Source organism: Stegodyphus dumicola, chromosome 10, assembly GCF_044657685.1.
Source record: "Stegodyphus dumicola isolate Sdum_Otavi_A_Nest chromosome 10, ASM4465768v1".
Lineage (NCBI taxonomy): Eukaryota > Metazoa > Arthropoda > Arachnida > Araneae > Eresidae > Stegodyphus > Stegodyphus dumicola.
In genome coordinates this window covers 118396276-118540454 of record NC_140777.1, presented here as the reverse complement: position 1 = coordinate 118540454, position 144179 = coordinate 118396276, and the positions used below count along the sequence as shown (strand labels likewise).

Here is a 144179-nt window from a genome sequence, read left to right as displayed (position 1 = left end):
TTAAATTCAAATCAAATATCAGAAAAATCATTTAAGTATCATTATTTGTTCATTTCATAGTTATGTATTCTAATATTTTGAAATAAACAGCAGTAATGAAAAAAAGCATTATAGGATGAAATTTCGGCATCAGAATTAAAAGAGATTATTTTCAGGCATTTGTGACTAATCCGGTTTAAACTTTAATCAAGGGGAAGAAAATGAAATGTTTGAATATTTTATAATACAAAAGTAATAATATACAAGTAAAATGTAGTATAAAAGTCTAATAGGAAAAAGTAAGTAAAAGTAGGGAATAAGTAGTATAACAGAAAAGGAAGTAAAAGTAAGGGAATAAGTAGTATACTATAAGTAAGGAAAAGTATAATAGAATATTTTTCCTAGTAAATATAATTTGTGTGCTTAAGCATATTAATTTTAGTTAAGCATATTAACTAAAATTCTGATTCAGCATCTGTTGAAAACATGAAATAAAATGCCCAAAAGAAGCTCTTCATCTATCTGTGAATTGTATTGGAAATTCCATATTCCTCTCTCTCTATAAATGATGTTTTGCATCATTAAAATGATAATAATCCAAATAATGGCAATTTAAATATTTTTTTATAAAACTGTGGAAAATTAAATTATTTACTATGGATTATATTCCATGAATTGAATTTTATGATTCGCATTTGTCTGACCTTTAATAACACATCGATAGCATATCAATGAATATTTTTTTGTATTCTCTTATAAATGTAATAAAAGCGTTATGAAGAGCAATCACTATTTGTTTGACGTATTTACTTAAAACTATTTCATTCATGATGTATTTGTTGAATATTATTAAAAGTGCATCTCATTCATTTTACCTCTCGCTAACCTATATATATACAAGGGTACACTTGGACTTTGAGCCCAAAAAATTCGCAACTTGACCACTTCGCTAAAGGGAAAAATGGCACTCACTATTTTTACCTCCCGCCAACATAGGTAGAAGGTAATGTTATTGATCCCAAAGTTCTATTGTACATTTGCAGTGAATAAGCATGAATTAAGTTCCCCATAAAAACTTTTGTTTATTTTTTACGATGATGTCCATGTGTCTGCATGTGCAAGACGATTTTATTCATCCTCAATAAATTCTTATATCAAAGTTCTAAAAATTTCTGTTTTCCCTACTTAAGATATCTGCATTAGATTTTTTTGTAAAACTGGACAACCGAAAGTGGTACTTTACTTGAGACCCTAACAGTTTTTTATTGGACAATCATAAGTGGAGGTACATTCAATAACAGTTTTTAAGGAAAATTATGTTAGAATATAATCGAGAACTTTTCAATTTCAGTATTTTAAGACTTTTCTATCAATTGGAACATCATGTTAGATTTTGGCTAAAACTGATAAACCGGAAGAGATACTTTACTTGAAACTGAACAGACTTTCGTAAAAAAGTGTGTTATGAGATAATCCAAAACTTAGGAGCCCCCTCCTCAAAGCCAGAAACGGACTGTTAAAATTAAAAGACACGCTTTCCAGAAGAGCAAAATTCATTATACGTAATGTACGCAGTTCGCCACTAGTATGGACATTTCCTGACCTTTCGTGGACGCTGCGGAACGGCATAAATGGGAATTTTATCCGTATATATGTCTTATATATCATATTACATGAACATGTCGGAAGAATGTACGCTACTGAGTATTGACGACGTGAGTAACTGAATATTACCTAATGTACTATGTAGCATTATAAGCTAATATGCAATTCAAACCTTAATGTAAAAACACCTTGTATGTGTACATGTAAATTCATAATAATTATTTTATCCGTATATACAGCTTATCTTATCTTCTATATCATATTACAGGATTCAGGATAACTGAGTATTACCTAATGTATTATGTACCTCAGTTACTAATGCACTGAGTATCACCTAATGTATTATGTACATTGTAGCCTGATAATGCAATTAAAACTTTAATGTAAAAACACCTTCCGTACTTTCATTTTAGCAAAATCTTTTATCAAGTCTGCATAATCAAGAGAGTCTAGAATTTTGTGCTCAGTTGATATTAATGCCAAGCCATTCAGTTGCTGTTGCGTTATGCTTGTTCTCTGATCACTCATAATCAGCTTGAGCTCTGAAAAGCTGCGTTCAGCAGACGCGACAGTTACAGGAACTGTCAAAGCGATACATAATACAACAGAGACGTTTGTGAATGAATCTTGCAAATTGTTCTCATATATGCGTGGCAGACTTTTAAGAGCACCAATACTGTGTGGCACTAAACCTGCTAAGTTGTGCAATTCGGCACATAAATTACGAGCATCAACATCCGAACCAGTAATTTCATCTGTTAAGATATCGCTGAAAACATCGCAACACTTCCTCAGGTCAGTTTCGCTCATTTGCCGTTATGCATCCGAAATTGTGAAGGAAACCAAACTTGTCATAATAGGCTTTCATCTGGTCAAACCGTTCAGTCATTGACATCACGGCTTGATCTAACAAGACGTTGAAAACTGAACGCGAAATTTGTCTTTAGGATCCCATATCGGCTCAATACGAGCTTCATAATCGAGTTGCCTGAGAACCTTCTTTCTCCGTCTTACGATCTGAGCAATTAAAATGTTTATTCGTCCATCTCCAGTTCTGTAGCAAACTCTTTAGCTGCATCTTGGGCCGAATCGAACCCGTTTCTTTGTACACACACAGATCGTATTTTATTCTCGAGTGTCAAGATGTAGAAACATCTTTTTACTCGGCTTCTGATAAAGATGGATTTCAGATAGAGTCGATTGTGTTCCGAATGCAATTCAAATCGACATCGAATTGCATATCCTTACTTTGCAACATTTTACTAACAATATTAACTTTCTTCAAGAGATCGTACCGTATTACTAACGATACCAAGAAAGGGTAGTGTTTAATTTGGTTTGCCAACCCGGCAGCCTTCCTTCTTGCCTTTGGATCATTTGCACTCTCAGAAACTTCAATCAATGCATCATAAATCGATCCTATCTGAAATTTCACAGCTTTAACGGAATCTATTCGACACACCCAGCGTGTTTCTGAGATTGGCTTCACTGTAAACGATTTCACATATCACTTGAGCATATCCCAGCCTTGAATTGACGCAGCAAACAGCAAGTAAATCTGATGCAAAATCCCCAAAAAGTTGATAGCCGTAGTTGAAGATTTCTCCATATCGCTGAGCATTAAGTTTAAGCTGTGAAAACGGCATGGAACGTAAAATGCTTTTGGATTTAAGCTCAAGTATGCGTTTTTGTACCCCGCTGTTCCGCCCCCTTTATATTGCATCCGTTATCATATCCTTGTCCTCTGCAGTTTTGTATTTGCAAATTTAGTTCATCAAGCTGTAAGGTTTAGCCAAAGTTTTTAACAGTTACATTTTGAGTTAAAGCTACTTTCCTATCCTACATAATTTCAGCTTACAATTTCCTGCCAGAACGAGTTTTCGGAATCGCAGTTAAATGCAAATGAAGGAAGAGCAAGTATTTAAAGTTGAAGTTCTACTGATTTCGTTAGAGAGCTGGAGATTCTGATCAGCACGCGTTTGCCTTTTAGGCTACACTCTCTCTAAGCTATTTCTAAAAGATTTCTGCATTAGATCTAAGCTCAGCCGTATTTCAGGCCGTTGACAGCTTCGCCGTTTAGTTAGCGTTTAAGTGGCCAACTCCTGTAGAATTGTGGTAGCTTCGGCTATACCTCCTTAATTAAGTTTAGTTAAGTTTTATTTCTTAGCATTCTTGAGTTCAAGCCCAAGTAGAGGCTTTTCTGCATATCCCGAGAGAGGACCGTCTGTTAAATTTATTTTGAGCACCAGAAGGGTAATTAACTCTTCTGCAGTATCTGATCTTTGTCTACGGAACTAAAGCGATTATTCGCTTACCAGTTCTCAAGGTTCCGCACATTTAGCTGTAAATTATAGGTTGGAACATTACAAAGCTTTCTCTTCTATCAAACTCAAACCTGTGCTACTACCTACTGCCAAAAAAAGCCTACAAAATGCTCACAAATCACAACTGTCGTCGCATAAATACTGACAATTCGTATTATCATAGTCATTTACTCCTGATGAGTTGCAGCAGGATTTCGCGGTGACCCTGCTGCTGACTCACTTGTTCATCGAGAATAGCGAATAATCATTCGTCAGCAAACGCATCTGTGATACTTCTTTGGCAATATGAAGCAACTCCAACGATGGAACACAGAAAATAACTTTATTTAACACTCAAATGGCGAAGTACAGAACAAGAAGAAGAAAGAATATTAACATTTAAAAATAAATTACATTCTTCGTGCGAGAGTCGCACGTGGCACTCGAGTCTGGTTTCAAATATTGCCATTCACAATACCGTAATGTTCATCTGTTTAAATTATTTAAACTACAAGATTTTAATAATATTTAAAGCTGTTACAACCTCTCCCTCAACGGAGAGACTTTTACCGAAGGGAAAAGTTCTGTGAAATTCGAAAGTTTATAAGCTCGGCTTGCTCAATTGCTTAAAGAGAAAAGGTAATTTCTCTTATAAATTTCAAAATTTCAGGCCAAAAATGTTAAGTTTTAAACAAATACTTTTACACCACATTTAAATAGAAAGAAATTGAGAACGTTCAAATATATCAGTTGAGCATACATTAAATAATAAAATTAATTCTAAACGTGGTTACATACACTAAGAGTTATTATATTACTTAATTCTTCTCAGAACATCTACGTTCTTGTGCAAAGATCCTTTTGCGATGAATGATCTTAAAATTATAAGGTTGTAATGAGAGTGCCCAGCGCATCAATCTAGATTTACATTTGGCGTTGCATTGTAGCCAGACCAAAAAGTTATGATCAGTTTGAATCAAGAATTCTTGCTGACCATCCAGATAAAAATGCAGTTTCTTGATAGCGTAGATGATAGCAGCGCACTCCTTTTCAGTAGTACAATAATTCTTTTCAAATTTAGTAAATCTTTTGCTTATATACAAGATAGGATGTTCATGTTGTTCATCATCTAATTGGCATAGTACTATACTCATGCCATTGTCTGAGGCATCGGTTTGTATAATAAATATTTTATCAAAGTCGGGAGCATACAGAATTGGTTTTTTGCATAGCAACTCTTTTAAATTTTTAAAAGCTTTGTCACATATTTCAGACCATTGTATATTTCCTTTTTTTGTTACCCCCTTCAAAGCGTCCGTGAGGGGTGAAGCAATTTCCGAAAATCTCGGTATGTACTGGCGATAATACCCTACTAGTCCTAAGAAAGCACGTACTTCTGTTTTGGTGTTAGATGTAGGATACTCCTTTACAGCCAGGATCTTTACTTCATCCGGGGTTCGTTGTCCTTGTCCCACAACATGGCCTAGGTATCTCACTTGATCTCGTGCAAATTTACATTTTGATGGTTTTAGTCGTAAGTTTGCTTTCTGTATTCTCTCTAGAACAGAAGTTAGGATTTTAAGGTGCTCTTTCCAGTTTTCTGAGTAAATGGCAATGTCATCCAGGTATGGTACAGCGAATCCTTCGCATCCAGCCAGGACTTTAGTCATAACTTTGCTAAAAAAATATGGGGCATTTTTTAATCCAAAGTGTAAACGTAGAGGCCTGAAACTTCCAAAACTAGTTACAAATGTTGCATATCTTTGGGCTCTTTCTGTTAACGGAATTTGCCAGTAGCCTCTAGATAAATCTAATAGGGTAATATATTTTGCTTTTGCTACAGTTTCGATACGTTCTTCAATATTAAGCAAAGGATAGTATTCAGTTTTAGTAACAGCATTGAATTTACGATAATCAATACAAGGCCGAGGATCCTTTGATGAAGATTCTATCAAAATCATGGGAGATGTATAGTCCGATTCTCCCGGCTCTATAATTTTAAGATCGAGCATTTTCTGGATTTCCTTTTTGAGAATTTCAGTCTGTCGGAGTGACAGTCTGTATGGCTTTATTTGTATTGGTTCGTTATTTAATAGCTCAGTATCGTGACAAACTAAGTTTGTTAGTCCAGGATTATTTGAAAAACAACCAGAATATTTCCATAAAATCTTTCGTAAATCTTCTATTTGCTCGGGTTTACAACCTTTTCTCGAGTTCATTCTCCTCTATGATGTCCGAGAAATTTAATATACTTGAATTGGAAGGTAAATGAGGAATGTCCATTTCTAAGTCTCCTTCCACTTCAGTTATCATATTAACCATTTCTGGTCTTTTGTAATATGGTTTAAGCATGTTAATGTGATATACTTATTTGGCTCATTTTGATCCTCGAAACTTACAATATAATTGGTTTCTGAAATTTTCTACTCTACTTTTCCAGGTTCTTTCCATTGTACTTCTAGTTTACTTTGACGATTCGTTGATAAAACAAAAACTAAATCTCCTCTAGCAAATTCTCTTTTCACTGCGTTTCGATCGTACCATGTTTTCCTCCGTTGTTGAGCTTCTTTCATGTTTTCCACGGCAAGCTCTTGACATTTCTTCATTCGATTAATAAGTTCGAAAACGTAACTGACAACATTATTACTTTTTTCAATCGGTTCTAGCCGCTGCTCATAAAGTAAAGTGACTGGCGTTCGTAGGTTTTTGCCACGAACTAATTCTGCTGGTGTAAAACCAGTGCTTTCGTGTGTGACTGTTCTGATAGCAAAAAGAACTGATGGTAGATAATTCTCCCAATCAGAAGTCGCTCCTATCCATACGACTCTTAACATCCTTTTTATCATTCTATGAATCGCTCAACGGGATTACTCTGCGGATGATACACAGAGCTTCTTACATGTTTAATTCCGAAACGCTCCAAAAATTCCTTTGTCAAAGCACTGACGAAAGAGGTCCCCTGATCTGTTTGGATCACTTTTGGGAAACCCATACGACTGAAAATCTGTAAGAAAGCATCAATCACAGATGGCGAAGAAATGTGTGTCACCGCAACAGCATCTGTATATTTGGACGACATACACAGAGCTGTAATAATATATATTTTTGCCAGTCTTTGAAATGGGTAGCGGACCAACAGCATTGACATTTATTTTAGTGAATATTTTGGAAATTACTGGTACTAATGTCATTGGAGCCTTCTTTTTGTCATTTCCTTTTCCAGCGCGCTGACAAGCATCACAGGTTCTTACAAAATCTTCAGTTTCTTTGTAACACCTCGTCCAGTAAAAATATCTAGCAAGTCTGTCTTTGGTCTTTTTGACACCCAAATGACCAGAAGTTCCTTCGTGGCACATCTTTATAACTGACGACTTGAGTTTCTCAGGTATAACGACAAGCTATCTTTCAAAGCCCATTTTATCCGTCGTTTTTTTAACTAAAAGCTCTTTTCTTGTCAGACTATAGTTGTTGTTGTATCTCTCAATAGAATTCTAAAAGGTAAAAAGAAATCTCTTACCTTTTCTTTCACCCGGGAGCCGAGCTTGTTCCATTCTAATTCTTATTCGATGAAATATCTAAATAATTCCAAGCTTTTGCATAAAAACTGACACTTCTGTATAAATAAAGATATTATATTTAGATAGTTATATACAATTATTAGATTACATGAAATTACGCGCTCTCCAGCTAACAGTCATTCAAGTTCGGGTTCAGAGTTCTTACTACGTTCTTCTGTAGGATTATTCTCGAGTTTAGATGTAATGGTGCTGATAGTTCGGAGTTTAGATGTGGAGGCGCTGATAGTTCGGAGTTTAGATGTAACATCACCTCCCACCATTGAGATCCGACGATGCGGAGGAACTCAATACACACAGGTCCAGTCGATGAGGAGGCCAAACAACTCGTCCAGCTCTGGTTATCCCTCGAGGACTTGAGGCAGGTTCTGGAATACTAGCAGCCTGATCAGCCTGACCAGTTGCATGGTCGTTTCTGTCTCGAGGTGCTCTGTCGGGGAACGGAGGGCCAACGGATTCGGAAGTAGAGATCTCCAACGGGAAAAGCCGGGGCACTGGACGAAGCAGAATTCCATTTCTTGTCTTGACCCTCGCTAGTCTAACTATTCCGTCTTTACTGGGGAAAAGCTCGACTATCTTGGCTAAAGGCCAATGTATGCGTCGTCTCTGGCTGTCTTCCAACAGAACGACATCGCCTACTTGCAATTGTTGAAATTTTCCTTTCTTTATTGCCTGTTGTCTCAACTGACCAAGATATTCATTACGAAATCTGTTTCGTAGATCATGTCTTATTCTCTGTCGGTATTTGGCTCGACGGTTTAGTTCTTTGGAATCTACGTAGTCCATATCAGGAACTCCAGATGACGGCAATTCTTGCAGAAACATCATAGGGGTCAGTGGTGATGGATCTTGATTATCCTCTGATACATATGTGATAGGTCGCGAATTAATCACTTGTTCACAGTCACATAATATAGTATATAATTCTTCATAATTTAAGGACGTTCGACCTAACACTCTTCTTAAATTTTCTTTCACCATTCGCACAAGCCTCTCCCACCAACCTCCCCACCAGGCGGCGGTCGGAGGGTTGAACTTCCATCGTATCCTTTGGATAGAAGCAGCTGAACATATGGCGTTCCAATTAACTTTCTTAAGAACACTGTTAGTCCCTACAAAATTAGTTCCGTTGTCGGAATATATCACATAAGGTCTACCTCTTCTAGCAATGAATCTACGTAAAGATTGGATGAAAGTTTCTGTCGATAGAGAAGTAACTAGTTCGAGGTGAATGGCTCTATAAATGGCACATGTATACAAGACTATCCACGCTTTAGAACCCTCACGGAGATAGAGAGGACCCGCTAGATCTACACCGACGACTTCAAAAGTCGCCCCTTCTCTGACTCGATCTTCGGGTGGAAATCCTGGCTCGACTTCCACTCTTTGTGAAACAAATCTTTTACATCTTATACATTTTCTGATAATATTTCGAATACTTTTCCTGGATTTTAATATCCAAAAGTTTTCTCTAAGATTTGTCATTAAAGTGCTGACACCAGCATGCTGGAGTTCTAGATGTTTCTCGTAAATTAGTCTCTCAACAAGAATATGTTTTGAAGGTAAAATGATAGGATATCGGAAATTTTCATTATCTTGACGCTGTAGGACGTTCGTTTTGGCTCTTAAAATTCCATTTTGGTCTACGATTGGTCTCAGCGCACGAATGGCGGGATCGTTTATGCCTGTAAATGATTCTTTCTGTACTAATCTACAAAGTGCCTTTTCAGCATTCTCCAATTCATCAACTGAGACATCAGGAGTGAGGTTTTTATCTTTGTTCTTTAAATTGTGATAAAACCTGAAAATCCAAGCGATCATTCTCACGGTTTTTCTATATGAAGAGAAGTATTTGTAGTACCGCTCCAAATTGTCTCCATGATCTAGAAGAGTCAGAATCGTTTTCCTTTTTTCCTTGTTTATAAGTTCTTCATCAGGCTTTTCTTCTACATGGGGCCACTCGTCTTCTGGTAAGTAAAGCCACGATGGGCCCTCCCACCATGCCGATTTCTGTAATTGCTCAATAGTACATCCTCTCGATGGGAGATCCGCTGGGTTTAAACTTCCAGGTACATGCCTCCAGTCAGATATTCTGGTAAGCGATCTTATTTCTTGTACTCGATTGTGAACAAACGTACCCCATGCTTGATCCCTTCTTATCCACCCCAAAGCTGTAGAAGAATCACTCCAGAACACTGTTCTACAATTCTTAAGTTTCAAATCTGATAGAATTGTTTTGGCAAGCCTGGCACCTATCAGACAGGAAAGAAGTTCAAGCCGTGGAGTCGTAAGTTCTTTAATAGGGGCTATTCGACTTCTCGCGCTTACTAACTGAACCTTTACACCTTCGATGGTTTCAGCTCTTAAAAATGCACATGTGGCATAGGCTCTTTTACTAGCATCCGAAAAAACGTGGAGCACTACGGTATCTTCGTTTTCGTAATCAATATTTAACCAACGAGGAATTTCAATCTGAGATAGCAGAGGCAATTGGTTCAACCAAGTCCCAAACTGCTCACTTAGGGGAAGAGGAAGATCTTCATTCCACTTAATCTTCTGGTTCCATGTTTCTTGCAAAATTAGCTTAGGAATTACAGTTATCGGTGCAGCAAAGCCAATGGGATCAAAAATTTTCTGGGTAATTGACAAAACTTTTCTTTTGGTAATAGGTTCCCTCAAGTTAAATATTTCTTCGATCTTGCAACTCAAACTATCTTTCTCTAAATCCCATACTAAGCCTAATACTGGGACAACTTTCGTCTTGTTCTCTATCTCATCGATCATGTCAATGCGAAAATTTGATCGCCAACATCTCAAATTGAAATGCCCTGAAGCCAAAATCAATCTTGCTTCTTGAACGAAATTTTCGGCTTCATCTACGTGATTTAAGCTAATTAACAAATTATCGAGGTAAAATGAATCCTTCAAAATATTAGAAGTTTCTACAAACTTTTCTGGGACTGTAGTCAAAAGGTGACTAAGTGTAGCGGCTAGCAGAAACGGACTTGATGTGAGTCCAAAAACAACTCGGTTATGTCTGTAAATTTTAAACTTATGTTGATTATCGAACCATAGAAACCTTAAAAAATCTCTATCCTTTTCTGCTATTTTGATTTGACAAAAGGCCTTTTCGATGTCAGATGACACTCCTATGCGATATTTTCGAAAACGATTCAATATACGTGGAATAATTTCTATTAAATTTGGTCCTTTACTCAAACAATCATTGAGAGAGGGTGAATTCTTAGAACGTGCAGATGCATTGAAAACAGGCCGTATCTTTGTAGTTTCACTAGACTCTTTTATTCCAGGTCTGTGTGACAAGTAGTGCACTCCTTCCTCCTTTTCCTCAGTTACTACCTCAATAATGTCCTTCGCTTCCCACTCATCAAATATTTCTTCGTAATCTTTTCTTCTGCGTGTGTTAATTAGTTTACTTTCGGTTTTGACGAGGTGTCTTTCTGCCGTAGTACGGTTACTGGATAAGACGGATTTATCTAAAATAAAGGGTAATGTTACTTCATATCTCCCTGAGCTATCTCGTTTTACACTTTTTAAGAAATGTTTTCGAGTTTCTTCTTCCAAGACACTTTTCGTTTTGTTTCCTCACTTGAAATCCCCAAGGTGTCTAAACGCCAAAGATTGGACAAATTTGTATCGGAAACATGTAAGGATAAAGAAAGAAGAGACAGGGAACTCGACGTATTCGCATTCTCTTTAATCTTGCCCATTAAAGTCCAGCCTAACTTGGTCTCAAAGGCTACGTAATCCCCCGCAAAATGTTCAATTCTTTCAGTGAACAATTGTGCTGCGGTATCCGCTCCTAACAGCATATGAATCTCTTCCGGATTTTCTTGAAACAGACAGAGATTTCCATTCGCATGATTGTCGTTGATAAGGATTCCCCTTTTTTCCATTATTTCAATCAACTTTTCGTCTTTGATCTTAGGCAGTGACGAACAAATTTTCCTCTGGTCTAGTGCTTCGATTTTACACCTGTACTTTCCATCCAAACTAGTTAAATCTATTTGATAACGATTATGATCTTCCGAAACTTCTACACCCCCAAATAACCCATGTTTAATTCTTTCAGTTCCTATCTTTTCTAATTTCAACGTTTTAGCAGCATATTGACTTATGTACGTGTTCTGACTTCCGGTGTCTATTAGCAATCTTAAATAACCCTTTAAGGTTTTCCCAGCTACCCCTACGACCAAAGTTTGTAAATAAACTTCAGAACGGTTGCTTTGATTCGAAAGTACTTTATTTTCAACTTCCTGGACAGTTTTGATCGTTCCCTTTTTACTCTCGGAATTAATTCTGTTGCACATAATCGTAGAATGGTTAGAGTGACGATGGGTGCAAAAAATGTTAGAATCACAAAATTTGCTGATGTGACCCTTATTTTGTAAACACTTAAAACAAGTGCCATTTTTGCGTAGTATTTCAACCTTTTCGTCATTAGTTAGTTTCTGGGCAATAGGACATTTATGGCTTGAATGGGAAAAATCTCCGCAAAAAACGCATGCCTTAATCAATTTTTCTTTAATACCCGTGGACACTAAATCAGAAGCAGAAGAAGCTTTCGTTTCTAATTTATTGCTCTTTCCATCACTGAAATGACGAGTGTTTATTTTCTGGACTGCATACGCAGACTGACGACGCCCACTATTCGCTGTCGAATGCTCTGAATTCTTATTTATGACTTCCGCCCTTTCGCGTGAATCTAAACATTGAGCTTTAATCAAGCACAAGTTTTTAATATTACAATACGCACTTCCATTACTCATTCTGTTAATCTCAAGCAAAATATCTTGGGGAAGTGATTTCAGAATTATTGGACATAACACACTTGATAAATTCTCGAGAGACTGACCCAAATTTTCTAAACATCTTAATTCGATAGAAATATTATCATAAAATTTTCTAAAGGCGCGAACATCATTCGAGATTTTCAACGGTTTAGTGTTCAAAATGTTATTTATGTGAGTGTAAATGAGCACATCTGTTTTCGCAAATCTTTCTTTTAGAAGATAATTGCGGAATCGTAATTAGCAGCAGTAATCGGTAATCCTTCGACTGTATTTAAAGCAGAACCACCTAAATGAGCTTTCAAATAATTAAATTTGTCTATTTTATCTAATGAATCATTTTTATGAATGGCAGACTCGAAACTGTTCCAAAAGGTTAGCCAGTTGTTTATATCTCCGTAGAATTTCGTTAAAGTTAACTTAGGTAATTTAATTCGAACAGACTCGTTATGTTTTGGTTCTCTTTGACTATCAGTACTGAACTGGTTATTTACTACCGTTTCAGTAGATTTGCGTTTTAATTCGTCGATTCTTTTGGAGGTACGGAAACTGCATTTAACGACCTTTTGACGATATTCTTCAGATTTTTGGAATTCAGCATCAAATTCTTCGACTTTAAAAAGAGGTTCTAATTCTGTATCGACACTTTTAAGCGATTCGAAATTATTCTTTAATATTTCTAAATTTTCTTCCAAATCATGGATTTTCGGATCAATTTCCGAAAGCTGCGATTCCAAATCTTTAAGCGATTTCGTTACTGATGTTCGGAGAGCTGCGCGCTTCTTTTTTAATTTATTTAAAATCTCTTCAGACATGTTCTTAACAGTTCAAAAATTCAAAATGTAATCAATAATTGTATTCTTAATCTTTATTGTCTAATTTAAATTCTTATTCTTAGCTCGGGCGTCCCGGCAGGGATGCCAAAATTTGTTGTTGTATCTCTCAATAGAATTCTAAAAGGTAAAAAGAAATCTCTTACCTTTTCTTTCACCCGGGAGCCGAGCTTGTTCCATTCTAATTCTTATTCGATGAAATATCTAAATAATTCCAAGCTTTTGCATAAAAACTGACACTTCTGTATAAATAAAGATATTATATTTAGATACAGTTATATACAATTATTAGATTACATGAAATTACGCGCTCTCCAGCTAACAGTCATTCAAGTTCGGGTTCAGAGTTCTTACTACGTTCTTCTGTAGGATTATTCTCGAGTTTAGATGTAATGGTGCTGATAGTTCGGAGTTTAGATGTGGAGGCGCTGATAGTTCGGAGTTTAGATGTGGAGGCGCTGATAGTTCGGAGTTTAGATGTAACAATAGTTCTCATTTTTGCATGTACCTTCTTTTAACTTCTTTGATGATTTTAGACAGTTCCTTATCAGTAAGCTGAAGTTGTGCAACTTCTTCTGAGTCAATGCTTACCAGCTTCATGAGAGCTTCATCTTCCGTATTTAGTTCCGGTAAATTATCTTCTTCTTCAAAAACATCTCTGGATGCTTTATTTTCTTCCTCCATCGGTTCCAAGATCTTCTCTTCAGCTATTTCTCTTTTCCTTTGTGCTCTAGTAGAGACAGCATTAACCTGGTGAGGACAACTATCAGGCTCCTTTCCTTGTTTATTCAACAGTGCAAAAGTTCGATTGCCTAATAAATACCTTCTCTTGTCGAGTTCATTTCTAATAATGGCAGCCTTAGTAATTACTCGCCCAAGATCGCAATTTAGTTCGATCTCAGCCAATGGTAAACAGGTTGGATTCAAATCTAATGGCTGTTGCACCCACACATTTTCACCTGTCAGCATTTCCGACGTGATGTATTTGTGACAAACTATATCAATACTAGCACCTGAATCCCTTAATATAGGAATTTTATGACCATTTACGTAACCCATACTAGTATAAAGTAATAGAAATTTATCCTCTGGTTTTGCACTAATTCTGTTAAGATTAGCAGGAGATTCAGTACTATTCTTAAGTTTTGAAAATTGGGGTCTTAAATGTTGAGACCCACACTGATAGCATTGTGGCGTCTTTCGTTTTTCATATTTATCATCTGGACGTGGACTTCTAGGTCTATGAAACCAGCTTTTCGAATTAAATCCTGATGACAATTTTTTTCAGTTTTATTTTTATTATCTGAACTCAATTTATCTTGAGTTAGTGCATTCTATCTTTCTTTCTGCCGATCCACTACATGCCTTTTTTGAAAGTTTCCGCAAACGTTTTCATACGCATCAAGTTTTTCAGCTAATTTTTTAGATGAAATCATCTCTACCCATTCATCAAGGAAATGATCTCGAATTTCAGGAGGAACTCGACGTTTAAGTTGGTCAATCACCATCAAATCTAGCAACTGATCAAAAGTCTTAACTCCTAGACCAGTCACCCATTCTTTGCAATAATTTTCTATTTCATAATTGAAATCCACCCATGTGGATTCGGTACTCTTTTGATGTTTCATAAATTTCTGCCTAAACTTTTCCGGGCTTAGTTTAAACCGTCTTAACAATAAATTCTTCACGTGTTCATAGTCTTTACCGGAGGGTTCTCTAGCTATTAACTGGGTTACTTCGCAAGGAAGTAGTCCTAGTAAATGAGATACAAATTCTTCTTTATCAATTTTAGCCCATTCTGCTTGCCTTTCAAACAATAGCAAATATAGACTGATATCTCCTTTCTTGTCATTGAATTTCTGCATAAGGTGACGCAGCTCCGTTTTCGGCCGGATCTGTCCGGTATTTTGAGACTTTGTCTCTGCTTCAAGTCTTAATCTCTCTAATTCATACTGTTCGTTCCTTCTCCGCTCTTCTGCTTCTTCCTGTCTCCTACGTTCTTCTCTTTCCCTTTCCTCCCTCTCTTTCCGTTCTTCTCTTTCCCTTTCCTCCCTCGCTTTCCGTTCTTCTATTATTGTGTCTAAGACTTCTTTGACGAATACTTCATCATAATCTCTACTTTCAACAATTTTCTGTTTTAAATCGACTATTTTCAAATCTGCAGTCACATGAACTCCCAGTTCAGCCGCGAGATTTTGCAAATCTTCTTTACGAGCTCTACCTAAGTAAGACATTGTTTCTATGTTTAAAATTAACGAACACTGTGTTCTTTATACTTCCTCAAAATAGCTCAATTCAATTACTTTAATTAATTAATGTAGTCAGGAACTACGGAATTAAACGCACTCTGTTAAATACGTATACCTCAAAAATGAAATATTTAAATTGTATAAAGTTCATACTCTCTACCACATTAATTGTGATTAAAATAAGAATAATAACATAGAGCAATATATATATCTACCGTCTGGACAACTAAAATGAATATTAAATATAATATCCAATACGGTATTAAAATAAGACAATTCAATATTAACAGGAAATAATAATCTGGTATCGCTAATATTGCGTTCAGTGATGAACTAATAAAATAAAAATACGCACGATTATTCGATCTCGGTCGGTGCCTCCAAAATAATTATGCCTGTGATACTTCTTTGGCAATATGAAGCAACTTCAACGATGGAACACAGAAAATAACTTTAGTTAACACTCAAATGGCGACGTACAAAACAAGAAGAAGAAAGAATATTAACATTTAAAAATAAATTACATTCTTCGTGCGAGAGTCGCACGTGGCACTCGAGTCTGGTTTCAAATATTGCCATTCACAAATACCGTAATGTTCATCTGTTTATAAATTATTTAAACTACAAGATTTTAATAATATTTAAAGCTGTTACAGCATCATTTACTACCATTGTTGCATTTGATTTTGATGAGGTACCGGCAGCTGGTGTACTATCAGTACTGTCGCGGGTAGAACCTGCTTTATCTGTACATCTAGCGACCTAGTTCAACAGAGCTCCTTTCTGCGACGCAATGCAAGCTTCTTCAACGGCTTTTTTCTTACGTTTAGCAGCACCAGACTCCTAAACTCACTTCATTTTTATAACATGGAGGACCCGAGGACAAAATCAAAATCGAGTTGTTCGCAAATCAGTGGTGACTAATCACTTACAGGTATACATTTCTGAACGCGCATACATCAAAGAATGCAGTTGGGGACTACCTCACCAAGCGAACCACACAAGGGAATTGCCGCTTTGCGAAATGGTTTTAGATGCATCTTGCTTCGCCTATTTATAAATGAAAGACGCGCTCTGCGCCGACGCCCTGGCAGGCGCACGGGGCCCTTTGGCAGTCGGGGCCCTAGGCGACGCCTACTTGGCCTATACTTAAGAACGCTCTTGGGCCATAGATATGCCTAAGAACGTACCTATATCTAAGAACGCCGAAGTGTTAATATACATTGCTTAAAGGAGGAACGAAATGTCCTATCTTAGAAGAATATTTTGCTAACTGGGTCCTTGAAAATCGCCAGAATGGATTAATTGTAACGAAAAACAGCATACGTTTAAAGTGGGCAAAAAAGAATGCAAATGAAAGTAAAATTTTTAAAGCACTTTGAATTGCTGTTGTCGATTTATGACACGGAATCATTTAGCTCTGCGAGAAAAAAAGTTTTGCAAAGCTCCCGAAAGATTTGGATAACAAATTAATGTTTCCAGAAGTATGTTATTGACCTAGGAAGCTCCCCCCTCCAAAAAATTACTGTCTCATATTGGAAATACGGATGAAACTCCAGTAATGTTTGATATGACAGGAAATAAAACAGTTGATTTGAAAGAAAGATAAACGGTTCACATAAAAACAGCAGGTCACGAAAAATCTCGCCTCACAATAATGCTCTCTCGCTTAGCGGATGGTACAAATTTAAAACTCACGGTTATTTTTAAAAGAAGAACGATGCCGAAATGTAATTTACCAAATGGTATTTTCATTCATGCTCACGAGAAAGGATGGGTGAATGGAAACGGTATGACGTTGTGGGTAAGAAATGTTTGGCAAAGGCGTCTTATTGCTTTTGAAGAATCCAGAAAATCCTTTAGTCTGGGACATGTTCAAATTCCATGTAACGGATAATATAAAGAAATTGTTGAAAGAGAGTAATACAGACATGGCATTTATTCCAAGCGGATTAACGCAATTAGTTCGGCCTTCAGATATGTATATCAATAAACCATTTAAAAAATTTAAAACGACCCTGAAAAACATTTACATAAGGAGGCCAAATGTTTCATGACAGTCTAGAAACAATGTGTGAGTGGACAATAAAAGTATGGAAGGAAATTAAACCCGACTTCATTGAAACTTCACTAAAAATGTAGTATATCTAATAATCTAGATGGAAGAGAAGATGATTATTTATTTATGTATCATAGTCACAGTGATTTTACAGTGATGAAAATTTTTTAAGTTTATAAAGTGTGTCATTTTTTTAAGTAAACAGCATTAAAGTACACATAGAAATCTAATTTTTGTATGCTCCTCATTTCCCTATTTATAAACCTATCATTTTATTATATGGCGTATAACGCGCACCCATAAATTTTATTATTATTATTATTATTATTTTTGTATTAAAAGTGTGCGTTGTACACCAGAACATATGGTAGGTATGTGACTGAGGACAATGTATTACATTTATTGTCATTAAATGTATTCTTGAATAATGCTAAATGTAACGAGAACAAGCTCATTAGGAACGATCTATCATTATAAAGCAATTAAATATAGTAGACTCATCATTAGTTCTGTTTTTCTTTAATTTTTGTGTCGAATCACTTTTCAAATAAAAGGATGTTACTACCAAACGTTATCGCTATGTATTGTTTTTTTTAAAGGAATAATACAGCAAGTATAAAAAGAAATTTGTAGCAACACTTAATACTCTATCAAGAATTTAAAAAAAAATATGTTGCTTTAAAAATGTTGTGATTGTTAAATTATATTGATATATGTATCCTAAATACTCTATGACCAGAGGATATACTTCTATCGATGCAATATTTTAAAACCAAGACATAAGAACGGATATGTACACTGCTCAAAAAAAAAAAAAAAAAAAAAAAAAAAAAAAAAAAGGGACAGTGCTATATCTCCTGTTCTACTGGGGCGATTCACGAAATTCAAATTGCGTTCTTCATGTCTCGAAAGCGCGACTTAGGATATATATTAGATTTATATATAGCACTATTCTAACATAGGTATTTTGACACAAAATCGGACTTTTTCTGAAATAACATACCAATTCTTTTACATATTTCGATTCTACGACTCACATTTTGCCAGAATACCAAGTTTTGTAAAAATCGTACGAGTAGTTTTTGAAATATTAGCTCTCAAAATTTTAGCTCCTCAATGTTAATTGAATTTGGCAAATATTTATTTATATCTCTTTTTTTATTAAACTTTTTTGATTTTTTCTCTCACATTTCGAAATTTAGGTTCATTCCAAATAAAATTTACCCATTTTTTGTGTTTTATTTTTTAAATTTCTATTTTTAAATAATTTTTATAAATTTTTCGAAAAAAATTTTGAATTATAACCTATAAAATTTTTACCATCATCTTAAAGTAGGTATATTTTTAAGCATATCTGCAAAAAATTAGACTTTTTTATTCAAAATTTTTTAAGATATACACAAATTTACATATTTTCGCGTTTTGAAATTTGGCATCTTTTTTTTTAGCGATAATAACGCCAAATGTGGTCTATGGATTTTTGTTACACTGTATTGCCACAGCTATTTTTAACCTTAAATTTCAAGTAAAATTTTACGGAGAATTAATTATATGACATTTTTTCCCTCAATGATGCGTAATAAATATTTATTAATACTATATGAAAAGCTATTTTTTTAAATAAATTTTTTAATATTTTTTAAAATTTCTCTCTTTTTTTATTTTTATTTATTTATTTATTTATTTATTTATTTTTAAATAAGAGTAAATTTTTGTAAGTGTAAATTTTTACCTTCGGCGTTTTATCGTCTGCTACTTTCCTTCGTTTAAATCGAATTGTCTAAAACTGAGAATTTTCGTTTGATGTTTATTTGAATTTTATGACATTAACTGCACAATTTATTTCTAAACAAACTGATGCTTTTGAAGTGGGTGAAAGAGCGGCTGGTACTATCATCCATATTTTTAAAGCACAGTATATTTTTATAGAAACATAAGATTTAGAATAATCATTTTTATAAAAGTCAAATTATGATATAAATATACAACCCTCTAGAGACTGAATTAATGGAAGTTCAATGGTTATGTAGAAATTATCTGCAGCTACTTAATCGCTGGATAAGTCAGCAGATTCCGTGGAAAAGTAAGAATAATTATATAAACGACACCCAACATTCTAAATTCAATTAACAACGAGGATACGATGTTTATTAAATGAATTCAAGAAGTTTTAAAACATAAAAAATCAACTCATTTTTTTATCCTAAAATGTATTTTTGTGCGTAGCGTATTTTCATTATTCTAATTTAAAATTCTAATAATTCTTAAAATTCTAATTTAGAATGTAATTGTCAAGAACTGATTCCTAATCATCAGTAATATAATAAGTAATTATTACGGTTTGTTCTTGCCGAAGATAGCTCGAACTTATTTAATGATACTTAACTTCAGTAAGTGGACTGTAATATTAACAATAACAATTTTATTTTAACAAAAACAACATTATTGAATACTAGCACACGCATGTGCTTATAGTTACCTATGTAACTTAGCTAAGAGCGAGCAACCATATGCTCTTACATCAAGTTAGAAATCATTCATACTAATAAAGCAAAAACGAAAAAACTTTAGGGTTACACTAAATCCAAACTCTGCTTGGCGTAAAACAATGCTGCCAAGCAATACTCTTTCAGACACCGAACATCCCGCCCGGCGTTGAAATATTAATTTCAATACAATAAGTAAAATTCAAAAAAGTAATAAATGTTCATACAATACAAAATGATACAGTGTAAATTAATGCACAAATTATAATACAAGTAATTACACTTTAAAAAGAACAAATATGATGGATTACAATTCAAACCTTCAAATAAACATAAAAATTCGTACATTATTTCTCAATTGGCAGTACAGCAATTTTAGTAACTGCTCGTTTATAAATACCATTTTTGGTTTTGACAGAGACAACTCGCACAAGGTTGTCCTTCCCATAAAACACATCTACAATTCTCCCCAACAACCATTTACAGGTAGGAAGATTTTCTTCTTTGATCACTACCATATCCCCTATTTTAATATTTTGTTTAGCAATCATCCATTTATTTCTTTGAATCAAAGTGCTCAAGTAATTATTAGTCCAGTTCTTCCATATATTTTGTACCATTTTTGTAGTTTTTTGCCATAAACTAAGTCTGTTATTATCTACTTCTGTTAAATTGGGTTCAATTATTGAATTGATCGGTCGACCTATAAGGAAATGACCAGGGGTCAAAACATTTAAATCATCAATATTAGAAGTTAACGGTGTAAGAGGGCGAGAATTTAAGATTCCCTCTACTTGAACTGTTACTGTCAAAAATTCTTCGTAGGTTAATACTGAATTTCCTACTGTTCGTTTAAAATGAAATTTAAAGGATTTTACTCCTGCTTCAGATAGACCATTAAAATTTGGTGCTCTTGGGGGTATAAACTTCCATTGTATACCTTCCTCGGCTAGAAAAGTAGCTAAAGTTCCATTCTGCTTTAGAAAAATACTCATTAATTTTTTTATTTCTGTATTTGCACTAACAAAGTTTTTTGCATTGTCACTAAATATTTTTTTTGGTTTACCTCGTCGGGCAAAGAACCTCTTCAGACAAGCAATGAATGCTTCTGCGGTTAAGTCATTGACAATCTCTAGATGAATTGCTTTTGTCACCATACAAACAAAAATACAAACATATATCTTATGATAGTTACCCTTGCGTTGCCCTTTGTACTTTATCAAAAATGGGCCGCAGTAATCAATAGCACAACAATTAAATGTAAAGTTAATATTAATTCTCTCTTTAGGTAATTCTCCCATTAGTTGTTGAGAAATTATTGGTTTTGCCTTAAAGCAAATTATGCAGCTTTGGACTGTCTTTCTAGCTATATTCCTGCCATTAATGGGCCAATAAATTTGTCTAATAGAATTTAATAGTGATTGTGGACCATTATGCAAATCCTTTTCATGAAAATAAATAAATATAAGTTCAGTTAACTTATTCTTGGCAGGCAAAATAATGGGATGTCTTTGACTATAACTTAAATTAGAATTCTTTATCCTAACACCTACCCTTAACAGATCTTTTTCATCTAAGAAGGGATCAAAATATTTTAACTTACTCCTTGATGTTATCTGTAGACCTTTCTGCAACAAAGAAATTTCTTCTGCAAAATACCTACCTTGGATATATTTAAGGAGTGTATTCCTTGACAGCTCCATTTCATCTATACTAATAGTACCTGTTCGTTTCTCACTTGTGTTCCTACAGTTGTAGATAAATCTGAAAAGTAAACTAAGAATTCGTATTAGTTTCAAGAAATCATTAGTTATTTTTAGGAAGTCATCAAAGAATGAATCAGTTTTTAAAGTCAACAAGGAAGTCGTAACTGGTTTCAGTTCTGAAGAATAAAGCTCATCACTAAGTCCATTTTTATCTTGAAAATTGTCCTTGTTTAAAAAATCAGGACCTTTCCACCACAGCTTGTTAGATCCAAGAGTTGTAGCATCTGATCCTCTGGAAATGATGTCGGCTGGGTTCATTTCTGAAGACACATGTCCCCACTGATAGTTAGAAGTAAGTTGTTGAATTTGTGAGACTCTATTACTCACAAAGGTTTTCAAAAGATGCTGTGATGTATTGATCCAGGCTAAAGCAATGCTTGAATCTGACCAGAGCTTAACGTCATCAATTTTGAGTTTCAAAGCTTCTAAAACCTTTTGCATAAGTTTGGACAGGAGTAGACATGCTGATAGTTCTAATCTAGGAATAGTCATAGTCTTGATTGGTGCTACACGAGATTTGCTACAAAGAAGTTTACTACAATATTCACCAGGGCTTGAAATGCTTTGAAGATATATCACTGCCCCAAATGCCTTCTCGGAGGCATCCGCAAATCCCTGTAAAATGAGCACTGAAAAGGTCTCTTTTAAAATGCAACGAGGTACTTGTATATTTTCTATACTCTGAAGAGTTTTAATAAGCACATTCCATTCATTGGCAAGAGGTGGTGGTAACTGTTCCGCCCAGTCTAGCTTAAGCAACCAAAGTGCTTGCATGAATATCTTTGCCTTGCTAATAATAGGACCGAGTAGGCCTAAAGGATCATATAATCTCGCTATTTGAGATAAAACATCTCTCTTCGTAACATCAGGCTTTTCATTAACAGTAACTTTATATTGCAATGCAATGTATCCTTCTTATTATTCCACAACATACCTAACGTCTTCACAGTTGTATTACTATTACGATCAAATGAAAAATTCTGTAAATCAGAGTTCTGAGAATCAAAACTAGTACACCACTTGTGTAGCTTCATTCCTCCTCTTTGGAGCAATTCTGTCAAATCTTTCTGGAGCTGAATGCATTCCTTCAAATTCGAAGATCCAGTAAGACAGTCGTCTACATAGAAATCTTCCAAGACCACTTTCGATGCTACAGGAAAATCCTTTTCTTCATCCTTCGCTAACTGTTGAAGAGTCCTTTGTGCCAAATATGGAGCGCATGCTGTGCCATAAGTTACCGTTTTGAGTCTGTATAGTTCTATAGGCTTATCTTCATCTTCCTTCCAAAGTATTTTCTGATATTTGGTCTGCGATGGCAATATTTCAATTTGTCGAAACATCTTCTCAATATCGGCAGTAAATGCATAAATATGCTTTCTAAACCGTATCATGATGGAAAAAAGTTCATCTTGAATCATTCCACCTTTACATAATATGTCGTTCAATGAACAACCGTTAGTAGTTTTGGCACTCGCGTCGAACACAACGCGTAACTTTGTTGTTTTACTATCAGGTTTCAGCACGCCATGATGAGGAAGAAAATATCCTCCTTCAGTTTCAGAATAGTCTTCCATCCTCTCCATATGATTTAATGATTCATATTCCCTTAAAAATGAAACATAAAGTTCTTTCATTACAGAATCACTCGACAAACGTTTCCACAACTGATTCAGTCTTTTTTCAGCGATTTCCTTTGAATCCCCTAATTGTATGTTTTCACCAATATCTGGCTTGAACGGCATTTTAACCACATATCTTCCATCCGCATGCCGGTAAAATGAGTTTTTAAAAAGTTCGTTGCAATAATTTAATTCAGAATTAACTGTAGATTTAGTTTCATTTACTTCTTCAACTTCCCAGAATGACTTTACTAAGTTATTTAACGAATTAATCTCTGTTGACAAAAAACAATAATTTAAGTCATAATTTTTTACATTTGGAATTCTAATGCTTCCAGAAACTAAAAAGCCGAAGCAGCTGTTTTGAAGAAGTAACTCATTATCTTCTAAACGTATTTTATCTGTTTTTAAAAATTTAAAAAATAATTCCGCACCTAATAATAAATCTACCTTTTTTGCCTTGAAAAATTCATCATCAGCTAACTTTATTCCTTTCGGAATATTTAATTTCGAAATATCAATAGATTTCGATGGTGTCATGTCAGTTATTTTGGGAACAACTAATAACTCTATTTCCCATTCATTTTCCTTTTCTAAGTTCGATAAACGCGTCTTTATTTGCGATTTAACATTCAAAGTAGTGTTGCCTATCCCACTAACTGGAATAAATGCTCGTTCTTTTTTTATTCCTAATGAGTTCATAACACCTACAGTACAAAAATTAGAAGTCGAAGCTGAATCAAGCACGGCTCTAAAAGGAATTCGTTCATCGTAAACATCGCGAAGATAAACAATCGCTGTATTTATTAACACAAATTTAGATTTATTTGCAGCTGCCATCAAAGTTGTGTGTGGGGGGAGAGGGGCAGTCCTCTTTCCCATTCACTGACGAAAGGTTCAAGGTCAATTCATTTTCTTTCGATGATTCATTTTGTTTTTTCGTCAATTTTATGTAACAGCGAATGATGTGTCTCTTTCTTACAGACATAACAATTGAGTTTAGCCTTACACTGCGATAATACGTGTGATGGAGAAAGGCATTTAATGCATAATTTATATTCTTTAACAAAATCATACCGCTCAGAAACAGAAATACTCTTAAATTTCGAACAATGATAAATTGGGTGTGGTTCTTTACACATAATACACTTTCGAAAAGGGTTTGTTTTAGTTACCAAGGGTTTTGAATTTCTAGAGCGACTTAATTGATTTGATACTTTAGTATAGCTCTGCTTAGGAAAACTAACTTTGTTTATTTCTTCAAGAATGCGAATTCTTTCTTCGAGAAATTCTAAAAATTCATCAAGTTTGGGAATTTCATTTGATTTTACGTTTAGTTCAAATGCTTTTCTAGATTCTCTATCTAATTTATGCAATAAAATATTTAATATCAAAACATCAGATAAATTATTTCTATCAAATTCTAATACACTTAAAGATCTCAAACATCTTTTAACATTATCTACCAGTGATCTCAACTGAGAAGGTGAGTCATTTATTTTTTCAAAGTTCAACAAATTATTGATAAAGGCATCAACTACTGCTCTTTTGTTTTCATATCTGCTTTCAAGTGCAGAAAATAGCGACTCAAATGTATCCTGACATGATTCTAACATTTTTGCTTCACCTTTAAGTGATGCTTTCAAATAAAACAGTTTCTCAGTATCATTTAAATTATTATTATTACCAATCATAGACATAAATTGCACTTTAAAATTTTTAAAATCTTCATATTTACCATAAAATTGAGGAAGAGGTAAATCAGGCAGTTTAAAATTTGATTTAGAAACAGTTTTGGTTTCAAATTTATCTTTATTATTTGTTTCACAATTAGAAAGAAAAATTCTAAATCTTACTTCGAACTCTTCGATGCTTTCTTCCAATTCTTGTGTAATGCTTAGATTATCTTTCAAGTCAATTTCCTCTGGCAAATTGGTATATTCCACTATGAGTTGTTTAACCCGAGATTTTAATTCCAACAAAGAATCCAATTTAGTCTTCATAATAACATCATGGTTGAGTTTATTCTCCTCCATTTTATACTCATCAAGGAATTTTATCAAAGCTCCGAGTTTCGTTTTCACTACGCCGCGTTGGCGATTCAATGAAACAATATTAGTAGCCATTTTCTTCTCCGGCTAACGTGAGACCAAACTGTTCTTGCCGAAGATAGCTCGAACTTATTTAATGATACTTAACTTCAGTAAGTGGACTGTAATATTAACAATAACAATTTTATTTTAACAAAAACAACATTATTGAATACTAGCACACGCATGTGCTTATAGTTACCTATGTAACTTAGCTAAGAGCGAGCAACCATATGCTCTTACATCAAGTTAGAAATCATTCATACTAATAAAGCAAAAACGAAAAAACTTTAGGGTTACACTAAATCCAAACTCTGCTTGGCGTAAAACAATGCTGCCAAGCAATACTCTTTCAGACACCGAACACGGTTATTAATAAATCCTTCTTATAAAGTAATTGCAAATATTTCAAAAAAACTTTCTGTCTGAATGCAAATGTTTTAAATTTTATATTAATCAAGATTGCACACGATATTATTTATTTGCACTTCAATTCTTAACGTCAATTCTAGTAGAAGTTACAAATCAATTATATTTAATTAAGGATTGGATTGGATTATTTAATTATGGCAAAGCACAAGAGGGCTATCTGCCTAAAGGGAGGGATGCCTTCGTGGAGGACTTTCTAAGGAAAACTGGCTCGTATACACGTTACACATCGGGAAAACCACTGAAATACCCATGCAACCAGCCCGTTCGCGGGATACGAACCTCGGACCGAACTACCAGTGATCAGCGTCTTTACCGCTCGGCCGTTTGTGGGCCTTTATGAAATGGAAGGCGATAACTTTATTTAAAATGATTGTCAGAAATACCAAAATGTTTCGAAAAGTTGGATACTTTTTAATATACTTTCAGAATGCTTAAAGAAAAAGAGAAGAAAAATAAATTTTTTCGTAAAATTTAGTATTTGTATTTTTTTAATTTAAAACTTTTCAATGTTATGATATTTGATTCTTGCGATTTCAAAAATAAAATATTTGACTAAAATATGAATAACATTTTAAGAAACCAAATGTAGGATAAAATTGTGTAAAGCAATGGGCACAATGATAAAACTGTTTAAAGCAGTGTATGCAAGTCATCCTAAGTTAAAATGTCGGTTATACATCTCTCTTATTTATATATATCTTTTCTGAACGGAATAGTGAAAGGCGTGTAAAACTGTGCTTTACTGTATTTTCTCTTTTAATATAGTATGCAGTTTTCAAACTCATCGTAGTCTGGGTTACAAAGTATTCTTCCGAAAGAAACGTAGTTCAAATAAATAAAATCAAATTCTGGAAAATTGATATTAATAAATATATTTAAAATGCTCAGTTCGAAGGAATAAATAGAAAATTTTAAAACAATTATCTGAAGAGACAATGCAACACAAACAATTAAATTAAAAGTATAAAAATTTAAAAATTACCTAAAATAATAACTATGACGAAAAAAATATATAAAGAAAACTATTTGAAAAAAAAAAAAAATAAATAAACGCTGCACCTTTATTTACGCAGTTCGAATAGGTAAATAGAAATTTTTAAAACAGTTATTCGAAAAAAAAAAAAAAAAAAAAACGTGCAACTTAAACAATTAAAATGAAATTCGAAAAAGAAAAAATTACTTAAAATAATAAGTTATAATTAAAAATATAATATAAAGAATATTATTTGGAAAAAAGGAACGATGGTGACTTTTTTTCCTCTCACGGGAAAGGAAACTAGGTTGCCATATATTAAGAAGTTCGCCAAGTGAAGTATTCTTGGCGCAAACTGACAAAAAAGTGCCAACATAAATTTGTGAATTTCTCCGTAAATTTCGTTTCAAATTTTACAAAATTTCATATTTAGGCGTAATTTGAGTCGTAGAATCGAAATATGTAAAAAAATTGGTATGTTATTTCAGAAAAAGTCCAATTTTGTGTCAAAATACCTATGTTAGAATAGTGCTATATATAAATCTAATATATATCCTAAGTCACGCTTTCGAGACATGAAGAACGCAATTTGAATTTTGTCAATCGGCCCAGCAGATCGGGAGATATAGGACTGTCCCATTTTTTTTGAGCAGTGTACATGAGCATGTATAGTTATCATTGCCCATTGTATGGAAGAATAGAATAATAAAAAATGAGTAGTGTTTGTAATTAATATTTAGCCATAAAACAAATTAGATTTTGTTTACAAACGATCAACCGGAAGTGGAAGCTTCCTTAAAGTTCGTTGCTATTTCGATAACTACATATATTAACATGGAATTGGTGGGAGGTCATGTACTGGCCACATCAAATTTTTAACGTAGGATTACGTTTCTGCATAAAGTGTGACATGAAAGCAAAAATTAAGACCTTATTTGAGTTGTCCGCGAATGCTTATATCTTCGAAACTACAAATGCTATTCTCAATCTAAATACATTATTAGCTATTAGATAGATGAAAGAGCACATTAGGAAACATATACGCACACACGCGCACACACACACACACACACACACACACAAAAAGGGGGGTTAGGTGACAAAAGGATATATATACGCATAGTATCATGTCGAAAATAGCGAAATTTTGGTGTGAAGCCAAAGCTCCGTGCGCATGAGTGGAAAGTTCGGGTAGTAGTCAGTGTGTTTTTGTGGTGTTTGCTGTATTTTATTTTATTTCGCCAAGCTAGTGGGGGTTGCGATTTATGAAAATTTCACGAGTGTAGCAGGTTGTGTACCAATAGAATTTACTGTTAAGCAGCGTAAGAGAATATAATATTCAGAAGCAGGCGATGTAATTAATTGTTAATGGATGGTCAAGATTTATTCTAGTATCCGTATATATTCATCCAGGAAATTTGAAGATTTATGTATCATATTTCTCATGTCATCGACCAATTTTACATAAAGTCATTTTGAATGAATAAATGCAATAAATATAAAATAAAAGGAAGTTGTATGTGTGTATAAAATATTTTGTTTTTATTTTTTCTATAACATTCTCAGACTTCCGTTAGTAATCCTGCGCATTAAGCACCAGCAGCTCTTGTCCACCACCATTAAGCACCAGCAGAGTCCCTACCATAAAGTTTGTTCACTAGTAATCCATCGAATAACTGCTTTGTGAGAAACAATACTAGATGTTTTGAAAATTCAATAAATTAATTCAAATCTGCATATATGCTTGTTGTTAGTAATCATATTATTCTTATTGTAAGATCATTTTTTAGAACATGCTATTTGTACTTTTACCAAATATTAACAGAATATTTTAATTAGATAAAATTTTCATCTCAACCCCACCAGGGCAAGATATCCGAGTTTAGAGAGAAACGTCTTTGTGTGCATGTACATCTTGTTGACCACAATCCAGAACAATATCCAGTTTGGCGACCTTGCCTCTTGCAAAGTTCGTCACAATCTCTCCAGTTGGATGGGCACATATTTCCACTCCTTACTGGATCCGCAAATATGAATGGAACTGAAAACGGAAGAATCTAAATTATAACTTGTATAATATGCATTTTTCTCGCCTACAAATTTTGATAAAAATTCGATAGAATATCTAACATAAGTAAAAATACGATTGTGGTAATTATTAATTAAGTTAATTATTGTTTTGATCCATTAATGCGAGACGAAGAATCTATGGAATTATATGATATTAATGAAAAAATTTACATTCATATTTCACCCGCCATAGAGCATAAGTCTGAGAGTACTCATATAGTTTCATCAAATCATTTGCAAATATTGCTTACATATTTAGTTGGGAAACTGAACTACCATATAACAGTTAAATTTTACTTAAAATTATAGTATGCAATTTAAATATTTTTCTAATATTTACGCATTATATCTATTGTTTCATATAAAAAAGTTAGGCATTATGCCATCAAATGCTTGTATTAGTTTGTAAGATCTTATGCCTGTTAACCAGTTATTAAGATTTCGATCTTTACTCTTTTCCATATTCTTCACCAGATTGCAAATTAGCGTTCAGTTTATTTAAGCTGAGGGTTTTGAATCTTAGAGAGAATTTCTGGTACTCGCGCCGCGCTGTTTGTCAGCTCTAGCTATGTGTAGTTATCTTGGCACTGCTTTAAACTTACACGCCGATAACTTAGTTGAGCCTGTTGATAGCTTCAGGTATCTATCATGTTTACATTAATTGCTAAAGTTGGATTGGTTTAGTTGGATTACAACTTCAGCAGCGAAAAAATGTAGAACCAAGAAATTCGCAGTAGTTCAATTCCATTTGGACTTGTGATTATAATCATTTAATGATAATTCTAACTATTATTATCGAAAGTTTGTTACTGTTTTTATGTACAGAATTATTTTGCTCAAGACAATTTTTGAATGACAATTTTTGAATCTTATATTATTATATTAGATAAGGTAAAGAAAAAAAAAATTGGGGGCAGTCAGATGATCAATCTTCACGTTTGCAGAGTGGTAAGTGTTGCCACACTTATATATATATATTCGCTATACTGTTTATAATCTGGATATCTTAACTTGTAAAAATTGTTACTGGTTGGAGTTGTAAAACAGGTTCCAAATTTTTGGCTTTTCTAGCATGCTTATTCAAAAAGATTCCAGGAATTGTTAACACACAAAAATATTAATTGAGTATTTGAAAATACTGGAATGTAACAAATTGTTTAATTATTCTTTATTTAATTACTCTTTGCAGCATCATTCACAGCATCAAAGCAAAGAATTTAATTATTTTTGCTTTGATGTTGTGAATAGCGATTTCTAAAGCAATTTTAATTGAAATCATAAGTTTTAAAACTTTTATTTTGAAAAACAGGTAAAAATGTTATTTTTATATATTTAAAATTGTGTGTGTGTATTTAATTATGGCAAAGCACACTAGGGCTATCTGCCTAAGGGGAGGGATGCCTTTCGTGGAGGACTTTCTAAGGGAAACTTGCTCGTATACACGTTACACATGGGAAAAACCACGAAAACGCCCATGTAGCCAGCCCGTTCGCGGGATTCGAACCTCGGACCGAACTACCAGCGTTCAGCGACTTTACCGCTCTGCCGCTGGTGGGCATTTAAAATTGTGAATTTTAAGATCCCAGTAATGCAAGTCATAGAAGTTCTAAACCTTTTCTTATGATCTAATTTTAGGATTTGCTGTGTGTGAACTGGTTTGATGTTAGTAGTTTTACGATATCAGATGAATGAGCTTTAAGGCATGAGTTGCCTTCTTTAGTTGTTGTTTACTTTAGTTGTGATTTATTGTTACTTTATTTAATATTTCCAGCATCAGCGGTGATATCAGCATCTTGATTAATATCATTCAGAAAAGCGAACAGGAAAAAGAAAAAAAAAAAAAAAAAAAAAAATAGTGAACAAAAAGAAAGACGAAGAGAAAGAGTGTGTGTGACGTGCACGCACTTAACTGATCAATGTTTACAAGTAATGTTTTCGAAAATGAAAGTTATCAGAAACATTCAGAGACACCTTCTTGAACAGACAAAAAAGTTTAGTTTTCTCCAAGCGCTCGACGAGTTAATATTCATATTAAGACATAAAAAAACTCATTAGAGAGAGATCACTGGGGATTAAAAAGAAGGGTTAAAAGTTGGGCACGATAGAGGTACTTTTTTGTAAAATTTATGTAATTTTGCTGTTGAACTGTATATGGCGTAAATGCAAAGGAAATGATGCTTAATACTCGTAATAAAGCTAAAATGACACACACACACACACGCAAAGTAAAAATCTTTAACAAGCCCACAAGCCCTTAAAATCTAAAAGGTTTCACAATTCTTTTTGTAGTTTTTTTATGCTTAATTTATTTTTCCATTTATGCCATTTTACATTCAAAAAATGGAATTTGAAAACTGTAAGGTACATCTTAAGTTTATAACAGTTATTTTTTGTTTTATTCATCTTTAATATCACTTCTAGCTTCAGTTTACTATTCCTTACCAGAATGAGTTTTTAGATTAAGTGCAAATGAGTAGCAGAGAGTATTTAAGTCGAAGTTCACTGACTTCGACAGCGAGAATTAAAAGGATTCCTAAATAGCGCGTGTTTGCCTTTTGGCTACGTCTCTCTAAGCTGTTACGGCGCTCGGACGTATTACGTGCCCTTGATAACTTTGCTAGCTAATTTAATATTACGGGCCAACAAGTTTAGAAATTGTATTAGCTTCAGCTAAATCGTTTTTAGTTAGTCATTAGTTAAGTTCTTATTTCTTACATTTTTGAGATTAAGCCCAAGTGGAGGCTTTGTTGTACGTCCTGAGAAAGGGGCCGTTTGTCCATCTCTATTTTCAGAAATAAGGGTAATTAACCCTTCTTAAGTCTACTTTTCTTTTCCTGAACTTCAGCGATTATTCGCTTAGCTGCTCACTAGGTTCCTCAACACTTAGTAGCTAAAAGTTAGGATCCCTACATAATGAAGTCAGAATTTTAAAATTGAAAATTTTTTTGAATTTAGGTTTAATTTTACCCCACAGTAAAGATTGAATTTTATGAGATGGCAGCAGAAGGAATTACTTCATCATCTTTTTCTTTCATTCATTCATTCTTTTTTTTTTTTTTTTTTTTCTAAAAAGAAGAAAAAGCGTTCAGAAATATGGGGAAGGACTTTTTAAGAGTTTAAAATATTTTATCTTTGTTTCTTAAAAAATTAATGATAAAATCTTCTCTGAGTTATTAAGTTTTAATCTTAATTTGTGGGACTGAAAGCCTTCTTTTTTAATGAACAGAAAATACATAAAAACTTTGAATTGAAACATATACATTTTGTCATTTTAGCCTTATTATTAAGCATCATTTCCTTTGCAATTACGCCATATACAAAAATTTTGCAAAAATATACCTCTATCGTGTCCAACGTTTAACCCTTCTTTTCAATCTCCAGTGATCTTTCTCTAATATTTTTACTTCCTTGTACGAAGTAAAAAGGAAGTATTGTAATCGCGAAAAGTTTCAGCCATCATATTTCAACGAAGATATCCATTTTCACCGATATCGAATGCAATTTAATGATGTTTTTGCGTGACATCTGTACGCAAGGACAGAATAAAGGACTCTTTTACCCCCGAAAAATTATAAAACTGATTTAAAATGAATTCTGAAGAGTATTTTTCGTGACGTCTGGGCGTACGTACGTGTGTACGTATCTCGCATAACTCAAAAACGAGTAACCTCAGAACTTTGAAATTTTGTATATAGGACTGCTATAACATGTAGATGGTTGTAGTCTGCCGCACCAAAAGTATATAAATATATGTATATTTATATCCACTCTGTTACTCGGATTAGTGATTTTAGTTTCTTAATTCTTATATATTTTTAAATTGTGCATTTTTTGCTTTAAAAATGAATGAATCATGTTGTTCGGTTAAGGTTTTTATGCCTTTAGTTAACCTACATGTAATAATCGTGGAATTATTAACAATTTAAAAGTTGTTTATGTGCGGCTAAGCCTAATTTCTAATTACTATGCAGTCCATGTTTGTTTATATTTAAAACTTAGCAGAATAGAATTGCTAATCTAGAGAAACTAAGCTTTCCAACAATAAAGTAACGTCTTCTTTTATTATTGCGAATTAAATTATACTTAATTCATTATGGAATTTACATTTAATTTATAACCTTTTTTTTATATAGGAATTGTAACTTTAATTGTAAAAATTGTTTTTAAATTGTTTTAACTGTATTTGGTGTTTTATGTTTTTCTATAACTATAAAATTTTAATGAAAATATTTTGAATTTTATGTATTTTTGCCTTGCCGCGAAGTGAGAAATGAATTAATTAGTAGCGCATGCGCATTAGGTAAGCGGCGCTGAATCGTCTGCGAAAAAGTTTTTTTTTTATTTGTTTAATTTCTTTTATATATCGTTTTAGATTTATTATAGTATTTGAATAGATTTTTCAAATGATAATTCTTCAGATGATATAATTTTTGTGCTGTCTGAGTTTTAAAATGAATGTTAATGCTGTTAAGTGACCGTAGTGCCGAAGTGTCGCTATGGTAAATAAATATTGATATGAGCTCCATGATTTATATTTGTTAACGATATTCAACAGCCGTTGTGTTCCTTTTTAGACAGAGTTTTGTTTTTGTAGTTTGGCAACAATAAGGAAGATTAGAACAAAGCTTTGATTTCCTTAAGTGCTAAGCAAATAAAGTTTTGACAAATAAAGATTTGGCTTTTTTAAGCAAGAAAAAGCATTTGTTTATTTAAAATATTTCTTTTCAAGTGTTATAGAATTCTTAGAGTCAAATTTAATTTAAAGGCGAGAACGACTGAATGAAATAATATTCAAGTAGATTCAACGCAAGAAATATAGTGAACTAGAGTGCATTTATTCTTTTGTGGTCTAAGCGCTATCGACAAAGTAGATTTAATTCAAAATTCGTTAGCTGTTAATTCAATATGTTTAAATAAAATGCGGGAAAATTGCGTATAATTTAATATTCCATACAAGGAAGTCATGTGGTATACACATCAGATTTTTTTTATATGCTAATATGAATCTTAACCAGAGCGCATGGAGAGAACTAAACTTTTTTGACTCTTCAATAACCTTCGACAAAAGAGAAGCTGACCTGAAAGTAATAAAACTAGCACAAGTCTTTCTCTTAGATATATATTAATACAAGCGCAGAAAGAGGAATATGTTTATGCAAAAATAACTAACTTACCTATCATTAGCCAGAAACAAGACACCGCCATTTGTAATATTTTCACCATTGTACTCTGAAATGTATTTGGAGGTCTATGGGTGAAATAAGTATGCGAAAAATTCTGGTTAGGTTTTCACATTCAAAAATTACTTTGAAATTGCATTTTTGAATTCGATACTATACCAACTGTTTAATCGAATGCTGAGTTTGTGCATTTTTTTATTTGAGAATGAACAATCTGCAATTACTTTCTAGGCAAAAAATTGTTGACATGTATTCATTCAAATTTACTGGGAATAAAAGCATGTTTATGCGTAGTTTTGTGAACATGTTTAGCTATTCCTGTAGAGTCATTAACTGACATAAAATATGCAAATGTTCTTTTAATAAGACCATTATGAAGCTTTTTTTTAATATTATAGTTTATGTTAGTTTTTTTTTTTCTGTAACCTAGAGTTTTTCTAATAACTGCACGATTTAAAAGAAAAATTGATCACGGTCTTCGCATTCAGATTTCAGTTTAACATCTGAAAAATTTTTGAATTAAATAATGATGGCAGGCCTGTTATTTCATTATGGAATCTTTAGAAACGAACGTATAGAATATAAAATCGAATTTAAAATTAGGCTGAAAAGTAGTCTTAAGTTGGCATAGATTTAGAAGAAATACAGATTTCGAGAGCTACGAGACATAGGTCCCTCTTCTTAGGGAAAACTTTAATGGCAACTTAAGGTTTCTTTTCTCCCTAATTTTAAATTTTAGGTTGGAGTCTTTCCTATCCAGTTTGATAGCATATTTAAAACAAAATGTTCAAAATAACTATGCCAAATATTGAGGAGGGGGGCGAGAGGAAAAAACTTGATATGATTTCGTTCCAAGTATTCCGTCATAATTTAATACCACGTGAAGGTTTAGCATTTAATAATTACTAAAGAGTAGAATCAGAAAAGAATTCAAGAATTCAGGAAATAATTATTCAAGATGTTCCTGTGCATCATTTCCACTGGATTCCTTGCGTATGGCTTGCAACAAATGTTCCCACAGGTGGAAAGGTAAAAATTTATATTTTTAAAACTCCAGGGATTGATTATGCATTTCATTTTACATTATTTAATTTAGGTTGATTTCTGTGCTTGTTCCTTTCCTTGGATCAAATCTGGAAATCGATTTTTGATCCTCTTCTAATGTGTGGTTTTTCTTGAAAATGGGACTCATGTATAATTGCTGTGATAGTGCAATACAGTCTTTCATTCCGATTTATATCAGTTTTCTATTTTCTACACCAATTATCGAACAAAGGATAAGAAAATGCTCTGTAATCTTATAATAGCAATATTTGGTTTGAAAGATGAAGATACCTAAGGGATAACGAAACAATACGTTGTTATTAGTTGTTATTTACTTAAGAAAACCACTGATGTTGAAACAAATAAAGCTTGGGGTCCAGAATCAGTCCTTGACATACCGTGGTCCTAATGGGCATTTCCTGTAAAATTTCTGCCTCTTTTCTCACGTCTGTATCATACGAATGATTTAATGTGGAGGATCAGCTCTCGTTCCAATCTGGTTTTGATAAATTTTTGTCCAACAAGGTTTCATTCATGATGTAGTTGCAAGTTCCTTCCACATCTAGGATATGTAGTATTATACTCTGCTTAATATGTACAGCGGCTTCAGTTTACTCTAAAATCCTCACAAATTTCATGGTTGTTGACAAGCACTTCGTAATGCAAAATTTCTTAAGGTCTTGGGAACGATCGTTTTGTGGGTAATGCCAAACAAATATAACAACTTCCTATAATTGTGAGAAAGAGAAAGACCTTTTTTCGGTTTCTAAAATAACAACATGCTCGTTCATTTCCACACATTAATTGTATGAGAAGTATGCATTATCAAACAGCATTTATAAAGAAGTTTTTATCATTCTTTCAGCCGGCGTGATCGGTATAGTGTTTAGCGATGTGGCTATTGAATCATTTGGCTCAGCTTCGAATCTCGGAGAGGCAGGGTTGTTTGTAATCGCAGAGCAGATGTTTCCAACGGGCCCAATATTGACACCCTGAGTGTCGATGATGAGCAGTGGGTCGAGTTGTGGTTGATAACCGAATACCTACTGGCAGTTGATCGGCATAATCAAGATACCGTTGATTACAAAAAATTATTAATAATTTGGTAATTAACTGTTAATTGCAATAAATCTGCATCATTTAATAAGGAAGAAACTATATAAAATAAATTTATGGAAAAATTACGCTAAAGCATTTTAATATATTTAAACATTTTTTGTAATTTATAAATTTTTTATGCAGTAAGTGCAATATAAAAAGTAAAACGCAAGAACGGAAAAAATTATAAAGAATGGGAAGCTAAGAATGGAAAACAAGAAACAGTTGAATATTTTTGAACGGAAAAATAAGTAACGTCATTAAGCATTTTCTTTTGAGCTGTTAGAAAATAATGTCTAAACGGGACTTTCAAAGCTTCGAAATCCTTTTGAATATATTTCTGTATTTTGTCCTTGAATCTTGATGTCATTTTCGTTCAAAAAGCTAAGTGGTAGCCAATCGATACCTTCTTTTTCTGTGTTTTCCAATTAATACATAAGTGTTATCTTAAAAGAAGACATTTTGACGTTTGCAACGAAATCTGTGGCTTTTTTATTTCAATAATGTACGAGTTAATTTCAATAATGTCGTATTTATTTCGATCATTTTGATAAAAGTGTCAGCCAAATATGCCAGTTTGCCAAATATGCCCGATGTTTAAAACCGCCGCCAATACAGGCTTATGGTCCATCAAAAATGCTGCTACTTTTGCACACAGTTCAATCAAAAGTTCAATTAAAAGTATAGTAATCAAAAGTAAGTAAAGTCACTTTAATTCGCAACAACCATCTTACTTGAATACGTAGTAGGAGGGCACATAGTGGCTCCTATAATTACTATGTGTAGTCCATCGTAGTAGGAGGGCACATAGTGGCTCCTACTACGATGGACTACACATAGTGACTCTTACTACATCAATCTACACCGATGGTTCTAAAAGAGAATGTGGCACCGGTAGCGGATACTGTGTTCTACTTGGGAACCCGATCTTAAAGACCTGGGAAAGAAAGCTTAAGCACCACAACTCAGTTTTTCAGGCTGAACTGATTGCATTAAAAGCTGCACTTGTCTACGCACTGGAAAATAACTATTCCAGTATATATTCAGACTCAGCCTCTAGCCTCCAGGCAATCTAAGGCACATGTAGTAAAAATCCACTCGTCAGGGCCATACAAAAACTCTTACTAAGAACACCTAAATACTATAGGCCTGAACTCCAGTGGGTACCTGCCCACACTGGAATACTGGGTAATGAAATTGCAGATGCAATAGCCAAAAGAGCAGCAACTGACCCCCACGTTCTCACACTTGACGTGCCTCTCCCGGGTTCGTTCTTAAAAGCTGAGCTCGAGAGAGAATTACTCAAACGTTGGTAACATCTGTGGGAGACAGAAACCACCGGCAGAAGAGTTTACAGATTTTTTCCAAAAGTCTGCCGGCTTCTAAAATCTGGCTCGTCTCACTTCACTCAGTATCTAACAAGACATGGTCCTTTCATGACTTACCTGCATTGCTTCAGACGACGCAAAAACGAGCATTGCTCATGCGGGATGGTAGGAAATCTGGACCACTATCTGTTCGCTTGCAGAGAGACCGCCAAATATCATCTTAGGCAACCAGTAGCAAACCACATCCATGCATGGGCCGAAGCTACTTCAAAAAATCGCAGTGCATTGAAACGCATATGCGATTGCATAAACATTGCACGCAAAATCTCAGACAGGCTGGAGTAATTCTCAACCACCATCCTCGTCACCAGCACAGCCCCTGTATGCTCTGTACCTGTAGTGAACTAATTTTATCTTAAGTTAGCTTATTCGGCTTTTCTTATTCCCTGTATATATTTATCTCCTTGAACTGTAAACCTTGAATTATGAACCTTGAACTATGTATTTTGCCTTATTTTATGTATTGTTTCCACTGTTTTGCCTTTTTTTTATTTTATGTATTGTTTTACTTTCTAGTATTTTACTTCTTATTACTTTTAGTATTTGTAACCACCTATCCATTACTCTGTAAATATGTAACTGGAATTGTTCTTCACGCCCGCAATGCATCCTTATTCCATCATGCACTATCGTCGTCGTCCAACATTTGTTTGCACTGCCCCCAGCAGTCGTCTTGAGCACAATATGTATTTATAAGTGTGTCTTTTGTTCAAGTTATTTCCGTCAGCGGGGCTACCTGGCCGATATGCTAACTACCCAGTGGACCGGCTGCGTCGCTGTCGGTGGAAAGAAAGAAAGTGGCTCTCCATATATTCACACATTAGTTTGAAGAGCCTTGAAGAGGTGGCGATTTTAAACAAGTTATTATTACAAACATTCAACACGATCATGAGCTCAGAAGGCATACAATGACAATAATGAATGTCTATGAAAAGCATAATGTCTGATGTTACTTTTTACCTTAACTTTAATTTTAGCAATGGTTCCATCATTGTGACCCATCATTGTCTTTGAACCATCAGAGCATATCTGCAAATTTCCTGCCGCACGGTATTTCGTTTGATAAGAAGAATTTATCCAAAACATTAAATATTCGCCTCCTGATATGCTCGCTGGTAGTGGTCTGCTTGGATAGTTTGTTAAGTAAGTATAAGAGTATTAAAACTGCTAATCGGGGAACCATTCATCCATTTGAAACGCGAATTTGGTACGCACAAGTATCCCTTTTGTTATCAACCATATCTCTGATTTATCAAGTTACGATGTTATTTAACAAAGGTATGTTAGAAAATTTTTTCCCTACCATTTGGCTTTTCCATTTTGAGCAGTTTATAGTAAATGTAAGATTTTATGTTCTATTTCTTTAATTTGCGGTGGATTAATTCTTAAACTTATAGACTTAAAGTAATTTATTAGTTTCAAATTATAAGTCTGCCAGAAAAAAACTATTTTGCGAATCTTTTCGAGCTAACCGTAAATTCATCTAGGTGTTAGACTATGATCTGAAATTTTCAGACAGTAGTTTTGTTTTATTTGCAAATTTAAGGCAAATTTGGAAGTTTTATCGATTTTCTTGGAGCATTTGATATTCTTAAGCATGAAAAATGATCTTAAAATGATGCCTAGTAACTCAAGAATGTTGGTCAAATCTTTAAAACTAAAATTAAATGTAAGCATGAACTAACACTAAATTTTAAGGTGTCGGATTTTGGAAATATTCGTCCTAATAAGCTCTTCCATATATACTGAAGGCAGTCATTGCTTTATTTGTTTTTTTTTTTTTTTTTTTGGTTTATCCACATTTACACAAATTCGTACAAAAGAGATTTTAAAAAAACTATTAAGCATTTCATTCAGTAGGATATGATCATGTTTATGTTTTCTAGAGGATGCTGACATTTACACGAGATGCTCAAATGTGAAGTTCTTCATGCACTATTATTTTTCTTTCAATACGACGAACTGTCTTTTTACATTTCTATTATGTGCGGAAATGTTTCCTAATAACTACTAATTATTAAAATTACATTGCAATTAATCTTAAAAATAAAAATAATAAACAAAATATTAACTAGTGAAAATTCAAAATCACTCTCCAGTTTGAAAATGCTACAATCTTTTGGTTCTGTAATTTAAAATAAATAAAGCTCGAGAGACGACAGATTCTAATTGATGAATACGAATTCTAATTTTTGGATTGCATTTTAGAAATAAATTTTTTTCTAGCTAAATTAAATATAGTTTTTCAAGTTGTTTTACACTGCATTTAATTGATATTTTAGTCAAATTTTACGTATTTAAAGTGGTCTTTCAAATGGTTTTCTTTGTTCAATAGAATATTATTAAGTTTTTAACATTTGACTTGTCATCAAAATTGATATTCGTAGGTTTACAAGCCATGTTCTGCGATTTATCACTTTCTTTTGGCTAAGACACAGTTAGCGTAAATTTTAACACAAATGAGGAAAACATTTATTCAAATTAGGAAAGCGCTGTACTAATTGATATTTTTGCTTTATGTGGATTAGATAAGAACAAAATATTATATTTGTAGAAATTATAGTGTACAGTGCTGAAACATTTCCCATAAAATACTGTACCTTGAAAAAATTTGTTATTGAAGTGTTTAAGTGTATGCAAAAGAAGTGTTCATATATTCAGATTTTTGAAAACTGTGTTTTTATCTCAACATTGTAATTAAAAGATGCTATTTTTTTATTCAGACCTTATCCCTAACTATTAATTTTTTATAGCCTAATGATAAAAGCAATGCATTAATAGTGATATATTTTATTTCATGTTTTATCTTGTTTTCTGTACGGGTTTATGATTTAATGGATGAACTGTTTTGTAATATATATGCTAAGCTAAAACTTTTTTTGTTTCCTTTTATTTATATCAATTTATGTAATCTATCTTCCTATGTGCAGGGTGAGTCTCTTGAAAGAACCCCCGTCAAACATGTCTAAAAAGAATGAGTAATTGAGTAAATGCAGTACATTGTGACAATAACTTACCTACAGGAGGTGCTGGAAATAATCTTCATTGACATAGAGGCACGTGTGCAGACAAGGCCACATGCTCTAAAAAGCACGGGCAAAGACATCCTGTGGATAACTGTGGTAGTAAAAGTGTTCTGGAGTTCTTCGAAATATGAGGTTTGTTAATTCAGAAGTCAAACAACAAAAATCAGCGTTATATGAAAATTTTGTAAATCTAACGCTGATTTTTGTTGTTTGACTTCTGAATTAGTATTTATTCGGCGTGTTATTGTGTCTTAATTAATGAGGTATGTTGCTGTACACTTGTCCCTCTAGAGCCCTCACAACAAGAAATCACAGAGGGATAAACCTGGAGAAAGAGGTAGCCAAAGTTGGTTTGTGCCACGGCTAATTACGCGATCAGGCAGGGACACTGACTCAGTGCGTATGCTATATGCGCCGGGGCTCACTGGCTATATTGTTGATGTAAAAAGCTGAGTTCACAGTCTCATGGAAGAACACAAGGATGACGCTGTATGACAAGACGATACACCAGACACCAAGTTTCTGAGCATGCAGTGGCACTTCTGTGAACACGTGTGGACTGTCACTTGACCAATATCTCATGTTTATGTAACTCAACTGACCTGAACCACGCTGTTTACATGAAGGACACAGGTGAACCCCTGTCACACCCCCTCTAGGTAGGTTCTCGTCACATTGTACTGTGCGCAATCATTCCTTCACATACACTCGGCAAAACCTCTTTTAAAAAGACTTTTATATAGAGATTTCTTATCTGACTACAATTTTTTCATTTGCTCAAGAAAATGAAACAGTTATAAGTATTTCACTTTCTTGATACACAGAGAGTATTATTGAATGTTCCTTATTTTGTTCAAATATCAGTGATTTTACAAAATATTGTGGTATATGTTAAAAAAATTCTAATGAGTTTATTAGCTCAAATAAACTCGAATAAAAGATGCAGTCAGCACATACATAAAAGAAATGATGAGATAATTGTAAATCGAAACATATTTTATTTGAAATTCAACATTTATTGTTGAAATGGATAAACAAACAAGATATAACAAACAAGTTTTATAGGAATGCTGCGTACTTCAAAATGCTCAGTTTCTTCCTCTACAATGACAATTATGGAATCCGGGACCAATACAAAGTCCAGTGTGGTGTCCACGCTTTTTGCAGTGTTGAATGCATTTGTTTATGTCTGGACATCCATTGCTGAGAGACGTGTCCCTCCATACCAGGGGTTCTGAAAAAGTCATACTAGAAAGTTCTGTAAATGTTCAAGAATAGGTAACGAAATTAACGCATCTTCTGAAACGCATTTTACTTTGGGAAAATAAGACATCCATTAATAAGCATAATTCCGGTTATATAGCACTTATTTTTTAGGAAGGATGAGGACAAATCCATATAAATACTAGAAAATTGTTAGTACAGTTCAAAGTCCGAGATCCGGAGTCTCCGGGACTTCAGCGGTTTCGGCTTTTGGAAATTTCTGGATTTTAGATCGTGTGTTTAAATTTAATAAGATGATACACAGACAGGTAGAGGTACAGGTAAAAGTAGACGGGACACCAGAAATTCATCACTAGTCGTACAGGTATAGTCCCACTGCATTAACTGTGTTATGATAATTCTGATATATTGTTACGCTTTTCTCTTATAACACCAGTTGTTACGTTATTTTCTTCCTTCATGTTCGTACGGGGTTCGTCTCTGTTTCAGAAGAAGAATTCGTCTCAGAACTCTCCAGTCAGAATGTCTGTGCTGCTAAGGAATTAAAACGCGTAAAGACGTTCAGTTGATAGATACCAAACATGTTATCCTGACCTTCAGTTCGGCTGATCTGCCCAAAAGTGTCAAGACCGGGTATCTTCATTGCCCAGTAAGACCGTACATCCCGAACCCAATGCGATGTTTCCAGTGCCAGCGCTTTGGTCACTCCAAAATGTCCTGTCGAGGTAAACTCACGTGTGCACGCTGCTCCGTGGAGGGCCACGACAGTGAAAACTGTAACGCTGTGCACTGTGTATCAACTGTAAGGGGTAGCACACAGCATATTCGCGTTCATGCCCAAAATGGAAAGCCGAGAAAGAAGTACAGGCATTGAAAGTTACTAGAAACATCACCTATGCAGAGGCTAGAAAAATTATTGCTAGTACACAGCCGCGTTCTAATGTCTCTTATGCTAATGCTGCTGCAAAATCTGTTAAATCTGTTGCAATACAAACCAATCTGACCCTTGGAGGCAAAAAAGAAAATAGTGAACCAGTAAACTCAAATAAGAACAAACCTATACAGACTAATGCAACGAAAAATGTATCAAGAAGCAATATCTCAGATAAAAGCAAATTAAATAAAAAAAATACAGCCAAGGAAAACCTTTCTATTACAAAGAAAAAACAGGAAGATAGTCAAAACATTAAACCTGGGAATCAAAGTTACAGCTACCTCGAAAGTATGAGCTCGGATTGTGATGATATAGAAGTTGAGGCGGGATTGGAACTTCCAAAAAATCTCCTTCCGCGACTGACAAAGAAGCAGCATAGGCAAGACAGACATTCATAATGGCCACCCTTATTTCATGGAATTGTCGTTGTTTCCACCAGGGTCTCCTGAACATCAAGAACATGATCAATATTTATCAACCAGTTCTAAAACCTGATAACCAAGTTAGGCTTAGGAGGTATTCCTTTACGAGAAAGGACAATGTTGTTAGTGAACGCGCCTGTGGGGGTGTAGGTCTTCTCACCTCGCATGGCTATCCTTCAACTGTCCTTCTGTTAGCAGCATCTCTTCAAGTGGCTGCTACACAGGTTAATATCAAAGGATTAGTTTCCATCGTTTCCATCTATCTGCCTCCAAATGAAGCCATTGACCAGAAAGAACTGGACGAGGTGGTAGACTAGCTGCCAGAGACGTTTATTATTATTGGAGACTTTAACGGACATAGTCAACTTTGGGGAAGTAGTGATACAAATCCTCGAGGTAGACAAATTGAGCAGTTGATCAACGAGCATTGCCTTTGTCTCCTCAATAATGGTCAGGATACATACTTCCATGAGCCGACAAGGACCTTTCACGCACTTGACCTTGCCATCTGTTCACCATCTCTGTTGCGCTTCTGTACGTTTAGTGTTGGAGATGATCCTCACAATAGTGATCATTTCCCTATATTTGTTACATTTACAAGTGAAGGAATGAATCCTGTCATAAGACCCTCACGTTTTATATTTGAAAGGGCGGACTGGGAACTTTTCTCCTCTCTTGCCCACGTTACAGAAGAAGTTGTGAAGATGTGCCGGTCGAGAACGCAGTGAAAGCCGTTACTGACATTATCATCCAAGTGGCTACAGCTTCTATACCTTTGAGCTCTCCAAAACCCCCCAATTACCCAAAACCATGGTGGAACCACGAATGCCAGGAAACTCTGAGAACACAGAGAAAAGCCTGGAGACATTTTCGAAGATGCCCCACTCTATCAAATCTTATTGCTTTCAAAAAAGCTAAAGCAAACGCCCGAAGAGTGAGACGGCAGAGTAAGAGGGTTTCCTGGATATCGTATGTGTCTGGGATAACGCCTTCAACACCCAGTAAACGAGTATGGGAAAGAGTTAGAAAAGCACGTGGAATATATAATGACCACTCACTTTCCATCCTAGAAAAAGATGGCCAAGCGATCAGCACTACCGAAGAAATTGCCAACACATTTGGTGAAACATTTGCTGCAATTTCTAATGGCAGCAATTATTCCCAATCATTTCTGTCCGCTAAACAGCGCGCTGAAAATATCCGCATCAAGTTCAACTCTGACAACTCGGAACCTTATAACTGTGAATTTTCCCTCCTGGAATTAAGAAGAGCTTTGTTACATACACATCGGTCATGCCCTGGTCCAGATGGCGTTAGTTATGAAATGCTGAAGCATCTTTCCTATAAGTCATTGAATGCCCTTCTCGCTCTGTATAATCGGGTGTGGAAGGAGCATAATTTCCCCAGTGTATGGAAGAAAGCTGTTGTCATTCCAATGCCTAAGCCAGGGAAAGATCCGAAGAATCCTAATAACTACAGACCCATCGCCCTTACAAGCTGCGTTTGCAAGCTTTTTGAGAAAATGGTGAACTGCCGCTTGGTCTATTATTTAAAAAAGAACAATGTAATTTTCCCATATCAAAGTGGTTTCCGTAAAGGCAGAACGACTATTGATAATATGCTGCTTTTGGAAACCTCCATTCGTAAAGCCTTTGTCAAAAATAACCATCTAGTATCTGTATTTTTTGACATAGAAAAGGCATACGACAAGACATGGGATTTTGCTTGATCTTCACACCATTGGTTTACGCGGCAACTTGCCAATATATCTGCAAAATTTCTTGAAGGGTAGGATTTTTCAAGTGAGAATTGGCTCTGTAGTCTCAGATGTATTCTCTCAAGAAGAGGGTGTGCCTCAAGGCTGTGTGCTAAGTGTTACTTTGTTTAGCTTAAAAATTAATTCTGTTTTGAAAGAACTTCCTCCTACGGTTTCAGGTTGTTTATATGTTGATGACCTCCATATATGCTGTCAAAGTGCAGACATGAGATATGTAGAAAGGCAGCTGCAAATCGCTCATAATAGAATCGATCATTGGTAAAAAAAAAAGGATTTATTTTTTCAAAACAGAAGACTGTATGTGTACATTTTTGCAGAAAGCGTAACCTTCACCCTGAGCCTGAACTATATATCGGAGAATCAATGATTCCAGTGGAATCTAAAGTAAAATTTTTAGGAGTGATGTTTGACCGAAAATTGACCTTTCTTCCACACATTTTATACCTAAGGAAGAAGTGTTTGAAGAGACTGAATCTTTTGAAAGTCCTGGCAAACACCTCCTGGGGCGCGGACCGTTGCTCGTTACTCCGGGTTTATAGAGCACTTATACGCTCTAAACTTGATTACGGGTCAATTGTTTATGGTTCTGAAAGGCCTTCCATATTATGAAAACTAGATCACGTTCATCATCAGGCGCTACGTATATCTTCTGGTGCGTTTAGAACATCTCCAGTCCAGAGTCTCTATGTTGACTGCCACGAGCCATCGCTTCGGTTAAGACGTGAGCAGTTGTCTCTCTGCTACTATTTCAATGTTATGTCACTTCCCGACTATCCAAACCATATTTCTTCCTTCGATGACAGTTACAAACTCTTGTTTGAGGCTAGACCATCCCATATGCCTTATTTCTCACTTAGGGTTAACTCTCTAATTGAGAAATACCATATGACAGATCTCTCTACCCAAGTAGCAGAGCATTTCGAAATCTCACCTTGGGAGGATGCTCGGATTTGTCTCTTAGACCTTTTCCAGCATCAAAAGCAGCAGGACATGGTGATGCATCCTTTATTATTGAAGACCACATTGATGGTAAAAGACTGCATGACGCCTGCTCGGTCTTCACCTCAGAATTAAATTCTATATATTATGCTCTTTCGTTTATTTCTAAGCAAGATCGAAGACAGTTTATTATATATAGAGACTCGTTTAGTGGTTTGAAATCCTTAAATTCAAGTTATAAGGCTCAGAATCCCAATGTTGTTGATATTTTAAGCCTTAACCTCAAATTAAGAAGCCGTAGGTATGATTCTTTACTATTGAGTTCCAGAACATGTGGGTATTAAAAGGAAACGAGCTAGCAGACATTACAGCCAAATCTGCAGTTCATCTTGCACATCGCCTCGTCCCGTTTAATGACATCCGTAAAGTCATCAAGGACAAGTTGTTTAAATGGCAGGAAATCTGGGATACTCAGCTAGCAAATAAGCTGAAAAGTATCAAACCAAAAATTGAATGCTGGGAGCGAACTAGGAACCGGAAGGAGGAAGTTTTGCTGACCCGTCTGAGAATCGGTCACTCATATATTACCCATAGTTATCTGTTAAAAGGTGAGAGTGAACCGGCGTGCCCAAACTGTTTTGCTGTAATGCCAGTTTGTCATTTCTTATTAGAGTGTCCAAATTTTAAAAATCTTCTTTTGAAACATTTTAAGAAATGTGACTTGCCTCTGGATCATATCATTGAAAAAGAGGTCAATTCAAATTTGTTTCAGTACCTGAAAGATATAGGTATGTTTTATTTAATATAATTTGATTTTGTTGTTTTACCTTATTGTTTTTAATAAGAAGTTTTTTTTAATATATCTCATGTTTGATGATTTTAATTTTGTTTTGTAATTGAAATAATTATGTGATGTGTGTAGTAGTTTATTTCAAACATTTTATCATTGTATTCACTAGCATTGCAGATAACCCCATCATTGTATTTTAAGCTATTCTTATGATTTTTATGTTATCTGTTTGTTTATATGTCTATTGGTGTTAAAAAGCTTTTTGACATGTGTTCCGGCGCATATAACCATTGAGATTTTGTGCCAAGAAACCCATTTCCACCACCACCACGTACGGGGTTCGTGAGGATTTGGAGTGAATAATGACAATACTACTTGATGAAGTATTGAAACACACTGTATTGGCCAATATTGTCAGGAGAGCTCCAAAACACGTTTTTACAGTCGTCGATAAACTACTGTAAACCCGCTGACACGATCAGCGACACAGCCTCCAGGTTATCAGGCTATCACGGTGGAGACTGCTTCATGGCAAAGCACTAGAGTACAGCTCCCTACTCTGCTTGGTCGTTCTCGGAACTCCACTTACTCTCGATACTCTCCACGCTACAGCTTGCGATGCACTCGACGACACAGCTCCCGACTCTTCGGTTCAGTCGTTCCCGAAGCTCAACACGCTCTTTCGACGATGCACTAACCGCGATACACTAGGAGACTCCTTCTGTGCACTCGACGACCCACTCGGCACTGGCTCAATGACTGACTATCAGCTCGCTAGACGAGGTACACACTCGATACAGCAGGGTTTATATAGCTTTTGGCTATACAAAGCTAATCAGAGCAACATAATTACGCCGACAAAGTGAACTCACTTATTGAAGAAGCAAAAACAATTGGTACAACTATCAGGAACAAACGATTTCTGTTACCTGCTGATCTCAGAGACCAAGTAACAACAACTCTGGAAGCTCTCCGAAATTTCGCCCTCAGAGGACTGTCCTGCGTACCATCAACAACTGATGCGGAAGTTAACACAGATCAGGAGTTAGCCACCTCACTACCCATTGCCACACCTATTCCGCCTACTTACAACATCACGCGCTCATACGCGAAAGCGACCTCACAATCCTACAAGCACACTCTGCTTGTTTAGAAATGGGGATCCTAGCCAATATCAGTACGGCGCCAATCGGTGTATTGTTACTGGCTAGGTGCGACTCCATCATAACCAAAATATGTTTAAAAGGACATGCAAGAATCTCAGTTAGTCCGGAGAAAAATCATATTTATGGCACGCCTACGTATTTTTGTTGAATACTCCATAGTCCATTTCTAAATTTCGGGAGAGGGGAAATTTTATTTTTAAAAATTCTTTTTAAAAATGTTTTTGGCTGGCTGTCTAGAGGTTTGGACGTTTGTATTTCAGATTTTGTACTATATATTTATTAGTTTTTGAATTTTAAGACTTTTGTTATAGTGTTATTACTCTCTTCCGGAATATTTTAATTCACTAGTTCACAGATTTTTCTCAAACTCCAACGCAGTTGCAGCTGAGAGTTTTTGTGCAATATCTGGGTCTTTTAATTTTCATTTAAGTATGGAAAGTAATTTTGGTTCTTGAAATATAGATTTAAGGACTCTTCGTAAAAATAATAATTTTAAAGAAACGTTAAGTGTAAAGTTTAGTAATAAATGCACTACAATACCAAACTCAAGTTGGTAGGTTGTATTTGAAACCAAAGTAAAAAATGAACATTACAAACCATAAACATATGAAGTGAGTTGCTATTAAAATCTCAGTATGAATGCAGTACATATAAAAGTTCTGCATTTAATTCAAGTTTTGTAAATGTTTACACGTTTTACACTGTAGAGACATTAGGATCTTTCGAAGCAGGAAGAAGTGAAAAATGAGCAAAGCCTTCTCCAGGAATCGAGCCACGGACCTCTGGAATGCGCGCCCAGCGTGCTGACCACTACACTAGGAACCACCACACCACTGCCCACGACATTTTAATTGTTAGTTGGATATTTTGACCACAACAGAAAAAGAACACCTAAAAAGAAACTTTTAACTTCTGACATGAATTGCATTTCTTTTTAGCGGTGCCTCGAATGATTTTTTTAATTGATGCGAATATTTAAACTACTGTGAATGCTTCATATCACCAGTTGTATACATGGGATGAAAAAGCACCAATACAAATTCAGGAAATCAGTGCGCAGTCGCACATGCGCTCATTTTAGATGCATGCTTTTCGTAAATGGAAAATTGTACTGTACAGTTTTATAAAACCTAACTCGAACAGTGTGTTTACGACAAAGGCTTCTTATAAATTAGCTGAATTAGAATAATTTCGACAGGAAGCTTTTTTTCCGCTTAACAATTTTTTTTCTTCAAGATTTTAAGACTAACTGCAGCTATATACTTCAAAATATACGGTATTTCTGATAATTCTGCTCCGATGTTTTTCAAAAATTTGTTGAAAAAAAGTTGACAGCCATTATAGTCATCTTGAAAAAGTAAACCTTTCTTCGAATTTTTTACGCAAAGATTCAGTAATGATATATTTTATGAGTAACTGAAAACAAGAAATGATGTTCTCATGAAATATGATGTCATTATCAATTTTCTCATTATAGTTATAACTTTTATTTTATAACTAAATTTTAACTAATTAATTAATAACTGAAATTTTATCATATTTCAAAACAGTGAATTCTGTATAAACAATATGTATAGAACAAAGGGTTTCGTTGTCGAATATATAAATTCAGCTTTAAAACAGGATATATATTTACTTCTCACAAGGAATCTTTTCATTCAATGATTTAATTAACTATTTATTTGAAGTGAACAATCTGATTGCTTATTGTGCATCACCTGATAAAAACTACTGACTAAATAGAAGTGAAACTACTGACTAAATAGAGTGTGAAAGTATATAATTTAAACCTTGAGTTAAAAAATTACCATCTTGAGCACACTGCTGTGGAAGTATGCACTTCCCATTACTGCTCCTAACCAGACCATCTTTGCAGAAACATCCGCTGACGCATTGTAAAGTACAGGCAATGGGATTTCTTATGTTTGCGCAAGAAGGAGGACAAGCTGATCCACAATCCAGGAACACCTCGTCCTTTTCACACTTTTCTGTAAGAGAAATCCAAATAGAATACAAGAATAAAGACTGGTTATGATAACATTTTATGAATCGATTAACATAAGAGAGATAACAGAATAATAGTCCTACTAAAAATTTCAGATTTCAATCGAAAAGCAAATTGTATTTTAAAATGAAATTAAAATTTCATTATATTATCATTAATTCAGTTGCAATGAAAAGTTCAGAGTTAGAATTTAAACATTTCAGGGTATTACAAATGATACCAGATCTCTGACTCCGATAAACGAAAAAAAAAAAAAAAAAAGAATAAAAAAAAAGAAAGGATTCGGATTTTAACGGATGGCTCGAAGGATGTTTTAAAGTTTAATTTGGTTTATCGGTAAAGATTGTAAATAGAGATGGTTCAGGTGGAATAGCGAAACATTTTTTAAGATTTCGTATATTTATAGACTAAAATACGAAAGTTATTTATATATCTTTTGTATATTTTAATAGCGAAAGATATGTAATATAATTCTATAAACGTATTTAATGTTTTTAATTAGATATATAATGAGTTAAATGCATTTTATTTAAATAAATAAATCAGATGCAAAAGTAAAAAAAAATTACATTCTTAAGACGTCAATTAAAATATAGTTAAAATTTGAATCATATTTTTCTGAATGGCAGTAGACTCGAATGAAAAGTGAAACAACTCACTTAAAGCAAATGAACGAAAAAGCGCAAAATCGTGTTTTAAGACTAATAATCCTTTTCCACTTACGTACATCGTGCTCGCAAGCTTTTTTTTTTTTTTCAGAACTAATCGACACTGATTGCGACTGACAGAAAACGTTCTCCGAAGGTTGTTAAAAAAGCCCTTGAAATATTTCTCTTGCCATCATAAAGGACATTCTTCAACTAGAAACAACCACAATGACTTTGTTATCATACTATTTTATTTTTCTTTCGAAGTTTTCACAAGTTCAGGTAATTTTTTTCACCTATCAATAAAATTCTTTACTTACTTCTTAAAAATTCCAGCTATGATTTTACCGAGCGGGGCATGTATAACGTACCTTGTCAGGGTAATTGGATTTCTAGGAAGCCATTCACTTTTTCACTATATTTCTAAAGTTATTTTTATCACGGAAAAGCATTTACTGACTATATGATTCTAAATCATATAACAATAGACATAATTATAAAATGCTAATACAATACATTATGATCCTAAGTAAATAATATAGAGAATTTACAAAAATAAATAATTTTACCAAACAGTCTTAACATTTAAAGTAAAAACTACTTATATCTTTCTGACACGTTGAATTATATAATAGAAAGAGCTTTAAATAGAAAATAAATAGCATAGAATAATAAGAAAATAAATAGAAAGAGCTTTACAGTTCTGACTTTGAAAAGATGAATATAAAGCATGATTCATGAAAAATTTGAATTAGAAACAAAAACACTATCTAAAAAGAAATTTTGATATTATAAGCAGATAATGTATCTGATATTACAAGCAGGAACCCTTTTGCAACAGTATAAAAAGTTTGAATAATTATCTTAATATTAATAAAAGCTAGTAAAAGAGAAATTAATTTATTATTACACTTTAAAAAATTCCCGTTTTGTACTGTACTGTTTTAATGTTTTTGTTTTGTTTTGAGTAAAACGTTTTCAAATATAATTTTTACCTTCTTTTGGGCATTGCTCTATAGGTATACATAGTCCATTGTCATTTCGAATGTAACCCGATTTGCAGAAGCACCCGCTCACGCACTGCAGGGTGCAAGGAGTCGGTTTGTCCTTGTTTGCACAGAAAAGAGGACATGCTGGTCCACAGTCCTGATAGACTTCATCTTTGCCGCACTTCTCTGGAGAAAAAAGATAAAATATTCACAAATCGATCTTTCACAAGAATGAAAAAATGACATCACTAATTTCACTGAATATTAAAGTCCTAGATCGTTATGCTAAAGAATGCCGAGGCTCAATCACAAACGTGTATATATAGATTTAAGCTAAAATAACTAAAACATTCACAAATGAACCTATAAAACATATGAATTCCTATAAAACATATGAATTTTTATAGGAATTAGTAGATCATATCAGAGATGAATGAATATTTCGTTAAGGATATTTCATTTTCATTTGTGGTTGATGTCTCTGATTTTATTAACAAACACTAATATCTAGGTTAAAATAACAGGCCGAATAAAAAGCATTGGAGGAGTTCTAGATTAACAACTCCAAATCCAATCGATCTTTACTCTCAACTTTTAAGGATATTATTTCAAATTGTTTTCATCTTTTATCAATAGATGGCGCTAGTAAAATTACTTTCTTCCCCTCATTGTCTGAGCACAGGCTTCTCTTTCGTCATTTGCACTCCTGTAACTGAATAGAATTTTCTATACTTAAACCTTCGAAACTAGTACTGCAAATTTATGAATAGTGATTTTCATTTTGAAAGTGCATGATGCTGACTAATTGTTAAACTGAGTCAAGTTGAAATACCAGAAAAATAGTTCATCTCCTTGTCAGGTTATACGTAAAGAGTCATTTAAGAATTCTAAATTTTATAAAGATAAGCCTAAACTATGATCTCCAAAATCTGAATTAGAAAACTGAAACTATCTTTAATTCAAAACGCTCTGAAAACAAATGTTTGAATGGAAAGCACCACGAAAAAAGGACTACAGTATAAAAATGGTGCTTCCAAATGTATCATCATTCTTATATTTATTTTTAATAATTAGTAAACATTCTGATTTATTAAACAAAAAATAGAACAACCATATATAATATCATACGAATGTACTGTATTTTACTAACAAAATCAGTTTTATAATGTTTCAGCCGGTAACTGAGAAAACTATATGTATTATCAGAACTGAATATTCACAAAAAATTATAATGGTAAACATTTTACTGTGTAGTAGCATTTTATTTTCAACTACGAGTAAAACCTTTTAAAAAATTGCAGAACAAAGTTTCATGAATCGACATGCTTTTTGAAAGAAGGATGCTTTTCTAAGACAAAAAAGAAAACGAAAGAAAGAAAAGAAAGATAGTATTTTAAAGTGGTTCTGGAAAATTTTTGAACGGAGTGTATATAAACACTTTATAACGCATTTACGAAATATTATTAAAGGGCATAGCTTACCTTGTTTTGGACATTCTTCCGGACGAACGCATTGACCATTTTCATTTCTTACAAGACCTCTTTTGCAAAAGCATCCTTTTACACACTGCAGGGTGCAAGGTGTCTGCTTGTCTTTATTTGCGCAGGAAGGAGGACAAGCTGAACCACACTCCGAAAACACTTCATCTTTGCCACATTTTTCTAAAAATTAAGCACACGAAATAAAGAAAGGAAATTTGAGGGGGGGGGGAAACTCAGTGCATGTATGTAGGCTAAATTAAAAAAAAAAAAAGGGAGGGAGGAGGAATTTGAAAAATCAGCCAATAAACTTGGCTGAAATATAATACAAATGTGGCACCCTGTTGTCACGATGACAGAAACCTGTTCCTATAATTTTGGGTCTGGGTCTGAATTCCAATGATGTTTTAAGAGTTAGTTCCTTTGCGGCATGAGGACATTTAAAATATTGCCTAGCTGAAAGTCTTCTTGAATGCTGGTGGAAAGAAAAGCGAGGTAGGCACTCTCGAATCTGTTCCTCGTGAGATTATCCTTCAAACCTGGGAAGGAACTGAATATATACTGTCACCTACAATAAGGCTTCCTTCAGATGAAGGTTTTTGTCATCATACAGTAAGGGCATTAAGTTCATTGACACCCGTTTAACAGGGTTTAAGCTGTAGCCAACCAGGGAAGGGAAAGTTACGCATGCGTAAATGTGTAGCTGACGAGATCGATGTTTGCTCCGATGCTGACCGATGTTTGGTTGGTTTTTATACCAAGCTGGCATAAAATTGAAAAGCTAGAACTTTTGGGCAAAATCTTAAGACAGTTTTTGTAACGTAGAGAGGTCTAGTGGCCTAGCAACAAAGCTCAGCTAAGTCCTCTTATGATTTTAAAACTATCGTGTGAATGAAGCTTAAGGGACGCAAGGTCAATCAACGACAGGCCCAATGTTTAAAAATGTTAAAATTCGTGGACTTGATGTGAGAATAAATCACAATAGCAACATAATATAAATGTACGACGAGTCCGTTTTTGCCTACGGATATTCAGCAGTATGCATCGTTGAAGTTAACATGCGTTTTCAAAAATACGCTCAGAAACATATGAATATTTCAAAAAACATATGCCGAAGACGCTTTACCAGAACTTATAGCGTTTCCGCGTCTAAGAAAGGCCGAGGTTCGTTTCAAATCCTGTTAAAAAAGTGAACGACGGCATTATGATTAATGCAGCGTCTGCTGTTGTTGGAGGAAATCGCCGGATGGAGTCTTGAGCATGAAACACATCTGCGAGATGAGTGTCGAAACTGTAAATTCCTGAACGAAACCGGAAGCGAGGGCAGATCTGACTCGTGAACATGAAAATCTGGTAACGAAACATGATGAGGCATACTTAAAACGCATCATTACAACCGATCAGTATTAGCAACATCGGTATGATTCTGAAAATAAATAGAATAAATAGTTATAAATAAAATAAATAGTTCAGCGGTTTTCAACCTTTTCATTAACGCGTACCATCTAAACAAAAACTGAAAAACTTCAGGACCACCGCTGTATTTTACAATGATTATTTTTTAAATTCTCAAAAGAAAATTAAAAAAAAAATATATATATATATTGCCATTTGCACTACCTATTGGCTATTTTTTTTTGGTATTAAATATGCACACATAAAAATGTTAGATTAAAAACTGGTTTTCATTTTAATTATCAAAATTTAAGTTATAATACTTAAATTCTAAAATTTAGTGTGAAATTTGGGTCTGTTTAAGAAAGATGAATTTCTTTACGTCTGGTTTTATTTCAGCTATTTTTAACCGTAAATTAGGATCCACTTTTAATTTTGTTCTGTGTTTATTTTTCAAATATAATATGGAAGAAAATCCTTGTTCACACAAATAGTTTGTGCAAAATGGCAATAAAATTTTTATAGCTTTATTTGAGATGCCTTTAAATTCTTTTTTCCCGTTCAGCCGAACGTTAACAAGTGTGTTATTTTTGAAATCTTCAATTCGAGTTCACAGGAAATTTCTGTCAATTGCTCTTTTTCTTCACGAGATTTTTGAACTTAATAGTTAAATGTACTTTATTTCTTTGCATACTACCTATTTTTCTCTTGCGTATTACCGGTTGAAAATCCCTGGGCTAGTACATCTTGACAATTCAAACTTCAAAGAAATCCAAAGTTGTAAAGTCAGCGAGACAGCTAATGCTTATCTCTTTTTTTATTATCGCGGAATAATTTATTAGTACTCAATGAATGTGCATTGAACTGTTACCAGTGTTACGTGACACCTTTGAAGACCCTGACCTAAAGTGACTGACGGAAATGATCTGAGCTGCATACATATAGTTGGCGTTTATACCTAAATATGCACTTGCTTATTTTTTTAACACTCTTGTCCCCAAATTGATTCGACAAATATCGAGTGTCTCCTTCACAGTCTATATATTTCAGACCTAGCTAGGCAAGACTATTTTTTATTCCTTCGTTCAAAGTCAGAAATTCGAGATTTCCATTTTGATTCAACAGCTGTTTTGAAGAAGGTGGACGCGATTTTAAATACGATGTTGAGAGATGAATTCCAGCATGTGTTTAGACTATAGAAGGCATATTATTCTAAGTGTATAGCAATCAATGGTGATTATTTACAAAATTACCACATGAAGATCGAATCTGCCTAGTTCATTTCAATATTAATAAATTCATTCTCATTTTTTGATTAACTCTCGTATTAACATTAAATGAACATAGGTTACTTTACTCATATAGCAGTTAGTGAGTAGTTACCTTCTTTTGGGCATTGTTCTGGAAGCACACATTTCCCGTATTCGTTTCTGACAAGACCTCTTTTACAGAAACATCCTCTGACACACTGAAGAGTGCAAGGGCTAGGTTTGTCTTTATTTGTACATGTAGCAGGACAAACTGATCCACATTCATGGAATACTTCGTCTTTCCCACATAGCTCTAAAAAATGAATTCACGTGATGTGAGCATTGGTCCCTCCGCAAAAAGAACATTATTGAGTATTTATTTTATTATATTATGTTATACAAGGAGCCTAAAAATTATCATTAATTGCTAGATATAATTAAAATGTTTTCTAAAATTGCAGCAAGATTTTTAAATTTGTGTTCTGAAATTAAACAAAACTTGTTTATATTTGAACTATAATTAGCGAATGATAAAATGTTATTTAAAATGCTCAAAATTTATTATTCATTTATTAATAAATAGAATTTTCCTATAGTTTATATAATATACACGTTATTCAGAAAATTGCAGAAATTCAGAAAATTGCAGAAATTCAGAAAATTCTCAAAATAATACAAAGAAATCTGTGTAGACAGTTTCTTCAGCACTATAGATAAGAATATTCTAAACTACAGAATGCATCTTTTTATGTGGCCTCCATGAAATAGCTCGATAAATAAAATATTCATAAATTTTATCTAATAGGTTTCATATTTTATGCGCACAATTTGCGTATGTGTGCGTAACTGATATTTTATGGAAATCATTACGAAATTGTTTGCATGAACCATTTTACTCAATACTGAATCATTAATAGCCAAAAGAAGACCTTTTGCTATGGAGTTTCTCTCTAAACCTGAATGACTTCATTTCTAATGGGTGATAGGAGCTAAAAATTAATCTAGGTCAGTAAGTTTTGTTTTCGAATATCATCCTGACGTCTGCAAATAAATAACGATGTAGAATATAACTTAATACCTGTAATTAGAATATGATCACTAGGATATTAATCACTAGGATAGTGTGAATATTTTAGTAACTGAAACATTTATTCTCTATGATATTCGTATCAAAGGTTAAATTTTTACATTTTACAGAACTCTTCTATACTCGGCTTTTAGAAAGTTTACAAAATAGTCTGTAGTTCATATTGCAAAATTTGTCATTGGAAGTGCATGTCTAAAAATCAGTATTTAAGGATTTCAGACTCTAATCGCCTTTTTCTCCAAATAGTTTGTGTATTAGCATAAAACGCCCAAATAATATAAAAAAGAATTTAAGAGATTTGTAGGAAATATATACTTTGGTTAAACCTGATAGCGAAAAAGATGAAGCTTATGCAATAAGTTTCCTTTTATTTAATATATGCGATGTTTTTCAGAGCTAAGTAGATCGCATTTGGAAAGGTACACTATAGCTGAGGATATCTCAGTGAAGAAACACGTTCTGAAAATTTACACAAAGAATTAGGAAAAGGTTACATTCCGATAAATATTAATATATTGCAATCAACTGAAAAATTAAAAGATGTAGTCTAATCAAAAATATAACAGGAACAACATTTTAGCTTCCTTCCCGGAAAAGGACTGAGCTCTGAACTACACAATGTAAATGAGTATTTCATATAACTTAAAAAATCGGATGAAAGAAAAACGAATATCTATAAATTCGGGGTGAAAGCTGTTTTTGTTATAGCTAATAAAAGTATTGAATTATATTCCCAAGCGCAACATGAACAGCAAGCATTTCATATACAAGCATATTTCATACCATTTTTAAGGTGGGGTTATTTCTGACGTAAGTAACTCAAAAAACTTCAAATAGAAATTAAGAAAAAAATAAGTGAGTACCTTCGGTGGTCAAAGAAAAACACATTCCACCGTAAACTGAGAAGTTCTAGGTTTATCTGTTTGTCGGTTGGTCGATTAATTGACTGCGCATCGCAAAGCACTTGAATTATACCTATCTCAGGAAAAATGAATGCACTTGAGGATTTTCTAAAGTAAACTGGCTGACATTCATGTTACACACAAGGCCGTAAAATATCTAGGAAAAATACCAGTATTTAGTAGTCTTATACAATATCCATCTCTGGGATTACAAACACCAAGGATTATTTGTCACGACTTAGGCAAATAGCCCTTGAGGCTTTGCCGTAATTAAAAACCTAACCTAACCTATTGCCACGAAGTGCCTATAGAGATCCCTCTATCTCTACATCATAAACATAAAACAAAAGGCAGAAATAGGAAAAAATGCATAAATAGAATTTAAGGAAAAACTAGAGCAAGTCAATATGTCTGAGAAAGTTTAAAGAGGACAAGAAATTTTAAATAAAAAATTTCTCTTTCTATAATTTTTATATTTAAAAATTTTTCCTTAGCTCAAAAGTGTTATTAGTCTCGAAATGAGATTTTGCGTAGCATCGCTATAAATGCGTCGTTTCACTTTTCATTCGTGTCTGTTGCCATGCGGCAAAATACAAGATATATCTATCAAATTGAATCTGTCTATTGTGAATTATAAACTAAGCTATTTGAATGCAAAAGATGCAACTCTGAAAAATATTCCTTTTACTTCCTTGTACGAAGTAAGGAAAGTATTGTAATCGCAAAAAATTTCGGGCATCATATTTCAACGAAAAGCATCTATTTTCACCGCTCTCAAATCTATCTCAAGGATGTTTTTGCGTGACATCTGTATGTATCTGTATATATGTATTAAAGGTCTCTTTTTCTAAAAACGGATTAAAAAATGGATTAAAATGGATTCGGAAGAGACTATTTTCTTAACGTCTGTACGTACGTACGTACAGATATGTATCTCTCATAACTCAAAAACGATTAGCCTCAGAACGTTGAAATTTTGTATATGGAATTGCTATAACATATAGTTCCGCATCTCCCTTTTTGATTGCAAACGGCAGCACTGAATATATATATGCACACACTCTGTTATACGGCTAGGTGAGCTCAGTCTTTTTAATTCTTATATGTTAGTAAATTGTCGAGTTTTTACTTTAAAAGTAATTGAATTGTGTTGTTCTTATGTTCTGGTTAAGGTTTTTATGCCTTTAGCTAATCTTCATGCGATAGTTGTAGAATTATCCACAATTTATATTATTATTATCAACAAGTTATCAACAATTATCAACAAGTTATTTAAATGCGCCTTACGGCGCAGCCAAATTTTTTTACATTTGAAACTTAGCAGAATAATGAATTAAGTCAGTTTCTGCACCTTCAGTGTCTTTTTACCGAGTGCAGCGAAAAGTAATCTTTCAATTTTCTGCACTGAAAAATCAGCCTTCTTGTCCAGTGGCTGAACTACTTGTTTTTACGGAGAAACCCTAATTCTAAATTGAATTTGGTGTTTTATGTTTTTTTCTGTTTTTCAATTTTTAATGAAGATGTTTTGAGATTTTATGTATTTTTGCCTTGCCTCGAAATGAGAACTGAAGTAATTGAATATACGTATATCTCTAGTGAAATTGGAAGAAATGAAATACAGCACAAAATGTGTATAGTTTAGTAGGCCGTACAAGGAAGTCATGTGGTGTCCTCATCAGATTTTTTAAGTTTTGAAACAGATTGATTTAAATAATAAAAATGAGTTTAATTTGTAATCTATCTAATTAAAAATATTCAATATTTTCATAGAATGACGTTATATTTTATTATTTATTTCATATTTAGTAGAACTTTAATGAATTTTTGATTAGCAAACTCAATGATTTGAAAGCGAGATGTGGCAATACTGTGCGGAATAAACACTTTTATCGCCAGCTCGCAAGACTGTCTATAGGATATTCTAAGAATAGGCTGTATTTTACTACTTTGTGATTTTGCTGAAGAATCAAATTTCATGTGGCTTAAATGTGAAGAACGCGATATTTAAAAAAAAAAAAAAAAGTTAACCCGCAAAACGCTAATCATAAAAAAAAAAGTTTTGTAAGCTATCCAAAATCCAACGTAGCAAAGCCGTTGTAAACTGCTCCAAGAGGTTGCAAAGTGGTCGTAGTAACGTCTTTGCTACATCATGTGCTACTTGGAATCTTAGTAAGAAAACTAAACATTAATTTGATAAACTGGAAAAAAAAAAAAAAATAGAAAAATGTTGGCCAACATTTAACATCGGAATTCTAAACATATCCTGCTTTTAAAATTTTGTGATTTTGCTGTTGAATTGCATATGCTGTAGTGCAAAAAGAACGATACTTAATGATCAAGCTAAAAAGTTGGTATTAAAATATGGTAGATGAAAATTCTTCACTACCAGAATTTGACGACTGGGTTCCCGCCTCCTCAATAACCCTTTAAACGAGGGAGAAAATAAACCTATTGTCTCCTTTCTTACCGTCTGCCTTAATGGTTTAATTGGAAGCAGATCCGACTGGTAATCGGTAGGTCCGAATGTTCGAAACTCGGCGAGGGCACTGCTCATTTTTCATGTTTCTTGCTTCGAAACACCTAATTACTCTACAATATATTTTTTGGAGAGTAATATCTAATTTAAAAATGCGTAGCTTACTCGGTATTTTATTTTAAAATGTTTAGGCTATTTCATTTAGTTAACGAAAATTTTATAATGCCTTTTATATTATATTAACTATAATGGTACTGTTAATTAAACAGATTATATTTTGTTCTTAATTATCTTACCATGCTTATACAAGTAATAATTTTTTTAAAGTAATAGGCCTATGTGAGGTTTAAGATGAAAAGAATATGAATTTACTCCAACTTTTGATCATAGCAAAGGAACAGATTGGCTTCATACAATTTTCATAATTACCCTATGTGAAACGTAAATTCAACACAGTTTCCCTAGGAAGAGAGTGCATTAAGCCTTCGTAAATTTTTGACGAAAACTTTCCTTCCCTCAGTAACTTTAGGGTTCTTTGTAGTAGTCAAAATAAATACACTTAAAAATATTGTTAAATGAATTGGGTGAAATTTGGTTCACTTTATAGTGTTTTACTTGCTTTCGTAGCATAAACTAAATCCATACGATTAACAGACGAACAGCGAATTATCGCTGTCTGAAATTAACTATAGAGACTTAAAAAAAAATGAAAGCAACCTTTTTATGTAATAAAATTTAGAACATAAACGTACTTCTCATGCTCACAGGATTAGCCACCATTTGTGGCTATGCAACAGGGTAATAGTCAAATTCAAACTTTAAAATGCAGACTAGGAGTCTAAGACTACACATTAAATCGAAGTTGGCTCATAACCTCTCACCGGCCTAATAATTTAAGTGACGGCAGCTATAACGCAAAGCGCAGTAAATGCAATCTTATCAAAGCCAGAAAAACTAAGTAACATGGAAACTAAGAAGCAGAAACACGCTCTGTCTTATAATTCAAAAACTTCAGCTTAAAAACTGTCTAATTCACTTGCATTTATCGTGAGGAAAAGGAGAGAGAAGATGTTATAGTAAAGGCTGAAAGCATAAATAATTGGTTAATGAGCAATAATAGTAACCTTAGAACTTCATTCAGTATTATTGCACGCTGAAAGCCCAAACTTTCTTGGCATTTATTTCATTTGTAAGTCAGCATATACAAAAAATAGCTCTGCCTAGGGAAAAATTGGGAATTATTTGGAGAAAATTAAAAAAGTGGAAACAAATTTACCTTGTTTCGGGCATTGCTCTGGAGGTACACACTTTCTGTTCTCGTTCCTAACCAGACCGTGCTTACAGAAACATCCTCTTACGCACTGAAAAGGGCAAGGAGTAGATTTGCCTTTGTTCTCACAGGTTGGGGGGCAGGCTGATCCGCAGTCCAAGAACACTTCGTCTTTTCCGCATCTATCTGAAAACAAAATCGAATTTTCTTTTTTTACTTCCATTGCCGAGATTTCGTTATGGTGCTTAACATTCTCCTATAGTTAAAGCTATAAAAGTAGGGATTTAGATTTTACAATATAGACAAGTTAGATACGTTTAGATCTTGATAATAATACAATATGTGCTTCTAAAAATTGTTTGCAGCCGAGATCTAACCAAGAACATTATCAAAAATCTAACCAAGAACATTATTGATCCTCATGTTCAATCCACAGATCCAGCAAAGTTTCTGGCTATTTTTCTAAATTTTTACCTATCATAAAATCGAAGATAATTTCAAAATCTGCAGCAGGAATTCTCGAATTCATAGAACTGCCGCGACGTGCTTTTCATTTAAAAGTAACCGGTCTGCATTTTGGTTCGCAACATTTTCCACAAAAATAAATTGGACAGAAAATGTATTTTCAAAGCTGAGCCATAAACGTGTTTCAGGATATTTTAAATAAAAGTAAAATATGTAAATAATTATCTAAATAATGATATAAATCTTTTGATTTTTCAGCATTGTTAACAAGAATAAAAAAAAAAAAAAAAAACCCAGCGCATTTTGTACTACGGAATTCAAAGCAATTTAAAGGATTTACAATCTTTTCAGGAGGTTTCTTTTTATGACAAGACAAAATTATAAAAATTACTTAGAATTGTAAAATTATGATTACCAGTTCTGGGACATTGTTCTGGAGGTATACACATCCCATCCTCCTTTCTAACAAGACCGGTCTTACAGAAGCAACCACTCACACACTGCAGAGTGCAAGGCGTCTGTTTGTCCTTATTTGCGCAGGAAGGTGGACATGCTGACCCGCAGTCTAAGAATATTTCATCTTTTCTGCACCTTTCTGGGATAAAAATCATAGGTCTTGAGTATAAGATTAATTTGTTTGAAGCATGATCATGCCTTCCAAAATATTATATTAAACTGAAGCATAAAATTAAAGAACAACTTAGAAAATGTTACTTTAACTGAAATGCATGAAAAGGAATATTGTATATTTTAGTAAAAACTTGAACAGAGATACATCTCACTATTTATATATTGCAAAGCTATATCATAACATTTTGTAGCATGATAAGTACAAAGAAAATCACGGCTTCTCATTATTAAGAGCAGGAACAACTGATGCAATGTCTGGTGAACGCTAACCAAAATGCAGGCATTGCAGTGCCTTTTTCAGGAATTCAGGAATAGTGAATTAAAGCTTTTATGACATTGAACTAGGAGGAAGGGGCATCTAGACCTAGCACTGAGGCAGCCTTACGCGGTTAATCGGCCGAACCTCTAGAAGGTAAAGGAAGAACTCTAGAAGGTTCTCCAAGGAGGAAAATTTTTGTTTCGCAAAGTTTGGGTTTGAATCACAACTCTGGTGGACCGCTACGCATCCACCGAATAAGCGCAAAGCACAAAGTTTGACGTCGACCCAACGCTGACCAACGGAAGTCAAATTCCCAAGGACATCCTTCGATATCAAACAATGTATCGTTCCCACAACCAAGGGGAAGACAAAACAGTACCATATGGTCCCTGCCGAGCCTGAACCAACCACCGAATAAACGATAGTCCTAGTCACTGTGAAGACTGTTAATTTCCCCTCAGAAATTAAGTCTCTAAATATTGACCTACCCAGAACGCCGGAATTACTCCCAGTCGACCCCCGGAGGAAAGCTTTTATGACAAATACCTACACTTCCAGGAGGTCAGATCTGAGCGTTTGGAAGCGTTTGAAAGGAGGGCTGGCGCGAAAAGAAGAGTATAAAAAGTAGAGTAGTAAAAAAGCGTTAATTCTAATAACCGTGTTCGTATTGAGAAAGAAAGAGTTCCGGAGTGTATTTTAGAAGATTCATTAAACATTTAATTTCATTTATTCATCAAATGGAGAATATCTATGAACTCAGGAATTACCATATTTTAGGCAGGATCTTTAGTGAAAGAATGCCCTACTCGGGGAATGCAGGACGTCCTCTTCATATCTCTGGCCCATAGCCGAGTATTGTTAATATTCCATTTATCCTCCCCAGCGCAAGCCAATTTTACAAGAATTAGATCTTTCTCGTTTATTCAAATACTGTCCGTTCTTAGCAGATATACGTTTGTTGAGAATTAATATTCAGATTGACTCTTGAGTCACAAAGCTTGGACTTCATTGGTAAAATATAGGTAAAAGCAATATTTTCAGTGCTAAATGCCTATTGTATGCTGATGACCAATTTATTGAATTTGAATAAGTGTAATTGACTATTATGTTAGCTGTAACCGTAAATCCATCTTCATATTGCTTTCCAGTAATTTCTAAAAGCAGAAAGTACGAGAAGTATTACGCGACCGGTTGAAAACTATAAAAGGCCGGAGAGAGAGCGTCTGAGTTCAGTTGTTTAGTTAGTGTTGTTGCGAGTTATTTAGATCCGCGTGAATTGAGATATCAGAGTTAGCTTTCTCTTTAGATGCGATTTGTATTGCGTTGAATTTAACGTTTATATCAGTTTGAAGTATAACTATTGGTTATTTGCGTAATATTCTGAATACTTGTAGGAATATATCTGAGGAAAATTCCAGAGTTCTGATGTATTTCTTTTGATAAAATAAATTTTATTAATCTATTATGGGACTTGTGCATTCAATCTATTACGAACCCGTACGCACGCAACACCTTTTGGTGTCAGAAGTGGGATTGAATGCCATAGTACGTAGTGTATACTTTAATGTAAATAGTATGAGACCATGGTCCTATTTGTTTCTAAATTTGTAAATTTGTGCACTGTTTTATTGATTTAGCAATTGATTTGTTTCAAGTTATTTATCGCAATAATTGTTTATGTTGTTGTTATTGTATTGTAATGTTTATTATTGCATTGATGCTTTAATTGTAAATATGGCTTCCTGTTTAGGGATTGTGTTACAACTCGAACGCGAAAGTTTCGCCAGTGGCAACGAGGAGTCGAAAAACGAACTTGAAGGAGTGGTCGCTTACTCGGTTTCTCATGATAGAATTTCATACGAAGGGGGATAATCTCCATCTTCTGATTTGAAATTAATCTCGAATTATGTATATATTGTAATATAAAAGATGTGTGCAAATAAAAAGTCATTAAGACTTTATTAAAGTAGTGATTTGAATCGAATATAGAAATCGAAAGCTCTCCCAAATAGAACTATGGATTATAGAAATAATATTTTTTAGTGGTGCCGAAACCCGGGACTTTGGATTAGAATTTCGAAGATTAACAGATGGATTACCTGTAAACAGGTAAACAATTCCTTTTTTCTTTGAAAATTAAAAAAAAAAAAAAAAAAAAAAAAAAAAAAAATTGAGTTTCAATATTGTGATTAGTCAATTTTAAACAGGGAAGCTTTAGACAAACTGAAGCAGAAACGTACGAATGAACGCAGTAGCGTTACGAAATTAATTACAAATTGAGGATTGCATTGAGGAATTGCAGGAGAGGAATAAAACAGTTCTCGAAAGAGAAAACACGTTGAAAATGTTGAATTCACAAATCGAAACTCAGTTAAAAGATGCTAAAGAATTTGAAAAAGATATATCTGCAAGTGATAAATACAATGAACAAATTATGTCTGCAAAGTTTAGAATTAAAATAAGATTGAATAAATGTAATGAAAATTTGTCTGTGAAAAATGCATCAGATAAAAATTCTTTGAGCACATCTGTTTCTGAAATAAATGTATCGTTATCGGCTATAAAATTGCCAAAGTTAAATATTCCAAAATTTTCAGGAGATGCAGGAAAATGGTTAGAATTTTTTAACAGTTTTCAACCTGCGATTGATTAGAATAAAGCGTTAACCAAGATTGAAAAATTCGTATACTTGAAATCATATTGATAGGGCAAGCATATAATGAAGTTGAAGGATTTCAGTTAACCGAACACAATTACGATTCGTGCTTAGAACTTTTAAAAGAACGCTTTGGAAAACCAGAGAGAATTATAAAATCACATATGAATAATCTTTTGGATATAGAACCAGTTAAAAATTCTTCTAACTTAAATGCACTAGGAAGATTATACAACGCTTGTGAAATAAACATTCGAAGCTTAAGTAATTTAGGAGTAACTTCAAGTTCATACGGACACTTGTTAAATCCGATATTATTGAAATTATTGCCTCATGATTTGATTCTCGAATATCACCGAAAGCGTGATCCAAAAGAGGAATCTGATGTTACAGGTTTAATTGCTTTTCTGAAAAACGAAATTGAATGCCGCGAATAAACGTACGCAATTAACAAATCGGAACCAAAATTCGTTCCATTGAACGGAAAGAATAAACATTTCGACAAACACAAAAGTAATTTTAAATACGCAAACAATAAGTTTAACTCTAAAGTTAGACCCTCGTCGTCAGCGGAATTATTAGCTCCCGTAAAGGAAGAAAATTGTATTTTTTGAAAAATAACACAGATAATAGTGAAAAGTGTAATATGAGTGTAAATGAAAAACGAAGTGTTCTAAGATTACAAGCTACATGTTATATTTGTCTGGCTCAAGGTCATAGATTTTCAGATTGCTCTGAGAAAAACTCTTGTGTATACTGCCACAAAAAACATAATGCAACCCTTTGTTACAAAAATGAGGAAAAATCCGTAGCATCGGAATCAAGAGGTGTAGAAAATTCAGCCTACAATCACATTAGCATCGGTAAGAATAAAATATTTTTACAGACGGAGACAGTAGAACTTAAAAGCAATAAATTAGTTTTTTGTTTACTTGACAGCGCTAGTCAACGCTCGTATATTCAGAAACGTCTGTCTAAACAACTGGGATTAAAAGTCGTGGAAAGGGAAGAAATAATGATTTATACTTTCGGATCTCAAGTGCCTACCAAACAGAACTGCGCGCGAGTAGAAGTAAAAATAAAAATCATTTTCGATAACCAGGAATTAATTATTCAGGTTTTAGAGATTAATGAGATCTCAAATGCTGATCTAGACTATCCACCGGAAAATATTAAGGAGTCGTTAAAAGATAAGGGAATAATTTTAGCGTATGTTGATCACGAATCTTTAGATAACAACAGCGTATCTTTGCTCATTGGAGCTGATAATTATTGGAAATTAGTAAAGGGCAAAATTGAACGTTTGAACTCAACATTAGTTACAATGGAAACCAAAATGGGTTGGATTTTAATAGGAAAACTGTTTGATCATATGAAGGATAGGGAAAATGTGACTCATGCCGTCGCAGTGACTTCTATATTAATTCACACATCGAAGATTGAAAATTTGTGGAAATTTTCAATCTTCGATGTGTATGGAAATTTTCAATCTTCGATGTATATTTATCTTCTTTGTATTTATTGGGTATTCGAGACCCTGTTGAAACAAAATGCAGAAAGGAAATGGAAATTGCCCCATTGAATCATTTTAACGAAACTGTTACCTTTAAAGAGGGAGGATATAAGGTTCAATTTCGTTTGGTAATAGAAAAGGACTGTTTAAGTCAAAATTTCGATATTGATAGACAGCGTTTAAACAGTACGACGCACCGGTTGATACAAAAGGGAAAATTCCAGGATTACGAAAATGTTTTCACAGATTGGTTAAATGATGGAATTATAGAAGAAGTCCCTGAACACGAAATGAATAATCAGTGTCACTATTTACCACATAACGGGGTATTCAAAGAAACTTCGACCACGAAATTAAGACCGGTATTTGATGCTTCCTGTAAAGACAAAAATTCGCGCTCACTTAATGATTGCCTAGAAAAGGGTCCAAATTTGCTGGAACAAATTATTCCTATAATTTTAAGATTTCGCAAGAATTGAATAGGAGTTATTTCACACATAAGAAAGGCTTTTTTGCAAATGTCAGTGAATAAGAGTGATCGAGATTTCTTACGATTTTTATGGTGGAAAGACTTTGGCAAGGAGGAACTTACAATTTTTAGACATAAACGCGTTGTTTTTGGATTGAATTGCAGTTCCTTTTTATTGGATGCTGTATTAAGACATCACATTGATCTAAATTCGTCTAAATATCCTGAAACAGCGGAACATTTAAAAGAATCATTCTACGTAGATAATTGCATCACATCTATTCCTGATGAAGAAAAACTTACGCGATTCATCGAGGAATCGAAATAAATATTAGATTCTGCGTCATTCGATCTGAGAGGGTGGGAGCACACTTCTCTTTTGAAATCTGAAGACAGTGTCGAACCTACTCCTGTGTTGGGAATTTTGTGGGATAAGGAAGATAATAGACTTTTCTGTGAGGTGAAGACTGCTACTTACAAACCAGTGAATCTTACTAGAAGAAATATATTGTCTATGGTACATCGCATTTTCGACCCCATGGGTTTTCTCTGTCAGATAACGCTAACACCTAAACTACTCATACAAAAGACATGGTTGTTAAAATTTGGTTTAGATGCAAACATACCCGAAGACTTAGGGAAAGAGTTCTTTTCGTGGACTGATGATTTGTCACTTTTATCCAGTATTAGAATTCCAAGGGCTTTAGATATAAAAGGAAATGAAAGTCTTAGTCTTCATACGTTCTGTGACACAAGTAAACAAGCCTATGGATGTGTGATTTATTTAAGAAAAGAAACAAATGAAAATGTATCGGTGTATTTTCTTCTAGCTAAAGGTAGAGCGAGTCCATTAAGAAAAATGACCATAAATCGTCTAGAATTATTAGCCTGCTGTATAGCAGTCAGACTCGCAGCTCTTGCTTTACAAAAACTCAAATTAGACAACGTTCCTAGGAGCTATTGGACAGATTCGAATACTGCTCTTTCTTGGATCCAAAGAGATGACCACTGGGCACCATTTGTAGCAAATAGAGTAAAAGAGATACGAAACTTGTCATTGGAATCTGAATGGCGTGGCGTCACATTCCAGGAAATTCGAATCCAGCAGATATATCATCACGAGGGTGTTCGATTAAGAGTTTTGTGAAATCTCGCTGGTGGCAAGGGCCAGAATGGCTTATGAAGAACGATGAAGAGTGGCGAACTAGTGAAGTGACTACTAACGAAGAAGAAATCATGAGAGAAAAGCGAAAGAACATTATTTCAACTTTGGCTAATATCACCGCTGAAAAATGGCATCTGATTTACTTTTCAAGTTACTTTAAAATTGTGAGAATGATTTCTTGGATTCTAAGATTCATAAATAATTGTAGACATGGAGGCAGAAATTATGGCAAAACCCTGAGTGTTGAAGAATTGGACATTGCTGAGAAGAAATTAGAGAAGATCGTTCAACAAGAAGCATTCTATAGTCAAGAACAGTTGAAGGGACACTTTACTTTCACAGATGAAGAAGGGATTATAAGATTGAAAACGAAGATTTTGAAAAGACATGACGATGAAAACTTCCGGTGCCCCATTGTACTTCCATCCAAATATGAATTAGTAGAAATAATGATAGAAGACTACCATTTACAACTTTTACATGCTGGTACGCAAGTTCTTTTAACCAATATTCGTCAAACATTTTGGATAATAAAAGGAAGAAAAACAATACAAGGAGTCACATCGAAGTGCGTTCGGTGCAAGCACTCGGCGAAAGCTCTTGATACAGTACCTTGTCCTCTCCCAGAAGATCGAGTCAGAGATACTTATGCATTTGAGGTGACAGATGTTGATGTAGCAGGACCACTTTATTTAAAGGAAAATAGAAAAGCTTGGATCTTGCTTTTCACATGTGGAGTTTATCGTGCGGTTCATTTAGAATTAATTGAAAGCTTATCGACTAATGGATTTTTTCTCGGATTTCGAAGATTCATAGCACGAAGAGGACGGCCTAGAGTAGTATACAGCGACAACAAAATTCCTTGCCCCTACAAAATTTGTGCCTGCACAAATTTTGTAGGGGCAAGGAATTTACTCCGATCTAAAGACTGGAACCAAATTATCAGAAGTTTTTCGACAATGAAAATTCACTGGAAGTTAAATCCACCAACCGCAGCATGGTGGGGCGGCTGGTGGGAGAGATTGGTTCAGATGATCAAGAAACAAGAAATTATTGAGAAGAGTCCTGGGAAAAGCATTACTTTCATATGAAGAAATGTTAACTATCCTATGTCATGCAGAAGCAAATATAAACTCCAGACCATTAACATACGAGTCAGAAGATTCCACGGATTTATGTGCATTCACTCAATCTATGTTTATTCAGAATGTGCGAACTGAAGGTGTTCCGGATCTGGATTGTTTGGATAAAATCAACTTATCAAAAAGATGGCGGTATTACCAAAAGTTGCGTGTAGAATTTCGTAAAAGATTTAGAGATGAATATCTTGGACTGTTAGTACATCGACGATATATTACGATTGAACCAACATATCATTCTATAGAACGAGCCCTTTTAACTTTCGGATTACGAGGCAAAAAATTCAGATTATCTTTCCCAGCATTCCTACAATGACCTCCATTCCTACATTCTCTCTAGACCACGTCAGTTACAACTCAAGAGATCGCCTTTTCACAGATGATTCGTGTATTGAGGTGAGCACAGGCTGTGGACTGTGTGTCATGCTAAATGATGTCCTGAAACATACTTTGAAAAGAAGATAATCGTAACCTAATATTTCACGCTGAATTGACGGCAATAAAGAAAGCTAATAAATCCTCTTATACAGTCGAGACACAGGCCCATATACGTAGTGACTCTTCATCTAGTCTAATCTAGCTGATGACATAAATCCTAGAAATCCGCCAGTCATAGACTTGCAAAAAGTACTCCTCAGCGTAACGCCAGAATTTCGGCCACGGTTATGCTGGGTCACAGCACGCACGGACATATTTAACAATGAGCCTGCAGACGAACATGCTAAGCAACCAGCAACTGGCATGAACTTCCTGGAACATCCTTTGCCCCTGCCAAGTTCCTTTCTTAAAAAGGATTACCTACAAGCACTTAATAAAACTCTGGCAATTCAGATGGAATATTTTAACAATGGGAAGACGGACTTTTAGTTTTTGTCTCCATGTCTCTATTAAGATGCTTACATTTTTCTCTGCATTGACTACTTTTCTGTCATGCCGTAGACCTTTCCCAACATATCTTCATTTATTCGGTATTACAGAACTGGACTCTTGTGAATGAGGACAGCAAGGAACTCCGGACCATTTTGCTTTTTCCTGTTGTCTTACGAAACCTGTTCACATGACCCAGCCATTTGATCAGTGCTGGGAACAATGGACTTCACATCTATTAAAAACCTGTAAGGTATATTTTAATTTCATAACAGTTATTTTAATTTTGAAACCCTTTCCTTTCAATTCTGGTTTCCACTTACAACTCCCTACCAGAATGAGGTTTTAGATTCGCGTTGAATGCAAATGAGTTAGAAGAAGTATTTAAGAAAGGTTCCGCTTACTTAGATAGAGAGTGCTACGAGCTCTTAGAGGAGCGTGTTTGCCTTCTGGCTAAGTCATTCTGGAAGCTGTTACGCTCGGCCGTATTGTACTTGCCCACTGATATGCACCTGCTAGTTTAATTTAAGGGCCAACTACGTTAGATAACTGTGTCTAGCTTCGGCTAAGTCTAGTTTAGCTAGTAGTAACTTTGTTTCTTATTTCTGAGTTAAAGCTCGAGTAGAGGTCTTCCTGTAAGCCCGAGAACGCGCCAACTGTTATTCTTATTTGAGTGAATAAAAGGGTATTTTAACACTTCTCGAGTCTACATCTTAATTGTTTTGAACTAAGCGATGAGTCGCTACAAATTTCACTAGATTTCTCGACGTTCTATCATAGACAAAGGGCAAGAACACGACAAACCAAAGGAGCTCTTACTAAGCTGACTAAAATATTGCTGTTCTGTAATAAACGATATAAATACTCATCAATTAGCTAAGCAAGCAATCTCTGGAAAAAGCTTATTTATTTCATTCATTTATTTCTTTCTTTGTTTTTTTATTTATTTTATTTTTATTTATTTATTCATTATTATTATTATTTATTAAATTAAGTACCTGTAAAATTTATTCCGCAACTGTTTCTTTATTATATTAAGTACCTGCTTATAACTCTGAATTATACATTGCATATGGGAATGTAAAGGCCCATTTACACTAGCGGAACTTTGAGTCTAAGAAATGCACGCGGAAGTTGCTAGCTTCACTAAATTGCGAAAATGTTACTCTTTTTTTATAACTGAAACTGAATATGTATACATTTAAATAAACAGCCTAACTTATAACATTATTCAAGAGTTTAAGAGTTAAATATTTCCTCATAATACGAAAAAATTGCTGTTTAAAAGCTCTCAAAAGAGTCTTCAAATTCGCCTGCGTTTCTTAGGCTCAAAGTTCCGCTAGTGTAAATGGCCCTTGAGATATCATTGTTTATGCAAACTACTACTCTATGTACCTTCTGATTTTGTAAATAACTGTCGTCTGATCTGTCAGCCCTACCTTCATGGTGGCGGCTACTGGATAGTAGATCTATTCGCTGAGCAGGCACTGTTCTGCTTGGTGTTACCCTTAGTCAGAAGCTTGCTCAGTGGTAATAAATAAATCCATTCTAGCAATACAGCAAATAGCATCAGTCATGCCATCTATCGGCTAATGTCGCTATTAACATATTTGTTGATCGTTGACCATAATGAGTTGATCAGGCGTACAATCATTGCAATTCTAACCTGTAGATGGTGATGCTTTCGTGAAGTGGCGGTTAAATGTAAAAGAAGGGCAGACGGCCGCCGATAAACGGCGGGAGAATGGTAGCTGTATCAGCTGTAACGGATGCTGGCAGGCAGAAATAAGTGCTTAATTCTACATTGGCGTCTAACAAGTGTTAACATATCCTAAATAACGTTTTCCCACAGGAATTGGGTGCATAAGAGCCAGTTTCTCTTAGAAAGTCCTCCACGAAGGCATCCCTTCCCTTAGGCAGATAGCCCTAGTGTGCTTTGCCATAAATAAATAAACCAAACCAAACCAAACCCACAGGAATCGGTTCTCAATACCAAATGCAGATAGCATATATTTCTGTTAGTTTTCATTAATTTATTTCTGTTACCTTTCGCGGTTTCAAAATTCATTCTCCATTTTGTTCTTCTAGGAGTATTGAAAAAAAGATGAAGATGATAAACATGACGAAGAGGAAGTGCCCAATTTCACCAAGAATTTCAACCATTTTACAGTGCGTTAAGTGGAAGCAATGAGAAGTATGAAAACATTTTAAATTTTGAAAAATCTTATTTTCAATTGAGTTAAATTCAGCCAAGAATCAAAGAGAAATTTGCGATTTTTTATTGAAAAGCAGTGGCATTTTTTATCGAAAGAGAGTAAAACCTGTCATTCACATATAAAAATAAATTTTAATAACTATCAGTCGTAAGAACTAATATGTTTTCCAGTGCTGTGCAACTTCATTTCACTAAATTTTGAAGGATTACTAATAGCTAAAAGAAATACATTATCTCGAAAACAATGAAGAGCAGTAAATTCTGTACTCGACAAATCACCGAAGCGAGTATTAGTTTAAACTAAACAACTAATTAATTCCATTCAACAAACTTGGAGCAGCTATAGAGCATAAAAAAATAAGGTAGCCTGCCATTGAAAAGACAAAACACAGACTTATATATTGCAAACGATATCAGACTCAACAATTGTTTACCCATCGTAAATGATTACTGCCGTTTCCTTGCTGGATAGTGGCTTATTTAAATAGAAAATCTATTTTGTGCTGTCTATTAAGATTAGTATCGAAAGAATTTCTCCAATACGCTTGAAAGATGGTGGGTCGAGGGCTCATTGTAATTAATTAAGGAGCTTTTTTGCATGCTGCTAGCAACTGTAAACAGAAGTCATTTTAATTTTTTATATTTGGTGTTCAAATTTAAAATTTTCTTACTGTTCAAATTAGACACTAAAATATGGGCTTTGGCTTAAAATATGGTCTTGCAGGCTAGAATGGAAGTTATTTGCTTTTTTACAAATGGAAATAAATATTGAGAGCTGCACGAGGAAGGGGTTTGTCGCATTTCTTTTCCATGTATTAAAACAATTTATAAAATTTATGATAGTCAGTGTTTCAAAATTTGAATCATAACAATAGCCGTTAATGAGTCTGAAATTTAATGTCTCGTGTTTTAAGAACCATGTAGAGTTTATGAGCACTGATAAAGGTGCAGACGTAAGATATTTTCTCATTCCTTACTATATGCCTAAGCGATGTAATTGGAAGCAAATCCGCCTAGCAGTCGGAAGGTCTGCAGTTTGAATCTCGGCGCGAAAGAATAGAAAATTGTCTCACCTTCCCTGATGGAAAAATTCTAAATAGCTCTACAAGTGATAGACGAAAATTCGTCACGAGTGGGAGAGAATATGATGTATTTTTTCCCTCCTTACCGCGTGTCTACGGGTGTAATTGGAAGCTCGGTTGGTTAGCAATCAAGAGGTCCGAAATTAATCTCGGAGAGGGAACTACACATTTTCACAGTTGATTAAAAAAAAAGAAAAACTTAATGATTGTATAGAGAGGAAGACTAAATATAAGAAAGAAAGAAAAAACTGAATGAGACATAGATAAAATGTTTCCTCTTCAGTCAGTTCTTGCCCTACCTTTGAATCCTGAAATACACATTCAATCAAATTTAATTTTTCCATTACTATAAATACTTAACTATACAAATGACAATAGTCATATATTATTAAAAAAATTGAGATTATCTTACTTTCCTTTGGGCATGCATCTGGCGGTACGCATTTTCCATGCTGATTTCTAACAAGACCTCTTTTGCAGAAACATCCCTTCACACATTGTAAAGTGCAAGGAGCTGATCTGTCCTTGTTTGAGCAGGAAGGAGGACATGCAGAACCACAGTTCAGAAATTCTTCGTCTTCTCCGCACCTGTCTGTGAATAGAAACAGTTATACAGTGAGATATTTTAATGCCTTATTTACTAAATTTAAATGTATAGTCTATAATTATAAAACAGTTTGGCTGTGTGCGAGTATGGCGTTTTTCCTTGGTTAACGCTATAAATATTTCTGGTATTTACATTTCGTATGGAAGTTGTTTTCTTCCTTTTTTTTCCGCCGTAAGCAAAACAGAGATACTCGTATTTTTAATAGAGTTTAATTCAGACAGAGCCCGACTCTGGTACTTCTTGGTTTTCACTAAAATCATAACTCCAAGCGGAGCCATTCGGAGCCTTAAATAAGAAGGGCTCAGTTAATTTGTTATGAAAATTATACAGCAATTTAATTATAAAACTGTATTATTAATGCAATATTTTTTATCAACTGGCAGACCTGACATTTCTGATGTCTTTGAAGGATGTCTTAGTTGCTATTCTTGTTAATGTTCACTTGTCTGACCTATAGTAAGCTTAAGCCCACGAAATTGCTCGTGGCGAGGAGCGCAAGTTTACGCAAGATTGCTCTTGGCGTAGGGGACAGCCTTGAGCACTTTACAGGTTTCAGTGAGATTTAACTTACTTCTGCTCCCAAATTTGATGGAGAGTACAGCGGGGGGGGGAGGGATTGGGTCCGAGTGTCTCCCACCCCTCTTCCCCTACCACCAGCATTCCCAGACAATTTACGGCTCGGTACATATTTAGAGTTCCTCCATGCCGCATGGACACTATACATTTACAAACATTCATGCCTTCTCCAGGATTCGAACCCGGGTCCTGCGGCTCGGCAATCAGCGACGCTAATGATGTCTCAGTTTTTCTGCTAAAACAAAATAGTGGAAAAATTAGAATGTAATGATTTTTTTTCAGGAAGAGTGATATTTATAGACTCTACTCATTCAGCAAAAAGTTTTAAAGGATGTTATAGTTCGTCAACGTTTTGCTATCAACATTTTATCATCATATTTTGCTATTATTAATCTAATAAACTTCTAGCGTTGCGCGCCTCCAACTTGCACGCAACCAAGAGGTGACTGTTGAAACTGGATAAAAGACAGAGTCTTGTTAAGGGTTTAAGTCCCTTTTTATTCAACGTAATAAATTACAAGTGCGTGCTCTTGACGCTCACAAACTACGCCAACTTGGCGGTAAAATAAAAATAATAACCTAAAAAGAAACTAAAGACAAGACTCTAACTACGAGGCTCTCTAAAAGTAACTAACCTCACCGCGTTTTACAATACCGCTGCTAATTCAGCAAACTTGAAGATCACGTTGAAAGATTAACAATACTTCCAGGCAAGCACACAGGCCGAAACGCGGGGTTATTCAATTTCTGGCTAACTACCTCCGCGCTCGTGAAGTAAGAACAGCACACCTCGAACTCGTTTCCTTTCTATTTAACTCAGAATATTTCCGCTGATAATTTGAATCCTTGCGCGTTCTACTAAAATTTACATACTCTGGCATTGGCAGTTCCAGGGGAAAGTAAGGCTTGACAGGAAAGGTAGTTTAAACTTAAAATTAATGTTAGTTAAAATAAATATAAACCCTACATTTGCCGCTGCCAGAATTTGGAAAACTTGGAAGCAGGTCCTACAAATGACCTGTTGTAAGTTTCTATAATTCTGAACTAACTCTCGAGAACCTCGTTTACAAAAAAAAAAAAAAAAAAAAAATCTTATGTAACAAATTGTATACTAAATTTCTGTGTATACTTATAACTCTCTCTTCTTACAGCAACTTTTCCTGGACTTCATCAATCAATCTTGGTCTTTTCCTTCCAGCATCTGGAAGGAATAAGTATCAGTATCTTTCTAAATACATTATAATTTACACTTTCTTGACACAATAAATTTTTGTTTTTAAACGATTCGTTTTCCTTAGTTATTGCTTAATTCACATTCATTCAATTTTTCAAGCATTAATTTAACTTTACCCTGGCTCTCCACCATGTGTGGTGTCAAGCGGGAATATTCCTGTTTCAGTCTTACAACACTTCCCCTAACCACCATGATTTGTTAGAATTCAACGACCAAATAGACACACCTTACTCGACATTCTACAACTCGATGAGCTACTTTAACATTCTTAAAAATTCAAGTGTAGGTGGAGAACCCTACAAAACACATTCATTCTAACTTCCCCCTCATTCATCTTTAAACATGCAGGCTTTCGCTCTAAAGCATGACTTTATCTACAGTTTAATACTTAAATTTTGAATTCATTCCTTTTGAGCATTTTACTTTTAGCATCTAAAATTTTATGCTTCTAGACTAAATTCTACTTTTACATAACATTCAAGTATTTACGTACATTTACAAAATTTTAATACATATGATTTTTACAATTTACCATAAAATGAATAAGAGAAAATAAATTTTTACTTTACTCATTCTTCGCCAAGCTGGCGGCACTGAAACTAAAATTCTTATTAATACAAGAATACGAAGTTATTTTTATCTTCGGCCAAATTTTGGCTTTAACATAACAGAATTAGTCTTTCGACCAACAGAAAATGCTTGTTCTTAGCTTTTATACTTAAAGAAAATAATACTTTCGCCTTAGCTAAATAAAGTAAAACAAAACTAAGTCTCAACCGAGACATATTGACTTTCGTCAAAACATAGAACTTCGTACTTATGCATAACATTTCGGAACAAAAGAGAAAAAAAAATTATAGAAGATTTTAACTTATCTTTGAGTTTTCGATGCTTGAAACTCCGTCATTCTTTTCTGGCAATATTGTTCCCAAGTTATAGGTTTCATGGATGTCAATCTTCTCCTTACTGACCTCCGAGTGTCGTCCACATTAGTTTTTGTTTTGCGTCCTCTGCGTGCTGGCCTCTTGGCGGAGTAATCGTCTGGTTGTTGTCGTTTCCGTTTTTCCATTTGACGGCTGGTCTTGACGTCCTCCGGTCTGGAGTCCTTCTTGAATTTCTTCTGTTGTTCCTGGTATTTTTGTTCCTCCTGCTGCCGTTTCAGTTTCCGGAACGGCGGCCTTGCTGGCACCTGACTCTCTGGCCCTGGGCGCGTTCTCCTTGATGTATAATTTCTACTGCGATCCGTTGTAGGTGGTGTTTTGCTCTTTACCACGGTTTCTTTACGCGGTGCATCTGTATTCTTGTTTTTCTTAAATGATGGAGTTTGAAAGTTTTTTTTTTCTTTTTGGTACCGTCGTCCGGGTTGTAGAAGGGCTAGGTCTCTCTTCAGTTCTCTGCTTCTTGGGTGGTGGAACAGTTGTTATTTCTGGACCTTCTACTTCGTTTAGACTTGAGTCCTGCAAGAAACTTTTAAGGATTTCAAAATCATTTGGATTATAGTATTTTTTCACCTGGTCGGGACTTGCTTTACAGATCTCCCCTCTCTCGTTCTTAAGATATAATACGACTCCTTTGATTTCCTGAATTACATAGGGGCCTTCAAATTTTGGAGCTAGCTTTGCCGTAAAATTGTCTGGGGCACTTGATAAAGAAAATTTCCACTTCAATACTTTATCCCCAACTTTAAAATCTGCTTCACGGCGTTTTCTATCATAATATGCTTTTTGCTTATTTCTTGCCGTATCCGAGCTTTTAAGCGCCTGATCAATAAGTTTTTGCACATCTTTCTGCTTAAACTCTTGCTCTCTTTGTTGCACAAAGAATGATTTATCTAAAGGCGTAATTAACTTTCTGCCTAAAAATAATTCTGCTGGCGTTTTTCCAGTAGTATCGTGATTTGGCGTTCTTAAAGCATAAGCTAATTCATTTATGTAGCCATCCCAGCGCTTGTGATGTGTGCTCACGTAACTGCGAATTATTTTTACTATGTTTTTATTCACTCTTTCTGCTATGTTTGCCTGTGGTCTATACGGAACCATTTTGATATGGCGTATGCCAAGTCCATTGCATATGTTTTCAAATATTTGACTAATGAATTGTTTTCCGTTATCGCTAATGACTTTTATCGGTGCACCGTATTTTAAAATGTATCTGTGTAAGAATGCATCTGCGACTGTTTTGGCTGACGCGCGTTTAAGTGGAACAATTTCTGTCCATTTTGAAAAATGATCTACTATTACTAAAAGAAAACGATTTTTATTTAACTCGCTCTGGGGGAAGATCTATGCCTAAAATTTCATTCGGAAATGTGACGCGAATGCTATTTAAGTACCCGGCCGGGCTGTAATTAATATCATTTATTAACTGGCTTTGATTGCAGGACCTGACATACGCAGTTACTATTTTGTATAATTGCGGGAAATATACCGCCTCGCGTACCCTTTTTAAAGTCTTTCTGACCCCTAAATGACCCGCTGTTTTCGCGTCGTGTAATTCCTTCAAAATGCTTAATCGAAGCGAGGCTGGGATGACTGCTTTATACTGAAGATTTTCGTTTGTTGTTTTCGTATAAAATAATAAATTATCTATTATTTCATAGTTTTCTGCTCTATTTCTTATCGCATCGATATCTGTGTGCTCAAAGCTTTCGGGGTCTTTCAAATATGCATAGATATTTCCAAATTCAGGATCAGCTTTCAGTTCAGTGATAATCGTATCTCTAGAATCTAAAATTTTTGAAGTCAACACAGCGCATTTAAGTTCATTTCCTTCATCGTCCAGTTTTATACGAGAAAGTGGGTCAGCTACATTGTTTTCCTTACCCGGTTTATATTTTATTCTGATATTATATTCTTGGAGTTTTAAAGCCCATCTTATTAACCTGGGCGTTAGGTTTTTCCCCGAGTAAAGTCTACCAACAGCCGCATGATCCGAAAAGACTGTTACTGGCGCTTTGCCGAAATAAACTCGAAATTTGTGTACAGCCATTAATACGGCTAATGTTTCTCTTTCTGTAGCTGTATAATTCCTTTGTGTCTGATTCAACGTTTTACTAAAAAATGCCAGAGGACGGCTATTTTGCATAAGAACCGCCCCCACCGCATAGTCTGACGCATCTGCTGCAATTTCCAGGTTTTCGTCCCCCTCCAGGAATTTTAAAACAGGGGCATTGATGAGCGCTGCTTTTAATCTTTCAAAAGCTGTATTTGCTTCTGCTGTCCACGTAAATTTACCTCTCTTTCTTTTGATTACTAAGAGTGGTTCAACAATATTAGCGAAATATTTTATGAAAGACCGATAGTAAGAACATAACCCAAGGAAAGAAGAAAGTTTCTTGGCGGTGTTGGGCGGTGGGAAATTCTTGATAGCTTTTATTTTTGAATCTTGCGTTTCTATACCCTTTTGCGAAATTTTATAACCGAGATATTTAAGTTCTTTAGTTGCGAACTTGCATTTTGAGGCGTTAATTGTAAGACCGGCCTCTTTTAATAATTTAAAAACTTGTTCTAGATCATTAATGTGTTGTTCCAACGTACTACTCGTTATAATTATATCATCTAGATAAATTAAAGTTGATTTTCCTAGGACAGGCTTTAGAACAATGTCCATAGCTCTCTGGAATGTTGATGGGGCCCCACACAACCCAAAGGGCATGCGTAAAAATGCATAAGTGCCCGATTTTGTTATAAACGCGGTTTTATGTATGTCTTCGGGTTTCATAGCTATTTGATAGTAGCCAGACGTTAAGTCCAAAGTAGATATGTATCTTGTCGATTTGATCTGTCTAACAATTTCCTCTATAACCGGCAAAGGGTAAACTGGAAATTTAGTAATACTATTTAGTTTTCTGTAATCGATAGCAAACCTCCAAGCCCTTTTATCCGAAGGAGGAAACTCGTTCTTTTGCCTACATAGTACGACTGGACTCGCGTACTCACTATTTATGGGCGTTATTATTTTATTCTTTAACATCTCCTGAATATGTTCTTCGATGATTAAGTCTTTTTGTTTGTCGTACCGATAAGGTTTAGTCCTACAAGGTTTTTCGGCACTTAATTGTATCTTATGCGTAACTATTTGACAATTTCCCGGTTTTTCTGAAAACAAGTTAGAAAAATTACTCACCACTTGCTGTATTGCTTGCCTTTCATGGTCATTCAGATGGCTAAGGTCCACTTGCGGTTTCTCCACAGGTTCCACCACCCTCTGGTCCATCTCCAGCACTACGGAACTGTCTTGAAAATTCAATTTGGCCCTCGCGGCCCTTAAAAACTCCATACCTAAAATAAGAGGATTTTGCAGATTCTTCACTACAAAAATTAATACTTTGAGGCTTTCCTCTTTTACCTGTATGTTTAATGATAATTTCCCGATGCAGTGACATGTTTTCCCTTGCGCCGCTATAATTTCCGTATTTTTGGTTTTAAATAATCGCACCCTATAAAAATTCTTTTTGAAGAAATTTTCGCTCATAAAATTTCCTTCTGCTCCTGTATCGATGAGGGCTTCTACTGGTACATCGCCAACCAGGACTTGTATAATTGGTAGATGTGAGTTTTTTACGATGACCGTATTTAAATGTCTTTTTGAGGGTTTTTTTAAAACTTCCGGGGTCTGGACCCTCCCTTTCACAGGCCCCTCTACTCATTTAAAGCTTTCCTTTCAATCTGTGCCTTCTGGGTACGCGGATGTTTATTTTCGAATTTTCTTTTTGGGCCTTGACCTTCGAGTTTCGATGAGTTAGCTTGATAGCTCTTTCCGCAATAAGAGCGATTTCCATTTCTGGTTTCCTCATTTGAAGATTTCCTTCGGATACTTTGAGAATACGTTGCCCCTCTAGCTTTTTCCGCTATTCTGCGATTTTGAAACTTCACCGCCAATTCGAAGAGCTCCTGCAATGTGCTTGGGTTTCTAATTTCGAAGTAGTTTTGAACAGCGGGTAACAATCTTGGTAAGATTATTTCAATAATCTCCGCATCGGGTTTCTTCCCATACAGCATATCCGTCAGCTTAATTTTTCGTAGAATAAAGTCCGTCAAATCTTCTATATCCCGTTGATAGAAACTATATAGTTCGGCTTCCAGCCTTGCTCGATCTTTCACTATGGGGAAGGCCTTTACTAACGATTTTTTGAAATTTTCAAATGTATATGTCTAGCTTCCAAATTCCCCTAATAAAAATTTGCCTATATTTTTCCACCATAGCGCGGCCTTTCCTCTTAGTGCGGATGTGGCGATGGCAACTTTTTGTCTTTCAGGAACAGGGTAGAGCTGAAAGTGGTTTTCTATACCTTCTAGAAATACCGCCAGCGAATTTTTTCCGTCGAAATGGACGTTTGGCTTGATTGACGCTCTCAAAGTCTGGACCAGGTATCCAAATCCTTCCAATTGGCATGTCATTTCTTGGTGTTGTCCAGCGGCTTCCATCCAATTTTCGTCCATTTCAGTTCGATAAGTGTTCGGGCGCCAATGTAGCGTTGCGCGCCTCCAACTTGCACGCAACCAAGAGGTGACTGTTGAAACTGGATAAAAGACAGAGTCTTGTTAAGGGTTTAAGTCCCTTTTTATTCAACGTAGTAAATTACAAGTGCGTGCTTGACGCTCACAAACTACGCCAACTTGGCGGTAAAATAAAAATAATAACCTGAAAAGAAACTAAAGACAAGACTCTAACTACGAGGCTCTCTAAAAGTAACTAACCTCACCGCGTTTTACAATACTGCTGCTAATTCAGCAAACTTGAAGATCACGTTGAACGATTAACAATACTTCCAGGCAAGCACACAGGCCGAAACGCGGGATTATTCAATTTCTGGCTAACTACCTCCGCGCTCGTGAAGTAAGAACAGCACACCTCGAACTCGTTTCCTTTCTATTTAACTCAGAATACTTCCGCTGATAATTTGAATCCTTGCGCGTTCTACTAAAATTTACATACTCTGGCATTGGCAGTTCCAGGGGAAAGTAAGGCTTGACAGGAAAGGTAGTTTAAACTTAAAATAAATGTTAGTTAAATATAAACCCTACAAACTTTCATGCGTTTTTTCTTCCATTTTAGGATGTATTAACTTAATTCCTCTAATTTTAATGAGTTTATATTATGTTCGGAATGCTTTCTTTAAAATTTTATTTAATTTTTATCTCCAAAAGTCATGGAACATGATTTTGCGCTGATTCATTTTAAACGTCGTTCACTGTATATGCGTTGTTTCATTTTGTATTCCAGTCTGTTGCCATTAAAAAAAAAGCAAGATATTTACTTTTCAAATTTAATAGGTCTGTTACTGATTACCGAACTGAGATATTTAATTCAATAGATGCAGTACTTAAGAATATCAGACATATATCAGGGAGAATATCTTAAGAATATCAGACAAATGAACAAAAGCAACAACAACAACAACAAAATGTTTCGCTCTTCCACCTAGGTTATCTCTATTGATAATGTCTACTTATAAAGCATATTGTTACATTTTGTATTTAGTTGGCTATTTCTAATTGAATTGTAATTGAAATTGTTTAATTTCTCCGTGCAATGCTGCGCGCGACAAATTTTAATAGAAAGCTACGCCGAAAAAGTAAAAATACGGAGCACGCGCATTTAACATTTAATAAATAAATATCTTGCCATTGTACGTTTTTGCTATCCAGAAAAATTGAGAAAATACAGAATGTTCTCGTGCATGATTAAAAAGCTTATAAAACCGGAAGAAAACCTCCCAGTTCAGTTGTTTACTTAGTTTTTGTTATTGATTGTAGCGAATTCGCGGTGAGATAGGATTAGCTTTCACTACTTTGTATTGTGTTCTTTTAACGTTTTAATAGTTTAAAATATAACTACTGTGAGATATTGTGATACTGTACGAATATCTCTGAAGAATTTTCAGCATTTTGTTTTATTTCTTGGGATAAAAAAAATTTTTATTAACTTTTTATCTACTTTTGCATTCAATCCATTACGAACCCGTTCGCACGCAACACGTTTTGGTGTCAGAAGTGGGGTATTAAATGCCAATAACAAGAGCGATGGAGGAGCAGTTGAGACAGTTGATGTCAGCCTTTGCTACTTTTAAAAAAGAGATGAAAGATTCCGTTAAAGAAAGATGGCAGTCAAAGGAAGATGGATGCTAATCAAGAAGAGAGGAAATAAGGCCAAGAACATGTTAAAGTAGAGATGAAAGCGATTCAAGATAAGATGGAAGCTGGTCAAGAAAAGATTGAAGCAGGTCAATAAGAAATGAAAAGAGAAATTACTTGCATAATAGAAAACAAATTTGAGGCTATGGAAAACAAAATGGACATGGTTGAAAATGAAGTTGGCCAAACTGAAGAGAAAAAAGTTTCTTCTGTCAAGGAACAAATAGAAGAGAGAGTATCTGCCGTAGAACAACAAATCGATTACAGAGTTTCTTCTGTGAAAGAACTAATAGAAGAGAGAGTTTCTGCAGTGGAACAATAAATTGATGACGGGGTTACTGCGGTCGCCAAAGAAGTTGATACATTGAAGAAGTTCGTAGCGACGACAGGGAGCAACAGTGGATGGTTTTAAATTTTTATCCATGCCTGCTCGTCTCTCTCTGAAGTTATCCAGGTATGATGGGAAGACCTACTGGAAAGTGTTTAAGATATAATTTTTAATATTAGCGGAAGCAAAAGATGGGATTCCCAAGATAAGGCCTGTCATCTCGCCGCTTCTTTGAGAACAGATGTAGCGAATATCCTTTCTCCCAGAAAACCAAAGTCTAGATTTTGAAGCTCTATCCGACATATCGGAGCTGCGCTTTAGGAAGAAATGTTTGAAAGAATACAGCAGGCTTCAATTAAAATCCCGTCAACAGAAGCCCTCAGAAACACCCCAGAAGCTCCCCACGGATGTTGAAAGGCTGTCCCACCTCGTCACCCATGTAATATAAAATGATGTCTAAATTAAATAAAATTGGTAATGTCTATTTATGAATATAAATGCTATAATTATTCTCCACATATATATATATATATATATATATATATATATATATATATATATACTATTATTATTATTCTTTTTATTTTGGTTTCTCGGTGTCATTGAAAAAAGTTTTTTTTTTTTTTTTCAGTTTTTAGGTTTCAGCTGAACTTTTGTTCTTTTTCTCAATGTATAAATACGAATGCTCAGGGCATCTAGATATAATTTCTGAAAGTACTTATCAGTTTCTAATATTTCATACTATATTTTGTGTTCAGAATTTCAGATCCATTGGCCCCTACTAAAGAATAAAATTAATGAGAAAAATGCAGTAACAAATATAACAAAAGCCATTATCATGTGTGCTCTGAATCAAAAAAATGGTTGTACGTTTGAAGTAAATAGTGTGATGTTATATAATGCAGAAAAATGTATAAAAAAGGAAATATTGAGTAAAATATAAAACTTAAATTTTGAATGTGTTTATTTAAAAGAAGGGTTTCATACAAGAGTTTATACCATAATTAACCAAGATCGCTTCGATTATTTAGCAATAAATTACATTTACAGGTATTACATGAGCGTTTGAGTTCACTGTTATGTCGGCCATGCTATGACTGATCAATTCCGAGAATGACTTGGGTAATGATTTGGTAATAACTGATCGTTTTCAGAGTGATTGTGAAGCCATGAGGCAAGAGAAGCAAGATTTTAACTTAAACATAGTTGACTTTCAGTAGCGGAAAACGGAGAAAACGACAGCTTCCGAGGTTAAACATCTAGGAAATAAAATCTTCTGAAAGCAATTGCAATCGTACCGGAGAAATAACATCGCTAAGTATAGGAAGCATTCGGAATAGCGAACTGTTTGACTCAATAAAGTGAATCAGCTTATTATGTCTTCAATTTGAAGACTTGCATTTTCAGTGGCATTATTTATAAATCGCACTACCTAACAGCCATTCTATGATCGTGCAATGCGATAAAACATGCTCTCATATTTATGACTCACTCTGTACGTGAATAATAAGTCAAAAATATGAAAGTAAAAAGAAAGAAGTGTATGTATTAAATTATTATGTTAAGCAAGGTACGATGTTGTGCTTTTCATTTATATACAATGAAACCTCAGCTCGTGAATTAAAGTCGTTCGTAACAGCCATTCGGGAATCGAAATATTTGTAAAATGAAACACTTTTCCATAAAAGAATTAATGTAAATTGGATTAATTTATTTTTGGACAACAGACAATTCTTATTTAAAGTTTACAATAGTAATTTGAGAATAAATTCGAAACTCAAACCAATGGAAACCATGAAATATAAAACGAAGAAGATAAACTCAATATAAAATAGATGAAATAGATAAGAACATAATTTTACCGTATACGTAGAAACGAAAGTGGATGGCATAAAAGGAAAATGATGAGAAAGATGCTGTTGTTTGAAAACGAAATTCCTTTATACAAAATAATAAGTTAAACTGTGTTTAGAAGGCATATTTTATTTTTTCTTTGTCTCTATGTGTCACTTCACTCTACTTGAAACTCACAGCCTAACTCAAAATTTGCTCAATATCTTTTGTTGTTGTCTATGTTTTAAAATGTTTCTAAAATGAGGCATGCCTTTTACATTGAAAATGGTTACAATGTAGCTTGCTACCGTTTAAACGTTATGTGAAAAATCTGCATCTCACTGCATGTTTCACAAATTTGGCTGATCGGAGAACTAAAATTCATTTTCTAAATGTCTTCTTCTTCATCCAAAAGTATTTCTTACACAATCGCCTTTCGTTGTTGTTTCTGAAGTTGTTGTAGTTCTTTCATGTTGAGCTCATTTTTATGATCTAATAATTTCTCGTTTTTCATTGTAGCTTACTAGTCCATGTTTTTATCTTGAGACACAACAATAGATAAAACAAAAAGTCCTAAAAAAGTACTCATAACTTAAACTTACTAGTCCATGTTTTTATCTTGAGACACAACAATAGATAAAACAAAAAGTCCTAAAAAAAGTAACCTCGGTTAAGCCTTTGAGTACTAAAAAAAGTACTCAAAGGCTTAACCGAGGTTACATTATATACTAGTTTTAAAATGGCACATTAATTCTTGGTATTCAATGGAAGTATGGAATTACCTTGCAATGGAATAAGCTGATGCTCATTTCCCTCGTTTGGACATTGTCCTGGATGGATGCATTTGCCATCAATGCTCCTAACGAGGCCTCTTTTACAGAAACAACCAGGAACGCACTGTTGCGTACAAGGGACTGTTTTACCTTTGTTTTCACAAGTCGGAGGGCAAGCCGAGCCGCAGTGTACAAAAATTTCATCATTTCGGCATTTTGCTGGAAAAGAAAGCTAAATGAATTTAAGTTCATAATTTTATTATCTTTCACAGTGAAAAAATATTGTGATAAAGGAGTAAATGTAAGTAAAATTCTATTATATTTAATTAATTAATTGATTTTATTAAGAAGTTGTAATTTGTTGTATTTCGTAATGTATGTAAGCCGTATGCAAGCCGAAACAATATGATATTTTTACATTTTCACGTAACGGTGTTTACCTTTTCAATCCTATTTCTTTCGTTTAATTAGAATTTAGTTTAGGCTTAGAAATTTATTCGAGGTTATTTGTATTCAGTCTTTTTTTTTTTTTTTTGGATGTTTTATTTTATTTTAATTTGATATTTAGAAAAATATAGCCTTTCATTTTCATGAGATAAACCTTTCATTTATGTGTACAAATACTTACCTGAAGGGAAGCTACGGGCTAGTTGTAATAATTTTTTGATAAATGTTTTTATTTTAAAATTAATTTATGAATCATTCATTATAACTGCTGTTTTTATAGCATAAATATCATTTCATAATATTCACAAAACAGATATGTTGCAATTATGTTGATTTTAGCCCAAGAAATATTTAACGAAAACTATTCTTCTCTTACAATTACTCCATGTTCGGGGTAAATAGTAGTAAAGACCTGAGAATATTAAAAAAAAACATTTAGTAAATATTATTACTTGATATACTAACACTGAATGATATCAATAGGTTTATAATAAAACAAAGATAAAATTAATTGACCAATCAACATAAAAGTCGGTCTTCATTGAAATTTCAGTTAACACAAACAAATGCTTGTTTCTTCTCACGCATTTTGCCCACATTTTGCAAATTGTGTGTGTCCACATTTTGCTCACGCGAGTGCCCACATTTTGCAAATTAATCATTGCAACTATTCTACTACAAAAAAGTTGTTTTACGCATATTCGCAGTCAAGCAAAGCCACTTTTCTATTTCAGAATCTGCATTTGAGTTCAAAAGCCTCTTCTTCGCCCATTTTATTTGTCCCTTTCCTTTTGGGATTTTTTTTTCTTTAACCTTTCCATACCCTTTATCTTCTTACTAAGTATCTGTTCACATTATTTTTCCAAAGCTTCTTTATAGGGTGTGTCAGTTAGGATGACATTTGTCCTTTTGCGTCGGCCTCTGTTAGACTGCTTCCGAGAGGACAGATTGTAAGGTCAGATCTAATTCTTGAGGGAGAAAAATCGGTTTCTATATGTCGAGAAAGAAAACTAAATAGAAAAAAGTCATTTGCATCTTAACATTTAAAGAAGGTCTAGTTACATGAATCAAAATCTCTGGGCATGTTTAACATGTTACAACATAGCCCATCGTATGGTTTCGGACAATTCTGTTGATTTATTAAAAAATATTGCGATTATTAAAGAAAATAAAATAACACTTTAAAGCTTAATACACAGACAAAATGGTGCTACTTTAGTGGACGGTTACTCGGATTTTTGGCGATTTACTTTGGCGCGGTTTTTACAATCGTCAGCATCTTGAAAAACGATGTTTTTACGCATTTTGCGCATAGTAAAGTATTCGAAACTTTAAAAAAATAAATATCGTTAAAAATAATGGATTAATTTTTTGCTGAAAAGTTGTTTTTTAAGGTGGCTGGTAAATGTAAATATATACATTTACTAGAGTATAAAATACTAAAGTAAGGTAAATAGAATAAAAACACAGCTATAAAAACATTGCGTCGATGTTTAATTGGATTAAAACATTACTTAAACTGAATATCGAATTAAAAACCGTCATACCAACGATTAAAAGAATTAAAATATTACTTAAATTCAAATGCTTTAAAATAAGTAAATAAGAACGCTTCGTACACTAGAGCTAAAATGACAGCAATTAGTTTATTGCCGGTAAAAAAGGAGGAATGTCTAATACTTTTTTACCGTTACAGCGATTATTTCTTCCACCGTGACCACAATACCATATACGGCCGTCCTCAGAATCGGCTCTTTAACGATCTTCATCTGTGATCCACATCTCTCGCATTTCATCGAAGAAGCAGCGAGGTTTCCTCCAAAAATTTTAAATAAATTTCCTCTGACCCTTGTAAAAATTTATAAATAAATCTTTGATTAGGAAAGCCAGGTTGACCAAAATAAGGTCTCAAAAGACAATTTTTTGATTCCGATACCAATAATTCTTGGTAATTACCAATAACAACATTCATTTTCGAAACGGACATATCCATTCGCTTTGAAATCTAAGGAATTTGAAGAGATGAATAATAAAATTTTAAAATGGAGCGGTATTCAGTAACCAATTAGGGAGCTGATTACATCACGCATAGAATTAAAATTATTTAAATAATCATACATAATAAAATCATTTTTTAAAAAATGCAAAATTAAATTGTATTTTAATATTTAACAGCCAAAAATAATGTTTAAAAAATTAGATTAAATTTATAGATATTAAAACCAATTACTTTTAAAGTAAGGTGACGTCATTGATTACATCATCCACAACATAATATTATATAAAATATCATAAGCAATAAAAATTTTATTTCATATAAAAATGCAAAATTAAATTGGTTTTTAATATGTAGAAGCCATAAATAATATTTAAAACACGGAATTTATGCATAATAAAATGCATTATTTTTTTAATAAAATGACAACAAAGTATCGGTTACCGTAAATAAATAACTTGTCCAGTAATGGGTTTACCAGAAGTCGTATCGCTCGCGAAAAAAAATCGCCAAAAATTCGTGCAACCGTCTACCAAAGTAGCACCTAAAAATCATTCTTAGTGAAAATTCTGATAAAAAATTTAGAAACCACTGCGTAACGTGCATGTTATTTACCCCTGTTATAAGTAGCGCTTAGCTTCCCTGCTTTTGCGGTTTTGACCTATCATTAATTCCTAAATCTGGCTGCTGCTTAAGTGCAGGGTATTATTTATTACCTTGCACACTAATGCTCACCGGTGGCCGAGTGGATAAGACCATTGAAGTTATTCGACCCAAATTGGTATTCTGGCGAACGGGCGGTCTGCATGGCCGTTTTCGTAGATTTATTTATGTGCAATGCGAATGCGAGCTAGTATCCCTCAAGAAGTCCTTCACGAAGCAGTTATTCCCTTGGTCATATAATCCTAACGCGCTTTGCTGTTATAAATAAAATAAATCTAGTCTCTTTTAGAATGCTTTCTGTTAAGGTATTCCTTCCCTCAAGCAGACAGTCATAGAAACGTTTTCATAATAATATAAATAGTTTGATGGCATATATATATAACTAACACGATATTAACAAAGTTTATATAGTTTATGCATATGTAATATATATAAGTGGAATTTTTAGGCTCTGTCTATTGAAAGCCTTGCTAAGTCAAAAAGTCGGATTAGAAAAGATTACTCGGAACTTTATTGATTTTAATTGGAAAAGATATATATTTGTGTAAAATTTAAAATTCGTAAAAATATTACCTTAGATTAACATTGTTTTCAAACAAAACTTTATCGTTTTCGAGGGAAATTTGATATAAAAACCCTCTTTTTCAGAAGCAAAAATTCTTAAAATCTGCTCCAATCTTATTTTGCATCTTTTGAATAATTCAGAAACTTTAGCTGAAGTCTCTAAGAGCTGTTAAAAATTAATTAATTAACGTTAATAAGAAGTATAAAATTTGCATACGTAATTAACATATTATATTTCATACAAGAGAGAGGTAGACGACAGGAAAGAGCATAGTCAAGAAAATAAATAAGACACATTACTTATTTACTACGGATTACCTGCTACTTGGATAAGCGTCGGTGGTTTCTCTGATTTAGAACATTGCTCCGCCGTCACGCATTTCCCATCAGCATTTCGAAACAAGCCTTTCTTGCAGTAACATCCACTTACACACACAGTTGGGCAGACGAATGACTTGTTCTTGTTCTCGCAAGATGGTGGACACGGAGATCCGCAATTTAAAAATTCTTCGTCCTTTCCGCACTTTTCTGAAATTACATTATAGCACAGTAATTATATATATATTGTTCCAATTTAGACTTTAGCAAGTCTTGAATACTTTCATTTATCTTGGTGATGTCTTCCCTTTTATTCTACATCTAAATACGTCGTTGGCAATCTCAAAAATCATCCTTTTAAAAATGTAGAATATAGTAGCTTATTGTCAGAAGATTAGTCCAATGTTTAATTATTCCCACAATTGTGGGATAAAATAATAATAATAATAATAATAATAAAATTTGTAAGTTTTACAAAATATGAAAACTAATAAAAATCTGAAGGCTTTCATATTTTATACTACGCCCATAAAATTCAATTAAACAGGAATATCGCAAAATAATTTTAAAATGAGCATATCTTTAGAATTTCTGATACACAGTATCGCGAGCTGAAGATAATTTTTTTCCCGTATAGTATTGCCATTGCTCTCTTTGAAATCGTTGAGTTTCTTATTCAAATATTCTTTAACTGCTCAATGTTAAAGTTTTGTTGATGATTTTCTTTGTCTCAAGATTAACTAGATACTGCTTTTCAGTGGTCTAAACTTTGTAAATTTAAATTCAAACCGCTTAAAAAAGTTATGATGGTACATAAAAAGATAAAAACTGACTGCAGAATAAGTATATCACTTAAGGACTATAGAAGAAGTTACTCAAATAAAATATTTAGGAGTTATCTTGGATACAAATTTCAGTGGAAGTATCATATTTCCTGTCTCTCAGTAAAATGCGAAAAAGTATTCTCAGGATTATTTAAAATTTCTAAAAACATTTATAGACTCAAAACAGATGTTCTTAAATTGATCTATAGGCAAGGAATAGTGCCGTTTATTGCCTATGCGTCAAGAGTTTGGGGCTGTTCTTTACCGAAAAATGTAAAGTGCAAGCTTTTTGCAGGCAATCCTCATGAAATTTTCTTGATAACAGTCTTCCAGTTACTTCTTTGCCATATCCTTTTAATAGGAATCGTATACCAGTTGTTGGCTATTAAGATGCTGTTCTTGAAGAATAAAAATTAATTTCTTTTACAGACTGAAGAAAGATGAATGATAAGGTAAGCCTTGCTTTTGTTGCTTATGAAGATAAACAAGACCAGCTGAACAATACCTATCATAGAATTAATAATAAATGCTCTGCGTTTCAGGTTAAGTTGCTATGCTTAAACCTTGCTGTGAAATGAATTTTAAATTCTTGCTATGCTTTCAATTCAATGTGTATTTTAATACATAGTGATTTTTTTCCTTCGCTATAATTATTAGAGAAATTTAGTATTTCAGAGAAACTTGCTGTTGAGTCTCAGGTTATTATTAAGACTTTGATATGGACATTCATTTTGCTTACGTTCGTGGACACTGTGGAAACTTTGGGAATTAGAGAATCGATGCTCTAGAAAAGCTAGCCACTAGAAGTCACACTAATTTAAATTTCCGTGTTCCTATTTCTCATTGGAAGCGATTTTATAGTAATGATGCTGTCTGTATTTGGAACAGAGAATATCTGGCCTCACCAAAAGCACAATGGACCAAAAGTTATTCTTCTACAATTTTTTACAGAATACAAGTCGGCATTTTCCAACAGATTTCAAAGTAACTCAATTTTTGAGTGGACATAATAATCTTAAGAAAGTAAAAAAAAAAGTGATTTGACTTTTTTCAAGTGCTTTGTGCAGCTGCGGTAGCGGGGATGAAGTTCAGCATAATCTTCTTGATTGCATTCATTATGACAGCAGAGGAAAGATACTTCAGGTAACTTTAGAGCGCCTGTCTGTATCTTGGCCACTAATTGTTTCTGAACTTCTTCGGACTAAAGAGACAATTTCTGCTTTCCGAAATTTCATTCTCAATTTAGATTTTTGAGTTCTCTTTTTTTATTACTTTCTTTATTTTATTTTTCTTTTAATTGTTATTATTTTATTATTTTAATTGTTTACTTTTAATTGTTATTTTATTTTTCTTTTAATTGTTATTGTTTTTTAATAGTTTTTTCCCCTAATCGCAGTGCTATTGCGCGGTTGTTTATTTTGTTAGTGCTATAAATTACCTATGTAAGCCTCGTGGTATGCTTTGTGGAACACAAGGAGATGTATGTATATACATAAAGATGTAAAATATAAAAAATAGGACTGCTTTTCTCTATTCCTTTAATTAACTTTCTGCAATTTAGGATCTTCAAGCTCCTCTCTCCCTCTGCTAGTAAGATCTATGCTGCTGCGCTTCTCATTTTCCCTTGTTAGAATAGTTATGACGTCAAAAGCCTAGATTTTATTGTTTTCAGTTTAAAACACTATTTGATATCTAATTTGGAGAATTTAAAAGAAAAATAATCTGCCGTTCAAATGGAATAAAGATGTGCAATTAAAAGCTAAATCCTTCTGTGTCATCATTTCTGCTGTATTCCACTCAGCCACAGCAATGCCCGGACTTTGATGCTGTTAAGTTTAGGATTATATATCTTTAGATTGCCAATAGATGGCGTTAGTGTTTGTTTGTCAAAAGAAACTGTGGTGTCAATTATGTATATGTATCAGTTCGTTTTTGGTGTTCGTGAATAAACGTTGTGTGGAATAACGCTCCTCTGTTTATTACTTTAACTGCGATCCAGTCTGTTTATTAGAGATTTACACATATTTTGTTTATGGTGCCTGCAAACCGGGATTATTACGAACCAGAAAATCGACAGACTGAATATTTCGAAAATGGAAGGCGTTCTTGAACATTTGAAAAAGAAACGATCGGTTGTTAGACAATTAACTACGAAACTGATAACCAAAGTCGAATCGAATTTAGCAAATAATATTCCGCTAAATGAGAAAATTGAGATAATCGAGGATTTGTATGAACAGTTGATTGAGAAAATCAATGAACTGAAAAGTTTAGATTCAGAAATAGAAACGAAAGTAACTTCGGAGGAGATTGAAAATGAAGTTACCTTAAGTCAAGAATACCAGGATAAAACTGTTATATGGAGAGGAAGAATGCAACGATTTTTGAAGAAGAATTCGGAATCTTCTAGAACAGTTCATCAGAACGAAACGGCTAATGTTGCACTTCCAGTTGAAGCGAAAACAGTGAAGTTGCCAAGTCTGCAAATCGGAACTTATTACGGAGATTCGTGTAAATGGTTAGACTTTTGGAACCAATTCGAAAATACAATTCATAATCAAAGTGGATTGAGAAAAACTGAAAAATTTGCATACCTAAAATCCTTACTTGGAGGTAATGCTTTAGCTGCCATTTCCGGTTTCGCTTTAAGTGACCAGAATTATGATTCCGCTTTAGATGATAAAAATAATAAAAAAATTGCTTTATATAAGAATCATGAGCTTGTAGAGACATTAGGTATTTTTGGAAGCAGGCAGGATGAAAATGAGCAACGCCTTCGCCGAGAATTGAACCACGGACCTCTGGAATACGCGCCCAGCGTGCAGACCACCACACCACGAAGGCATGCTAGGAAGGCGGGAGAAATACCTTATAAGCTTAAGCTTGAAAGAGAAAAATACACGGTGATCAAATCCTCCTGCAAATATATACAGATATAACTAGCATTTTTTAAAATTCTACTCGAGATGGATAGTAATTGAGGGTTCTATAACTTCCTGGCGTTTATTTGAACTGCATTTAAACAAACTTAAAAATAATAAACATTATTTAATAATCACTTTTTTAAGACAAAGTAAGGAAAGTCTGATAGAGAAGTTGGTTAAATTACCTGGCGGGCACTCTTTTTCAGGTACGCAAATGCCGTAGTCATTCCTGAGGAAACCAGGTCGGCAGAAACATCCCCTGATGCACTGATAAGTGCATGTTCGTGGTTTATTTCTGCTTGAACAATTAAGAGGGCAAGCTAAACCACACTCTAGGAAGATTTCGTTTTCTGGGCAGGAATTTACTGCATAAAAGTATAAACATTTAAATGTATAATAAATTTAATATTTTAATTATAAACATGAAATTTTTTTTGAATTTACACTACAGAATAGCAGATTTATATTTTTAGATTCCCATTTGCAAAGAAATTTCTTCCGTTTAGATGTAAGTAATTATAATAAAATGTTAATAATTGATTACCTTTGTTTTTAAATTTAAACACGTACAAGGGTTTCAAAACAATGCATTCAAAATTGATCGAATAATATATGACCTATGGCCCATTCAATGAGTAAATCAAACTACGTAGGTTTTCGCTATCGTTATGAAAATTTTCGTTACTTGAAACACTTCAGTAAAAATACCTCAAGCTTTAGGATTTACTCGTGTTCCGAAGAAGAAACATCAATAAGAAAAATTTTTTTTTTCTCAATAGCCAAACTAGTCACTCACCAAAATTATAAGAGAAATTACTAACCAAAAATTTTGGGAATCCATTTTGGAATAAAGGTTATTCTGTTCAATTCTTTATTCTTTTCGTATGTCACTCAAAAAAGTAGTCAAAATGGATTCGGGAAGGGTAACAATGAATATTTTCGTTGAAATCTAATATCTGAAATTTTCCGACATTACAATTCTTTCTTTACTTCGTACAAGGAAGTAAAAATAAATAAAAATATATCACAAAATAGTACAAAATTGAATTGGTGAATCACACAGAGAGAATGATTAGCATTATCATATGTCCTAAATAATGTTAATAGTAACTTTAAAAGTAAAATTTAATTACAATTATTATTATATACGATTACTAAATTTCTTTTCTATTTTTCTGCAGCAAAAGCTACCCAAAAAGCATCTTTCGTGGGCAAACTAGATCTTCTAGAGGCGCTTCACATTCATAAAATTACTTCAGTTTAGCGATCCGAATTTCAATCTGTCCTTACTGTCAGTTTTTAAGGGAATTATTTTATGATTATTTTCCTTTTTCTACAATAAATGGCACCAGTGCCTTTATTTCCTTGCTCTTTATTATTATCGACTGAGCACAGGTTTCTCTATCGTCTTTTGCGTTTCTACAGCTGAAGAAGACGGTTCTATATTTAAACTTTCGAAACTAGTCCTGCAAATTTATGAATATTACTGATTCCTGTTGCCTTAGTACCCCCAATAAAAGATTAAAGATATCTACAAATTAAAAATAGCTGGAAGAAAGAAAAAAGTTGCATCCTTAACGCATTGTTAATGTCCTAGTTAGTTGGGAAAAAACTGATCATAAATAATAAAATAGCAGACACCGAAATTTATAAACACTTAAATCATCGCACTACAATAGTTTTTTTAAATATTTTATTGCAAGATAATAAATGCAGATATTATCACAATGACAAATACGCTGGTTGCAACTATTGCACATTTGAATAAGATATTAATATTCACTCACCATTCGTGATATCACAGAGCCTCTCTGGCACGCAGAGGCCATCTGTATTCCTATAGTATCCTTCGACGCAGTCGCATCCCGAGACGCACACATCCGTTACGCATCTTCCTTTGTCCAGGCAGTTGTTGCAAAGATTGATGCAATGCACAAATTCTTCATTTTCAGGACAAAAGAAATTGCAACTGCATGGATTCACGGCTGGAATTAAAAAACATGTTCAGAAACTTAATATAATCTTTCTCTTTTATGCGTTACTGACTGTTAAATAGGAGAGAAAATTAAATATAATTCAGTTTAACGGTATATATATGCAGATTTAGAAATGGAAAGTTAAATAATGATGTTAAAATCTTCCATGGTTTAAACAACAGTGAGATTTAAGTAAGCTATTATTTCCGGTAGACCGTTTGTAAACAAAATCATATATTATTAGGTACAATTGGGCCAGTAAAACCTGATTCTTCTAAATTTATATCAACACAATCAAATGTTTCCCTCTTTATTTTTTTAATTTTATTTAATTAGGAAATTGAATAACGTATAATTTAATTGATTTTTAATGAAAGAAAATACAGTTTTTATAACATATTTACAATAAATACTTTGAAACGAATACCATATTTGATATTCTTCTATGTTATTTTTATAGTACTATCGCGTAAACGGAGAGAAAGTACTCTAGTCTCACCTCAAAATTTTATTTTCGAAATGAGTAAGTAACCACTCATATGCACTCGATGAACGAGCTAGAACATTCTAAACTTGAAAGGTTATAAAAAATAGAGTCCAATAAATGGAACATAAATAAATAATCTAGCAGGAGGAAATTTAAGCAAAAATCAATTTTTAGATGATTTGCCTTTGATGGGTTTCGAACTCGAGACCTTCTAAATCAAAATCGTAAAAAAATAAATCGTAAAATTCTCCTATTTTCTTCTTTCTATGTATTTCTTTCTCCTGATGAGGAGGGACCTTTAGCTGCCCTCGAAATCGATTGTTTCATTATACCTACGCTAAATATAAGGTTGTTTTTTACGATTTTGATTGTCACATTAGCGTGTTTCTCTTCTAGTCTCGAGACCTTCTGTTTTGTGCTCTGTCGAAAGGAACAGTTTTTGCTACATTTACCCTTTCTTGGAAAAAAGCAGAGCCCCGCTACGATTTAGCTTGTCTTCTTGTAACAGGTTTTCTGGAAACACTGGCGTTTTTACATTGTCTAATTGTCCTTTCGGATCAAGCTAGGGTTTCAATTTCAATACGTGAGTGATGTCATCGTCTTCTATTTTGTTCCATACTTTCTACTTCATGCGTCACTTCAGATAGTTGCCATGTTGTTCGATGTCATCCAAAGTAATGTCTTAGGAGCTTTTCGGATAATCCAACCTTTCGGAAAGACCCAGACATAAGTGTGGGTTCTTTAGTTTCAAAATCACAATTCATGTTCAAACAAAGCACATTTAATTATTAATACAATATCTATATCATCTTACATCTATTAATACAATATCTATATCATCTTAGATCTATTAATACATTTATATCATCTTACATCTCCTCTCATAAAACAAAGTGGCGAGAGTTCTATCAATTTCACTCGTGCAGTCAACAGCTGAAATTTAGACAGCGCGCGAGGAAAAATATTAAGCTATGGATTTAAAATCCCACATTCGGCCTTCCTGCTATGCGTCGCCCTCGACGACATTATTCTACTCCTGACAACATAAATCATTGGTCATCTTGCATCTTCGTTGTCTTCAGTAAAAGAACTGTCATCAAGAATAAGCCGAAACCTGAAAAGAAATACAAAGGGAGAGGGGAAGATTGTGTATGTGCTAAGGACAATATTGAAAGGAAACATCTTAATTGTCCTTCATCTTTGCAACTATAATATCGTCAACAGTCCCTTCTACTTTTCAGAAAATTTCATCTAAATCGAAAAATATCTTCAATCTTTAACATTTTTGGTAAACTTCATTTCATCTTAAAAATAGCATTAACTGAAATAAAAGTCATTATTAGGTGAAAAATCACAGTTCGATTATCAGTTCTGTCACGCCAGGTTTAAATGTCATAATCAGTATTATTTTATGCATCTTCTACTTAAGTCCATGGTTTTATGTATTCAGTGCATGCACTTGTTTTAGTGGGTGCTTCATAATCTCCTTCTTTTACAACATCATAGGAGTCATTATTCTTTATTTTGATAATCTTATACGGGCCTAAATACTTTGATTTTAACTTAACGTTTGATCCAAATTGCGCTGTTTTGATTGCTACTAAATCTTTAATTTCATAACATTTTGGAGAATGTCTTCGACAGTTATATGTGTTATATGTTTTCTTATTTCGTTCTTCTACTTTAAATATTTGTTTCTTCGCGTCTTTTCCAAGTTCTTCTTATTTAGCAAATAATATCTTCTCCTTAATTCTTCTCATGCGATTCATTTCAAAAGGTAGCTTTTCTTGCATTTTCAGTTTAATATGTTGAACTTCTTTTTCTTTCTCAGAGAGGATTTTATCTTTGATGCTCATCTGAAATTTTGTAGTTTCTACTTCCTTTTTGGCTTCTGATAGTTGTTTCAGTAACGGTTCTATACTCTGTTCTAATACAGAAAGTTTTCTTTCCAAAGATCTAACTTGTTAGACTAGAAGAGAAACACGCTAATGTGACAATCAAAATCGTAAAAACAACCTTGTATTTAGCGTAGGTGTAATGAAACACTCAATCAATTTCGAGGGCAGCTAAAGGTCCCTCCTTTTGATCAGATAGCCTGGCTCGGTAAAAGTAGGCGGCCAGTGAAACTCTGATTAAAAATCTAGTTATAACCATGTGCAGTGCTGATAAGGACCACGTGTTTCTGTGACTCTGTGAACTGAGAAAATAAAGATTTTCTTCTTTCTAAGTATTTCTTTCTCCTTATGAGGAGGGACCTTTAGCTGCCCTCGAAATCGATTGAGTGTTTCATTATACCTACGCTAAATACAAGGTTGTTTTTACGATTTTGATCTAACTTGTTGTTCAGAAGCATCCAAACCCATTTGTAAAATAGATTGTTCTTGTTTCAATTGTTCTTTACGTATAACTGGTAAACGTCTGGGCCTCAAAGGAATAGGTTGGTCATCTTTTAAAATAACATTCATTTCGGTATTAGTAGATTTTCCTTTGGCTTGTTTGTGTTCCTTTAAGTTTTTCAGACATACCAGGATCCAGTTCTTTAGCTGGAAGTTTTTCTTGCTGTTTACTCTTTCTTACTGTTGATATTTCTATTTCACCAGCATTCTATTCAACTAGATTCTCAGATTCTGAATTTTTTCTTTTTCTAGAACTCTTTGGTTCTGAAGTGAGTTTTTTGGATTCATTAATTCTTTCATTACTCTTTTTGATTTGCTGAACATTCTTAGGTGGGTTGTTTCTTCTTCCTTTGGGAATGGAGTTCTTCTCTTCATCTACATTTTGCAATTTTCCTTGTCCACGTTTAACATCACTTTTCTCTTCCTGAGACACCTCTTTCTTTAATTCATTTTCAACAGCATCTGTTTCTTCTATAGGGTTTTCAGTTTTATTGGGAATATAACTTTCATTTAAGTGTTTTACTTTGGACTTACATGCTTTATTAATATCCGAACAATTATCTAACTCATTTTCTTGATCAATATTTACATACGTTAAATTCAATTCAGTTTCATCTTCTAATATTTTTATAGATATGCCGCTCTTTTTTATAATAATTTCCATTTGCGAAAGCAATTCATTTCCAATAACAGCATTTTCTTTCATTGTTCCTTGAGGCACAACATAAATATTTGATTTAATTTCGCAATCATCAATTCGTATGGAACCTTTGAAATAACCAATAGGTTTTACTTTATTATTACCAAAGCCTACTAGAAACAAACTGGAAGAATGAATATTAGGTGAACCAATTACTTTATAAATATTTTCCGATATTAAATTTATATCACTTCCTGTATCAATCAGAGCGTTTACTTCTACATTATCTATCGATACAGTTTTATGCATATCATTCAACCGCTTCTTTACAAATATATGATTCATTCTGGCAAGATCTTTTATATTCGTCTTATTTTTTATACATTCTGCGGCTACGTGTCCAAATAAATTACAACGAAAGCATTTTTTTCCCTCGCTCTTATTTTTACAAAAATTCTCCGCGTGACCAAGATTTCCGCAGTTATAGCAACGAATATTTGTTTTTATTTTACTTTCAAAATGGACGCGTCTGGTTTTAGAATTAGGCCTAACGGATTTGTTTTTATCATTATCAAATTTAATTTTTTCATATATCTTAAGTTTTCCTTGAAATTCTGACAAAGTTCTACAACCATAAAGAATAGCTTTATTAAATGCAGAATCGTTTATACCTTTAATAACATATTCAAATAAAGCAGCGTTTTCAGTATTACCTTTAGAACACATATTTTTAATTACCAAAAAATATTCACATAGAGATTCTTTTTCCTGCATTTTACGTTTTGATAATAATTCATGTAACTGAGCAGAGTTATACTGAACACCATATTCATTTACTAATAAAGCCTTAAGTGCATTCCACGAATTAATTTTCCTTTCACTTTCAATGAATAATTTTGCTTTGCCAGTTAAAGATCTTTTGGCGAATATTAGTTTCTGTAATTCATTTAGTTTTAACAAATTAGATACATCTTCAAAGTTTTCAATGAAATTGCCAACCGAATTATAAGCATTACCATCAAATTTAGAAATCAGACTTTCAATATCATTAAAATTTATATACATATTTGAAAACTGTGAAAACGGAAATTGAACTGACGACTTACTAATATTTTGTTTTACCTCATGATCTTCATCAACAGTAGCAAAAGAAGAGTCGTTTAAAATTCGAGCAGTTGATGCATCGATTTCACTATTAACAGAAGTATTCCTTCTTTCATACAATGTTGCTTCATATTCCTCTATTTGTTGCTTGTAATTTGATCCCGATTCTGACACCAATTTTGTGGGTTCTTTAGTTTCAAAATCACAATTCATGTTCAAACAAAGCACATTTAATAAAACATTAATACATCTATAATATAGTTCCTCTATTAATACAATATCTATATCATCTTACATCTATTAATACAATATCTATATCATCTTACATCTATTAATACAATATCTATATCATCTTAGATCTATTAATACATCTATATCATCTTACATCTCCTCTCATAAAACAAAGTGGCGAGAGTTCTATCAATTTCACTCGTGCAGTCAACAGCTGAAATTTAGACAGCGCGCGAGGAAAAATATTAAGCTATGGATTTAAAATCCCACATAAGTCGCTGACATGTCGATGCTTTTCCTCGCATCGGCTCTTGTCTGTGGCTTGTTATGGGAAGATATGCAGTTTTGCATGCTATCTTTCTTATCTCTGGTAATTAGATGTTCCATATAACTGTCGTCGGAATCTTCGGTATGGGATGGAAAAATTACGTAGAGAGGAGTCTGGATTTCTCTACTATGAATGTGAAAGAATACCCTAAATACCAGTGTCTTGTTTTGCTGAATTATAGAGAAAAGTCACAAATGATAAGATAGTATCTTGCTAGTCTACGACTTTTTGAAGGTGAATAAACTCGTGGATCTCGTCTAGCAGAAGCTGGACTTGATGATTAGCAACAGCAATAACAACAAGATAGCAGGGCCGGGACGAGGGTGAAGCAGGTGAGACACTTGCCTCAGGTGAACAAATAGAAGGGGCGCCAAATTAGCTATTCGATCAAAAATTCAAAAATTTATGATTTTTAACTTTTAATTTCGGAATATAACAGTGAATATTAAAAGAATTTGTGTTGTAAACAATTCAGCTAAGAAAAAAAGAAAAACTAATAACATTAATTTATTCTCAAAAGACATGAGCTTTCACAGTAGTGTATATAATATTTTTTAACATTAAAATTTGTTATTGAAAGTAGTTTTAAGTTTGACTTAAGCTCTTTACTTAGTCACAACAGATTTGTCCACTAACTGAACATACATGGCGATATAACTCCTGAGTTTTGCAATTTCATAAACGCCTTCTCTAATAGCATCGGAAGAATAACAAGGGGGATTAAAAATGAAATGTACTATATCATTAGTTATTGCACTTTCTTTCTTTTCTATGGGCTTTGTCCCTGAGGAACTATAGCTACGTTTTGCAATTTTGCGTCGAATCACTCTGAATGCCCGTTTCACTTTTCAAACTGTTACCAACAAATATTATCGCCATGTATTATATTTGAAGAAATTAAATAATGAAGAATCTGAATAAATGCATGTATGTTTCTCGAATTGTGGTAAAACAGCGGTACCTAGAGCCATCAAATTATGAATAACGTAATCTTCCACAAAATATGAGCATCTGGAAGCCCTTAATTTGGAATTTGTTTTATTATCGATTTCATATTTTGTAAAACTTTAACGAATTTTTGATTAACAAACTCAAGGATTTCAAAGCGTGCAATGGCAACGTTGTAAAAAAAATCTCCAGCCCGTGAGACTTTGTATCGGAAATTCTTAAAAAGTTATGCTTAATTTAAAATTAATTTGCGATATTGCTCTTGAATTGAATTTTTACGGTTTAAAGCGCGAAGAATAAAGGTAACACACAAAATGTTTAAGAAACGCCCCTTTGGACACAATTTAAAATCTGAAATCTTTCAGATTTTCTTTTTTGCAATTTTTTTCCAAAAGATTAACCGCTTCAGCAAATTCCAGTATGTTAATATTTTTGGCACTGTTCAGAGAATTTATAATTTTTTTGTATCTTCAACGAGTAGACACTTATGTCCGTTTTAAAAACAACATTAAAAGGTCATACGGAAACACGATGGTCATCAAGAGCAAATGCTGTTAAAGAATTAAATCTACAAATAACAGAAGTGCATAGATTATTGAAAGATACGCATTAAATCACAAATCTTTGCAATGGGCTGAAAATAAGAACATTTTGAAACAAATCAATTAAAAATTTTTATGTTTGTTATCTGCGTGGAATTTAATATTGAAAGAAATCAAAAAAGTAAATAAAGCCTTGGAGTCAAAAACTATAACTCTTTATAAAGCCGCACGCTTAATAGAGGAACTTTCATTACAGGAAATGAGAGAAAATATTTCTCAATGCATTTTTGAAAAATGCAAAACTTCAGCTTTAGATATCATCCGAATTTGAAGACAAACAAAAACGAAAAGTTAATAAATCAAATTGTGAGGAATCAATTGATATAAATTGCAGTTTTTCAGAAAAATATATTGTTACGAATTTGGTATTTAAAAAGCTAATGTTAGTTCAATTATAAATTAAATGGTTTTATTTCTCGCGCAGTGCAGCGCGTGACGAATATTAAAAGAAAGCTAAGCCGGAAAAATTAAAAATACAAGAGCGCGTGCGTTAAATAAATAAATATCTCTTTTTGATTTCGAGAAAGTACTGGAAAATTCTAGCGCGTGATTTTAAAATCTTATAAAAGGAGGAAAACATCTCAGTTTGTAGTAGTTGCTTTGCTGTTGTTTAGAAAACTGCTGTTGTTGATTATAGCGAATTCGCGGATTAGCGTTCTTTAGCTGTTTTGAATTACGTTCTATTGTACATTTAAGTAGTTAAAAGATAACTACTGTGAGATATTGTGATACTGCATGATAATTTGAGAAAATTTAAGCATTTCTGTTGTGATAATAATAAATTTTTGTTCATTTTTCATCGGACTTGTGCATTCATTTCATAACGAACCCGTACGCACGCAACAATTTTTGGTGTCAGGAGTGGGGTTTGAATGCCAATAACAAGAGGGATGGAAGAACAATTGAGACAGCTCATTACTGCTTTTGCTGCTTTCCAAGAAAAGATGGAAGCTGGCCAAACATCTTTTAAAGAAGAAATGGAATTGGGCCAGGAATCCCTCAAGGAAGAAATGAAAACGGCACAGGAACAAAAGAAGTTGGGCCAGGAATCCGTTAAAGGAGAAATGAAATTGGGCCAGGAATCCGTTAAGGAAGAGATGAAATCTCTTAAAAATGAGATGAAAGCAGGTCAGGACGAAATGAAAAGAGAAATTACCTGCGTAATAGAAAATAAATTTGAGGCTATGGAAGGCAGAATAGACGCGGTTGAAACTAAAGTTGGACAAATAGAAGAAAGAGTTTCTTCGGTAAAAGAACAAGTAGAAGAAAGAATTTCTTCTGTAAAAGAACATATAGAAGAGAGAGTTTCTGCCGTCGAACAACAAATTGATGATAGGGTTTCTGCTGCCGTCGCCTAAGAAGTTGACAGCCTAAAGAAGTGCATAGCGACGGTAGGAAACAATTCTGAAGGTTTCAAATTTTTATCGATGCCTGCTCGTTCCGTTCTGAAACTATCTACATATGATGGGAAAACCTCCTGGCAGGTGTATAGGACACAATTTTCTATCTTTGCGATGCGAATGGATGGGATTCCCAAGCTAAGGCCTTTTATCTCGCCGCTTCTCTGAGAGCAGACGCAGCGGATATCCTGCAGACGCTTCCCGAAAATCAAAGGCTAGATTTCGAAGCTCTATCCGGCGCTTTGGAGCTGCGCTTCGGCGAAAAATGTTTAAAAGACTACAGCAGGCTCCAATTAAAATCTCGTCAACAGAAGCTCACCGAAACGCTTCAGGAGCTCGCCACGGATGTTGAAAGGCTGTCACATCACGCCTTTTCGGAGTGCCCGACAGAAACAAGGGAAATCCTGTCCCTGCAATATTTCATCGATGGCATCCGGGACCCTGAAATACAGAAAGCACTGCGAATGGCGGATGTTAAAGATCTGAAAAGCGCTTTAGTGTATGCCATGAAATTTGAGGCAGCCCAGCAAGCCACCCGTCGAGACCGCCATCCAGTCAGAGCTGCTCAAGTCCAGGAGCCAGGGGATCAAGTCACTGCTCGTCTAGACAATTTAACTAGACAACTGAACGCCTTGAGACAGAATATTGGTGACAAGAAACCGACCGTAAAGTGCTGGAACTGCGGTGCTGAAGGACACATCCGACGAAACTGCAGAACACCCCAGGGCACGGATGCTAAGACCGCTCCTAACAAACAGCAGGGAAACTAATTAGTGGCCATCTCGCGGGGCGGAGGTTGCCAGATCATGAAAAGCCCCAGTTTAAAGCGCTTCAGATTTTTGCAGTGAGAGGCGGCAGTAATGGACTTTTCGTAATAGGACATATTAATGGAGTTCCCTGCAATATGACGATAGATACAGGAGCCAACGTTACCATCATCCGAAAAGATTTGGCTCAACAACTGGGAAGCAAACTTATCTGGACGCCGCCCTGCGTTACCCTACAGACTGTGTCCGGTGAGAAGATCAACATCGATGGAAAAGTAAATGCTAACATCACGTTTGGAAGTGCCGCTTACCATCACACGGCATATGTAGCACTGATTCTTGCATACTCGGATTGGACTTTCTAAGGAAATACAATTTTTCCTTGGACTTTAAAAATAACGAATTGCATTCTACATCTGAGGACATAGCGTTATTTGGAGTCAATGATGAAGTTAAATCTGTCCATAAAATCATAGCACAAAACAATATCACAATACCGGCAAGAACAGAAATTTTACTTCCTGGATCCATAGCCGAAAACAGAAATTTCCGCTATGGCATCATAGAATATCCCAATAACTGTAATAGCCCAAAAGGAGTACTAGTAGCCTCAACACTCGTCGACCTATCCAGAACGGTTATCCCGGTGAGAGTCGCCAATGTAACTGAGAAGGGGAGAATTATTAAGAAAGATGAAGTGGTTGCAGCATGTACTCCAGTAACCACCGTTGAAAGAAAGAGTAACATCCAAGAATCCGTGTCCTCAGAGAGAATTACATCGGAGTTATTGCAGAATGCGCAATTAAACGATAAAGAGAGGAATGCTGCCGATCGCGTCATTAAATATCTTCAAGTTGTTTTCTCCCGCTCGTCTTCTGACGTGGGTCGAACTAGTTTGACACAACATAGAATAGATACCGGCGATCATCCCCCGATCAAGCAACATCCAAGACGTCTACCGTTTGCTAAACAGGAAGAGGTGCGAACACTGTTAAAAGATATGAAAGAAAGCGATGTCATCGAGCCTTCAGTAAGTCCATGGGCATCTCCCATCGTCCTAGTCAAAAAGAAAGACGGCTCAACAAGATTTTGCGTCGACTATCGCCGGTTGAATGAGGTTACGAAGAAAGACAGTTACCCTCTTCCTAGAATTGACGACATTCTAGACACTCTTTCTGGCAGCAAGTGGTTCTCAACACTTGATTTAAAGAGTGGGTATTGGCAAGCCTGAAGACCGAGAAAAGACGGCATTTACTACGGGACAAGGGCTTTGGCAATTCAAGGTGATGCCGTTTGGACTGTGTAATGCGCCGGCAACATTCGAACGTCTTATGGAAACTGTTTTGAAAGGCCTTTCCTACGAAGCCTGCCTCATATACCTGGACGACATCATCATCGTCGGAAAGAGTTTTGAAGAACATTTAGAAAACCTTAGGAAGGTGCTTCAGAAACTGAAAGAAGCCAATCTGAAGCTGAGTCCCGCTAAATGCAAATTGTTCCGAAAGGAAGTGACTTACCTGGGACATGTCATCTCTGCAGAAGGTGTGCGCACGGATCCTGAAAAGGTATCAGCCGTTAAATCCTGGAAACGTCCCGAAAATGTCCATCAGCTGAGAAGCTTCCTAGGGCTTTGCACCTACTATAGGAAATTCGTGAAGGACTTTTCTTCCATCGCAAGACTCCTACACAAGCTGACAGAGAGCAACCAAAAGTTCTTGTGGACAAAAGAATGCGAGGATGCATTTAGCAACTTAAAGGAGGCTTTAACATCTGCTCCAATCCTGACGTATCCTCAGCTTGACCGACCATTTATTCTCGACACCGACGCGAGTAATGAAAGTGTTGGTGCTGTTTTGTCCCAAGAAATAGACGGCCAAGAACGTGTAGTGGCATACTGGAGCAAGTGCCTGTCTAAACCGGAGAGGAATTATTGTGTCACCAGGAAAGAGTTGCTCGCCATAGTCAAAGCTGTAGAACAGTTCCATCACTATCTATACGGCAGAAAATTCCTGCTCCGCACCGATCATGCATCATTGACCTGGCTTTTAAATTTCAAGAATCCTGAGGGTCAAATAGCCAGGTGGATACAGAGACTCCAAGAATATGACATCACTATCCGTCATCGTAAGGGATCATCACACGGAAACGCCGACGCCCTGTCTAGAAGACCTTGCCAAGAAAGCTGCCGATATTGTTCCAGGGTGGAAGCGAAATACGAGCTGCTGACTCCGGTCGCAAGACAAATTACAACATCAACATCGGCTGATCGAGAACCGTGGAGTGATGATGAAGTCAGGAAAGACCAGCTGGAAGACCGCGACATTAAACCCATAATTGATTTAATGGAGTCATCAAACAGAAAACCTACCTGGCAGGACATTTCTATCTGTAGTCCTACAACCAAACAATATTGGGCACTCTGGGATTCACTTCACATTCGAAACGGCGTCTTATACCGGAAACTCGAATCGGATGATGGGAAGACGTTCCGATGGCAACTTATACTTCCAAGATCCCGCATTCCTGATGTCCTTAAAGAGTTACATAGCACCCCTACTGGAGGTCACTTTGGAATAATGAAGACCTTGCAGAGAGTTCGTGAGCGCTTTTACTGGAATAATGCAAAGGATGACGTGCAAAAGTGGTGCCGATCTTGCGATGCCTGTGCAGGTCGGAAAGGACCGAGGAGACGCAGCCGAGGCAAGCTGCAACGTTACAACGTAGGTGCGCCTTTTGAACGTATCGCCTTTGACATCCTGGGACCTCTGCCACGAACTGCTGATGGCAACAAATACATACTCGTTGTCATTGATTACTTCACCAAGTGGCCTGAAGCTTATCCTATTCCTGATGAAGAGGCTGTCACAGTAACTGAGGTAATGATACAGCAGTGGATTTCCAGGTTCGGAGTGCCTCTTCAGTTACATTCCGATCAGGGAAGGAATTTTGCCTCGGCAGTAATCAAAGAACTATGCAAACTACTCGGCATTGACAAAACTCAAACGACGCCATTGCAACCCCAGTCGGACGGCATGGTAGAGAGGTTCAATCGAACCATCCTTAATAACCTCTCATTAGTGGTTTCCAGAAACCAACAGGACTGGGACAAGAAATTACCACTCTTTTTACTGGCTTACCGCAGTGCTGTCCACGAGACTACCGGCTATTCTCCATCACAGATGCTCTTCGGTCCTGACCTTCGTCTGCCTTGTGATCTATTGTTTGGCCGCCCTCCGGATGCTCCTTCATCGTCTGAGGAATATATTCAAGATCTCCAGGCCCGGTTTGAAGTGATGCACAACTTTGCACGAGAGCGAGTCAACCTGGCGACGAAGAAGATGAAGACCCGCTACGACACAAGAGCTACTGAACATTAGTTCCACGAAGGAGACAAGGTGTGGTTGTGGAATCCGACTCGACGGAAAGGACTTTGTCCGAAATTACAGTCACCTTGGGATGGCCCGTTTACAGTCCTAAAAAGGCTGAATGACGTCGTGGTTCGGATTCGTAAGTCTTCGAACTCTAAACCTAAAGTCGTTCATTACGACAGGTTAGCACATTACTATGGCCATAGTGCGTAATGTAAATAATTGTAAATAGTATCAGACCATGGTCCTTTTTGTTTATAAATGTGTATTTAGTATTTGATTTGCATTTAGTATTTGATTTGTATTTAGTATTTGTTTTGTATTTAGTATTTGATAGCATTTGATTTGTTTAAGTTAGTTATTGCATTTATTGTTTATATTGTTTGATATTGTAATGTAATGTTTATGCCTCAGTTGCATTTATGCCACAGTTGTAAGTTTAGCTTCCTGTCCAGGGATTGTACTGCCCGGGACGTGCAGTCCTTGGGAAGGGGGCAGTGATACGAATTTGGTATTTAAAAAGCTAATGTTAGTTCAATTATAAATTAAATGGTTTTATTTCTCGCGCAGTGCAGCGCGTGACGAATATTAAAAGAAAGCTAAGCCGGAAAAATTAAAAATACAAGAGCGCGTGCGTTAAATAAATAAATATCTCTTTTTGATTTCGAGAAAGTACTGGAAAATTCTAGCGCGTGATTTTAAAATCTTATAAAAGGAGGAAAACATCTCAGTTCGTAGTAGTTGCTTAGTTTGCTGTTGTTTAGAAAACTGCTGTTGTTGATTATAGCGAATTCGCGGATTAGCGTTCTTTAGCTGTTTTGAATTACGCTCTATTGTACATTTAAGTAGTTAAAAGATAACTACTGTGAGATATTGTGATACTGCATGATAATTTGAGAAAATGTAAGCATTTCTGTTGTGATAATAATAAATTTTTGTTCATTTTTCATCGGACTTGTGCATTCATTTCATAACGAACCCGTACGCACGCAACAATATTTTTATAGAAATTGAAGAAGTGTTCGACAATTAAATTTCACAATCGAAATGGCGATACGAAAAGGTAAATGAAATCTCTTTCGATTTTCAGATTCTAATTGGTGAACAGTTAATGTCATTAGATTTAAGTAATTTAAAGGCAACATCTTATAACTGAGCACTAAAATATCCGAATGGTATGAACGCTGAAGAAATTCAGCCAGAAATACCATGCTATTTCAATAATTCCGGACACAAAATCAGCTACAAGCTTAGAATTTAAGAAAAGAAATCACGATTATAATTTAGTTCAGTCCTATCCGAATTTGGAAGCAGCGTTAAGAATTTTTTTAACGTTGCCAGTTACTGTAGCTAGTGACGAAAGAAGCTTTAGCAAACTTAAAATAATAAAGAACGAGATGTTCATTAGGCCAAGGAAAACTTTCAAACATGGCCATTCCCTCTATAGAACATGAGTTAAATAATCAAATAGATTTTGAAAAAAATTATTGATGATTTTACTTCTTTAAAAGCAAGAAAAATTATATTATAAATATGCTTGAAAAGTTTATGCCATAAATTTTTGAGCAGATGTTTTATTTATACTTAATAATAATATTAAATAAATTTTTCAAAAAGCATATTTTTAATGTTTTCCATTTCAAAATTATTAATCATTATATATGTTTCACTTTGTGGAATATACTAAGTTATAATTAAATATTACTGTAATAGGTTTTGTATTTTCACTAGAAATAGTTACTTTTAATGAGCATAAAATATATATAAATATAATTAATTTGTTCTATATGTATGATTATATGTATATATGTGCAATAATCATATATATAATTTATATTAAAGACATAAAGTAAGAAATTTAGAACTAATGTTTCACAAAGAGGAAATTTTTTGAAATTCATAATTAATAAATTTCAAATAATCTAATAAATTCAACAAAGAATTTAATAAATGTAAAAACCAAAACTTTTAAACAATCAATATTGTATAATGTTATGTTTTACAAACATCATTTAGTATTATTTATTTATTCTCCCCCCACCCACACAAATAGGTAAATAAACAATCTTGCATTGTATACAGGGGCGCACATTTACCGCTTTGCCTCAGGTGAAAAAATATGTAGGCACGGCTTTGCAAGAGAGTATCTCAATTTCTCTGCTCACCATCTACGTACATAGGCAACATGTCTGCCAGTGATTGGTTGAATATTTCTGTTAAACCGCTGGTCTGTGGATAGCGGACAGTGGTCAGAAGATGCGATGTTTTACATAACTGACTGATGTATTAACAACATTGGGTAAAAAATTACGTCTTCGATCATTTATCATTCCTTTGATAGCAGCGTACTTCAGTATAATTTCTTCAACTATCAATTTGGCAATATTTGTGGACTCAGCAGTTGGTACTGCCTTTGTGACTGTAAGTCTGGTAAGGAAATCTGTGCAAACAATAATCCATTGATTCCCATTTCGGTTATCAGGAAAGCACCCAAGTAGATCAGTTCCAATTTTGGCAAACGGTATGTTAGAGGGTTTTATTAGATGAAGCTGTTCTGGTGGAAATTGTGGTGGCGATTTTCGTCTTTGGGTATTCTCGATAATGGGATACGTACCGTAGTGTGCTCCAGTATAGCCCTGACCAATAAATCCGCGTCAGTGTTTGCCACCGCTTTTGCAGACGATATGGATATTGTAAACTATTGACTTGTGTCAACGATATTGATTAGTATTGACTATTCGATTAGTATCAATAAATTTAAATTCATTTGAATGTGCACTACAACCCCGCAATATTTAGGTATCAATAAACAATGCTCGTTCAGTCCAGAAATATGTCACGGTTTATATATGCAACAATATGTTATATTGATTGTTGCAGTATAATTATGTGCTTCAAATAAAGGAACACCCCCGGTTGTCTATTGAAATTGTTATAGGCAAATAAACTACCTCTTCCGTTTGAAAAATTTTACCCAAAATCTAATCATGTCTTTCTATATATATGAATGGAAAGAGCTTAATTACTGAAAGCAAGAATTTTTGGAACTTGATATAAAAGTTACTGTGGACGAAGAAAACTGTCACGTATCTGCACACAGACAGTCCTCATTGTAAAAATCATCACCCGTAAGACACACACACACAGTCATCACTGTAAAGTGGTAGGTAAAAAAATATTCGCAAAATCTATTGTTTATTTGGTTAATAGATTATAACAAAGCTTATAAGACCTTTCTGCGTTAGAAGGAATGACTTCGTGAAGGGATTTCTGAGAGAAACAAGTTCTTATACATGTACCCGTGGGGAAACCACGAAAATCGCATTGAGACTGCCCCTTTGCCATAGTCGAATGACCAGTTTTGAATGGATTTCTAGTTCTCGAGGCCATAATTACTAGTAGTGAGTTAGCTATTCGGAGGCTGGTGGGATTTCATAAACATTAAAAATATATTTTTCACATCGACTTTCAATAGTTTTTAAAAAAATTAAATTTTACTTTTTAGACTTTTTAGTATTTTCTCAGCGGTGAAATGAATAGTCATCAAACTTCTAATTTTTATTTCTCAGCGGTTCTCTATTTTTTTAACCTCTTAGGAAGCTTTGAATTTTGTCGTAAAAGAAGTGAAAAAATGCCATACGTCAGCAAATTTATTTCCGAAAATTTTTGAATTTTAGATGTAAAGGTTTCGAAGCTTTTGTTTTTAATTTGATAAAACATAAGGAATATTTCAATAATCAGAAAATTTGCTTTATGGGAAACCCAAGAAAAGTTAAATTTTAATTTGCGGTATCTTCATAATCACAGTGTTGTTATTATTTTTATGAAATTCTCCAGTAATTTAAAGACATCTCATATTCTACCATTAAATCAGAGTCCAGCGAGATTTTTAACAGTGTTTAATTATATGCAGCCTAAAACTTCGATTTTTAATAGTGTTTAATTATATACAGCCTAAAACTTCCTGTTTTGCATTCAGGAAGAGCAGCGATAATCAGAACACATTCTTCAAGCTATAAAATTATCGCCAAATGCCTTATTGCAAACAAGTGTGTAACTAAAGAAGAAAGAAAAAAATCTAATGCGGGCACCACATGACTTTGTACGGCCTTAAATTGTTCACATTTTTTGCTGCACATCATTTAAACTTATTTCCTCCAATTAACCTATCCTCCAGGCAAGTTGAAAAAGACGTCTAAAATTGAAAATTTAATTTTGAAATTAAATATCCTGTTAGTGTTTTAACTTCTTATAATTTTATTTTTTCATAACGAGTACAAAATTTTCCCAAATATAAATATAGGAGCCTGGAGACTACATTAAAAGTTAAATTTCGTTTTTGCCGAAAATTAATTTTTTAAATTTTGGCATTACCAAAATATGAATATCATCATTTAAAACATTTCTGTAACTAGAAATATATGGCTATCACTAACGATTGCGAAAATAAAGGCCGGGTAAGGCTGTTTATACGTTTGCTACTGCTGATTGCAGTAAAAAAGGGAGGTGCACAGGTAGATGTAATAGCAGACACATATACACAATTCAACGTTCAAAACGTTGTTTTTCAGTTGTGATACATACGTACAGACATCACGAAAAATTTACTTTCGAATCCATTTGTCACAGAGTGACATCAAAATTGACACTTGATTATTTGAATAATTTAAGAAAATAAGTGAAAAGTTTCCTACACATAAACACGGAGGATTTGGAGATAACAAAACAAAATAGGAAAGCTTATCAGGTTCAATGTTCCTTCTAACCTTCTTCGCGAACATGCAAGGACCTGACTCGGAACAGAGAGCTTACTAAAGCTATGTTCACTAATTGTGGGAAGTAGACAAGATACACAAGAAGGGTACACAAAACCCTTTATTTTCTCTATTTACAATAACTTCCGTACTTCGGAATACACCGACCCGCTACTTGGGGTCTAACGTAAGAATATAAAAATAGAACTAAACTCTAATTTAACTTTAAAATAATAAACGTGGAAGATTGGCCTTATATTAACAGGAAGCGTATGTAGTACAGAGAACTGTGAACACTACAATACGTTTAAATTTATCAAGAGGATTAAAACCTCCGGCCTGGAAGGCAACCAGCAACTGCGTAACTTCTAAGGTAAGCGGCCAGCTTCGACTCACTGCTTCCTCTCTCTCACTTGGCAAAAAGCCACAACTTAAATACTTGGCGTTCGCCAGACAAACTTTGCATAAAAACCTTAACGCTTATAATTCTGGCCGGAAGTAGAAAATAAGAAGTGATAGTAAAGATTTAAAATAAAATAAACGTTAGTAAAACTTAAGATCCTTACATACTTCCCGCCAGAGTTAATTAGTTTGAAACTGAGGTCTAAAACGACCTTGTTGAAAACTTTTAGCTCTAGAATCTAACGCGAGGCCAATCTTTTACAAATATTTTTCGCTAGAAACTAGAAATTTAAAAGAAAGAAATTTGTTTTTACAATAGCAGCTCCCAGGATACACAATTTTTTTCATCTGTACTGCATCCAAGCAGGAGCTCTTATTCAAATCTGGTTCCTTCCAGAGATCTGGGAGGAAAACTAGTTTAATGAAATGTTACACAATGAAATGGCAAGTAATATGTATAATTATATTTCTCTTAACATTCTTATTTCATTCATGACTATTTTAATTATCTCTCCCTGTGCTCTCTGACATGTGTTGTAAAAGAACACCAAACACGAATGTGTTTCTGTCTACGTGTTCCACACTTCGTCCTACAATCAAAACACTAACGTGTTAAAATTCAACATACCAAGACCTCGTAATACACCCTAACTTCAACTCTAAACCCTGAGGTACTATTCTGAAAGTGGCTAACTCTGAAGTGTAGCGTCAGAGAGCCTAACTACATTCATTCAAACTTTAACACATATTCACCATGATTTGGTCTTTTTACAGTCACACAAATAAAAAAAAAAATTTAACATTACTTTCACTTTTACCATATCACGGTATTTCTTAACATTTAAAATAACAGTTCACATTGTATATAAGAACATATCAACATGCCGTTAATTTTACACATTTGAAAACATACATTAGTAGTACATTGTTAACTTCTATTCTTTTCAAAGCAAGTGCCAATTCTTTCTACATTGAAATACTACATTTCAAAAAGTCTTTCAGACTAAAACTTCTTTCTTGCTAGAATGTTTTAAATAAAATTTATACAATAACTTTATACAATATTTAAGTCGTTACACAACGCTATTATACATCAACTTTAGTTTTACGCGCGAGTAATTGAAAATCATAATACCAAAATTGGTAACAACTCATTTCTCGCCCTTTTGGCGATAAAGGTAGACCTCGCATGAGGTAAAACTTCTTGAAATCTGCCACTTGCAGTAAGAATGAAAGATTAACTTAAGTTTGGAAAGTAACATAAAATTTTACTTATCTTTGTGATATTCGGACATCCTTTTCTGGGCCCAGTCCTTAAAGGTATTGCAGATAGATGTTTGATTTATCCTCCTTCTTGTACGGGCTCGCCCTTCAGTGCCCTCCTCTGGAAGCTTCCTTTTTTCACCAGTTCGGTCACCCTTGAATACCTTCTTCTTCTCCTCTGCTTGTGGTCTTGGCCGTTTGATGGCAGCTGGTCTTGGCGGAACCGGGAAACTTCTGTCGTGTTCCTGCTTGGACCTCGTTGCTGGCCGTTCAAATTTTCCTTGTAACTTTTCCTCCGCCGCTGATGGCCCTTCCGCAGTTCGGCGACATTTGCTGCGGAGAGTCCTGTCGGATGAGTAGATCTTCCGTTTTAGAGCCGGGTTATAGTTGCCGTCATTTCTTCTGGTTCTCTTTGCATACGTCGTCCTTCTCCCTTCCTCATTCTGGGGCTGTTCGTGAACTCTCTTTTCTGGACGGTGGAACGGCTTCTTTTTCTTGCTACCTTCAATTTTTCCGCGGGGAAATTTTCTTTTCACTTGCTCCTGCCTCTTAATGGCTTGCCCTTGTACTTGTCGTTTTTCCACCTCTGGAGCTTGTGCCTGCGGTGTCTGCCGTGCCGGATCGTGGAAAAGATCTGAAAATATTTGCATTTTATTACGATCAAAGTAGGGTTTGATTTGAGCAATGTTTGCGGAGCAGGTTTCACCATTTCTGGCTTTTAACACTACTACAGCGTGAGTTATTTTTTCTATAACATATGGTCCTTCAAATCGTGGAAAAAATTTAGCAGTCTTATCTTCTGGTGCTGAAGAAAGTGAATGCTTAATTTTTAAAACTTCATCCCCTACTTTATAAGTTACTCCCCGTCGTTTCAAATCATAATAGAGCTTCTGTTTTCTTTGTGCTACTTCCGTATTCTTTTTTGCTTCGTTAATTAGTTTTTCTATATCACCCATTTTAAATTCTGGGGCTCTTTGTTGCACATAAAATAATTTATCTAACGGCGTTATAATCTTTCTGCCTAAAAATAACTCAGCAGGAGTTTTGCCCGTTGTATCATGTTTTGCGGTCCTAAAGGCGAAAGCAAATTCATTGACATAGTTATCCCAGCTTTTATGAAAATTTTTAACATAACTACGGATAATTTTCAGTATATTTCTATTGACCCGTTCCGCTATATTTGATTGCGGCCGATACGGGACCATTTTTAAATGACGTATGCCCAGTTTTTGGCACATGTCTTCAAATATATTACTTACAAATTGAGGATCATTATCCGATATAACTTTTAGAGGCGCCCCGTATTTTAAAATATATTTATTTAAAATAGAATCAGTAACTAATTTCGCGGAGGCTCGTTTTAAGGGAACAATTTCGGTCCATTTACTAAAATGATCAACCATAACAAGGAGATAGCGACTTTTATTTAACTGACTTTTTGGGAAAGGGCCCAATAAATCGATGCCAATTATTTCATTTGGAAATTCGGCTTTAATACTATTTAGAAAGCCGGCCGGGCGGAAATTAATATAATTAACTGCTTGACATGTTGAGCAGGACTGGACATACGCCCTTGTTAACTTTTGCAGCTCAGGAGAATAAACTGCTTCGCGTACGCGTTGGATGGTTTTTCGAATACCAGCATGAGAAGCTAATGGACACTCGTGTAACTCCTGCAGTATATTTAATCTAAGACTAGCTGGGATAACAGGTCTAAATTCGTTGTTGGAATTCGTAGTTTTTGTATAAAAATAATAGACCATCTATTAGTTCGTAATGGGCCGCCCTATTTCTTATCGCCACAATATCTTGGTGGCTAAAATTTTCAGGATCCTTTAAATACTCATAAATGCTTCCAAACTCAGGATCCTTACCCATTTCGGTTATTACAGTTTCTCGGGAATTTATTGTACATGCTGTGAGCATTGCCACATTTACGGTATTACCTTGTTCATCTATTTTAATTCTTGATAGGGCATCTGCTACGATATTTTCCTTTCCGGGGGTATGCTTGATTACCAGATTATATTCTTGCAGCTTGAGTGCCCATCTTATTAACCTTGGGGATAAATTTTTCCCTGAGTACAATCTAGTTACCGCCGCATGATAAGAGTACACTGTTATCGGCGCCTTTCCAAAATAGACTCGGAACTTTTGCACTGCTAACAGAACTGCAAGTGCCTCTCTCTCGGTCGCGGAATAGTTTCTTTGTGTTTGATTTAAAGTTCGGCTAAAAAATGCCACGGGCTGCTGATTTTGCGAAAGTACCGCTCCTACCGCATAATCCGAAGCATCCGCTGAAATTTCTAAATTCTCATCCTTTTCAGGAAATTTCAACACAGGGGCTTGCGTTAATGCTTGTTTTCATTTTTCGAAAACACTATTGGCTTCGGCCGTCCACGAGAATCTTGCCTTTTTCCTTTTTAATTTTAACAATGGCTCAGCGATAGCTGCAAAATTTTTTATAAAGGACCTATAATATGAACAAAGTCCTAGAAAAGAAGAGAGCTTCTTTGCCGTGTTTGGAGTCGGATACTTTTGTACAGCGATTATTTTTGATTCGTCTGTCTCTATTCCTTTCTGAGATATCTTGTAACCTAAATATTTTAATTCAGGGGCTGCAAATTTTCACTTTTCGACATTAACTTTTAGACCGGCCTCATTGAATAAAGAAAACACCTGTCTTAAATCCTGTACCTCTTGGTCGAGGTTATCACTAGTAATAATGATATCGTCTAAATAGATAAATGTGGACTTTCAAAGAACAGGTCTTAACACAATGTCCATGCATCGCTGAAATGTTGCCGGGGCCCCTGAAAGGCCAAACGGAATACGCAAAAATGCATAAGTGCCAGACTTGGTTATAAAAGCAGTCTTAGGCACGTACTCAGGCCTAACCCCTATTTGAAAATAACCAGTCGTTAAGTCTAAAGTCGTCATGTATTTGGTGGATTTTATGTTCCTTAGAATTTCTTCAATGATCGGTAACGGATATACCGGATATTTAGTTATGGAGTTTAATTTACGGTAATCAATAGCGAATCTCCACCTTTTTGGATGCGTCAAAGGATAGTCATTATTTTTCTTACATAAAACCACCGGGCTAGCATAACTACTTGAGATGGGCGTTATGATCTTTTTACGTAGCATATCGGTGATATGCCATTCTATAATTTTTCCTTATTCTTATCATACCGGTATGGTTTTTGGCGAACTGGCATTGCATCTCCGGTGTCAATACTATGGGTTAGTAACCTGAGTAAATCCTCGAATATCACTAAATAACGAAGCAAATTCACTTACCACTTGTCGGATTCTTCCTTGCTCGTCATTAGGGAGGTGGTCAAGTTTTAACATCGGCGGTTCAGCCTTTTCTGCACGAACTGGTTTCATTGTCAGCTTAAGGGACGCTTCATTAAAATCCAGTGTTGCTTGTGCGTCTGAAAGAAAATCTATTCCTAAGATTATATGTGCTTGCAGATTCTTTACTATAAAAAACATCACCTTTACTTTTTCGTCTTTGATACGGATATACAGAAGTACTTTACCTATGCACTTACATCTTTCTCCTTGCGCAGCTAACACTGTCGTATTATCCGAATTATATATGCGATATTTACGAAAATACTTCCTAAAAAAATCTTCTGCCACTCAGGAACACTGCGCGCCTGTATCCAGGAGTGCGGTGGCTGGGATATTATTCACCAACACTTCAATCTTCGGAAGAGTCAGATTTTTTACCATTACTGTATTTAACATGTAGGAAGAGGGGTTTTCGTGACCTTCGGATTTCCGCACCCTCTCGTCAGCAGAAATCCGTTTTAGTTTAAATTATTTTTTGTTTCCATGCTTTCCTTCTTTTTCCACTGGCCTTGAGACTTTTTTCCTGGGTTGCTATTGAACTGTCGACGTTCTCCGGCTGTTTTTGAATGCTCGGGTTTCCTTGCCCACTGATTCGCTTTGCTTCCGTAGCCGTGTGCTTGAGTTTGCTGTAGTCTTGGCGCACCAAATTGGTTTCGCTGTTGATATTGGCGTCTTCTTTCGACGTCCGCCGTTCTTCTACTTTCAAACTGGATTGCTAGCTCAAATAACTTTTCCAGTGTAGTCGGATTTCTTAATTCAATAAAGTCTTGCACTTGGGGCAGTAACCTCGGCAAAATCACTTGAATTATTTCAGGATCCGGACGGTTTCCATACAAGAGTTTGAAGACGTGAATTTTTCTTAAAATAAAGCTTGAGAGGTTTTCGATTCTTTGTTGATATATACTAAAAAGTTCCGTTTCTAATTTCGCACGATCCCTTACAACAGGGAAGGCTTTTAGTAGGGCAGTCTTGAAATTCTCGTAAGTATAGGTGGGACTTCCTGCTTGACCCAAGAGACTTCTGCCTATACATTTGAACCAGTTAAGCGCTTGGCCCCTCAAAGCGCTGGTAGCTAAGGTAACTTTTTGAAACTCGTGCACGGGGTAGAGCATGAAGTGGTGGTCATCCAATTTTTCCAAAAAACTGGTTACCGGTGAGTTTCCATTAAATGTTGCTTCTGGTTTCATCGAAGCGCGCATGGTCTGGACGATGTAACCAAATCCTTCCAGGGCGGCAGCTGGCATTTCTGGATTCTGAGCCGTTTCTGCAGGCAGCACAGGTTCTTCTTGAAACTCGGCCATGGTTATTCTTCTTCGTTGGGCGCCACTATCAGGTTCAATGTTCCTTCTAACCTTCTTCGGGAACATGCAAGGACCTGACTCGGAACAGAGAGCTTACTAAAGCTATGTTCACTAATTGTGGGAAGTAGACAGGATACACAAGAAGGGTATACAAAACCCTTTATTTTCTCTATTTACAATAACTTCCGTACTTCGGAATACACCGACCCGCTACTTGGGGTCTAACGTAATAATATAAAAATAGAACTAAACTCTAATTTAACTTTAAAATAATAAACGTGGAAGATTGGCCTTATATTAACAGGAAGCGTATGTAGTACAGAGAACTGTGAACACTACAATACGTTTAAATTTATCAAGAGGATTAAAACCTCCGGCCTGGAAGGCAACCAGCAACTGCGTAACTTCTAAGGTAAGCGGCCTGCTTCGACTCACTGCTTCCTCTCTCTCACTTGGCAAAAAGCCACAACTTAAATACTTGGCGTTCGCCAGACAAACTTTGCATAAAAACCTTAACGCTTATAATTCTGGCCGGAAGTAGAAAATAAGAAGTGATAGTAAAGATTTAAAATAAAATAAACGTTAGTAAAACTTAAGATCCTTACAAGCTCATTTACGAAAACAGCTAATAAATTGGAAAAGCTGATTCGATCAGATTTTACGGATTTCGATAATTTAGAAATTTTTTTACATTAAATTTACGAAAAGTATAAAACTCTACGAAATACTGATGACTCTGTTTTGGAACTTCTGCAGAAAATCGACTGCACTCAAAAAGAATACAAAGGAGAGCTTAGTGCAGCTGAAGAATATTACGATAAATTATTTACGTTAGTCACAGAGAAAAGAAAAAAAAAAATCTGTGTTCACAGCCTTCTACGGGTGCAACGAATGGCGATACACTTACTTACCCGTCTGACGATACTCAGATCCCTAGCCTTTGAATCCTGAAAAATGTTTGCATGAAATTACACTGTCGGCTGTGCCTGTCATTGACAGTGTGGATAAAGGAAAACTAAGAGCGAAATTATCTCCAGAGAATGAGAAAATTGTTAAGAGAGAGATTTAACTCTCAGTATCTAGGGAAATTAAGGCAGCAGCAGTGTGTCCAAAATTAGAAAAATAATCTTCTCTCCTTAGGAGAAATTTTCCTAATTCGAAAGCTACTGGCGTTTTTCAGTATCGACTCAGGTTTATAAATTTAGATCTCAAGCAACAATACTTTTTATAGGTATATAAAATAAAATGAAACATTTCAAATAATGTAAAAATTGTTGAAAAGACTGTTTATGAAATGCTTAATAGAGGAGTTTCTAAATATTTTAGAGGCATAATAAGTAAATATGAGGTAATATTAGAAAGTGATTCTTATTCCACGTAATAATCAATATTTGCATATTATTATTGTATACACATATACAAAATATATAAATAAGTAAATAAAATATAAAATGAATTTAGGATTTCATAACAATGAAATTTAATATCTTTAATTATAAACTTCACTAGTAGAATTTTGCTCGTATACATGTTTAAATCGATGCTTTTCAAACCCTACTAGACTGACAAGCGAGGTATCGTTCCACTCTGAATTTAAATGACAAAGTCTTAAGAAGGTTGAAATAAGCTGTTTATTTACTCTTTATATTTAACAGAAGGCGCTATTTGTGCTACAAGACGAAAGTCCGCCACTTGCTGATATATAAAGTAGCATAAACTGATATTAAAAAATTTTAGGAACGTACTCCGAAACTACGCAAAAAATCTCAAGCTGGTTCAAGTAATTAACTACGCACTTTGAAGTCGGCTAGCAAAATGGCTAAAGCCGAAATAAACTTCGTCAGAACTTGCGATAGGACATGAAGAGCAAGCCAGAAGTTCTCACTCTAAAACATTCAAATCCTCGGCATAAAAAGTATAGTAGTTTCAAATCATAATAATTGGTTAATTAACATAAAATCCTACACACTTTAAAACATTTTTAGGAATAAACGTATCTATTATATATTTTTTGAAGAATAAATGCAAACGATTTGAAGTGCTCTTATTTAGATAGAAAAAGCTAGTTAAAAATGCATTTATTTTTCGGTCAGTCACCGATTATGAAAGAGTCTGAAAGAACGTTATTTGTAATAACTACTGTTTGATATTTTAGTGGTAAAAAGATAATTTTTGTTAGTATAATACATAAGATATTCGGCTTGGTCTGCCGCTTCATAATTACTTAGGGAAAGAAGAGTTATTGGAGCGTAACGTGTTACTTAACTCGAAACGACCACGAATGATTAAGTAGAGCTAAAAACCTGGGCTTACTGAATGGGAATAAAATCTATCACTATTACACTGGCAAGTTCAAAATCATTTCTGTATTACTGGGAAAGTTGTTCAGGCGCTATAAAAATACTCAGAGACTAGAAAAGGAAAACATTTCTCAAACGCTATAAAATGTAAGAAATAACATCTAAAACTATTACAGTTTTCATACATTCATTGCGCTACATTTGTTTTATTGTGTTTTTTATTTTTATTTGCAAATATCAGTTACTAAATATTACTGAAAGGTATATTTCTTTCATGTAGCTATCGATCATCTTTTTTAAAACCTTCTTGTTTTGAAGAAAATTATTCAAACTCCTCTCAGCAGAATAAAATACTTCATTCAAAAAGTTCAGAAAATGAATTCACAAAAGTATTCGGACACTTTGAATAAACAGTTCATATTTAATAAAAGCATGAAAATAAGGAGACATTCAATATTTAGTTGGATATCCTTTACTTAAAGTAACACTTTTTATGTGCTTTGGTATCAATCCAACTAATGTTTTCCTGTAACAATGCTCCATTTCCCCCCTATTCCTCCCCAAGAATTATTTTAGTACTTTCTAAGGCATATCGTGTTTCATTATTCTTTTCTCCAACTCACTTTTCATGTTCGATAGGATTTAAGTACGAAGAATATGGAGGAGTTTTAATAATTTCTGAAGAGTTATTTAATAGCTATAAGCGAACATTTAGGGCTGTATGTTTAGGATCGTTATTATCACAGAACATGAATGTATTTTGCATTCCAAGTTTTGTTGCAGATACTTTGAGGTTTTCTTAAGAATATTTATTTATATTTATGTTCATCCATATTACTTTCTACAGAAAAAGACTTTCCATCTCAGAGGGCGTTATCCTCAAATCGTTATGCGGCCAACCCCCGTTAGGCAATCAGTACTTGGAACTCAATTTTTCATTTGGCTTTTACCCATTCAGCTTTCCCATCGCATCCAAATATATTATTATTTTAATATGATAAACTGTATTTACTGTGGATTCTGCAACCGTCAGGGATATTTTCCTTGTTTTCTTGCTGATGAAGAATTTCCTTCTTGTTAATCGCCTACTTTATCCATATGCCTTAATGACACATGGAATGTGGACGACTTCAGTGTATTTACAATAGTTCCCCGCAGTTTCCATTGTTTTATAAAATTAGGTTTGGGGAATATTTCGAGTACTTTTATCATCTTTATAATGATGAATAATTAAACTTTTAAGACAATTTATCTGTAATTTATAGCGTCTTGCCACAATCCTTTTAGGTGTGGAACATTTAATGTATTTTGCTAAACAAATAATAATTTCTATATGCAGACGATAATTATTGTGGTGTGTTTTCATTTAAAATAAAAAACATATGGCAAGAAACATCTTATGCCTAAACATTTCAACAAATATTTCGAATGTCCGAATTATTATGTAAGTTACTGACTAACACTATTTGAATAAATTATTTTACTAGAAAGAATATTATTTTGATGACATTTATTTTGCAAAAAAGCAAGGCTTGCAATAGAGAAAAAATAATGTGTTAGAAAACTATTTGAAGGCTTGTATTCATTACTTGGTACAAGATTTATGCAAATAAATTTCAACAATACAAGTTTCAGAAAACACATGTATTTCAGAAAACACCGTAGAACTTATGCATCGCAAATAATTGGACATTACAATTTTGACTTAAAATTTATCAAATGAAATCTGATTTGAGGCATAAAATAGAATTTAGAAAAAAAAATATATTAAAATTATTTTAAAATGCATCCCCGAAATTTAGGTATTTTTTCAGATATCAGCCAAAGATATTTAATTTTCTTGTATAAAATAAGTTTAAAATAAAAAAAAAAATCACTTACCAAACGAAAGCAATGCGAAGACAGCAGGTATGTAGAATATTACAGCCATATTTCTGCTGAAGAAAACGTATGTTAGTATGACTATAAAATAAATTCAGTTTGAAAATTAGAGAAAGAAGGTTTAGAAGATGTTAGAAGTGCTCATGAAGGCTGGAATACTGCGCTTCCCTGTTCACAAACATGGAACTAACACAATCGCGCAAGAAGTTATATTCGCGGACAATAGAAATCTGGCAACAGCAAATATTCAGACGAATGAATCCTGGGAATCTGCAAGTTTGTGTCGCTCGTTAAGGCTATTTATGCTGATGCTGCAGAATGACTTTTTATGCGGTTAAAATTGCGGCTTGCTGAAATATTTATCTTTCATTTAAGAGTCGGAAATGTGAAATCCAACGCAATCACTTAGTGCAACTTTTCAGGAAAGAAATGCATATCAGTAATATCAGCAACTGATATATTTTGAAATATATAGAATAGCCTTGAAGGCGATGACTCCTTTTTTCTGTATTTATCCTTACGCATACATTAGTATGTGTAATATTTGTAATCCTCACAGAAATTCTGCCTTGAATTTTTTATATATCTTTACGATTCAGAACGCAAGGATATATAGAAATAAAAGCTGGCGTTCAAAGTCACATTCCAACAAAACTACATTTACTCCTATCACAGAAAATAAATTATATAATGTCCACTGGGAATATACATGTAGTTTGTAGTTTTATCAACCTAAACCCGTGTTCTCAAATTCAGACTGCATGCAGGCCGAATGCACAGTTTAAAAACAGCTGACGGGACAGAATTGTTTTAGCAAAATAGATATATTTATCAACAAAATAAAAATAAATATACGAATAGGAGAAGTTATAGCAAAGAACTAAATCATAATAGCTGGTTAGTTTCAAATAATAACAACCCTACAAATATTTTAGCTGAATTTTAAATTTATCTTGCTAAATATAACAAAACGTACATGAATAATAGTAACAATATCCCAAAAGAAAAAGATTCATATTGCTATTTATTTTCTATCTGAATTCTAAAGTTTGATATTGTAAACCAGGTGTTCTAAACGGTGGTACGCAAAGAAAAATTACTTTTAACTATTAAATTCAAAAACCTGGTGAAGAAAAAGAAAAATTGTTTAAATGTATAAGCAGCTAAATATCAAATTCTCAGATTAGCATTTCTTTCATGTAATTCTAACATGTTTAATTAATAATTAATTAAATTACTTTAATTTAAGCTAAAAATAAAAAAAAAAATATGAAAACTCTCTCAGTTTTCAGAGAAAATTTAACAAGGGCTGAAAAACTTGGGAATAAATAATGATTACCTAGTCTCTTTCTCTTATTTATTAAATTTTTCTTGGAGGTGTAAATAAAAATACGTATGTTTGTATGCAAATGATTATAAGTTTCTTTATTTCTTACTACGGCTTTACACTTGATTGCGTTTCGATTCTGATGAAGTTGCCTTAGAGAAAAATGACTAGACATTAAATTCATCAAGGATTGCAGATGCCCATCGTTCTATCGGATTCTTTTTTTTTTTTATAAATTTTCAACTGTGAAAACATCTGCTCACATATAAATGTATTCCTAAACCAACGACTACTCTTAGAGCAAAAATTCGTAATTGAGCTTATTTATTTTTTGAGAAGCATTTGTTATACAGCTAACATGCATAGTTTTAAGAATGAATGTTGTTGATTCTGCAGTTTGCCATAGTTCAAAATAATGATTTTTCTCACATACATATAAAAAAATAAAAGGATTAATGATAACGTTAATCAGATCTCTACCTTCAAATCTTTGAATAAGATTTAGTATATTACACTGTAAATGAAATAGCTCCATTTAATAGCTTTTATCGTGTATTATTTATTTTCGTTTTTAATGGAAACGAACATAATGTAAACTCAGACTTCAAATTGTAGAGACATTAGGTTAATGAAGATGATAAATATGTAATCACCTTCGCCGGGAATCGAACTACCGACCTCTGGAATACCGGCCCAGCGTGCTACCGTTACACCACGAAGGCACGCTAGGGAAGTGGGAGAAATACCTTATAAAATAACTGAAATCTAGGAATCTTTGCAACACCGTATTTGAAAAAAATACATAATAGAAATGTATTCGCTGTCCTAGTTTGAGACCACTGATCTAAAATGCGTCTCTACAAGAGAAAATTTTCAGCTACAAAGTGATAAAAATACAACATCGCATTTAAGACTGAGTAAATGGAATATTATTTTTAAACAAAGAAAAACACATGCTACCAATTATTTAAGTGGTTCAACATTTGTTATACAGCTAACATGCATAGTTTTAAGAATGAATGTTGTTGATTCTGCAGTTTGTCATAGTTCAAAATAATGATTTTTCTCACATACAAATAAAAAAATAAAAGGATTAATGATAACGAAATCGAATAATTTTGTTATGTTGTAAGGTACCTCACTTTGGAATTCTAAGTTAATGACATTTGTATTTAATTTTTGTAATGAATTTGACAGGAAAGGAACTTTAACTTAAAATTTAACTGTTAATAAAATTAACATAATCCTTACAATGTATTGATATCATTTTGAACCTTTCTCAAAATTTTCTTTCGACATTTTAGTCTTATAGTGTCTTCGTTTCACTGCAGCACTTCACATTCGGTTCAGCAAAAAATTCCAGTAGTGATACACATCAACATCAAAACGTCAGCAACGTAGTGTCTCCCTGCCATTCAAAAAGCTAAAGTACTGTTCATTTCAATTCTATTAAGAGAGATGTAAGTATTCAAACACTTAGAACCTAGTATAATGCAGATATGTCTGGTAATTACAAATTTATTATTAATTAATATAAATTTAACTTTTGCTACCTTGTACGAAGTAAAGGAAGTATTGTAATCACAAAAAATTCCGGGTATCATATTTCAACTAAAATATCCATTTTGACCAATATATCGAATGCAATTTAACGATGTGTTTGCGTGACATCTGTATGTAAGGACAGAATAAAGCACTCTTTTTCCCAAAATGAATTCAAAAACTGATTTAAAATATATTCAGAAGAGAATTTTTCGTGGCGTCTGTACGTACGTACGTACGTACGTACCTCACATAACTCAAATAACCGAATAGCCTCAGAACGTTGAAATTTTGTATGTAGGACTGCTATAGCATGTAGTTGTGCATCTCCTATTTTGGGTGCAATAAGCCGCCCTAAAAGTATATATATATACTTTTAGGGAGGCTTAACAGAGTGGGTATATATATATACCCACTCTGTTACTCGGCTCAGTGAGCTCAGTTTTTTATTCTTATATGTTGGTAAATTGTGCATTTTTTACTTTAAAAAATGATTGAATTATGTTATTCTTATCTTCCGGTTAAGGTTTTTATGCCTTTAGTTAATCTGTATGCAATATTTGTAGAATTATCAACAATTTAAAAGTTGTTTAAGTACGGCTAAGGCTTTTTTTTTTTTTTTTTTTTTTTTTTTTACTACAGAAGGCATATTTGTTTACACTTGAAACTTAACAGAATTTTGAATTAAGTCAGCTTCTGCACCTTCAATGTTTTTTTGCGAGTAGGACCAAAAGAAAACTTTTAGTTTTGAGCCCCAAAATGTCTGCCTTCTTACGTGCTGGCCGAATTGCTTGTTTTTGCGTAGAAACTGTAATTTTAATTGTAAAATATGTTTTTTAATTTGTAGGGTTTATATTTATTTTAACTAACATTTATTTTAAGTTTAAACTATCTTTCATATCAAGCCTTACTTTCCCCTGGAACTGCCAATGCCAGAGTATGTAAATTTTAGTAGAACGCGCAAGGATTCAAATTATCAGCGGAAGTATTCTGATTTAAATAGAAAGGAAACGAGTTCGAGGTGTGCTGTTCGTACTTCACGAGCGCGGAGGTAGTTAGCCAGAAATTGAAGAACCCCGCGTTTCGGCCTGTGTGCTTGCCTCGGAGAATTGTTAATCGTTCAACGTGATATTCAAAGTTTGCTGAATTAGCAGCGGTATTGTAAAACGCGGTGAGGTTAGTTACTTTTAGAGAGCCTCGTAATTAGAGTCTTGTTATTACTTTCTTTTCAGGTTCTTCTTTTTATTTTACCGCCGGGTCGGCGTAGATTGTGAGCGTCAAGAGCACGCAATTGTAATTTCTTAAGTTGAATAAAAAGGGACTTAAACCCTTAGCAAGACTCTGTCTATTTTCCAGTTTCAACAGTCACCTCTTGGTTGCGTGCAGGTTGGAGGCGCGCAATTCTACATTGGCGCCCGAACTCTTATCGAACTGAAATGGACGAAAATCGGATGGAAGCCGCGGGACAACACCAAGAAATGGCAAGCCAATTGGAAGGATTTGGGTACCTGGTCCAGACTTTGAGAGCGTCAATCAAGCCAAACGTCAATTTCGACGGAAACATTTCGGTGGCAATATTTCTAGAAGGCCTAGAAAATCACTTTCAGCTCTACCCTGTGCCTGAAAGACAAAAAGTTGCCATCGCCACATCTGCACTAAGAGGACAGGCCGCGCTATGGTGGAAGAATATAGGCAAATTTTTATTAGGGGAATTTGGAAGCCAGACATATACATTTGAAAATTTCAAAAAATCGTTAGTAAAGGCCTTCCCCATAGTGAAAGATCGAGCAAGGCTGGAAGCCGAACTATATAGTTTCTATCAACGGGATATAGAAGAGTTGACGGACTTTATTTTGCGAAAAATTAAGCTGACGTATATGCTGTATGGGAAGAAACCCGACGCGGAGATTATTGAAATAATCTTACCAAGATTGTTACCTGCTGTTCAAGACTACTTCGAAATTAGAAAACCAAGCACATTGCAGGAGCTCTTCGAATTGGCGGTGAAGTTTCAAAATCGCAGAATAGCGGAAAAAGCTAGAGGGACATCGTATTCTCAAAGTACCCGAAGGAAATCTTCAAATGAGCAAACCAGAAATTCAAATCGCTCTTATTGCGGAAAGAGCTATCAAGCTAACTCATCGAAACTCGAAGGTCAAGGCCCAAAAAGAAAATTCGAAAATAAACATCCGCGTACCCAGAAGGCACAGATTGAAAGGAAAGCTTTAAATGAGTAGAGGGGCCTGTGAAAGGGAGGGTCCAGACCCCGGAAGTTTTAAAAAAACCCTCAAAAAGACATTTAAATACGGTCATCGTAAAAAACTCACATCTACCAATTATACAAGTCCTGGTTGGCGATGTACCAGTAGAAGCCCTCATCGATACAGGAGCAGAAGGAAATTTTATGAGCGAAAATTTCTTCAAAAAGAATTTTTATAGGGTGCGATTATTTAAAACCAAAAATACGGAAATTATAGCGGCGCAAGGGAAAACATGTCACTGCATCGGGAAATTATCATTAAACATACAGGTAAAAGAGGAAAGCCTCAAAATATTAATTTTTGTAGTAAAGAATCTGCAAAATCCTCTTATTTTAGGTATGGAGATTTTAAGGGCCGCGAGGGCCAAATTGAATTTTCAAGACAGTTATGACAAACAAAAAGACGTAATCATCGAAGAACATATTCAGGAGATGTTAAAGAATAAAATAATAACGCCCATAAATAGTGAGTACGCGAGTCCAGTCGTACTATGTGGGAAAAAGAACGAGTTTCCTCCTTCGGATAAAAGGGCTTGGAGGTTTGCTATCGATTACAGAAAACTAAATAGTATTACTAAATTCCCAGTTTACCCTTTGCCGGTTATAGAAGAAATTATTAGAATGATCACATCTACAAGATACATGTCTACTTTGGACTTATCGTCTGGCTACTATCAAATAGCTATGAGACCCGAAGACATACATAAAACCGCGTTTATAACAAAATCGGGCACTTATGCTTTTTTACGCATGGCCTTTGGGTTGTGTGGGGCCCCATCAACATTCCAGAGAGCTATGGACATTGTTCTAAAGCCTGTCCTAGGAAAATCGACGACTTTAATCTATCTAGATGATATAATTATAACGAGTAGTACGTTGGAACAACACATTAAAGATCTAGAAGAAGTTTTTAAATTATTAAAAGAGGCCGGTCTTACAATTAACGCCTCAAAATGTAAGTTCGCAACTAAAGAACTTAAATATCTCGGTTATAAAATTTCGCAAAAGGGTATAGAAACGCAAGATTCAAAAATAAAAGCAATCAAGAATTTTCCACCGCCCAACACCGCCAAGAAACTTTCTTCTTTCCTTGGGTTATGTTCTTACTATCGGTCTTTCATAAAAGATTTGTTGAACCACTCTTAGTAATTAAAAGAAAGAGAAGTAAATTTATGTGGACAGCGGAAGCAAATACCGCATTCGAAAGATTAAAAGAAGCGCTCATCAATGCCCCTGTTTTGAAATTCCCGGAGGGGGACGAAAACCCGGAAATTGCAGCAGATGCGTCGGAATATGCGGTGGGTGCGGTTCTTATGCAAAATAGCCGTCCTCTGGCATTTTTTAGTAAAACGTTGAAACAAACACAAAGGAATTATACAGCTACAGAAAGAGAAACATTAGCCGTATTAATGGCTGTACACAAATTTCGAGTTTATTTCGGCAAAGCGCCAGTAACAGTCTTTTCGGATCATGCGGCTGTGGGTAGACTTTACTCGGGGAAAAACCTAACGGCCAGGTTAATAAGATGGGCTTTAAAACTCCAGGAATATAATATCAGAATAAAATATAAACCGGGTAAGGAAAACAATGTAGCTGACGAACTTTCTCGTATAAAACTGGACGACGAAGGAAATGAACTTAAATGCGCTGTGTTGACTTCAAAAATTTTAGATTCTAGAGATACGATTATTACTGAACTGAAAGCTGATCCTGAATTTGGAAATATCTATGCATATTTGAAAGACCCCGAAAGCTTTGAGCACACAGATATCGATGCGATAAGAAATAGAGCAGAAAACTATTAAATAATAGATAATTTATTATTTTATACGAAAACAACAAACGAAAATCTTGAGTACAAACCAGTCATCCCAGCCTCGCTTCGATTAAGCATTTTGAAGGAATTACACGACGCGAAAACAGCGGGTCATTTAGGGGTCAGAAAGACTTTAAAAAGGGTACGCGAGGCGGTATATTTCCCGCAATTATACAAAATAGTAACTGCGTATGTCAGGTCCAGCAATCAATGTCAGTTAATAAATGATATTAATTACAGCCCGGCCGGGTACTTAAATAGCATTCGCGCCACATTTCCGAATGAAATTTTAGGCATAGATCTTCCCCCAAAGCGAGTTAAATAAAAATCGTTTTCTTTTAGTAATAGTAGATCATTTTTCAAAATGGACAGAAATTGTTCCAATTAAACGCGCGTCAGCCAAAACAGTCGCAGATGCATTCTTACACAGATACATTTTAAAATACGGTGCATCGATAAAAGTCATTAGCGATAACGGAAAACAATTCATTAGTCAAATATTTGAAAACATATGCACTGGACTTGGCATACGCCATATCAAAATGGTTCCGTATAGACCACAGGCAAACATAGCAGAAAGAGTGAACAAAAACATTGTAAAAATAATTCGCAGTTACGTTAGCACACATCACAAGCGCTGGGATGGCTACATAAATGAATTAGCGTATGCTTTAAGAACGGCAAATCACGATACTACGGGAAAAACCCCAGCAGAATTATTTTTAGGCCGAAAGTTAATTACGCCTTTAGATAAATTATTCTTTGTGCAACAAAGAGAGCAAGAGTTTAAACACAAAGATGTGCGAAAACTTATTGATCAGGCGCTTAAAAGCTCGGATACGGCAAGAAATAAGTAAAAAGTGTATTACTATAGAAAACGCCATGAAGCAGATTTTAAAGTTGGGAATAAAGTATTGAAGCGGATATTTTCTTTATCAAGTGCCCCAGACAATTTTACTGCAAAGTTAGCTCCAAAATTTGAAGGCCCCTATGTAATTCAGGAAATCAAAGGAGTCGTATTGTACCTTAAGAACGAGAGAGGGGAAATCTGTAAAGCAAGTCCCGACCAGGTTAAAAAAATACTATAATCCAAATGATTTTGAAATCTTTAAAAGTTTCTTTCAGGACTCAAGTCTAAAAGAAGTAGAAGGTCCAGAAATAACGACAACTGTTTCACCACCCAAGAAGCAGAGAACTGAAGAGAGACCTAGCCCTTCTACAACTCAGACGACGGTACCAAAAAGAAAAAAAAAACTTTCAAACTCCAGCATTTAAGAAAAACAAGAATACAGATGCACCGCGTAAAGAAACCGTGGTAAAGAGCAAAACACCACCTACAACGGATCGCAGGAGAAATTATACATCAAGGAGAACGCGCCCAGGGCCAGAGAGTCAGGTGCAAGCAAGGCCGCCGTTCTGGAAACTGAAAAGACAGCAGGAGGAACGAAAATACCAGCAACAACAGAAGAAATTCAAGAAGGACTCCAGACCGGAGGACGTCAAGACCGGCCGTCCAAGAGAAAAACGAAAAAGACAGCAACCCGACGATTACTCCGCCAAGAGGCCAGCATGCAGAGAACGCAAGAGAAAAACTAATGTGGACGACACTCGGAGGTTAGTAAGGAGAAGATTGACGTCCATGAAACCTATAACGTGGGAACAATTTTGCCAGAAAAGAATGACGGAGTTTCAATCAGCGAAAACTCAAAGATAAGTTAAAATCTTGTATAAAATTTTTTCTTTTGTGCCGAAATGTTATGCATAAGTACGAAGTTCTATGTTTTTCAATATGTCTCGGTTGAGACTTAGTTTTGTTTTACTTTATTTAGCTAAGGCAAAAGTATTATTTTCTTTAAATACAAATATAAGAACAAGCATTTTCTGTTGGTCGAAAGACTAATTCTGTTATGTTAAAGCCAAAGATTGGCCGAAGATAAAAATAACTTCGTATTCTTGTATTAATAAGAATTTTAGTTTCAGTGCCGCCAGTTTGGCGAAGAATGAGTAAAGTAAAAATTTATTTTCTCTTATTCATTTTATGGTAAATTGTAAAAATGATATGTATTAAAATTTTGTAAATATACGTAAATACTTGAAAGTTATGGAAAAGTAGAATTTAGTCTAGAAGTATAAAATTTTAGATGCTAAAAGTAAATGCTTAAAAGCAATGAATTCGAATTTAAATATTAAACTGTAGATAAAATCATGCTTTAGAGCGAAAGCCTGCATGTCTAAATATGAATGAGGGGGAAGTTAGAATGAATGTGTTTTGTAGGGTTCTCCACCTACACTTGAATTTTTAAGAATGTTAAAGTAGCTCATCGAGTTGTAGAATGTCGAATAAGGTGTGTCTATTTAGTCGTTGAATTCTAACAAATCATGGTGGTTAGGGGAAGTGTTGTAAGACTGAAACAGGAATATTCCCGTTTGACACCACACATGGTGGAGAGCCAGGGTAAAGTTAAATTAATGTTTGAATAATTGAATGAATGTGAATTAAGCAATAACTAAGGAAAACGAATCGTTTAAAAACAAAAATTTATTCAGTGTCAAGAAAGTGTAAATTATAATGTATTTAGAAAAATACTGATACTTATTCCTTCCAGATGCTGGAAGGAAAAGAACAAGATTGATTGATGAAGTCCAGGAAAAGTTGCTGTAAGAAGAGTGATTTATATAAGTATCGACAGAAATTTAGTATACATTTTGTTACATAAGATTTTTTTTTTTTTTTTTTTTGTGTAAACGAGGCTCTTGAGAGTTAGTTCAGAATTATAGAAACTTTACAAGAGGTCGTTTGTAGGACCTGCTTCCAAGTTTTCCAAATTCTAGCAGCGGTAAATGTAGGGTTTATATTTATTTTAACTAACATTTATTTTAAGTTTAAACTATCTTTCCTGTCAAGCCTTACTTTCCCCTGGAACTGCCAATGCCAGAGTATGTAAATTTTAGTAGAACGCGCAAGGATTCAAATTATCAGCGGAATTATTCTGAGTTAAATAGAAAGGAAACGAGTTCGAGGTGTGCTGTTCGTACTTCACGAGCGCGGAGGTAGTTAGCCAGAAATTGAAGAACCCCGCGTTTCGGCCTGTGTGCTTGCCTCGGAGAATTGTTAATCGTTCAACGTGATATTCAAAGTTTGCTGAATTAGCAGCGGTATTGTAAAACGCGGTGAGGTTAGTTACTTTTAGAGAGCCTCGTAGTTAGAGTCTTGTTATTATTTTCTTTTTTGTTCTTATTTTTATTTTACCGCCGGGTCGGCGTAGTTTGTGAGCGTCAAGAGCACGCAATTGTAATTTCTTAAGTTGAATAAAAAGGGACTTAAACCCTTAGCAAGACTCTGTCTATTTTCCAGTTTGAACAGTCACCTCTTGGTTTCGTTCAGGTTGGAGGCGCGCAACTCTACAAATTGTTTTAATTGTATTTAGTGTTTTATTTTTTTTCTATATTTTTTAATTTTTAATGAAACTATTTTGAGTTTTTATGTGTTTTTGGCCTGCCGCGAAATGAAAACTGAATTAATTGAATGATAATTATATCTCTAATGAAATTTGAGGAAATAAATTTTAATGAAATGCAGGAAAAAACGCGTATAATTTAATATTCTATACAAGGAAGTCATGTGCTGTACATGTCAGGTTTTTTATTTATAGTTTATTATTAAATTATAAACTTATCATAATTTATTTGTGATTTATATAAATCATACCATCCATTGCTGAAAGTACAACTTTTATTGTTTCTGTTCTCCTTAGTAATACATACCTTCAGATTTTTCAATAATAAATTATTAGTAAAATGTGAAGTTTTTTACATATTACGTGCTCCGCCCTTAGGCACTACATAGAAAGGGAGAGATGCTCCATGGAGGTTTTTTTTAAGGGAAACTGGTTCGTATCGAAGTTACGCAATGAATAAGAAAACTATGAGAACGCCCATCCAGCCAGCCCGTTCGCTAGGTCTCGAACGCCGGACCGAGCTACCAGAGTTCAGCGGCTTTTACCGCTCGTCCGCTGGTGTGGCAAACTTAAGTTTAAAATCTCGGAAAATTAACATTTAAAATTCTGAAATTTTTTCTGAATCTCAGATAAAAACCCAAGATTTCAGAGGTTTTCTATGAAAGTTGGTGCAGTTCAAAATTGATATCTATTGATATTCTCAAGAATATGAGCCACTCTTAGATTAGGTTAGGTCATTCGAATATTGCAAAGCACGCAAGGAAAGGCCTAAGGCACAAATGCCTAAGGGAAAGAATGCCTTCGTGAAGGACTTTCCAAGGAAAGCCGGTTCAGATTCATGTCACACATGAGAAAAACCATGAAACGACCGTGGAGCCAATCAGTTTACCCGAGAACGAAGCCAGGTCGACCTTCCAGTTAGTCTGCCACTTAACCATTCTGCCACTAGTGGGATAGGTGACTATCTTTAAGATAATCGTTTCACATGGGTTACACAGGAGCATTAGGTTAAAAAATGCGAAATACAGAGGCTACAAAAATTCAATTGTTTATAAATCTTCTGAGGATACTTTTATAAGGTATTTCTCCCACTTCCCTCGCGTGCCTTCGTGGTGTAACGGTAGCACGTTGAGCCGGTATTCCAGAGGTCCGTGGTTCGATTCCCGGCGAAGGCGGTTGCTAATTTTTCGTCTCTTCGGCTTCCAATTAACCTAATGACTCTACAAGTGGCGCCCGAACTAAAAGGGTTATGGATGATGATTCTCCGCACCCAGGATTTGGCGACTAGGTCCCCTAAAACCCTAGTCGCCCTTTAAAAAGGGGAGTATATAAGGTATTTCTCCCACTTCCCTCGCGTGCCTTCGTGGTGTAACGGTAGCACGTTGGGCCGGTATTCCAGAGGTCCGTGGTTCGATTCCCGGCGAAGGCGGTTGCTAATTTTTCGTCTCTTCGGCTTCCAATTAACCTAATGACTCTACACTTTTACTGAAGTTATTATTAGATTATCTATTAGATTTTTTTCGAAGCAGGAACAGAAAAAAATTTGTTATGTCTGAGCCGAGATTTAAACCTTGCATTTTACAATTTCTAACTAGCCGTGGTACTATTACATTACTATGGCATGCACGGGAAAATCCGATAATTGCTTATACTATACTTCAAGGATGACTGAAGAGAGAACAAAATCTAGTCAGCCAAATCCAGGTCAAAACGAGTTACCGTCCGCCACATTTTAGTTGGTTAGTGTAGATGTCATCAGATATTTTGGACCAGAAAATACTAAAAATCAAATGTGTTCTCGCAGAGATTTTCCAGTGTTATCTGAGCTTGCTAAACACTTACCCTTCAAGTATAGGAAAATGCGATAATTCTTAAAATTCTCCCTTGGTTAAAAAACGAGTGGACAAAGGCACGAGACCCAGTCGCCTAAATACAGGAAGTGAGGAATTATCTTCCACTGCATTTTAGCTTGGCCTCAGCTAGAGATACGTTTAAAAGTTTTTCGAAGCACAAAATATGAAAAATCAGCTATGCCCTCTCTGGAGTGCGAATCACTGTAGCACGTACAGTTGAAGGGTTACTTATAACATATTCTAAATTAAAAGTTTTAAAAATGTAATCGGGTAAATATTTCAATTATTGCAAAATAAATAAAAGATTAGTCTGAAAACGACAATTGGAAATAATATAATATTGAATATATGTGCTATTAATGGAAAACAGAATAAAATAGTAATAATGGGAAGTAGTAACAGACTTACATATGCAACAGTTCATACATGAAGCGCTGCCTTGGAGTAGAAAATTATTTTTTCAGAAAAGATCAAAATCTCTATTTCTTTTCTCGGAAGAATTTCATCAGATTATTAGAAAAAAGAAAATTTCCAAATGAAAGATTGCTAATATTTATGCGATTCCATTAAATCATACGTCTGAAGTGCAAAGATCCAATAAAACTCCGAGGAAGATAATCTTCCCAATTTTAAGAAAAGTGACTCATCTATTGGCAACCGTAGAGCCTCGGAAACCTAAAGCTCATAGATTTGAGAGATAGCGTTTAACCATGAAACTCTGCTTGGCCTTCAAAATACACAGCACATCTGTACGAAAAGCCATTTCAAGAAGTTGAACGCTACTTAGCCTGTTGATCTTAGTCCAATGTGGGCAGAAAATTTGCTTTATCAAACTTTTGGGTTTTTAGGGTTTTCCCTGTTGCGAATGGATTATTGGGATTACTATTACTTTGGGATTCATTTCAAGACTTCACACTGCCGATGACCTTCCACTTGATATAAGCTGTGGTCAGCCTTTCGGACTTTCTTCTGGCATTACAGTAGGCATCGCTTTAATGCTGAGGCTCTCAACCAAGGAGGGGGCGGGAATTTCTCAATTTCAGATAGGGGAAAAGTGCGACCAGTCTTTTTATAACTTTAATTTATGAATATAAAAAACTACTTTTATTAAAGTTTTGGTGTTTATCAACACTTTTATTCTTTTTCTTGTTTAATTTATACAAGAACATTAAAATGTAATCCAAGTTTAGATAAATGTTTATGTGCTTTTCACGTTTTGGAAAGGGGGAACGATTCTCTAACAGTGATGAAAGAGTTACATAGGTAAGAAAGGTTGAGAACCACGAGATTAAGGTTAATGTGATCGAGGTTAAGGTTATCATTCGGATATTGTTATCGAATTGTCGAGGTTCTGTCCGTCTGATGCAATAACACAGAAAATACATCCGTTAATGTTATCAGAATATTATAGAATGAATTTTTTAAACTGAAGTAATGTTGCCAGCTAAAAAATAAAATCGCGAAGATTTTTTATTTATTTGATTATGGTAAAGCACGAAAGGCTATCTGCGTAAGGGAAAGAATGTCTTCGTGGAGTTTTTCCAATGAAAACTGGCTCATATCTACTACGTTACACATTGAGAAAACCACGAAAATAATCATGCAGCCAAGCGTTCGCCCGGAGTCGAACTTAAGACGAACTACTAGAGTTCAGCGACTTTACCGCTATGCCACAGTCAGGTTAAAATCGTGAAATAAGGTAGCGTATGAAAATTGCGAAGTGACAGAGATATGCCGCCAAGCATCTTGATTTAAAGCAGCACCTTTATCCCGAAACAGTCAGTTAGATTAAGTCAGAAATGGCGAGATTTGTTTTAAACATGCCAGCCTTTTAATAACTGATGAAATAAAAGGAGATGAAAAATTAAAAACATCTGCAGCTAACATGAATTTTGAGGAACGTAACTCTGAAATGAAGGATGCCGTATGAATGTTAAGATTATGGGTATAACATTGATAAAATAATTTCCAGAAGCATTATGAATATGAACAGCTCATAGCAGTTGCATATAGTCAACTGTTAATCACTTTTTACAAATTAAAGCGCTGTGAGTATTTATATATTTCTAGTTATATTATATAGTTAGTATTTATATATTTCTAGTTATATTATATAGTTAGTATTTATATATTTCTAGTTATATTTATATAGAATTAGTTAAATTCCATTGATTTTTTAAGGGTATTTTCCTCCTAGTTAGCATTCGGTTAATGTTGTCAATATATTCATAGAAAACCTAATCACATTAAGTGGCGCCTTCTGTATATAAAAACAGGAGGAACAAAATTCAGTTTTAAATTCACACTGATTTTCTAAGAAAATTCTTTTGCTTTTTCGATGAGAAAGATTCGCACCTGCTCCCTTCAATTCAAAAGGCAAAATATCTTTCTCCTCAGGTTGGAATTACACTATTTATACAAGTGAAATAAAGTAATTAATAACAATAAAAATGCAATAATGACAATAGACTAGCAACAATAGTTACGCAACCTGTAGAGACAATTGGAAAACAAAAGAAACCAAAAATTGTGACGTAAAGCTTTTGAAAAGATATAGAAAAACTGGAGTCTCTAAATTGAAAGATTTTGTTGAATGTGAAAAACCGCAAGACTACTTAACGTAATTCTCTACAGGAAGAAGACATTTGGGTAATTTTAAAATAATAGAAGATAAAGGACTAAGGGGCTAAAAATGACAATCTACCGAAAATTTATATATTTTTATTTTTTAGAAACGCACTTTAGTATGATATTTTAACATTGTTTTTGATTGGATGTATTATTACTGACTTTAACACATTCTAATTTATTCACTCTTTTGAAAATCCTTAAAATATAAAGGGCAATATCGTTACTTTCCACCTTATATAAGTTTGATTAATAAAACTTGCAAATTGAATGTTTAAACAGTTTAAAATACGCTATGTAGAAAAAATCTTAGTCTTTATTAATATGCATGAATATGAAAATTTTCTTTTAGTTGTTGTGACTGAGCTTTACGAAGGAATTTCGATAACTGACCTTCACATCTATGGACACATCATTTCATCAGAAGTTGAAAAACACATAAAAATTAAGAAAAACACATTCTTAATTTTTATGTCTCGTAATATTGTAATGGGCAGCAAAATTAGGCTTATCAAATATTATCCTCCTGTTAACTTTTTCTTCCATTAGCCCCCAAGTAGTAATTTGTCATTCTTAAATCAATGCGGTGTGTTGAAATATTCCGATTGTCAACACAGTAAAATTTTCAGAAGCTCCCCATTTATTTATAAATTTTGATTTGTTAAGTAAACTTCTTTTAGAAGTTTTCTTGCCCTTCTGATTTTTCGAAACGTATGTGGTGTATCTGCTGTTCTGTCTAGTTAATTCTCATTTTTGGGATAAAATAATATACTTATGTAATATAGTAATAATATAGTGGCAATATGGCAACATATTTCAAATTGATCGATACTGAATACGTCAATATTTTGAATGCCTTGCAGACATCTTAAAAATAATTTTATCAAACTGGAAATGCAAATTATCTATATTTTCCTTAATGGACGTAATTTTTTTAAATAATTATAAGGGTGCCTAAATAAAAATAATGGAATCCATTTACACGTAGCGAAATAATTTTTATCTGATTGCATAGCTATTTGCAGGTTTATTTTCCGCATCATAAAGTTTTATATTTTACATCAGACCTTATGCGGGCTTCTTCTACTACCTCTTCAAATGAAAAAACTGTTATCTTTTCACTTTTTCCTTGCTACTTTATGTAATCGAACAGTTTGCATCTGAGATTTTGTTTAAGGAAATCTGAGCAATCTCCCAAGAAAACTCCCTTAGTCAAGTTCTATTTCTAATAATCTAATGGTTTTTGCTTTATTTGCCAAAGTTTTTGTTCTCCGGTGAAAACCTATTGTCAGCAGTGTTCAAGGAAAATTGCAGCTGAAATCTATGCTTATTTCTAAGATATTTATTCCCTTCTTTCCACATGCCTTTGTGGTGTAACAGTAGCACACTCGGCGCGTATTCGAGAGGTCCAGGTTCGAGTTCCGACGAGGGCACTGCACATTTTTCATGTACTCCTGCTTCAAAGTAATCTAATGACTGTACATATTAACGTGATAATTAAGAGGCGGTCGTAAAATCTAAATTAGGAATAATAAAGATTTTAAAATTATTTTTTTATCCCCCTTTCTGTTTCAGAACCTGTTGCTTGATACATGTGGCAGAAGGAATAATACAAACCAATTGAAAATTGCTTCGAAAATGAGTAAACAATAGCAATGAGTTAAAGATGGTACCGTTTGCAAGAATATTATATATAGAATTATGTTTTCTAGAAAATATTGAAATTCTTAAACGGAAATACGTACTTTACGTATTTATTAAATGCTGAAACTTATTAGGCCTGAAATTAAGATATGACATTGTAAGTGGGAAGTTTTGCATTAGGATCTTGCAATTAATTCTCTGGTGAACGAATGAGTATCCAAATACAAGAAAACCGAGCTTAATGCATTATTTAATACATCAACGGATATGTGATAAAGGAAGCCACGTTAAGTGAAAACAAAAATCGAATGAATATAATTGTCATCTATTACCCAAGTAGCACGGCAACGTCGTAACGACGTTGCAAACTGGTCGCGGATGTTGTTGCAAAAACATTGCAATATATCCTCTTTTAAGATGCCCAGATGTCCGCGAAACTTAAAACTTGTGTTGCAACCTTGAAACTTGTGTTGCAACCGTTGCAAAGACGTGTTTATTACGTCTTTGCAGATAAGGTTTATGTTGAATAGACGTCGTTATTGCGTCTTTCTCACGTTATATTTTATTTGTGAAAGCATCGTATCACGACGTCTTAACGACGCCTAAATGTTCGCAGAATTCAACCTTTTTGCAACAGTTGTGAAAACGTCGTTATGACCTCCTTGTGTTACATATTGATTTATGCAGAAAAATAAGCTTAATAATTATAATGTATTTTTCTTCTTCCTTTTTAAAATTTTATATTCCTTGTATTTTTCTAAAATATTTTATCATTACCTGAAAACCAGAAGATAATACAATTTTTTCTCTTTAGACTAAATATGCATAATTAATAATACCTTAATTATTTTCAGTAATTAAAACTATATTTTTTAAATAACTTAAATTCTAAGTTACGATTATTTTAGATTTCATCATTTTTTTCTTTAATCCTTTAGTATGTAAGTGAGACTAATTATGAAAGTGGTTATTATAAATATATAACAATAATAGTAGGTTTTAAGTAAATAAAACTCAATCAGACATAAATAAAAGTAAAGCTATATATGTGGATAAAGAAAAGAGTGTTTGTGATTATAGCAGCATTATCACATTTACTTCTGTTAAATCTCAGAGACAAGGAAAATTGCCCTTGTCATGATAAACTAGGAAGCGTAAGGTAACATAATCAGTATTTTACCTGAACTCAAGAATAAATTTATTCGCGTTTCATAGTAAAAAATATAACCATTAACTATATCCGAGATATGCAAATGAAATAAAGTAGTTAATAAATGTGATAAAAATATTTCATGAAAAAATATACCTAAATCTAATAACCCCCCAAAAAAACTTCCCATATTCATATCTAAAATGAAATAATAACCTAACAAACAACATACATGACAGCACTATTTAAGAAAAAACATGAACTATCAGTGTTAAAAAGTATAAATAGCAGAAGGAAGGTAGCAGAACTAAAATTATCAATTAATAAAAAACTATTTGCGCTTTTTAAATAGTAAGCAATTAAAAGTGCAATAATTATGGATTGCAGTATTTACTAGTAATGCTGATGATTATTAACACTGTTTCTTTCGATCATATGTAAATGTATTTACTTACTATTAGTTTCTACATTTTAGAATAGTGGTAGATTACAATGATCATTTCATGCACTTTTTCTAATCAATAACTTTTCTTTTGGTACTATACCGAAATAATTTAAATAATATAATATACGATAATAAGCTAAGTACGTTAAAGTAAGCTCTTCGTTAAATAGCACACGATGAAATTTTTTGTTTTATTATGAACTAGCAGCTTCGCTGCCAGCCTTCGTCCGGCTTTTAAATGTACCGGAAAAATGGTTGAAGGGAACACCAAACGTTAAATTTAAAAACTGCTTAGAATTTTACTCTGCAGAACAACTTCATAAAAAGAAGTTATTACGTATAACAAAATTACAATGAAATAAGCAAATCCCTTAATACAAATATTAATTATCCTAATAAATAAATTAACCAACTTCCCTTTGCAAAATCTTAAGAACTCAAATGGTATAAAGGAGGTCAAGTACTTTGTTTCCTAAAAAAATCACTCAAAACCTTTCAATATCTTAAAGACAGTGAAATGAGCAATAAATAACATAAAAGAATACAAAAAACAAAAAATTCTGAAAATTAAAGCATAATTAATGATATTTTATCTTATATTTTCAAGAGAAAAAGAATACAATGAAATAAGCTATATCCCTTAATGCAAATATTAATTATCCTAATAAAAAATTAACTAACTTTCCGTTGAAAGGAAAAAATCATGCAAAACTTTTCAATATCTTACAAATAGTGAAATAAGCAAAAAATAACATGAAAGAACCTCAAAAAACAAAAAAATCCGCGCAGAATCTTACTCTGAAGAACAACTTTATAAAAAAAATCAATAAAAATGTATTATATATATAAAAAAATGACAATGAAATATGACAATCTCTTAAAAACAGTGACATAAGAAATACGATGAAAAATTGTTGCCAAATCCATATTTCTTGGAAGAGAGCTCGGGTTGTTTTGATTCCTAAAACTTTAGATACAAGAACCCCCTATCTTGATAATATTAGATGCATTAGTCTTTTGCCTACTTTCGGAAAATGTCTTGAAACTTTCTTCATTAACAAAATAAATTGATATTTGAGACAAAAATGCTTTTATAATGATTCTCAGTTTGGATTTACTCCTCGGAAGTCCGCTGAAGACGCCATTATTCGCCTTTGTAATATCTTGCAGTGTGCAAAGAAAATGAAGTATACTACACTTCTTATTTTCCTGGATTTCAAAGGAGCTTTTGATAATGCTTGGTGGCCATCTATCTTAAAAATTTTAAAAGATGCTGGTATACCACATAATATCTACAACCTTCTTAAAAGCTTCTTGAACGAGAGAACTGCTGAGCTTCGGGAACAAAGCTAAGGTTTATTCTCTAGAAAAAGGCTGTCCTCAAGGCTTTGTATCCGGACCTACTCTTTGGAACATAATCATAAATGATCTTTTAAGTCATCTCGACGGTTGTTTAAAAATTGCGTTTGCAGACGACTTACTATTAATTTTCCAAGGAAGGATTTTGAATAACATTCTTTTGAGAGCACAAGAAGTTCTAGATTTTGTCTCCAGTTGGGCGATTTCTCATAAACTCACTTTCAATCCTTCAAAAAGTAAAGCTATGCTTGTTCCCAGTACGTTTGATGAACAAAATATTGCTTCTTTGATGCTCGATAATTCTCCCTTGTAATTTGTAGAAAATGTTAACTATCTTGGTGTCATTCTTGACCAAAAATTAACATGGAAAAAGCACATTGAATTCCTTTCTGCTAAATGTGAAAAAATTATTAATGGCTTTCACCGAATTGCCAAAAATACTTTTGGAGTAAGCTATGATGTTAAGAAACTCATGTATAAGCAGTGTATTGTACCTTTCATTTCGTACTGCTGTCGTGTTTGGGGACATGTTCTTGCCAAGAAGGTTAACAAAAGAAATTTAAGAAAGATTCAACAGAGAATTCTTGTTCGTATTATTAGTGGTTATAGAACCTTAAGCTATGAGGCTACTTTTGTTCTTGCAGGAGTTCCGCCTTTTGATTTTGAAATTGCATATAAGAATAATATTTTTGAGTCGTTGGCAACTCATGCTTCGGAAGACTGTATTAATGGAATTGTCCCCTTCACCTGCTGTTTTATGCAGAGTAATAATATTATATGTAAACGGATGCTCATGCTAGCCCAAATTTAACAATGCAACTAACAATTATTTGATTTTTCAATGCATTTTGAATTCTACTTTTGGCATTCTGTTTTTGAATGCAAATAAAAGTTTGCAAATTTTTAAAATATTAAAAATAAACTTAAATTAAAATTTATTTATGTTCACGGAGTTTAATGTTATAAATGAAGGAATTTTAACATATATTCTCTAATGTCAAGCTAAAATGTCTAAATGGTCAAGCATTTAGCTTAAAATATAATTAAACGTAAATCAGGCGTACCGATTTCCATAAAAACAAGAAATTAATCAATTCCAAGCTCCTAACCTATTATAGTAGTAGCAAAGTCTTAAAAGTATACATTTCTTAAGTATAAATTCACAG

General features: G+C 34.4%; 1 protein-coding gene across 4 annotated transcripts; it reads right to left on the bottom strand.

Annotated features, from left to right (window-relative positions):
* Positions 1 to 41564: 41564 nt before the first annotated feature.
* On the bottom strand, positions 41565 to 123817 carry LOC118193583 (zonadhesin-like). 4 transcript variants are annotated; one of them, XM_035364693.2, is made up of 13 exons: positions 123532 to 123815; positions 95808 to 96005; positions 94206 to 94385; positions 90273 to 90482; positions 86294 to 86503; positions 74210 to 74389; positions 62218 to 62397; positions 61344 to 61523; positions 55736 to 55915; positions 52961 to 53140; positions 51486 to 51665; positions 49629 to 49826; positions 41565 to 41820 (listed from the first exon to the last, which is right to left on the bottom strand). In XM_035364693.2, the coding sequence occupies exons 1-13, from the start codon at positions 123578 to 123580 to the stop codon at positions 41675 to 41677; spliced, it is 2271 nt and encodes a 756-aa protein (XP_035220584.1). In that variant the 5' UTR covers positions 123581 to 123815; the 3' UTR covers positions 41565 to 41674. The 4 variants fall into 4 exon arrangements, with proteins under 4 accessions (XP_035220584.1, XP_035220585.1, XP_035220587.1 ...); XM_035364694.2 differs by having other exon boundaries at positions 49647 to 49826; positions 123532 to 123812; XM_035364696.2 differs by lacking the exon at positions 55736 to 55915 and having other exon boundaries at positions 123532 to 123817.
* Between the last annotated feature and the right edge of the window lie 20362 nt (positions 123818 to 144179).

Excerpts from the sequence above, each read along its gene's own strand:
- LOC118193583 (XM_035364693.2), bottom strand. The coding sequence starts at position 123,580 with ATGGCTGTAATATTCTACATACCTGCTGTCTTCGCATTGCTTTCGTTT. Across the intron at positions 62,398-74,209 it reads AGATGCATGCCCAAAGGAAA|AAAGGTGCAGAAAAGATGAA; the intron begins GTAAGATAATCT and ends TTTTTATCCCAG. Across the intron at positions 53,141-55,735 it reads AGAACAATGCCCAAAAGAAG|AAAAATGTGGCAAAGATGAA; the intron begins GTAACTACTCAC and ends CTTAATTTTTAG.